Source organism: Cervus canadensis, chromosome 14 (assembly GCF_019320065.1).
Source record: "Cervus canadensis isolate Bull #8, Minnesota chromosome 14, ASM1932006v1, whole genome shotgun sequence".
Classification (NCBI taxonomy): domain Eukaryota; kingdom Metazoa; phylum Chordata; class Mammalia; order Artiodactyla; family Cervidae; genus Cervus; species Cervus canadensis.
In genome coordinates, this window is record NC_057399.1 from 32,853,841 (window position 1) to 32,964,580 (window position 110,740).

A 110,740-nucleotide genomic window follows, 5' to 3' on the forward strand; every position below is an offset into this window, starting at 1 on the left:
GTTAAATAAAAAATATCACAGGGGATAAAGTTGAAAAAACATGATTCTATTCCACCATGTAGCCTCAAAGAGATTTGAGCCAAATCTCCAAGTCTATTACAATTTTATTAAGGCTAAAGAGAATTTCCTACCCCCCACCAGATTTTAAAGGTAGTATCATCTTGTGTATTTTTCCAAGTTAAAAAAAATAATTAAAAAAAAATGTGATATTCTAAGAATGTGAAAGGCCTTACTTGGCAAGCAGGTGCCTAACCATGACAATGAACATCTCAATACTCATTCATTATCCCTATTTTGAATTGCCCGATGAGATGAATAAACAGGAAAGGCAAACAATGATGAGTCCAATTTATCAATTTAAAATTATTATAAAAAGAAAGAAGGGAGGGAGGAACAGGACAGTGAGACTGCCCTAGAGAGCCAGAAGGAAAGAGCAAAAGAGAGGCACCTAGAAGTTCGGTGGTGCTTAAAACAATCCTGCAGCCTCCTCAGTGTGAGTCACGTGGTTTCAGCTTGACCTCAGCCAGTGATACGGAGTTACCAGAGGATTTTCTCAACCCATACCTAGAATGTGCGACCCTAACCTGGATCTCAAAGAAGCAAAATAGCAGGATCCCCAGAGCATTCTTAAAAGGTATCAGTCCTGATGGGAAGTTATTTTAATGACAAATGCAATTATGGTTTCACTATGTCGAGGAACTTTGAGGAAGTGACAAAAATCCACGTTTTAAAAATACATTTCCAATCATACGCATACACCTACTTTCTAAATAAAAAATCAACGCCAATCAACGGGCCTGGAAGAGGAGGTATAATGAGTAATTAGGGAAATATCGTTTTACTTTCATTATGTTGTAGATCAAGTTATGTCAGGATGATCCGACATCTTGTAAAAGAGCTTTTAGCAGAAAGGGGAAACCTCATGGCAGAATTTAGAGTGTGGATTCTTAAGGTAAAACCAATGTCGGACATCTGTGATGATTTCCGATGTTGGTTTGTTTCTAAATACTGTTTAAAACATCAGGTAATGATTTGTTTTCATCTTTGAAACTTTTCTTTTAAAAAGCTGATTTACGGGAAGCCGGATTTAAGTTTCACTTTTGGTTTCTTTTATCTATCTTTTCCAAGAATGGAAAACGCGCTTATTTCCCAACTCACATACTTGGGTCAGGGTAAGAAAAATCCAGTCCCCTCGGCGCTTACGGGGCGGGCCAGAAAGTGGGCGGAGAAACACCCACGCGAGCTCAATAGCTGCGGGTGGCCCCGGCAGACCGGAGCACAGCGCCGAAGTCTCCACGCCAGCAGCGACTCTCCCGCCGGCAGGTAGGGAGCGTTCTCGCTCACTGGCCAGCGTCTTTGGCTGCTTCACTCGCTTGGCACTTTAAAACAGGACTGCCACACAGACCCTTTCTTTGGGATGGAGAGAGGAGAAGGGTAGGGGAAAGCATGTGATGGTTTCGGTGCTGTAGAGCCGATTACTTGTTTAAATTAATAAGAATAAGTAACAAATTTAGCTTTTCGCTAGGCGGGATTTAGTTTTGCTTATCTTTTAAGTACATACATGTTTCTGTGCGTTCATGACTGTGGTCCTGAGGTGGGTAAACGGGTCCAGAGGGAAATTTCTGGGCTGGAGGTCAGGACACCTGAGTCCTAGTACACCTTCAGCCGCTCACTAGCAGTCTGATCTGGGTAAGTCCTCACACCCGCAGCATCTCCTGAGGACCCTTCCTGCTGTAACAGCCAGGATACCCGAACCGGAGCTCTTTGCTCTATCTGCTCTGAGGACTAAAGGAGTCCTGAAGGAGGGAAAGAGGGGCCTGAGGGAAAAAATGTTAAAGCATTTCTTAACACTTTGAGCTTAGCCTATATCACAGTTGAGTTTGGATTTGTCTTATAGGAATGTCATATCATTATTACGCCTTGTTTTTTGGGGGGGCTTAATGTGGATGAGTTTCTACAGGTTAAATTGCTTTCTAAAAATGTGATTTTTTTTTTTAATGGCTACATTCCATGGTGCTGTATAACCAAACAAAATTAATCCCCTCATGCTGGACATCAGGATTATTTAGAGGTTCACTATTTTAGCCATTCACCCACCTTCATTGCTTATAAAAGCTGGAACATTGGTTATTATTTCCTTCAGAGGAGCTCTTACAAGTAAACTACCAATCCAAGTCTGAATGCTTTAAGAGCCTTTGATACAGATTGAAAATTGCCTTCCAGAAAGGTGCCAGTTCATATTGACAGTTGCCCAGCAGTTTATTAGAACTGCGATGCTCTTTAAAAAAATAATAATAATCAACTTTTTTTTTCCAGGGGAATAGAGTAGGCAGAGTTTACAGGACAATAGTTAGAGTGTGTTCTTAAAGGAAGCCACAGAAATACTGTGGAACTGAAGCCACACCTGGGAAATGTAGACTAGCTCAGTGTGACTGAAGGGAGGGAGTCTGGGCACAGGGTTTAGTCAAGTTTAATAGAGTTTGACAACATAGGCTTGCAAAGAGTCGCACACAACTAAAGAGACTGAATGTGAGCACAGAGGTTTAATAGGTCAACTGTCTTGATCTGTCATTTGAGTAGGTTTTCCCCTTGCTTGCAGACATTTTCAAACTCTAGGAATTTTAAAAAATCAAATTGTAGTTCATGTACATCAGATAAAAATCAAAGGAAACCCTGAACTAACAGGTAATACGACACTCCTTGCTTTTAAGAAAACTTGAGTTCTTTTCCCTGACTTTTTGTCCTGTCTATCCTACCTTAGTGAGATAGAGAAGTAGTATCAGTTCCATGTTGGTATACTGGGTTGCCCCAGGGACAAACCTGCTTCCCCATCCTGAATGAACCATCACTTCTTTCCTAGTTCACCTTTTCTTGCTCTTTGAATGTCTCAGTTCTTGTCTGGGAATTTAGTTATACTGAGTTTCTTACCTGAAGAAGATGTTAGTGTTCTTATCTTAGACCAACTGCCCTGATGTGTGATTTAGAGGTCAAGAAAGAAAGAAAGTGAAGTTGCTCAGTCATGTCCATCTCCTTGCGACCCAGTGTACTGTATGTAGCCGCCAGGCTCCTCCATCCGTGGGATTTTCCAGGCAAGAATACTGGAGTGGGTTGCCATTTCATACTCCAGGGGATCTTCCAGAATCAGGGATCAAACTCAGGTCTCCCACATTGCAGGCAAACACTTTACCTTCTGAGCCACCAGGTAACTGTTAGAGGTCAAAGACCATGTCTATTTACATGGTCTCTTATCTTCCCCCACTATTCCCTCACTAACAATAGCTGTACTCCAAGGTAATGGAGCCCTGGAAGAGGAGGTATAATGAGGACTTAGGTAAATATCAGATCTAATCCCTCACCTTCCAGTAAACATTCATTACCTCTGAAATTTTCAAACAGATTCGTCAAGAGATAGGAACTCCATCAAGGAATGTCATAAACACTGGAAAAATTAGTTGAAATCCGTGAGTGGATTTAATGTGCCTCTATTTTATTCAATAGTTCTTTGCTTGTTTTTTAAATTAAATTAGAATACATATACGTATGTGTGTGTGTATATATGTATATAATAAGTGCTAGGTGAAGACACAGTGTAACTGGCACCAGTTATCCACATGTGTTACGAACTAGGAAAATGTTCTTTCTCCTTGATCAGCAGTTCTACTTGGGGAAAATCTATCCTCAGGGCCTAGCCTGGGACCTAGTACACAGTAGGCACTTAACAAATATTTGCTGAATACACAAATACTTACGTTATTTTAAAAACTAAACACAATACTATACGTAACAACAGGAAATTAAACATTATGGGGCCACTAAATAACATACTTATAAATACTGTGTGGCAAAATGGGAAATATTCATCAAAATATTAAATGAAAAAAGTGGGTGTTATGTGTCTAGTTGTTTTTAAAAACTTCATAGGGAAAAATCTGGAAGGAAAATATATACTGAAATACTCACACTGGTTGCAAGGTTTCTCAACCTTGTCATTGTTGACATTTGGGACCAGATGTATCTTTGCTGCAGGGGTAGTCATGGGCACTCTAGGATGTTTAACAGCATCGCTGGCCTTTACCACTAGATAGTAGCAGATAGTACCTCTTTTGATGTCTGTTGTCATATGCTTGTGTTTTTGTTTTTGTAAGATATATTTCTTAGAGAGGAAGTGAAAGCTAAATGGCATATACATTTAAAATTTTAATGGAGATTACCAAATTGCCCTCCAAAAAACAGGTTATATAACTTCACATTCCTACCAGTAGTTGGTAAGGAAACCCATTTGTTCATATCCTCATAAACACTAGATATTAGGAATATCTTAATCAAGCAAGTAAGTGAAAAATGATGTCTCGTGTCTTAAACTATTATCTTTTCTTCATTGGTAAGATTGAGAGTCCTTCCCTTTGTTTAGATATCATTTGTATTTCTTATTCTCTGAACTGTATAATAGAACCTTTGGTTCATTTTCCTTTTGGGTTGTGCGTAGTTTTCTTACTGATTTTTAGAGCTATTTATATATGTATGGCATAAATCTTCTGCCTTACATATGTGTAGCATTGATTAATTGATCAATTGTGAGTTTTTGTATGTACACAAAGGTCACAGGGACTCTTAAGGGGGAAAACTGGCTTTTCTCATCAAAGTGTGTAAATATATGTATAGCATGAGAAAATGTTAATAAGTAAACAGATTTGCTGAACTATAGCGCAGATCTTCTCTATTTACTCCTTTACTGAATATTTGCTCCTAGAGAAGAGTGATTTTTCTTTCCTGTTCACTGCTATATCTCTAATGCCTAAAATAGTGCCTGGCACAGAAAAGGTACTCAATTAATGTTTGCTAAATTAAAGAATTGGTAGAATTTCAAGCAGGATGACACGATGAAGAGTAGAATCAAGGCAGATATCACTGAAAGAAGGCTGTGAGTGAGCCACATCTTAGTATGAAGTGGTTGAAACCAATGGTTTCTCCTTCTCACTCTGCCTGCTGCTAGTGGAATCAGTTTAGTGAGGAAATATAATATAATTTATAATTTGGGATAAGCAAAGGACAAAAGAGGAGATTTGGAAAGATGGCACCTTGACGAGAACTGGCATGGTTTGGATGATAATCTGGAAGAGTAGGATGAAGGTATTCAGCTGCTGGGGGGAAAAGGCACTGAAGGGTGGGAGACATGGAAGTCAGATTCTGCTTGCTTTGAAATTTTGTATAGGGCAGGCTTAGATTTCTAGAGATGTTACACTGCAGAAAAAAACCCGTAAGATAATTGAGAGGATTTTGGTGCAATATTTTCATGTTGGTTTCTTTTGTGTGTACAAGTTTTTTCCAGACCTTGTAGTTAAATTTTTAAAGTCTCATCATAGTATCTTTTTTTTTTTTCATTTAGATTCATATGACTATGGGATATTATGTGAAGGTATTGAGCTTCTAAATTCCCTGCTGCATTTTAACACTTACAAATCAGTCATTGTCTGGTTATCAGTAGACAGTTTCAATTAGAACTGCCAAGTCCCATAATGTCTGGGTATTCAATTATTGAGTAAAGGAGTTTCCTTTTTTCTGTTTTCCATAATTAGGTCATTCCAGAAAGATGAGGATATATAGTGTCTTAACATTCATGGCTTGCTGTTGTTTGCTGAAAGGTAAGGCACAAAATCCTTTCATTAGGTTCTATATTTTAAATATTTTAATCTTAAGATCAAAAGTGAAATACTAAAATGGATATATAATTTTTATATAGAGGACTTTCTATTCTTCCTTCATTATAATTGAGAAACATATTTCATGTATCTATTTCACTGGGCAAAGATACAAAGAGTATGGACACACTGAAGGAAACAGAATTAACCCATGTCCATTGCTCATTGTGTGCATGCTAAGTCGCTTTAGTCATGCTCGATTCTTTGCAACACTATGGACTGAAGCCCGCCAAGTTGCTCTATCCATGGGGATTCTCCAGGCAAGAATACTGGAGTGGATTTTCAGGTCCTCCTCCAGGGGATTTTCCCAACCCAGGGATCGAACTTGCGTCTCTTACATCTCCTGCATTTGCAGGCAGGTTCTTTACTGCTAGTGCCACCTGGGAAGCCCATCCGTTACTCATTATCCATTATCTATTTCCCAAGAATAATTACTGAAAATATCTGGGGAAATGGCCTATGTGTATACTTTCACATATTTGTTTTAAATAAGGACAGGATCATTCTATCCACCTTGCTCTATGACCTGTTTTTTCTAATAAGTATATTCTAAGGAAGAATTGTAGCATACATGGAATGTCAGGGTAATACAGTACCTGCATCAGCCTGAGATGCTCCCAAAATCTCTGTACTCATCTACCTCTGGCCAGACAACTGATTAAGAGTTTGGGGCAATAAATAGAGAGATCCATTGGAATCTATGATTTAGACTATGTAAAAGGCAAATAAATGTCCAGTCAAAGGACGTTCTGGGAATGTCCACATGAAACAAAGTCTTCCTGGTTATAAGTACCCCTTTACCATTTAATAGTTCTACAATAGTGTATGTTTATGAATTTTGGGACAACTTGTTTAGCTGATTTTATTATTCTAACTTGGGATGAAATATAGCATCCCAAAACATGTCTCAAGCTCACTGGATAAAATAAACATTTCAGGGAAGTAAGTCCGTAAGTGTAATTATCATGTAAGTGACCAGATAAAGCTTCTGTAAATCCTGGACTCATTCTATAAATTTTTTGAGGAATTTTCCATCTTCTAAGGATTGGTTATCTTTCTTTTCAGCATTTACTATCACAGTTCCCAAGGACCTGTATGTGGTAGAATATGGCAGCAATGTGACGTTGGAATGCAGATTTCCAGTAGACAAACAATTAAACCTGCTTGCGTTAGTTGTTTACTGGGAAATGGAGGATAAGAAAATTATTCAGTTTGTGAATGGGAAGGAAGACCTGAACGTTCAGCACAGTAGCTACCATGGGAGGGCCCAGCTGTTGAAGGACCAACTCTCCTTGGGAAAGGCTGCACTTCAGATAACAGATGTGAAATTGCAGGATGCAGGGGTTTACTGTTGCTTGATCAGCTATGGCGGTGCCGACTACAAGCGGATTACTTTGAAAGTCAATGGTAAGATTTATTATAGTTAATAAGGCACAACCTTTGTTAAAACCATATCTCAGTGTTGAACTTTTCATTCTTGAAAGTCCAGCTTCACTTTCCACAGCAGCAGTCTGTTATTCATTCATTCGCACACTCATCCAATGAGCATTGCTTGAGCACATCCTATTTGATAGTCCCCAGAGATCTAGAGCCAAACATGACAGTCATATTTCACAGTACATTCAGTTTTCCTAAAAATTCCTAATCTTCACTTTTTTATTATTATAAACGTAATATGTATACACATACTTGCAAATAATTCACATACTATGGAAGAGGATACAATGAACTACAAAAATGTCTCTCCTCCCTTTGCCACTATATCTTCCATGGCATGCAAAGGTAATAATCACTATTTGCATGTTCCTCCAGGAATTTTTTAATTTAGTACCTATTTCTCAGTTTTATGAGGTCTGCCAGGATTTTCCTTCCTTGGAAACTCTCTATGTCAAATGTAAAGATATATATATTAAAAACAAATCCCACTGTAAAGTTCACATTCAAAAAAACTTGAAGTCAATCTATGAAGGCAAAAAATAATCATGTCAAGTATTGAATAAATGAAGAGAGTATGAACTGTGCTCACTGGGCGTACTTTCATCTTAAAAATCTGTGCCAATAATATGTTGGAGCATTGAAGAAGAACTGTGAGTGTCCAATTCCTAGGTACTGACCTATAAATATGATATCTGGTCACTTGGGTTCAAAATTTGGGGTTTCTTCTGCTAAATACGGAGAAGAAAATAGCAACCCATTCCAGTACTCTTGACTGGAAAATCCCGTGGAGGGAGGAGCCTGGTAGGCTGCAGTATATGGGGTCGCTAAGGTCAGACACGACTGAGCGACCTCACTTTCACTTTTCACTTTCATGCATTGGAGAAGGAAATGGCAACCCACTCCAGTGTTCTTGCCTGGAGAATCCCAGGGACAGGGGAGCCTGGTGGGCTGCCATCTATGGGGTCACACAGAGTCGGACACGACTGAAGTGACTTAGCAGCACAGCTAGCTAAATAAAGGAAAACACCTTAGTTGACCACCTCGGCTTTCACTGTTATGATACACAAAATTGAGACCTGAAAGAATCCCAGACTAGAGCAGCTAGTCCAAACACCCACAGAAATCTCCACAAAGGATCTTCTATTCACATACTTACTGTGATGAAACCCTTGTCATTTGGACCTCCCTTCCATAGCCTTTGGTAATTTCTTTCAGATATTGAGTTGGAATCTGCCATCTATAGTCACAGTTTTGAGAGTATCTACTTGCTTCTTTTTTTCACATGGTGACCTTTTAATATGTGACTAGAGTTAAATAGTCATTCCTTGGTGTTTCTATTCCTGACCATCAACCTGAAGGTCTGTAATATAAATAGGAAAAGTTTACATTTATCATAAAAGAGTAACTAATCATTATACACTCAAAATAAAATTTATATTGGAATGTGTCTTATTTCATGGTGCATTGCTGGGCCTCTGAATTTGGCTCAGTTAATGCTCCTGTTGTCAAAATCTCACTTGTCCTATGAAATAGATTTAATTTAACTATATCTTACCATATGTTTCTCCAGAGCAGATATTTATAAAAACAAGCTGATGGAATCCCAAGTTAAGATTTTTAAGTTTTCTTCAGTCTATCAGCAGTTATCAGGCATACTATATTTCAAGGTATTGAAGAAATTATCAAGACTTAGCTCCATGAACAGCCAGCATTTTTAGATCTTGGGTGGGTAGGAAGAGTATCAGCCTGGCATAAGTGGATTAGAAGGAAGTACAGAGTATAAGCTTCTGCTTCCATAAGAAGAGTCTCTCATCAGCCTGTAGGGAGTATGCAGAGAGTGGGAAAGCTGTCCCTGTCCTAAAGTTGTTCTTCCAGTTTTTCTGGGCTCTGTAATGTCCCTTGTGGATGGCATTGGCACCCCACTCCAGTACTCTTGCCTGGAAAATCCCATGGACGGAGGAGCCTGGTAGGCTGCAGTCCATGGGGTCGTGAAGAGTCAGACATGACTGAGCGACTTCACTTTCACTTTTCACTTTTATGCATTGGAGAAGGAAATGGCAACCCACTCCAGTGTTCTTGCCTGGAGAATCCCAGGAATGGGGTTGCACAGAGTCGGACACCACTGAAGTGACTTAGCAGTAGCAGTAGCAGTTGCTGTAGTTTAACACAGTAGAAAACCTTTCAGCACAGGTAATTTTTCCAAGGTGGGGTCCTTGATGGAGCAAAACAGATGACCAGCCAGATTTGAGGATGTGATTTGTTTGACCATTCCATTTCATATTGTAAATTACTAAACTGGCATCCTAGTCCCAGAACATCTCATTGTCATTTGCACACAGTGGTCTTGGAGGTTACGTTGAGCTGCACTAAAAGCAAGCCAGACACCAAGCTTTCATTGCACTGAAGCCATGCTGGCTTACATGAGCTTTACAACTCAGGGAAGTATAACTCCTCAGTCATTTCCATATGCAAATAATTTCACCAGTAAAGCTGTCGAGCTTCTCTTCCCATCACTGCAAATATGTGGTCTCATAGCTTCCCCACAGGGAGTTCAGTCACCATGGGATTTTAAAGGTGAAGCATTTCAAAACTAAAATTTGAGTTTAGTTTTAGATTAACTCAATTATTATTACCACTTAGGTGTTAGTGCACCTTTCATTTTTGTTTAAATACCAGATTCTCAGACATTTGATTTTTCAGTTGAAAATGTTATTTTTTCCTTAAACATTGAACTCTATAGCCAGGAAAATGAAGTGCCCATTTATACTTTCAAGAACTTAGATGGGATTAGACAACTGAAAGAACAAAGTATGTGTAGTTATCCTGATAAAGCTAATTTGTTTGTATGGACCAAGGATTAACTGCTTTACCACCCCTATCTCTCCTCCATATTCACCAACCAGTCTTGTTTAAGTTTTTTCTGTAGCATTGGACCCCATATCGTGTAACATATCACATAAATGGACCTGTGTATTTTGTTACTATCTCTTTCCTTCTTCTAGAACATACAGTCCACAAAGACAGAGACTTTGGTCTGTTATATTCATTGCTGTTTTCCTAGGACTTGGCATATAAGAGTAGTAGTAAGACAGGAGCATGTAAAAAATATTTCTTGAATGAATGAATGATGTATTTCCTCAAATAGGATAAATCTAAAATTTTTGAAACTTGAGCAAGTTTCGATATATGAAAATTTATTTCCAAGGCTGTTCGTCAGGAGCTGTCAGTACTTTCTAAAGAATACCACATGAGTTCACTTTGGTAGCAGTAAGAAAAGGAAGAACAACTCTAGCAGTAATTCTGTAGTACTTAAGGGCCAGGCCCCACCCTAAGCACTTAACCTGTATTACTGCATTTAATCCTCAAATGACTCTATGGAGTCAGAGCTTATCATGTTAAAAATGCATGTTTTTCACATTTTACTAGCTCTGAAATCTGAGTGTATCTTTCAGTAGGTAACATCTTAGAATCAGTGACATGTGGTGTTACTCCTCATTTCACTGATGAGGAAACTGAGATCCAAAGAAATTTAAGTAATTTGCCAAGTTCATTCAACTATTAAGTGATGAAGCCAAGTTCTAAACTCAAGCAATTTGGCTCTGAGGCCTGCCCTTAACAGCCAGGTTTTACCGAGATGCCCTGACTCGAAATAAGGCCGGATATCCCTGCAGTGACTTGAATGCAGGCTCGTCTTGCATCTCCCAAGACGAAAGGATGTCTGAATCCCCTGTGGAGACCACAGAGAAAGACCTAGTTCCCCACCTCATCGCGACCGGAGGCCTCACATCCTTTGAAAACTCTTATTTTCTGTGTTTTTACCTCCAAAGTGTGTATTGAGCTATATTAATGTATTGACTTAAAACTACTGTTAACTTTTCATGGTCTGGATTAGCACATGTGTACTCCAGATCTAGTAAACCAGTCATCTGCAAATGTTTTTGGTTACCTATCCCATCAGGAAAGCTTGTTAAACTAATATGTTTATGTGTGTGTGTGTTTATAAAGAATATATTTGTGCTAGTATATAGGTTATGTCATAAGAAATTAACAGTTTTAAAGGCAAAAGAAATTGAACACCACCAATTTCATATGGTTCATAAGAAAATACATTGGACAATCTATAAATATAAAAAATACAAATTTTAAAAAGATGACATGAGAATTTAATAAACATAATTTTCAATGTCTTATTAATTATGATGCTTCACTATCATCAGCTAATATTTCAAAGCAGAGTGTATCTCAGGTGAAATTCGTCAATACCCAAAGTGGGTGATCTTGACAATCTTGAAGTGTTTTTTTAACCAATGCCTTGTCCTAGAGAGTTAGGTACTTGTTTTACTTCATAAAGTTGTGGTAAGAAGTATCACTCCTGCCCTTTCCTTTTTGTTTTTGCTTGAATTATTGGTAATATCTTCAATGCTCATCTTCTTTGTGGAAAACCTTTTAATTAGTTGTTCATTTTGTAAGCAGGTTAGTTTAGTTAAAATTAGATAAGAGAACCTGAATATCTATAATAATCTCAAACAAGTCACTGTCCTCCCTTTGGTGTTATAAAATTCCTCTATTCCTTTAATACTCTCATGAGGTGCATGAAGTGAGAGGCAGTGTCAGTCAGTAAAATTTGTTAAGCTTAGATTATTTCTTAATTGTTATGATAAAAATACATATGAGTGTAAGTTCTAATATTTTCTTCTTATACCATTAGTGGTAACACTAAACTATTAGGAGTAAAAATTATGCCAACGGAATAATAACATGTTAACATAGTTGTAACGAATAAACATGAAATAAAGCTCTTAAGCAATATAAGAGCACTAATCTACTAAAATATTCAGTACATTGGATATCTTAATCCTAAAAGTATCCCGAATTAATGATCTAAAATTTAATCAAAGTTAAATGATTTATTAAAATAACCAGCTAAAAAGTTTAAAAAATAAGTATCATAATATAGCATTCTAGATGAAATCCTAGAACAGCAAAAGGACAGTAGGGAAAATCTAGTGAAATGGAACAAAGTATAAGATTTAGTTAACAGTATTGTTCTAGTGTTGGCTCCTTAGTTAGGACGAAAGTACCATGGTAATGTAAGGTGGTAACAGTAGGTGAAGTTGGGGGAGAGGTACACGGGTACCCTATTACTATCTTTGCAACTTTTCTGTAAATCTAAAACTATTCTAAAATCCTATAAATGCACTTAAACTTTAAAACGTATCATTCAGGAACATGTATCAACTTTTACAATGACATAATACTATTTTCACTCCTAATTTCTGATCATTCACTTAAAGTTGAAAAAGTGAGTGGAATGTCAAAATGGAATTTCTGTTTATTAAATTAAATGTAAGAAAACAGGGCTGAACAGCTGGAGAGGTTTGTGTTTATGAAAACAGCTTTACAACAACAAAGGGAAAATATACAGGAATAAATTTAAGAATTTGGTCCTTTATAAAAACTATAAAACTTTACTGAGAAACATATAGAGACTTGAATAAATGGACAGACATGATTTATATTTGGATAGAAAGACTACTGTTTTAAAGTTGAAAGTTCACTTTTAAAACAATCTGTATCTTTACTTTAAGCTCAATAAAAATAGCCATATACTTTTTATAGCAAGATAGGTATTCCTTTAAGCCCAAACTTGGCCCAAGTATGAGTGGAAGAGTTGAGGCAAAACTACCGGCATGTCTCCACTGCTGAGACATCTGAGCTTTAAGATTATTTCTCTGAGAACAGCCTGGATTGGCATTCTATCTAAGGTTGACAAGACCAAAAAGCCACATGTCTAGTTCTGTGTTAAATGAAAGCCATGCCTTCTTTTTGTTCATGACCTAGCTCCATACCACAAAATCTACCACACAATTTCTGTGGATCCAGTCACCTCTGAACATGAACTAACGTGTCAGGCTGAGGGTTACCCTGAAGCTGAAGTCATCTGGACAAGCAGCCATCACCAAGTCCTGAGTGGCAAAACCAGCATCACCAGTTCCAAGAGGGAGGAAAAGCTTTTCAATGTGACCAGCACACTGAGAATCAACACAACAGCTGACGAAATTTTCTACTGCACTTTTCGGAGATTAGGTCATGAGGAAAACAACACAGCTGAGTTGGTCATCCCAGGTAATATTCTGAACATCTCAATTAACATGTGCCTAGTATTGTCTCTCTCTCTCTCTCTTTTTTTTTTTTAGTAGTATTGTCTCTTGGTACATAGCCTGATGCCTGCTCATCATAAACTTTCATTGTTTGTTGAATGAATGAATAAACTATATTTATATGAATGAACTACATTTACAAAATGCATTCTGCTTCCTCACCTCCATTCATCCAAGTCATATTTCTACTTAGTAAACATTAAGCAAGTATTTATTCAATATGCTGTACGTTTTAGGCATTGGAGGCTCATAGAAAAGTAAGAAACAGTTAACACTCTTCAGGAAACGGATAGTAAAACAGGCAATCTCATTTCATGTTAGAAATGGTCTTGTGGCTGGGGGAATCTGGGCGAGCACCTGAGAGGAAGACTCAACTCAGGCCATGTTTCAGAAATCCAGATCTGAGTACATCACAGCTGTTTGCTTCTTTCCAGAGTTTCTGTGGCAGGAAACAAATAGGATGTACTTTTCTATCTTATTCCCGATGGGAGAGTGTCTTCCTGCCCGTTCTGTCTCCTCCAAGGTAGTCGTCTTAGTGCATAAATCTGTGTTCCCCTGGGCAAGCGACTTGATTTCTTCTGTGCTTTTCACATTTCTTACATAGTTATAACCTATTGGGCAACAGCATCCTGGAAATACATGGGCTTCAATGTATGAAAATGATTTGAGACTCTTGTTTGCACAGAATCAGCTATGTTTTTATCTCACTTTCCTACAGAAGTGGGTAAGGCAGGATATAATCTGGTGAGAGGCTCAGACCTTTAGAGAAGGTGAGCTTTGAGAGCATGATGTTAATATAAACCCAGAGGTCTTCTCAGAGGCACTTCTCACCACACTCTCCTCACCCCCACTAGATGTTGACAGTAAAGCTCTGGTACTTCAGAGAAAACAAACCAAAAATTGAATAGAAAAGGCAAACAATAGGAAAAGAAAATCCAGGGTAGTCCTAAGAACAAAAAGAACAAAAGCAGTTTAGAAAATTAAAGAATCACTTTGGGAGGAGCTGCATTAGTGAATCACTGCCATTTAAAAGCTGTTTTATAACAACTTACTTGTGGGAAGACCTAGGGTTAACTCACCTAACTTTTTGAAATATGTGTTCTCATCTGTCACCTGGGGGTTTTTTCTTTAATACTTGGCACACCTAACTCATAAAGTTATTAACAAACTTTGTAAACTGCCAGCTACTAGAGAAAGACTGACTATGATTGTGGCTTTAAAACTTGAACTAGGTAATCACGAATCATGGCTAATGGTGGGAGGTAGGAGTTAGTCTCTGAGCATCATGTGCCATAAGACTGCTTTTCTTCCTGCAGAGGGCTGGAGATAGAGAGATTGGTGAAAAGTACCAATGATTAGATATCCCAGGGTGTTCAAATGGTGGAGAGGAAAAAAGCAAACCATGATCCACAATCATGGCCACAGATGTGGGGAAGAAGGAGCTCTTTTGGGAGTGCCAATTAGTCATCACACTGCATCTTTGCCATGTGCAGTAGACTGCTAGCTTTTGTATTAAGGAATGCAAGAAGTGAAACAATCAAGGCTATCATATAATACTGAGCTGCCACACCCTGTGAAAAGCATTTTATTAACATTTAGCTTCACAAAAATTTCAGTATCATTTCCATTTTGTAGACTGGTTAAATGTTTTGCCGGAGAACTCAAAACTAGTGAGTAGCTGCAGAACTTAAGCTGAGGTGCACCTGTCCAACACCTGGGCTGCTTCCAGTTTTCCATGTTGCCCCCATGTTCATATCTGAGGTATTTCACCATTCCAGTCACTCACTAGAAGGGAACTTTTGGTACTTAAGAAAATGCTAACCTAAATTAAACTTCAAATATGATTATTCTCTTGGTCCCTCCCAAAGAAAATTTTATCTTTAGTCAGTTTCATTTTATTTTGTTTTTCAGAACCATATCCAGATCCAGCAAAAAAGAGGAATCACTTGGTGATTCTGGGAGCTGTCTTCTTGTTCCTGCATGTAACGCTGGCAGTCATCTTCTGTCTGAAAAGAAATGGTATTTCCTTTATTGTGACAGACTCTGGTGGGGTTGTGGAAAAATGTATGAGGGTGCTACTGTTGTCATGGTGGCACTTGCTGGGCAGAGTCAAGTATGCTACATCTCCTGTAATGTGCAGGACAGTCCCATGTATCGGAAGACTATTCTACCCCAAATGCTAGGGGTGCCCCTGACAGGAAACAGTGATTTATAAAATGCCTTTCTATTAGCCTTCCCTTCCAGGGCCAACTTTCAATTATGCAAAGTAGATTTTTAGCTACCGGTTCTGTAGCATCATTTGAATTGGAGGGTGGCAGTAAACACTTGTAGTAACATTTCTAAGGGGGTGAGAGTTGGATCATGGCTGCAGGCAAACCTGACTTGCCTCTGCAAGGTAGCACAAAGACACTCCACTGTTTCACAGCAGTTATAGTGAAGCTGGGCAGGATTGCAGGGTGAAGATCCTGAGAAAAAGGGTGTGCATGGAGGCTGAAGAAGACCAAGTGTTAAAGAGTTTCTTTCTATCATGGGAATAACCACAGACTTACAGGAAAGAAAAAGTTAAAATGCTTGTTGAATTTGTCTTGAGTTAGTTACACTGTTATATTGAGCTGGCTTCTGGGAGCTTTAAATAATAAAAATAGTTCCTTATGTAGAACAGTGGTACTTTTGCCATAGAGCAGTTTGCTGAAGGTATTATATAGTTTTCAAAATAATTTTAATGTGTATATTTCTTTGTTTACCCAAGGGGACAATTAAAATTCAGGAAAATGTGTCTATTCAAATAATTTCATTTCGTTTTAAAATGATTCAGAGTAAACATTTCCCCAATACTTTGAGAAGCATACCAAAGGATCCGATGATGATCTGTATATAGAGTTATCTGATGGCAAATAGGGAAGTGGAAAATGGAAGGGAATTCCAATAATTGTTGAGAAATTCCCTACAACCCCTTAAGAGGTGGGTGGATCTGGGAAAGTGGTGTAATTGAGGGCGTGGAGGTCAGCTTCTTTTAATGAACAGAGAACTGAGACAGCCAGACTATATGGATCAAATTTCAGTGATAGGAAGATCCTGAGGTGGTGTTGATTTGTTCAAGGAAGTGGCTGTGACCACAACTTGCATTTCCATGTGAAAAATCATTAACTGGCATTAGAAAGGGCTAGAAAACTAAAGTATAATAAAGTGTCTCAGGATATGGTACATCTGTGGGGGGAAAATAAAAAATAAAAGTATATACCCCTGAAGAAAATTTAGGAACAAAAGTATGTGTCCTAGAAACTGTTGGGACCCCTGGAAAATGGAAGTCTACCAGATTTCCTAAGGGATTAGAAATATTTCATAGGAATCTAGGATTTAAACTTGAGTCACTCTGTGGGATGTATAGTTGTATTACATGAAAATAAAAATAACTTTTTTCTTCAAGTGAGAATGATGGATGTAGAAAAATGCTGCACCCAAGATATGAATTCAAAGCAACAAAATGGTAAGAATTTTAGCAGGGATTGGAAGTTGAAGAACAAGGGGAAAGCTATCATTATAATCTCCCCTTATTTTACTGAATGCTAAATGTTGGAACTACCACCTCCTATTTGTCTCACGAATCTGATATAAGAACGGTTCCCACAGTCTGAGATTTAGGGATAGCAGAGGGGAGTAGAGGGATGGCCCTTTGGGGAGCTGGGAGAAGGAGGCAGCTTCTCTCTGCTAGGTCCTTTGCTTTGCATCCTAACATCTCCCTGCATTAGGGGACCAAGTTGATTTATGTGAATAGGTGATAGATGAATGGATGGGTAGATAGATAAAACTTTATATAGGGCACTGTGTGTACTGCTTCATGTACAATACCTCAATCTTCTCTCTCCATAATATCAAAGAAGATTTATTTTTTTATTATCCCAGGATAATACTAGATTATTCCTGTTTTATAGTGGAGAAAGCAAAGAGTCAAGAAGATAATATGAATTGCTCAAGAACACAAGCCTTGACAAATATCAGGCTTTGGAGCCTGCTAACCTGACCATGGAACCTAACTCTTAACCTGTTCACTTAAATCTATTTCACCACAAATGTCTACATTTGTAGAAGTCCAGAAAGACCACGCCCAGTCAAGATCACTGAACTAAGAAGAAAACTATATTAAGGCTTCTGGTTCTTCTTATGTAATTTGAAACCAAACTTCACAATAAGCCCAAGTTAGTCTAATCACCCTGGACAAGCTCAGGCGTGTTTCACTCTGGAGTCCATAGCACTCAATTGTGTTGTAAAGCTCATTAGTGAGTGTTGTTTGGAGCTTCTTAGGGTGACAGACCATCCCAGTTTGCCAAGAAGTAAGTGTGTTCTCAGAGCATGAGTCTTTCAGTTTCATAACCAGGACAGTTCCTGGCAAACCATGGTAGGTGGTTACAGTCTGTCATATAAAGGGAATTGGGCATAAATATAATGTTTCTTTGTCTTGTTGAAAGCTTATTATATCATCTAGCAAATATTTCTTTTGTTTCTCATTTTCACTTTCCAGCTACACAGTTTGAGGAGACGTAATCCAGTGTTAAAACTTCTGATCTTAAAACAGGGATTCTCAGCCTGTGGTTTGGGTTTATCAGACCAGAGGTATGCAGTGGGCCAGGGGGCTACAGATGATGTAGAACTTAAAAAGCCCAAGCTCTGAAGACAGAAGCTGAGAAAGAAGAGGAGAACAAAGGAAGAAGGAATAAAGGTACCGTGGAAGGAAACATTGGTACTTCTGAATGATGGAAGACTCATCAATGCATGTGAAAAGGAGAAAGGACACTTCTAAATGATGAACCTCCATGTACATTATCCATCACTCATCTTAGGAAAACAGGTTGAGATTCCCTGATTTAATGGTCAGTTCCTCCAGAAGTGCCCTTTGCCTTTACTCAGTGCTTTGATTTGTCTGCTGGTTGCCACAGTGTTTTGAGTATGATTTATTTTTATTTATTTTGAGTCTATGGGGTCTTGTCCTGTGAGTGTGGTTGTGAGTGATTTCTTTTGAAGATATGCTGTAGTAGAAATTAACATTTTTTCACCAGACCAAATTTACTGCTCAATGACTTGTGTGTGTCAAGTAAAATGTAGTATTTGTAAAGTAGTATTTGTAGCATTTGTAAAGTACTTGTTATCCTCTATAACTGTTAGTACTTAGGAATCATAGAGAACAAACCATTAGTTTGTATAAGATATTTTTAATACCTTATTTAACCCACTGATACTTCAATTGTCTTGGATAATCTTATTCTCAGACCTCAAAATAAGATATGTTACCAAAATATCTGTTACACTTAAATATCAGCTTTACAACTATGTGTGCACATAAACTCATTTTATTCCTGTAGCAATAGTGGTAAGCACTAGTGGTAAGCACTATTATTCTACCCATTTCACAACTGAGGGAGCAGAGGTAAAGAAACTTAACCAAGGCAATACATAGCAGACCTCAGATTTCCAAAACTGTCACCCCCTGTCCTTTTATTTATTTATTTATTTAAATTGAGGTATAGTCAATTTACAGTGTCGTGCCAATCTCTGCTGTTAAGCAAAATAACTCAGTTATACATATATATATATACTCTTTTTTAATTATTAAAAAATTAATAAAGACACTTTTTTCCTTTCTGTCCTTTAGAATATAATTTACAGCTATGCTTTAAGACATGTTCATTCAGCGAACATTTAGGAAGTGCCCTAGCATGTCAGTCACTGTGCCAGGCAGAGTCTACAGATGTGAGCAAGATAAGGAAACTTCCCTCTAGGAGCTCATAGTATAATAAGGACATCAATAAGAAAATATATCACTACAATATGGTCCATTACAGCACAAGGTATAAGAGGAGAAAAATGTTGTGAGGAGGAAAATTTAGAAAGCTTCCAAAGGAGGGGATTCTCTGGGTAGCCAGCCAGTGTGTTCCTGGACAATTGAAAAGCATAAATATTTTAAAAATCAAAGCAATTTCAGTTTATGAGATGCCAGTATTCTTTAAAACCATGGAAAATGGCTCTTGAAATCCTTTTCTATCACTGTATTTACCCCTGATTGGTTTGCTTTGCCATAAAATTTGATGCTTATTTATATAGGGCCTGGTATTGTTAATAGCAGTTTTCTTTTTTATTTAAATGCAACTGAATTTTGAATTTATACTTTTTCATAATTTGAAATTCAAAAAGTCCAGTAGGAGACATTAAAAAGTCTCCATTCCATCCTCCTACTCATCTAGTTTCCCTTTCCAGAAGCAACCACTCTTATCTTTTGTTCATTTGTCTTCTAAAGATATTCTGTGGATATATGTGAAAATACTTGTAAAATGTGTATATGTTTTTGATTTTTGCTCTTTTCCACATAAGCGGTAATGCATTATGCATCTGCTGTGCACTTTGCTATTTTTATTTAATGTACTATTTCTTATGTAGTAGATAGAACAAATGTGAAGTTCCCAGAGGCTGGGCACTGTCTTATTTGTTCTAGGTCATCTTTTCCATAGCCTCCTAGAAGTTGTGTGTGCATGCTAAGTCACCAGTTGCGTCCCTGTGTGACCCTATGGACTGTAGCCTGCCAGGCTTCTCTGTCCATGGAATGCTCCAGGCGAGAATACTGGAGTGAGTTGCCCTGCTGTTCTCCAGGGGATCTCCCCATCCCAAGAATCAAACCCATGTTTGATCTTACGGGAGAAAAGAAGTGGGTTCGATCCCTAGGTTGGGAAGAGCACCTGGAAGAGGGCAGGGCAACCCATTCCAGTATTCTTCCCTGGAGAATTCCATGGACAGAGAAGCCTGGCAGGCTACGGCCCCACGGTAGTATATACCAAATAGTTACTACATTTAGACAACCAGCCTTTGTCGAGTCCTTGCTCTATGACTGTGTTTGGATTTGGTTTATTTTTTGTTTCTCAAAGAGAGAATGTGTTTCTCACAATGGATTTTCCAGAATGCACCATGTCAATCTGGCCTTAAAGGATGACTTTATTGTTAAGTCTGTATGACAGATTCATGTCTGGAACTTGGGTTTTCTTTTTTCTGTTTTCTCTTGAGTATAAACTTGACTTTGATTTTGCACTTGCAAAATTGTGTTCTTTTTGGAAATTCCAGTCAAGAACCTTGACCCTAGATCCTCATTTGTGCCAGAAAAGGCTTGTGAGGCCTGTGAGCTGTCTGAACCCTTGAGTCCAACCAGGTCTTACCACTACACAGGTCTCCTAAGATATTGCTTTCCAAATGTTCAGATGCCCTCTAGGAGATCCCAGAATATTTCTTCCTTCCTCACTTACCTGGATCAGTGACAAGGAAAATATTCTTTGCTTTGCCATATATCAAAGCTGAAGAAACAGAATCTCCAATAGAAATTTTTCTGTTATCTTTTTGTACATGTTCATTTGCACAATATCCCTTGTTTGGGTGACAGTATCTTTTGTGTGAAGTACAAGCAAGAATTTTGGTTCAGCAAGATGTGAAGTCTGTTCTCTCCATTCCTAAATCTTAATGCCTTTTTGTGGTGTTGGATTTCTAAGGCACTTTATTCCTTTGTCTTGTGTTTCATTGTAAATGATATAGGCAGAGGTGATATCTAATTCTGCATTTGTCATTGTTTACATGTGCATTAATTTAATAAAATATTCTTATTTATTTTGTTACTCAGTTCATCCGCATATCAATTTTCTTGTTTCCTACATGTTTTATAAAAATATTCTCAGTTTAACATTGCGATGGAGACAGTTACTTGGAATATCTTCAGTTACGTTCTTAGTTCTGTTTTTCATAGCTGTGTAAACATAGCTTCTATGTTTACACAGTATACTCTTGCAACCCATATGATGAAAAATATCAAAAGCGTGTTTTAAAGAATGTATTGAAAATTTTCATCCTCTCTCACTCGATGGCTTCCTTTAGAATAGTATGAAGAAAAGAGTCAAATCACTCTGTTCACTTTGAAAAGTGTTCAAATTACTATTGTGAAGATCTGAAGGAAGGGAGATGAGAGAAAAGTGATCTTCGAGAGAACTATAGGGAAATGAAGGGACTTTCCTTTACAAGAGTACTCTTCTCAGATCAGTAGACATGGATATGCAACCCCATGCATGTGAAGCTGGATTTATTCAGTCATCAGGTTCTGAAAAGGAAGTGAGAAACCTAGAACAAAGTTGAGGATTAAGGCCTGTCACAGGGTGAGACAGTGAGACTTAATGTGTCAACTAACTTACGTAGTCATCAATCTTAAAGAGAATTTTAATCATTTCTCTAAATCAGATATTCTTAAAAGATAATGATGACTATTTCTAAGAATATATGACAGATTATAGATGATTCTACAAGCATCAGTATCTTTGTAGAATGATGATATAATGTTTATGCTACTGCTGGGCAATGAAAACAATAAAAATCTTTAGCTGACATCAGAATATTTCACCTTTCTGACCAGACTTTCTGGCTGGCTTTGGTGGTCATGGTTCTGGATGAAATTTTGTGACATTGGAAGTTAGCCTGAAAATGGATCATGAGCTTTCATTAAGCTTTTACTCCAGTCCCGTTTATAAGCATGTGACTGTCCACCATAAGTGGACCAAATATATTTTTATCTAAGTATTTTAGAAACAGATAGATTACTACTATTTTAAAACTTAGAATTTAGAATTAACTTTTCCACTATACATATACCAAACCAAATTTGTGAAGATAGCTACATTTCATTTTTATAATTTTTCCCTATTCCAGTCCCGCCCCTAAGTTTCAAGGAAATTAATATTACAAACCAAATTTTTCCTATTGTAATTTAAATATTTTCAGAATTATCTGTATTTTGAAAGAGATTAGGGCCTTTCCTGGTGATCTACTGGCTGAGACTCTGTGCTCTCAATGTAGGGGGCCTGGGTTCAATCCCTGATCAGAGAGCTAGATCCCATATGCTACAATTAAGGGTTTGCATGCTGCCACCAAAGATCCTGCGTGCTGCAACAAAGATGGGAGATCCTACATGCCACAACTAAGACTTGGTGCAACCAGATAAATAAATAAATAAATATTTTTAAGAGGTTAAATTTTAACCAGATTGAAGCAGTTATCGTTCAGTTGCTCAGTTGTGTCCGACTCTTTGCGACCCCATGGACTGCAGCACGCTGGGCCTCCCTGTACTTCACTGTCTCCCAGAGTTTTCTCAGACTCATGTCCATTGAGTTGATGATGCCATCCAACCATCTCATCCTTTGTTGCTCCCTTCTCCTCCTACCCTCCATCTCTACCAGCATCAGTGTCTTTTACAATGAGTTGGCTGTTCGCATCAGGTGGCCAAAGTAGTGGAGTTTCAGCTTTAGCATCAGTCCTTCCAATGAATATTCAGGACTGATTTCCTTTAGGAGTCACTGGTTGGATCTCCTTGCAGTCCAAGGAACTCTTAAGAGTCTTCTCCAACACCACAGTTCAAAAGCACCAATTCTTCAGTGCTCAGCCTTCTTTATGGTTCCAACTCTAACATCTGTACATGACTACTGGAAAAACAGTAGCTTTGACTATATGGACCTTTCTCAGCAAAGTGATAGCTCTGCTTTTTGATACACTGTCTACATTTGTCATAGCTTTTCTCGCAAGGAGCAGGTGTCTTTCAATATCATGGTTGCAGTCCCCATCCACAGTGTTTTTGGAGCCCAAGAAAATAAAATAATTATGATAATTACTATTTATTGAGCATGTATTCTGTGTCAGGCACTAGGATTACACACATTATCTCATTTAATGTCATGGCCTGGTGATGAGGTGTGCCACAAAAGTGCACCACATTTACCTGGAAAGCTCCCAAATCAGGAAAGTTAAGAAAAACTGGAGTGTTCATAAGGCAAAATTGGAATTCCCTGGTGGTACAGTGGATAAGAATCTGCCTGCCAATGCAGGGGACATGAGTTTGATCGATGCTCCAGGAAGATTCCATGTGCTGTGGAGCAACTAAGCCCGTGTGCTACACCTGCTGAGATTGCGTGCTGCAACTCCTGAAGCCCATGCATCTAGAGCCCGTGCTCCTCGACAAGAGAGGTCACTGCAGTGAGAAGCCTGAGCACCTCAACAAAGAGTAGCCCCAGCTTGCTGCAACTAGAGAAAACCCACATGCAGCAATGAAGATCCAGCGCAGCCAAAAATAATTTTTCAAGGCAAAAATACATAATAAAAATACATAATTGCAATGATATTATGGGAAGGTTTTTTTTTAAGAGTTTGTATTATAATTCTTGCTGATTATTTACTTAATTATTTTTCCTCGAGATAAAAATACAATGGTCATTCAAATGTTTTATATATATATAAAACTGTAACATTAATTTTTAATGGAGAGTAAGTTGTGGAACATTGGCTAAGATATATACTTCTCAGTTTCTTACTGTTGTGAAACTATCGTATTTTGACTGTTTTCCATCGATTTGTGATCTGAGTGATGATTCTATAGTATAACAATGCAGTTGGATGGACAGAAAGTTCTGAATATCTGTTTGCACTCAAGTAAATATTATCAGTAAACAGATCACCAATCTCCACTTCCCAGTCGATGTGGCCTCTCTAGGATATCTCTTTTTGTAAAAAATGAGAGTGGCTTATACTATCTCACCAAGAAGGGAGACAGGCTGGGGAGATGGGCAGCAGCCTAGCGTGTAGAGTGAAATCTCACCCACAACCCCAGGATTCAGTTCCTCATCAGAGCTTTTCAGTCCAGATGGGAAACCAAGGAATGATCCAGAGAGGGAAAGGAGGTCAAAAATGATAAAAAGAGACACCCACTGCAAGGCTGGGGCCCGAGCAGCATCATCATCCTGGTTGAAGGGGAGGTAAAAGGAGGTGAAGATGCATCCAGTTTCTACACTTGCAGCGTCTCTTGGCTGGAGACTAGTCAAAGAATCACACACTGCTACATTCAACACTTTGAGAACCCTGAGGATGACTACAGTGGCAGAACTGAATTAGGACAGCTTTCCAATGCCTCCATTTTGGGACAGGAAAATTCTCAACATAAGAAATAAATGGTTTACCAGAATAAGTTCTTCTGGCAGGATTGTGTTATATCTCAACATATTAATCTTATTTTTCTCTGTGTATTTCCTGCCTCCCTCTTGGGCATCTGAGGGTCAGTTTTCCTTCCCAAGCCCAAGCCAAAGCTGAGACCTAGAAAGTACCACTTTGATACGTAAATTTCACTCCCATTTCCCACAGCTCTACTACAAGCTTCTCAGTGGGTGACTAACTCTTCAGACTTCTTCTACATGCCAAGTGTTTACATGGTATTATGGGGGAATCAAAGATATTTAACGTGACTCGTGCTCTCATGAAGCTTACAGTCTGAGGAGACAGTATATAAATTTAGGAAGAATTAAACAATGAGAGAGAAGATGAGACTTTAAAAAATGTCTCAAGACAGAAGAGAGGACAGCAAATGCTGTGAAGTAAAGGAGGGAAGAAATAGTAAGGGCTAGAAAACCTTCACCAAGTAAGCCAGATTCAACTTGGACCCTGGAGAATAGAGAAGATGCCTACTTCTTTATTTGTTTCAATTGGAGGATAATTACTTGGCAATATTGTTGGTTTCTGCCATACAACAACATGAATCGGCCATAAGTATACATAATCCCCCGCCTTGAACCCCCCAGATGCCTAGTTCTGATGATGTGTGTCTTAGTCCACTTGAGCTGCTATAACAAAATACCACAGATTTGGTGGCTTATAAACAGAGTTTGTTTCTCATCATTTGGAGACTGGGAAATCCAAGATTAGGGTACCAGCCTGGTTGTGTTCTGCCCAAGACCCTCTCCCTAGTTCATAGATGGCACTTTTTCGCTGTGTCTTCACATAATGGAAGGGGCAAGCAATCTCTGTGAGATCTCTTTTGTAACAACACCAAATCCCATTCATGAGAGCTCTATCCTCATAACCTAAGCACCTCCCAGTGGCCCCATCATCCTAATATCATCATCTTTGGGGGTTAGAATTTTAACATGTATCAATGGTGGGGACCACAAACTTTCAGAGAGTAACCATGTGGAAAGCAGTTTCTTTTCATACAGGAGAAATCTAACAAAGAAAATCTGCAATCCCTTACATGACACAACCCCTGAAAAACATAATTTGGCAATATCTATCAAATTATAAATGACCCAGAAATTCTGCTTGCAGAAATTTACCCTACAGTTATATGCTCATACGTGCAAAATGACATATGCATAAGGCTATTTATTGCAGCTTTCTTTCTAATAGCAAAACACTGGAAACAACCCAAATGTCCATCAATAGGGAACTTGTTAAATAAGTGTGGTGGCACATCCAAACAACAGACTACTATATTAGACAGCTGTATCAACAAATAAGGAAGTTCTTCCTGCACTGGCATGAAACAGATCTCCAAGATACATTTATTAAGTAAAAAAGGTATAAAAGAGTATGATATGCTCCACTTTGTACATTATATAAATTATGTATACACCATGTATACTATGAGCACTTTTCACAATAAGTACTTAGTACCTTATGTATACTATGTATACTTAATTTGTATATTATGTACACTATGCATCCTTTCAGATAAAATTTTTGCATTTTTGAAAGGAAAAAATATAGACACATATTTCCTTGTATATGCAAAAATGCATATCTGAAAGGATGCATCCAAAACTGGTTGCCTTTGAAGGGGCATATTGGGTTTATAGTGGCGAGAATTTTATGGCATAACCTTTTGAATTAAATGATTACTTATTCCAAAAAATTATAATTTTAAAAGTCTGAGCTCGATTATTTGACTTTCAGGGACTTTCATGTACTTTTAAGAAATGATAACTCTCATTAATGTATAAGGCTAAATATAAGCATCAGCGGTAAGGGAGTTTGAACAACTGAATTCAACCACCACTGGATTTCAATCCATACTCGAGCCCAATTGTACTGAATTACTTTCTTTCATGTAATTTTCCCTGTTTTTACCTGGCCTCACTGCCAGCACAGCCTCTAGTATGTGGAAGACTGATCAGTTTATTTATGGGCTCTCATTAAGTAGCTGTGGGTCTGGATCCTCAAGGTAATAAAGGACACTTTATAAAGAATGAGTAGGCCAAATCAACCCATTGTTTATAGAGCCATAGACAAGTAATATGCTTCCATAGGTATGAACTAACTAAAATATTTGTACTTTGGGAAAGCTTGCAAGAACGACCCCAACTTATATTTATCCAGTTGGAAAACTGAGTTTAGCACTAGTCAAGTTTTTGCAAACTGCAAAGTGTAGCTTTGATCAGCATTTTTGGGGCTATTGGTGACTATCAAAATTCCCAGACCTAGGCTTCCCCTTTCAGCATCTTGGCTTCTGCATGAGAAACTTTGGCTGTCTAACCTGACATCAAGCATCCAGCCTTTGACAAGGCACAAAAAGCTGTTTTCGCCTAAAATGCTCTGCAGTGGTGAAAAATCAAAAGAGAGCTCATGGAGAAGTTCCTCAATAGACAACAAAATTTACATAACTGAAACTGATTAGAAGAACTTTTTTGTTGTGAGAACTAAAGAAAATGCTGTGTCAGGACCGAGTAATAGAAAAACTAATACTAGTCTCAGCAAATGACCGAGAGCAGCCTTCATCTGTCAATCATCTCTCTTCCTTTCTGGACACAGATGATTTAGCAACAATAGAATGGTCCCTTCCTAGGACATGAAAGTGTTTGGAGACTTAAAAACTTGATTAAAATGATTTGGGTATCTAGGAGAAAAAAATACAAAAACCTGCAAAAGACAAAAGCAACAAACAAATGTTTATACTTACCACAAGCTCTATTGAAGTTGCTACACTCCAAGTGACTATGAAAGAAAAAAAAAGCTGTATTGAGAGATGAAAGTGTATTTGGGAAGAGTGAGAGAATGCTTTTAAACACCTGGAGTCATCCAGACCCAAGTTCTAGTCTTTTTAACTCTATGACCATGGCAATGTTTTTTAACTTCACTGAACCTATTTTCTTTTGACTAAAATGGGGCTAGGACTAAATGAGGCAGCATACCTAAAGTACTTAGTACTGTGCCTGGTGCTTAGAAAGTCTACAGTTTGTGTGTTGATATTATTGATGTCAAGAAATGGTTTATTATTTTCAGGTTCAAGGGCTAAGAATCTAGTCAAACTGTTATTGTTATGGATGACTTAAACTATTTTTTTAAAAATTAAGAGTTTACTATTAAAATTGTATTTATTTTTAAAAATAAAAAATTGAAAACTGAAGTGTTTAATTTTTCTATCTTAAAAGTCAAAACAACTGAATTTAAATTGTGTCAAGTTAAAGGACTAAGTAGGTAGCCTATCATCTTTGAATCTTTCATAAGATCAAAATTAACTAGAATTCCTTTTCTTTTTTAGTTTGCACATTCAAAATTCTGACATTCTTTTTTGATTCATCTAGGCCCTTCATGTTGATAAATGATGAGCTACTATAAAGCAGAAGTTAGTTACATAGGATAACTTAAAACTTATTTAGGGGAAATTTAGTAAATGTTTATTTTAATGAACCATGTTTTGTTTGTTTTTAAAGAAGGATGCTTCATTCTTTGCTAGTTTCAGAACAAATAGCTTTACAGTGGAAAGCAATTCCTCTTTTTACACCTCAGGTTAAATATTTGTCTATTTTTCAGTCAAACTGAAAACATAGCAAAACAATGACCCAGCTTGTTTCTAACTACACAGAAATGAATACACCATAAACAATGTTTCCTCTTTATTGAACATTGGCTGTGTACCTACTGTATCCTCTAGACATTGTGGAGAATACAGCTATGACCCAAATATCCAAGCTGCCTTAAGAACATGAAGATTGAAACATACCATTATTAGTTATGGGCATAGCTCCTCTTCTTTCAAAAACAAAACAAACCAAAAGACACAAGTAAGAGTTTGTTAGAAATAAGAACACAAACCATTGAATCACCAGAAAATAATTTAAGTGCTTTGAACTCAACCTTTATACCCTCTACCACCTGAGTTATATTTTATCAAACTACTGTTAGTTAATTCATATATTTTGGTACCTCAGTGACTGTAATCCAAATACAGTATTTTTGTGTTGATAGTTCCATGTGTTCTGGTACATTATCACAGTACTAGAAAACACATGGAGGAGAGTTAATACCTGGTATTAAGTTTTTTTGTTTGGGAGATGTTTTGTTTTTTAGTATTTACTACACACTGGGCAATGTTGTGAGTGCTTTATGTGTGTTAATTCATTTAATCTTCCTAAAAACCCTGTGAGGAAAGTACTATTATCTTCTCTTTACAGATGAAGAGATTGAGGAACAGAAAGTTTAGGTAACTTAGCCAAAGGCATGCTGCTAGAATGTAAAGAGTTTGCCTTCAGAGCCTGTGCTCTTAAACTCTGCACTATATTACAGCCAAATAAGTGACTGAGTCATGTTAATTGAGGTTTCAAAGTTTAATACTGTTGGAGCAGTACAGTATAGTGATACCTGCTGGGTTGAACAATTCCAGAAGCAGCCTGAGGTTTGTTAGCCCATATATTTTTGTTTTATCAGGCAATGGGGGATAATCTGACTAGCACTACTATAGATATTCTAGTATGGGTCTTTCAGTGAATCTTTAAATTCATATCTGTTCAGATATGATTGTACAATTGTACAATTGCTGAATCATTGATATATACCTAAGAGTAGAATTTCTGGGGCATAGTGTAGAAATTACTGGGAAGTGTACCAATTTGCATTCCTAAACATCAGTGTATGGGAATTTCTTGGGCTTAGTGTAGAAATTACTGAAAAGTGTACTAATTTGCATTCCTAAACATCAGTGTATGGGAATTCCAGTTGCTCCACATTCTCAGCAACATTTGATATTTTCTGTTTCTTTCATTCTTAAAAGAAATGGATTCGTAGAGGTATTACTTTATGGTTTTAATTCACATTGCTTTGTTGACTGATAGAGTTGACCTCCTTTTCATATGTCTGTTGGCCACCTGGCAGTAAACTTCTATGAAGTGTCTTTTCCAGTGTTTTTGTCTACTTTTCTATTAGGTTGTCTATCTTACTGATATTGTAGGAAATCTTAACATATTATAGATATGTCAGACATATGAATTAAATATACCTTCTTCCATTCTGTGGGTTTTCTATTCCCTCTCTTAGTGGGTCCTTTGGATGAACAAACATTCTTAATTTTACATAGTGCAAATCATCAATTTTTTTGCTTTACGTTTAGTACTATTTTTTATAAAAATTCAATTATAAAAATTCAATTACCAATACTCAATTCAGTCAGACTTTCTGGAGATGAGATAAAAGTATCGATAATATTTTTATGCTTCTAAGGTGATTCCAGTATGAACCCAGGTTTGAGAATTATGGATGCAGAACTATCTGCTAAGTTGTTAGCTATGAATGTCTTTGTGGGATAGGATTATTACATAGTTTCTTGCTTCCCAGGTGGTGCTGGTGGTAAAGAGCCCACTTAACAATGCAGGAAATTTAAGAGATGAGGGTTTGATCCCTGGGTCGGAAAGATTCCCTGGAGGAAGGCACAGCAACCCACTCCAGTATTCTTGCCTGAAGAATCTCAGGGACAGGGGAGCCTGGCAGGCTACAGCCCATAGGGTCACAAAGAGTCAGACACAACTGAAGTGACTCAGTATGCATGCATTCTTTATATGTGTTTTCAGTTTTGATCGATGCATAGTTTAAATGGTGATAATGGTATGGGGTGGGCTGGTATGTGTGATGAGAAGTCTGACTCCATTTTTTTTTTATGTCTGACTGTTGACAGATTTAAGCTACGCTTTCTCCCTTTTCCTCTGGTGCCCCACATTTAGTCAAGCTGATAAGGAGACCTGGGTTGCCCTCCTTTGGCACAGGTGAGAGATTCAAACCATGCAAGCCTCTTCTTGCACATGAACCCCCACTCCAGCTCTATCCTGTAAAGATGATTTAAAAAAGAAAAAAAACCCATCTCCTTTTTCTGCCTTTTCAAGCCCTTTCAGACCTGCATGAGAGACTTGACTGTACTGTACTCCTTAGAGGCCTCAATTATGTAAGTAATAAACTTTTTCATACCATTTTCATGTGTCTCAATGTGAACCAAATTTTGATTATGGGTCCATTTGACTTTTCAAGGAACTATAAGGGCATGGAAAACAGCCACTTTTGAAAAGTGTCTTGTTGTAACTCCTTGTAAGATCACGTGCCTTCCTGTGTCACCAAATACTCTTTTTACTGCCTAGGGCTAGGGCTTTTATTGTCCTCAGATGCTAAAAACTTCTGTTTTGTCCTTTGGGAGTTAACCATGGGTTTATTTCTCTATTACCCTACCAGACAATTCCCAGGAAATTTTGCTATTCATTCCTATCTTCAAACTGAATTTTTGAGGCTTGCCGTGGAATAGGGTATAGACTCTTCCTATTCTGGCATGGCTAACATCTTTGCTCTATTCTTCTGATATAACATATCGGCACTATAAGAAGTGAAGTCGCTCAGTCATGTCCGACTCTTTGCCACCCCATGGACTGTAGCCTACCAGGCTTCTCCCTCCATGGGATTTTCCAGGCAAGAGTACTATACTTTGATTCAAATTCCAAGTTTTGATGCCATGACAAGAAATGGACTGTTATTTCAACATCTCGGTTTTAGAGCCTCAGGGTTGATTGTATTTTTTATATCATTCTCTAGAACAGCCAAATTTCTTTTTGTTTTAAGCAGTCAGTCTTCAGCTGTGTCTCTCTTCTCATCTTGTCATGCTCCTGGAATGTTATAGAATTAGAGAATCTTTTTATATTTATTATCCATTTGTTAGCATTCTTTATAATCTTTTGTATCTTTGTGTTTTAATAGTGAATGATAGGCTAAATTCTGTATTCTTTATTCTGTTCTCTATTTTTCTACTTCTCTGTCACATTTGTTAAATTTTATTTATTTATGTCTGTGCTAAGTCATGGCTGCTTTGCATGGGCTTTCCCTGGTTGCAGCAAGCAACTAGGTGGGGCTGGGGTGGGGGAGAACTTCTCTTCGGAGCTGTGTCTGGGCTTCTTCTTGCAGTGGTTTCTCTTGTGCGCGGGCTTTAGTAATTATAGCACGCATGTGAGCTCTAGCATGTGAGCTCTAGGGTGCGTGGCTTCAGTAGTTGTGGCACACAGGCTTAGTTGCTCAACTGCATGTGAAATCTTTCTGGAACAGGGAAGGAACCTGTCTCCTGCATTGGCAGGCAGATTCTTAGTTCACTGCTCCACCAAGGAAGTCCCTTCTGTGTCCCATTTAAGCAAACTTTGCTTACTCCCAGGTCATGAAGACTCCCTCCATGTTTTCTTCCAAAATGTCTTTGTTTTGTCTTTCATGTTAGATCTGCAATCCTTCTGGAATTAATTTTTTTGCATATCATGCGAGAGAGGGGTCAAAGTACATATTTTATATGAATATCTAATTGTCCCTACATTATTTATTGAAAAGACCATACTTTCCCTCCCTATACCGCTGTCTCACCTTTAGCAGAATCCAGGTAACTGTATCTGTATCTCTATCTCACTAGTATCTCTATCTCTCTCTCCCTGTCTCTGAATTCTTTTCTATTATATTGATCCCCTCATTTGTTTTTGTATCTAGAAGATTTTGAGTTTTAATTTTTCCTCTTGTGGCTAGGACAGTACTTGAACTTATGATTTTTCACCTGCAGTGAAAAGTCTCACCTGAGACTTCCATCCTGGGGATGATGCTGTGCAAAAGACATCCCAATCTTTTTTTCCCACTGTTTATCTGTCCCACATTCACCCTAGGTCTGTATTCAGTCTCTTATCTTTCTCTCTGAATGTGTTTGTCTCTCCAAAAGGATAAAATCATACTCTCATCATTTATTTTACTTATTGAATGTCTTCTCTTCCTTGTGCATTATTTCAGAAGTAGACAAATAAGGGATTTAAATATATATTTAAAATGAAACAGATATCACATTACACTTATCTATATAGGCTTCAATAAAGTGTTTTCTACTATAAATAAATGTTTTCTACTATGGATTCAATTTTTTTTTATTTTAGAAAAATATTTTCCACTCACCCTAAAACAACATGGTTATCTGAATTCTACAAAGAAATGATTTTGTTCTAATCTAACAACCATTACAAAATATGTCCTTTCTATTATAAGTTTAAAATCTTTAATAAAAAATGAATATTGTGATAACTGTGGCTTCCTAGAATGTTTGCTCACAGCTGCAATATTGTAGGATCAAATAAACTTTATCTCATATTCCTTGATTTAGAGTAGATTCATGTTAGTAACATGCGAAGCAGATCCTCTGTTGATGTCCGTTGGCCTCACTGGCTCACTTGCAGGGTGAAGACTTGACTAAAACAGAGACTGTGGGCCCTGTCCAGCAGTTCCCCATTTCTGCCTACGGTTTATCAAGTTTCCAGAACTAAACCTCACTACCATCAGTTTACTCCTCCCTCTTCCTCATGTCTCAGCTTCAATATTGACCTAATTCCCTCGCACAGAATCTCTTGTTCCAGTTACTTCTTTTGTGAATTCACTGTTACTGTCTTCTCTTAGCCTTTATATCAGGATGTTCATATTGGCTTAAATGAAAAGGAAGTTTATTATCCCATGTAACAAGAAATACACAGAGAGAATGACACTGTCTCTGTTTCTCTGCAATTTTCTTGGCCCCACCAAACTGGTGACCTGACTCTGTACCCAAGCTTGAGGCAGTTCTAGGTTCGATACCCAGCCGATCATACCTCATGTTTCATCGGCATTCCAGGCCGCATATCTGCCCTCAAACCAGTTGTTGACAAGGATTTACCCAGTAGCCAGGGATGAGATCATCTTCTTCTGGGTCACATAAGGTAAGATACCTGAACAAAATCAGGGTCTTGTACCATGGAAGATAGCATTTGAATGCTGATGGATAACCAACAGTGTCTGCCTCACTTTAAATAATTGCAGCTGCCTCCTAACTGTGCTCCCTGCCTTTTGTTTTTAGCCCCCATTCTCTCAACATTTATAATGTTGAGAAGCCAGTGCAGTCCTCTTTAAACATAATTCTGTCACCATAGGCAGACACTCTTGGTCGGGGGCCTAGGTGTCTCCCTTCTAACTGAAGGATAAAGTCCAAACACTTTGGCCTCTCCATTCAAGATCCCCATAATCAGCCTCTACCCTATGCCTGTTTTTGTCTTCTTTTTTTCCCCCCAAATTTTACTGAAGTATAGTTGACTTATAATGCTGTGTTACTTTCTGCTATACAGCATAGTGATTCTGTTATATAGACATATACATATGTATTTTTTTCCCATTATGGTGTTTATCACAGGATGTTGAGTATATTTCCCAGTGTTATACAATAGGACCTTATAATTTATCCATCCTATATACAGTGCTTTGTTTGCATCAGTTAATCCCAAACTCCCAATATGTCTCTCCCCCACCCTCTTCCCTTTGGCCACCACCAGCCTATTTTTTGTGTCTGTGAGTCTGTTTCTGTTTTGTAAATATGTTCATTTGGGTTGTATTTTAGATTCCATGTATGAGTGATATGGTATTTGCCTTTGTCTGACTTACTTCACTTAGTATGATAATGTCTAGGTCTATCCATGTTGCTGCAAATGGCAATATTTCATTCTTTTTGTGGCTGAGTAATAGTCCATTGTATGTATGTATGTGTGTATACACACACACACACACACACACACACACACCACATTTTCCTTATCCATTCATCTGTCAATGAATGTTTAGGTTGTCTCCATGTCTTGGCCATAAATAGTGCTGCTATGAATATTGGGGTGCATGTATCTTTTTGAATTATAGTTTTGTCCAGATATACACCCAGGAGTGTGGTTGCTGGATCATATGGCAACAATATCTTTAGTTTTTTCAGAAACCTCCATACTATTCTCCATAGCGGCTGCCCCAATTTACATCCCTACCAACAGTATAAGAGGGTTCCCCTTTCTCTACACACTCTCCAACATTATTATTTGTAGACTTTTTAACAATAGCCATTCTGACTGGTTTGGGGTGGTGCCTCATTGTCATTTTGATTTGCATTTCTCTAATTAGAAATTTAGAGCATCTTTTCATGTGCCTTTTGGCCATCTGCATGTCTTTGGAAAAACGTCTGTTTAGATCTTCTGCCCATTTTCTGATTGTGTTGTTTATTTTTTCATTATTGAATTATATGAGCAGTTTGAATATTTTAGAAATTGAGCCCTTGTAGGTCATATCATTTGCAAATGTTTTCTCCCAGTCTGTAAGTTGTGTTTTGTTTATGGTTTCCTTTGTTTTGAAAAAGCTTATAAGCTTGATTAGGTCCTATTTGTTTATTTTTCCTTTTATTTCTATTGCCTTGGAAGACCAATCCAAGAAAATACTGGTGTGATTATCAGAGAATGTTTTGCCTATGTTCTCTTCTCAGCATTTTATGGTGTAGTGTCTCATACTTAAGTCTTCAAGCCATTTTATTTTTGTGTATGGTGTGAGAGCGTGTTCTAAAATCCGCTGGCTTTATTCTTCCTTCTCTCTAGTTCCTTATAATAGGGGTGGACAAATTTTTTTCTATAAAGGGCCATAAAATAATTATTTCAGGTTTTGTGGGCCATGTGGTTGCAACTACTCAACTCTCCCATTATAGTCAAAAGCAGCCATACTTAATAGGTAAATAAGTGCATGTGACTATGTTCCAATAAAATTTTATTGACAAAAGAGTCATAGAAGACAAACAGGTGGTTGCCAGAGAGGCATCAGAGGAGAGGAATAGGTGAGGGAGATTAAGGGGTGAAATAATGTTGTGAAATAAATAACTGGAGAGTAGAGAAATCAGGGGAGACATGGTAAAAGATGAGCTGGAACCCTGAGGGCCATAGTGAAGCATTTAGATTCCATTCTAAATGTAGTGGGAAGTTGTTGAAAGTTTTAAGCAGGGGAATGATTGATCCAGCTTGTGTTATGAGATCACTTTTGTTGCAGTATGGAGGAAGTATTAAAGGGGCCTGGAGACAAAGAGAACAGTTAGGTGACAGATGTCATAAGCTGATGGTAGCTCAGCCATGGCAAGCCTGCTCAGTGTGACAGGGAGCATGTGTTTCTGTCATGTGCTTAGGGAGAAGAGGAGACTGTGTGGCTTAGGGTCTATTCTTATTTCCCTCCCCTTCCTTACCCCACTTTTTATTTTTGCTGTTTGGTTGTATGTTATAGACCCTTGTAAACAGCCTTAAATCCTTCCTGGATATCCCAAATACTCTTCAAATCCTATGATATAGATCTCTCTCTGATCCAAAATTATTTCATTATATTTCTCAAGAAGAAGAAATACTGCTTCTTATTGTTTCTCAAGAGGGTTGGCATTTCTGGGTAGATTGATTTAGTCCAAGCTGTGAAGATAGTTGGGACTTTTAGAGAAAGGGGATCCAAAAAACCTGAATTGCTACTAAGAACAATTTATGAAGGTCGGTCATAAACCTTGGAATAAAGCTTTTCTGATATTTTTCTAGGCTTTTGTGAAAGGACAACACTTGGAAATTCTGCGGACAGCCAGGGAAACCTCAAGTTTGATAGCTATGAAGAGAAGAGTTACAACTGGGGAAATAGTGGTGAAGGTAGAAAGGGTGAAGTAAGACAGGAGACTAGTTCCTCAAAGTCAGGAGGGTTATGAGAAGGCTCTGGTCTGAACTTTAAGAGGTTACTGGAAATGGATAGTTGCATACACATGCACGTGTACTCACACATGCACATCTGTCGAAAAGAAGACATAACAGGTAAGCCTGTGGCAAGTTAAACTAGCATGATTATACTTAAAATCACCTACTAGGGGGGAGAGGCACTGATTGCCCAGTGTGGCTGTCAACAGGGAGTAACAATCTGGGCTGCTATACCCATAATGGAAGTACAGTACTCCGCCTCTTTAGACCATACCTCTCAGACAACTCAGTGTCCTTCCTTCCCATCCACTGCTCAATGACTTGCTGACCGTGTCTGCTCTTTGGTCACTTCTCCCAGCATCTCTGTCTCTTCATTCTCAGTATCATATCATGGCTCTGGCTTCTGACTGGGTGTCTAAGCATCTTAGGTACCTCATTTGACCCAACTCTTGTCCTGTTTTCTTGAGCAGTGAAGTCATAATTTCATGACCTTGTAAATACAGTACATGCAGTAAAACATTTCCTAAACCTGATGACTTAAAATATTTTTAGAAAATGAACAATTCGTGGAGACAAATGTGTTTGTATGAAATATATATATGTATAGATGGAAATGGATACAAAGATGCATAAATATATACATCTGTAAATTTGTGTGCCTGAATGAGAAATGAATAGTGTGTATGTCTGTTAGGTACAAAGCAGCTGCAGCCTATGAGGAAGGGACAAAAGGAACAAGGAAGGAAAAGTAAAGAAACTAAAGTTGACAAAGAGAAAAAGCAAAGATGCCCACTTATCTCTGGCTTTTAATGCAAAACATGTAGCTGTCAGATAATATCACATATCCTCCAGTTAGAATCCCCAGGGTTCTGCCCTTAAAGATGGTGTTTTCTTTCCTAATTCCACACCTGGAGGGGCTCCATTCAGTCTTCTTCTATTTATTTACTTTTGATCAATCTTAAGAGGTTTCACTTTGACCAACAGGCTCAAGAACTCCCATTAGCTTCTCTAAGGTTACCCCTGGTATGTATGTACATATATATATGTGTATATATATATATATATGTGTGTGTGTGTGTGTGTATATATATTTGTGTATATATGTGTATATATATATATATGTATATATATATATTTCTGATTATTTCCAGAGTGTCTGGTTGAAGATAGAATCAGAGACACCCATTCTTACCACAGTAAAGAAAAGTGAGAGTAAATAAAGGAACCCCAGAATTAGACATGAGGGTTAAACCTCAGTTCTTCCATTTACCTGCTATGTGACCTTCAGCAAATTGTCTGCCTTCTCTGGGCCTCAGTTTCCCTATTTATAAAATGGGATCCATGAGAGTACCTACCTCCTAGGTTTGCTGTGAGAGTTAAATGGGTTAATATACATAAAGTTATTGGAACTGACCGGGCAATGTTTAGACTACGAATGTTAGCCTGTTACTGCATTCCACTTCGGTAAGAATTACTAAAAGTAGTAGCAGACTACACATTCCCCTAACTCCTACTGATCAGTCCTCACCCACACCAAGCCTGTGTGTCAGAATATCCATCCCAAGACAGTGTCCGAGTGGTCAGGGAGGCTGGAATGAAATGTGTGCAATGGCAGACCTCTGGTTACAGTGGTGGGCCAAGCATTTTCCTCACCTTCCTCTACCTGTGAAAGTCTGATCCAGCCAACCCTTGATGCATTTCAGTCTGTATTCATTTCCTTTCCATCTTCTCTTCTTCTTTTCATTACTCCCTTGTCAGTAGAAGGGGCTGAGTCTCAAGGCTACCACTCCCATTCCACATTCTGGCTTCATTTGCTAAAGAAAATGCTCAGGATCACTGGGCAAGTGATGAGGAGAATTTGGGGCTAAGAAGAATCTTTCCCACGTCTGATTGGTACAAAATACCCTTGGACATTATACCGTTAGAAGGTTCCTTAAAAGTTAAGTGACATTTTTCAGCCAGTTGAACTTCCCTAATGGGTTTCCTAGAAAAGCCAGATATTCAGAGAAATTATAGGGTACTGGTGCTCTAACAAAGAGGTCAGTAAATTCTCCATAGAGTTGCTTCACAGGTTTGAAAAATTACCTGCTCACCTAGGAACATGTTGGGAACCTGACAGCAGGGACTGCCTCCCCATTTTTACCCTCCCACAAACTGACCACTGGCCTAGTTGTCCTCCCACAACTAGTCGCTGCAGAAGCCACATTCACGTAAACGTCTGTCAAGTCAGCTGACCGGCCAGTCTGTTTCCTTGCAATATGAGTTACTTTACTGGGACATGTGTCTTTAGGTTAATACCCTTTTGATCCAGAGATTCCACTTACAGCAAGTTGTCCCAAGAAATAATCAGACAAATGCCCATGGCTGACTGTGTGGGTTCAATCAGTGGTGCCAACTGTCTTGTAACATCAACACTGGAAATAACCTAACTAACCAGAACTAGCGAATGGCATAAATTAATTATGTTGCAGTCATACAATGAAATACTTATCAGTCTTTACAAATAAGTATGGGATTTATAATTATTGACATGGAAAGATACCCACAATATCTTTGATGAGTAACAATAGCCATTCACTGGATAGTATCCTCAGATAATGCTACTTATTAAAGTTGTATTCATATAGATGTGTCCAGAGAGCTATAGAGAATTATGTCCACCAAAATATAAAAACAGTTATCTCTGGGGTTAGGTAATGGATAATCTTTACTTTTTTTCATTAAAAATATTTTACAATGATACAGTATATCATTTTACAATCTAAAAAAAAGCTACATTTTAGTTCTGAGGGGGAAAATGAGCTAGGTTTTAGGTTTCCAGAGTGAGATCTTGGGTTGGCCACACCAACCAGGTAACAACAACATCATAATAATTAACATTTATTGAGCACTTACTGTGCACCAGAGACCCTGTTCTAAGCACTTTCCATGTCTCAAATCATTTAATCTATATGACAGTGTAATGAGGCAAGCCTTTTATTATCTGTATTTAATAAATAATAAAACAGAATCCAAGAGAGGAAGTCATTTGTTCAAGGTCTCAGGGCCAGGACGTGATGAAACAAAGACTTAGGCAGAGATCTCTGGTTATGAGCCCTGAGCTCCTCTGAGTATGGTTCATCTGCTCCTTCTTGGCAGGGAGGAGTGGGGTGCTGAGGTCTGAGGAGTGGGCTGGTGACAGGATTGTGACTCTGTCCTCTTTTCCCTGCTGTTCCCTAAGGCTCCTCTGCCTCCCACTGTCCATTTGTTCGCTTAACCCCTCTAAGCTTCAGCTTCCTCTTTTGTAAAACAAGAAAGCCTTCTTAAGCCATCCAACCTAGAATTAATTAGTCCCTTCTCGATACTGTGTACCGACCTGGTAGCTCCTTCTGTTGTGGCACTTATATTGCTCCCCTACTGTTACCACCAACATCCCATCTCAGGCTGAGAGGCAGGCCCCAGTGTTCCCCAGTGGACAAGTTGTCACAGAGGCTGGAAGACAGCTGCACACTCTCTGTGCCTAAATTTACCACCCTCTATGAGAATCCTGTTCATTTGTCTTTCTCTCCATTGAACATGAACCCTTTGAGGCAGAAACAATGTCTTAGATACTTCTGCGTCCTTCATGCCTGGAACATAACATTGTTCAATTATTAAACATTCTTTGTGGACTGAATATCTGAAAATCACAGCCATGTGGCCTTAAGATTCCAGAGTAATAGGGAAAGCAGTACTTGCATATTAATTTATTTTTTGTTTTCTGCTTTCTACCTCATCTGACACCAAGTTCAGAGTAAGAATGGTCATTAAATAAAGTCACTATTTTTTAAATATTTATTTATTTTTATTTTTTTTTCCATTTATTTTTATTAGTTGGAGGCTAATTACTTTACAATATTGTAGTGGTTTTTGCCATACATTGACATGAATCAGCCATGGATTTACATGTATTCCCCATCCCAATCCCCCCTCCTACCTCCCACTCCACCCAATCCCTCTGTGTCTTCCCAGTGCACCAGTCCTGAGCACTTGTCTCATGCATCCAACCTGGGCTGGTGATCTGTTTCACCCTTGATAATATACATGTTTCGATGCTGTTCTCTCTAAACGTCCCACCCTCGCCTTCTCCCAGAGTCCAAAAGTCTGTTCTGTACATCTGTGTCTCTTTTTCTGTTTTGCATATAGGGTTATCGTTACCATCTTTCTAAATTCCAAATATATATGTTATTTGGTTGATGATTGCTTTATAATATTGGTTTGATTTCTGCCATACATCAACATGAATTAGCCATAGGTGTACATATATCCTGTCCCTCGTGAACCTCCCTCCCACCTCCCACCCTTTCCCACCCCTCTAGGTTGTTACAGAGCCCAGTCTGAGTTCCCTGAGTCATAGAGCAAATTTCCATTGGCTGTCTGTTTTACATATGGTAGTGTATATGCTTCCAAGCTACTCATCTCACCTGGTCCTTCCTCTCCCCGGCCCTTGTCCGTAAGTCTGTTCTCTATGTCTGCGTCTCCATTGCTGCCCTGCAAATAGGTTCATCAGTACCATCTTTCTAGATTTCATATATATGTGTTAATATACATTATTTGTTTTTCTTTTTCTGACTTACCTCATTCTGTATAATACGCTCTAGGTTCATCCACATCATTAGAACTGATTCAAATGCATTCCTTTTTATGGTTGAGTAGTATTCAGTTATATATCCCACAGCTTCTTTATCCATTCATCTGTCAATGGACATCTATGTTGCTTCCATAAAGAAGTCACTAATTTTTAACATGCCACTTAAGCAAAAGAGACCAGAAGGCTCTGTTTTACATTGATGATCTAAAGTAAGATTCTAGTCATTCTATGTAAATTATAAAATATCATGAACAGAGCTCCTTCTCTTGTTTCAGGCATTTTACCTTCAGTGCTCAGTTAACTCACATAGCTGGTGAGGAGTGGAACCTCATCCAGCTTCAGCCCCTGTGTCAGCTGCTGTCCACTTTCTACACAGCACCACCCCTCTAACCTATTACTGTGGTTTCTAAAAGCCAATCTGCCACTAACTGTGGCATCTTAGGAGAGATCAACTCATATCTGAGTGCTTACACTTTTCTCCCCATTGGTAAACTAAGGCTCATGATATCACCTCTTTTTAGCCAAAAAAAAAAAAAAAAAAAAAAAAATCGAAGAGGCACAGACAGATATATTTAAACAGTCACTGTTAATCTCTGGATACTCACCTTCTTTTTCGCCCTTTCACTTACTTTTCTTCCCAAGGATTACTGTGACCATTATCACCTAGGAATTTCCTAATGCTGAGTCACCAATTAGGGCAGACTGGTTAATTTAGAACCAGCTGGAAGAAGTTTTGAAAAATACATATTTTTGGATCGCACCTCTGGAGATTTTGAACCAGAAGGTCTGGAGTAATGCCCAGGCATCTGTATGCTTTTTGAAGTTCCCCAGGGGATTCTGCTGTGCAGCCAGATCTGGGAATCACTGATCTGACCCCAAAACATGAGTCAGCTGTCTCGTCCTGCCCTTGTCTGCATTTGATGCAATGAATCATCATTTCACTTTTTTTTCTTCCCCAAACTGAATTGAAACTAAAGAGCCAAACCTCAGATTTCCTTTACCTGACTGTAAGTTCAAATGTCCCCTTCACTTGGTCCAAGCACTGCATCTGCTTCCCCAGGTGAGGCTTCAGGTGATAGACTCCCTCCGCTGTTCAGTCCTGGGAAGATGTTGTAGTCTTGATCAGCCCTGGTTAGAAAATCCCTGGGTGAAATGGCTGTTTGATATTTGATTTATAATAAGACTTATCTATTTGGTCTTTTGTCTTCATTTCTGGCACAGAGTTACTAAAAAAGTTTGGAACTCTGGGGATCCTTCAGTCCTGAGTTGGCTGGGACCACACCGGGTTGATCTTAGAGCAAGCCTAGATGTATGGGTTCAACAGTCTTGCCTCCCTCTGTCTTCCCAGAGATGAGCCAGGACAAGGGAAAGGGAGACTTTAGAACACATGAAGATTATTTGGTTCTGTAGGTTTATCTTGTTCTTCTCCTCCCAACCACCCTAAAAATGAGGTCAGGCATAGTCAGCTTGCAGCAGTAGGTAAATCTCAGGCATTTTTGTTCCTTTGTATTATTAGAACTGTTTGATGTAATAGAGACCCACTTGAGCAAAAATCATAATTCCATACAGGTATCTGGTCAAACCAGAAGCTGGGACCACAACCCAGACTGTAGAAAGGTCTGGAACAAGTACCAAAATTCTGGTCAGGGCCCCTCTGTTTCTCATCTACTTCTTTCTTTAGTTTCTCTCTGAAGAGTTTATCTGGGCTACATGTTCAAAGATGCTAGTAACGGGGTTTTTTATATATATATATATTTATTGTGCACTTTATTTCTATTTTTTTTTTCTTTTTTTCCTTTTATTTTTATTAGTTGGAGGCTAATTACTTTACAATATTGTAGTGGTTTTTGCCATACACTGACATGAATCAGCCATGGATTTACATGTGTTCCCCATCCTGAACCCCCTCCCACCTCCCTCCCCATCCCATCCCTCTGGGTCATCCCAGTGCACCAGCCCCGAGCACTTGTCTCATGCATCCAACCTGGTAACGGTTTTTTAGAAAGTGTTGCCAATAGTATCCCATCAAACCTCCTAGCCTGTTGGGTAGAGCATGACTTTAGTCTCATTTATTTTCATTTCTCTTGGGTATATATACCTAGGAATAGAATGCTGAGTCATACTATAAATCTATGTTTAACTTTGAGGGGAACTGCTAGAATCCAGTCCCACTTGAAATTCTAATCATATATCCTTTTCACATATCCCCTGTTCTCCCAGAACAGGCCAAAGTGTGGCTCTATTTTCTTGGAGTCAGGGAGGGGAATATTTCCAGGCTTCAGTCTGGCCTGATAAGGGCCCAGAACTCCTGCGCCCCTGATTTCCCTCCCTCTGTGTCACCTGAAGCCACAGTAACTTTGGGGGTGTTCAGAAGCCACTGAAGGCTCTGGGACCTGGAAGTAGGGGTGACCCCATTTTCTTCATCCTTGAAAACACTCTACAGTTTTTCACACCCTAGTGGTAAAGAACCCACCTGCCAGTGCAGGAGACATAAGAGACATGAGTTTGATCCCTGAGTCCAGAAGATCCCCTGGCAAAAGAAATGGCAACCCACTCCAGTATTCGTGCCTGGAGAATCCCGTGAGAGGAGCCGGGCGGGCTACAGTCCGTGGGGTCACAGAGAGTCAGACACAACTGAGCGACTTAGCACACACACAAGGTATGGGATACTTCAGTGAAACCCCACCCCCGCTTCAGGAATTTCAGGCAAGAAGCAGGTATTAATGTCTAAATAAAGGCACTCTCAAGCATCAAGGATGTATGTTTAGCACCCCCTTTTCTCCCAAGAACCAGAGAAGAAGACAGTAAACATTCCATCCAGGCCCTCCACAACCTCCTTCTTGTCTCTTGAATCCCTCTCATTTAGTTTTCCTTGTTAAAAGCCAGTGAAGCAGTTCAATTTCTCCCATAGTCCTCTCTTCTGCATCCTCACTTCCTGCCCCCACCCTTGCACTTGGGAGATTTCTCTGGGGAATTTGACCTTAATGAAACCTGACTTTTGTGACTTTGGTAACTTTTTTCTCTATGAGGAGCCATATTTCTTATTTCTTCCCCATTCAGTGACATGGGGATTGCTAGAGCAGGAAAAGTACTTAATCAGTATTTTACATCAAACTATTAAACTTACAATAAACCTCCCATTTAGATGAGTTTCTTTCAGAAAGTGAAGGAAACCTGGGCCTTGTTCCTTCTAAAACAACCATCTCAGTTGCTGTGGCCAGAATATTCATCCACACTTGCCCTTCCCTCACTTTGAGCAAGGGCTTTCCTTCACAGGTAGAGATCAGGTGGGATTCCAAGCTAGGTGTTTGACTTCTAATATGATGGCAAATGACCAACCTCCAGCCCCTGGGTTGACTGCAACTGAAGAAGTCTAGTTTTCAGGGTGGCCCACATGTGGATTCTATCTGAGTCCCTCTGCCTATGACTTTTTCCTCACCTCTGAATCCCCTATCCCCATCTTTTGAGAGAGGAGGTTAGCCATCATTCCTTTGTGTCACATTCCAGGTAAATTCGTATCAAGACGTTGACCCCTGACTTTACAAAGGTTGCTAAGGCTAGTTCTAGCTAAATTGCTGGCTTCTTGCAATTCCTAAGAAGCTCTTTCTGGGCTCTTTGTCCAAGTCCCCAAAACCCAGGGAACATTTCTTTCTCACACTTAGGCTTGTGTTCTTTTTTAATTTTTTCTTCCGAATAAGGCCTAGTAAAGTGGGAAACACTGGACTTATTTTTTGGACCTGAAGTAGCTAACATTGATTTAGCACCTGCTAGTGACAAGCAGAGGAGAAGGCAATGGCACCCCACTCCAGTACTCTTGCCTGGAAAATCCCATGGACAGAGGAGCCTGGTAGGCTGCAGTCCATGGGGTCGCTAAGAGTTGGACAAGACTGAGTGACTTCACTTTCACTTTTCACTTTCATGCACTAGAGAAGGAAATGGCAACCCACTCCAGTGTTCTTGCCTGGAGAATCCCAGGGATGGGGGAGCCTGGTGGGCTGCCGTCTCTGGGGTCGCACAGAGTTGGACACGACTGAAGCGACTTAGCAGCAGCAGCTGCAGCAGTAACAAGCAGAAGATATGAAGAAGAGGTGGCAAGAATACACAGAAGAACTGTACAAAAAAGATCTTCACAACCCAGTTAATCATGATGGTGTGATCACTCACTTAGAGCCAGATATCCTGGAATGTGAAGTCAAATGGGCCTTAGAGAGCATCACTATGAACAAAGCTAGTGGAGGTGATGGAATTCCAGTTGAGCTATTTCAAATCCTGAAAGATGATGTTGTGAAAGTGCTGCACTCAATATGTTAGCAAATTTGGAAAACTCAGCAGTGGCCGCAGGACTGCACAATTGCACTCATCTCACACGCTAATAAAGTAATGCTCAAAATTCTCCAAGCCAGACTTCAGCAATACGTGAATCGTGAACTTCCAGATGTTCAAGCTGGTTTTAGAAAAGGCAGAGGAACCAGAGATCAAATTGCCAACATCCACCATCACTGCAGATGGTGATTGCAGCCATGAAATTAAAAGACACTTACTCCTTGGAAGGAAAGTTTTGATCAACCTAGACAGAATGTTAAAAAGCAGAGACATTACTTTGCCAGCAAAGGTCTGTTTAGTCAAGGCTAAGGTTTTTCCAGTGGTCATGTATGGATGTGAGCGTTGGACTGTGAAGAAGGCTGAGTGCTGAAAAATTGATGCTTTTGAACTGTGGTGTTGGAGAAGACTCTTGAGAGTCCCTTGGACTGCTAGGAGATCCAACCAGTCCATCCTAAAGATCAGTCCTGGGTGTTCATTGGAAAGACTGATGCTGAAGCTGAAACTCCAATACTTTGGCCACCTCATATGAAGAGTTGACTCATTGGAAAAGACCCTGATGCTGGGAGGGATTGGGGGCAGGAGGAGAAGGGGAAGACAGAGGATGAGATGGCTGGATGGCATCACCAATTCAATGGGCATCAGTTTGAGTAAACTCTGGGCGTTGGTGATGGACAGGGAGGCCTGGCGTGCTGCGATTCATGGGGTCGCAAAGAGTCGGACATGACTGAGAGACTGAACTGAACTGAACTGAGTGACAAGCACTGTTCTAAGTGTATTATGTGAGCTTTTTTTCCCTTTTACTTCCTGTTTTATTGAGACATAATTAACAAACCACACTGTGTAAGTTTAATGTGTACAGCATCATGACTTGACATACATGCATTTTGAAATGATGCCCACAACAAGTTAGTGAATATTTATCATCTCATATAAATACAAAATTTAAAAAAATTAGAAATTTTCTCTTTCTTTGGATTTACTCTCTTAACAACTTTCTTATATAACACATAGCAGTGCTCGTTATGTATATCCTTTGTACATTACATCCCTAGTGCTTATTTACCTTATAATACTGAAACTTGTACAGTTTGACCACCTTCATCAAATTCCCCCTCCATCTGCCCTTGCCTCTGGTAAACACAAATCTCAACTTTTCCTATAAGTTTGTTTGCTTGCTTTTGAAGGATAATTTAGCTATAACACTATGTTAGTTCCTGGAACACAACATAATGATTCAATTTTTTTTAACATTTTATTTCATGTGAATTTCCAACATACAAAAGTATGTGTTTGAACCTGTCACTCAAATAGGAGGTTCTTTCAGTTCTCTAGGACAACCTTCTTTCAGAGGCAAATACATTTTTCTAAAAATAATATTATGTAAAATATAGAAAATTTTCTCTTATAAATACAAAAGTATTTGGACATTTTAAATTTAGTACAGCTTAGCATCCTAGTTTCTGTTGATAAATTTAATTAATTGTTAGGAGGTTTATATATAGGAAAAACTCTGTAAATGGTAGATATATTTTAACCCTTGATTAAGAGTGACATGTCTGACTTAAATTTGTTCTTGTTTTTTTTTAATTAATTTTTAAATTTTATTCTGTTTTTTTGGTTGCACTGGGTCTTTGTTGCTACACACGGGCTTTCTCTAGTCGTGGCGAGTGGGGTCTATTCTTCGTTGCAGTGCATGGGCTTTTCATTGCAGTGGTTTCTCTACAGCACAGGCTGTAGGCACATGGGCTTCAGTAGTTGTGGCTTAGGGGCTCTAGAGCATAGGCTCAGAAGTTGTGGCACATGGGCTTAGTAGTTACACAGAATGTAGAATCTTCTCAGACTAGTGATTGAACTGTGTCCCCTGCATTGGCAGGCAGATTCTTATCTGCTGCACCACCAAGGAAGTCCTATGTTCTTGTATTTTTTTAAGAAGAAACTCCATTTGTAAATTCAAATTTGGTTTTCCCTTTATAATTTTTTGCTCAGTATTTTGAACACTTTGATTTTCTTTTTGTAAAGACTGAGTTTCTCTCTCTTTTCTCCTCTCAAATTCTTGCTTCTTAGTGCCAAGCTTAGCTCTTACCTGTTTATATTCTTCATGTGTTTTTTGATTTGATACTTTTCTTTTTGTTTTTATTTGGCATATTAATAGAGTTGTTTCTAGCTGAGATTGCTCTGTTAAAACATTCTTCAGATAATACCTGGTCAATGCTACATTGCTCTTCTGACAAAAGCAGGTCAACTTGTTCTAACAAAGACTAGTCAGCTTTTGTTTCTTTTTTGAATTAATTAATTAATTTGTTTGGCTTCATTGAGTCTTAGTTGTGGCACTCAAGATCTTTCATCGGGCTCTGAGGCACAGGCTGAGTAGTTGCAGAGTGAGGGCTTATTTGCCCTACAGCATGAAGGATCTTAGATCTCTAACCAGGGGTCAAACCTGCATTTCTTGCATTGCAAGGCAAATTCTTAACCATTGGACCACCAGTGAAGTCCCCAGTCAGCTCTTCTAAGTTGCTTCCTGAGTCTTTCCTCTTCAGCTGAATAGAGATGTTTCTGATGATCAGGGTATCACTCTGTGAATTGAGATTCCTATGAGTTTGAAACTTCTTTTCCCTTCATAGAAATATCTTATAATCTTGCTGAATCTTTAGCTTTAAATGCAAAGCCTTGTCCCTTAAGAACACTCCCTTAAGAAGACTTGGAGATGGTTAGATCACCATGTTCTTAGTTTCACATTTTTGAATCCTACCTGTGAAGCACCTTCATCATGTGTCCCAAAGTTCCCTGTCTGCCACTTTGCTGGCAGCCTCACCAATGCCATGGAGCCCAGATAAGGTAGAGGAAGGGAAACAGTAGAGAGTATATCTCCCTCCTAAAGAAGGGCAGGAACTCTGGTGGGTGGCATGTGGACCCCACAGATGCTAAACTTTTTAGAGTCTTGCAGGGGACATCCGTCCATTCTCCGAAGGGAGGTCAAGTAACAGCAGGTAACTCTCATTGAAAGCATATGCCTGGAGCTTATGGGTGGAGAAGCGGTTCCCCACACAGCCCCATTCTTGGGGTCTAGGCAGCCACTCCTATTTGCAGCTACTACATGTTTCATCCCTTCTTCTTTAAGAGATGAAATAAAAAGAATGAGAAAGAGGAAAGGAGAATGCTGCTTTTTTCAGAAGAAAAACAGTTAGGCAAGGGAGATTTAGAGGCAAGACATGTTAAGAGGATTAGAACACATCAGAGAAATGTGACTAAGAAAACCTACCCTGTCTCTTCTGACCTCAGTCCTGTGAACCAAGGGAAACGCAGTCATAGGAATGAAGTTGGTCTTCCAGGACTGTATGCAAGTTGTCCTTTTCTTGCCACCAGGTTTGAGTCTCCCTATTGAAAAGCCTCATGGTGTAATGGGGCCTTGGAGGCCTGAGTTCAAATACAGCCATGCAACTGAGGAAAGGTTCCTTGATGTCAACTGTTTCCTCATATGTATCATGGGTCTAACAGTATCTAGACCACAAGTTGCTCCAAGAATGAAATGAAGCTCTGTAGCGGGTTGAATAGTGTTCCCCCAAAATTCCATGCCCACTGGAGCATCTGAATGTGACCTTATTTGAAACTAGGGTGCTAGCAGATGTAATTAGTTAAGATGAGGTCATACTGGAATAGGGTGGGCACTAACCCAATGGCTGGTGTTCTTTTAAGAAGAGAAGACACAAAGAATATGCGCAAGGAATAAGGTCATAAATAAGGTGAAAATGAAGGCAGAGATTGGAATGATCAGCTGCAGCCAAGGAATGCCAAGGTTTGACAGGAGCCCCCAGAAGGTAGGAAGAGGCGAGGGAGCATTTTTCCCTGGAACCTGCAGCAGGAGTATGGCCATGACACCTTGACCTCAGACTTCTAGTTCCGAAATTGTGAGAGAAATGTAGGTACACTGTCTGTGGTTTTAAGCCACCCAGGTTGTGGTGATTTGTTACAGCAGCCTAAGAAAACAAATAATATCTATGCAAACTTCTTGGTGTGTAGCTAGAACATGCAACGCTGAAAGTGAAACCAAAACTTCCCAGTAGGCTGGGCTATAATCAGTTCCTTAGAATCAGTTTTGGTTTGAATTGTCCTCATGTTAAGAGAAAGCCTGAGCTGGATAGGGATGATATCTTTTCTCCTCTTGCTTAATGTACCTTATCTCCATATTTTTCTGTCAGCCATCATCGTATGTCCTTCTGCCAGCTAGAAAGAACCCAGTGGTCTCGGCAGCAACCTGGGTTTTATTTTCATTTTGGCTGTTTGTTTTGCTGGCTTCTGTGAGGAAATCTGACAAAGAGCAACTGTCTGTTGTTTTATTTTCTTTTGAGTCTTTGCCTGAGGAACCTCACCAAGGCCTGATGGGAGTATCGAGTGGGCTGTGATTGTCTTGTTTTGTGAGTTGGTGTTGTGGACCATGATGAGGCTGCCACAGTCGGGTAAGTGCAGGCACATTTTCTCTCCACACCATTGGACATGTGAGAAACTGCCTCAGAAATTGTGTTCAGGGGCATAAACAAGCCAATTTCCTCCTGTCCTCAAAACAGTAGGATTTCTTTTGTTGGTCCTATGCTTATTATTCTTGTTGAGAAGTTTTAAAAAGTGAGGTTTTTTTTTTTCTTCACAAAATTAGTGTGAATGGAAAAAATTGAAATATTCCTGAAATTGTCACTCCACTTAGAATTTTGGAAGGTTAATGGAACTTAAAAATTTGGTTTTTTATATCCAACATCTGTTTGTGATTAACCCTTTGGCAGGCAGTCAACATTCCACAGTAGCCTGTGTTTACAAGATATGTTCTAAAAATCAACTGTTTAAAAAACAAAACAAAACTGGAACTTCCCTGGTGGTCCAGTGGTTAAGACTCCTAGCTTCCTGTGCAGGGGTTGCAGGTTTGATTCCTAGTCAGGGAAGGAAGAGCCCACATACTGAGGGACAAGGCAAAAAACCCAGCCATGCTCATTAACTTATAGGCAACCATTATTTAACAACAGTGTGACTTGGGCCTACTAAAGGGCTTCTATTCTACATAAAATGATAAAAGAAAGTTTAGCAAAATGAAGGAAAACCACTATTGCTATTTATTGGTCACTACCCATGTGTACGTAATAGAATAGAGATGATAAGGAACTCATGTGAGAAATGGTTGAAGTGAGGAGGTGAAACTTGAATGAAATTACCTACAGATAAGGTCTTCTAACCCTGAAATTCTGTGGTTCTGTGGAAGGAAATGAATGACATACATTGATAAAATGTACAGTAAGAATATTCACTGTGAGCAGTAATCAGATAGTTGTGTGTGTGTGGTAGGTCATTTCAGTCATGTCCAACTCTTTGTGACCCTGTGGACTGTAGCCTGCCAGGCTTCCTTATGCGTGGGATTCTCCAGGCAAGAACACTGGAGTAGGTTGCTTTGCCCTCCTCCAGGGGAACTTCCCTACCCAGGGATCAAACCTGCGGCTCTTACATCTCCCGGATTGGCAGGCAGGTTCTTTACCACTAACACCACCTGGGAAGCCCTCAGACAGTTGTAGCAGGAGTTAAATGCCAGTTGACCTGGATGTTCTTTAAGCTCCCTTTGAAGTCTATGAGTTTATGAATAGATGAACTGTATATGTTGCCACTCAGAATTGGTCTATTTGCCTTCATTACCTGAACTCTCACTATCAACATATCTTCCTTGCTTCCTGTTCAAGGTGTCTTTTCAGATTTCTTCTGTCTGTGAACCTTTCCATTAAACTTCAGCTCCTTGTAGGCAAAGACACACCTTTTAGGTTCTCTGAATCCCGAGTACCTATCACAGTGTATATGCATATGTATATGCATTGGTTCTCACTGGGTGCTTGTTCAGTTGTTGAATTAGTTGATTTGATGAAATGGCAGGTAAATCATCAGATGTGGGATGTTTGCATAATATATAGCAGGCAATGGGGCTGATGGAAGTGAAGCAGATTCCTCAGGGACAGTACTAGGAGTCATACTTCAGATTGACTTGCTTTAAGATGCATTGGACAGTGATCCTTAGGTTGTTGTGTGTCAGTTTTATTCCACATGGCAACATCCAAATATGCCACCGGCATTAACTGTGTCATACTTGGGTTACCCTGTAATGAGGCAACTGCATCCTGGCCTCCTCATATCCCATCCTGGGTCCTCTGCAGTGGGGCTTCCTCAGGTTGTGTTCCCCTAATTTTCAAATTGACTCACAGAATTCTAGAATAGATGGAGGAATCTGAAAGTTTATCCAGCTCCAATCACCTCAGTTCTCACCAGCCCTTTCGAATACCCCTGGGACTGATTCCCAGTTCTTACTCTCCTGATCTCTCTATTATCAGCCCCTTCTGCTTCTTGGGATTTTGAGATATTGTGATAATGAAGCTTCTCACTCTTAAATAATTTCTTCTCTGCCTTCTTCTCTGGTCTCTTACTCCTATTCTCCAAATTTTGGAGCATTCCTCAGAGTTCAGACTTTTTCTTTCTAATCTCTTTTTTTATACTCTCCCTCTCAGAAAGTTAATTTATTCCCTAGTATCATCTCACATCTTTATTAGAATTAACTTTTTTATCTCTAGTCCCAAATAGTGTCCCAAACTATTACAGTTTTCTTGACTGCCTTGCCTTACTTCTTGACTCAAACTCAACCCATCATCTTCCCTTTAAAAATGAGTTCTTGGTCTTATATTTGTCCCCCACCCCCAATAACATGAATATTGTCTTCACAGTCTGGCCTCAAAAACCACAATCAACTTGTTGCTTCTCTTTCTTTCCCATGTGGCTGATCACTTGTCAATTGTTTTGTCAATTTTCCTGTCAGTTGTCTTATAATAAATTTCTCCTTCCTTTCCCTTTCTTCCTTTTTTTTTTTGACCCTAAATCTGGGGCTTTACCAGACTTCTGGATGGATACTGTGAACCCCCTAATTAAGTAGCTGGCCTCTAATTCCACTTTCCCACCATTATATACTAAAGGGAAAAAAAAAAAAACTCCGATTTAATCTTTTCAAACTTCTTTGTTATTGTCACTCAGCGTTTGAGTGACTGTCACTGTCTTTCTTGGCAGCTCTACCTGGTATTAAACTCTTAACATTCTCAAATTGTATTTCCAGCCAGGTTTTACTCTTCATTGTCTTCCTCAACATGCCCTACGTGTTTGCTCCTGGGCTGTCTGCAGTGCCCTTAAAAGTTGTTCCAGCTCTCCAATTCCTATCAGTGCTTCAAAGACTCACTTAAAATCCCATCACTACCAGTCAGCTTCTAGGGTTTTTGCATCTTCATGCAAAATATTTTATGCCACTTATTCTTATTTTTAATGTGTACAAGTTTTAACCTTCTGGCTGTGTTATAATGTCTTTAAAGGTAGCGATGCTTTCTTAGGTGAATCCTTCTATTGATTCTCACAGTCTAATACAAAAACTTGCAAAAAATGGGAGCTTAGTATTTATTGATTAAAAAGTTGGGATTCAATTTGAATTTAAGTTAAATTTGAACCGCTAAGTTAAATTCATTAGAATTGTGTCTTAAGTCTACAGATAGTCTACCTGGGTCTCGGATCAAAAGTTCAGCTTTATGTCTATGTACACATTCATATGGGCTTCCCATGTGACTCAGTGGTAAAGAATCTACCTGCCAGTGCAGGAGCCGCAGGAGACGTGAGTTAGATTCCTTAGTTGGGAAGAGCCCCTGGAGGAGGAAATGGCAACTCACTCCAACATTCTTGCTGGGATAATCTCACAGACAAAGGGATCTGGTGGACTACAGTCCACGGGGTTGCAAAGACTCGGACACGACTGAACCGCACACACATTCATATAAATACACATTTATAAGTTAAAATGTATTAATTATCTCTATGATATCATCTTAACTCTCTTTCTTAAATGCCTTTTAGAGAAGAGGAGTGAAAGACTTTAGCTGGAGTAAGGCCAGTCTTACTTATCATTAACTTTATCTTGGACACTAGTGATCAGTTGTTACTGATATGCCAATAGTACTTTTGGTAGTTACAAATGGAATCACACATTAATACCTAAAAATATTAAAGTTTTCATGGTTCATCAAAAATCTTGGGATGTTACACACTTGAGGATTACCTAACATGGTGAAACAAAATAGTTGAGATTGGTTGTTAGCTGCATAGATGGCACATAGAAGGGACTGTGGAAATCACCTAGTTCACCCTTCTTTTGTAGAAAGTGGAGAATAAGTTCCTAAGGCAGCAGAGACAGAGCAAAGACTGAATCTCCTGTCTCCTAAAACCTTCCACTATGCCACCAAGAGCAGTAGCTTCTCTAGTGGTCTGGGTGACAACAGAAAGAGGACAACAGTTTGGGCAGGACCTTTCACAAATCTAAAAATGGTAGCTTTCACTTCTTCTTACTCTCAAGCTTGATCATCTCCTGACCAAGAGGGCCCTTCTTGACTCCTCCTGGAGCCACAAGAAAATGTTCTCAAAGCTTATCCTATGCCATTCTGTTCCATTTTAGGTCATTCTTTCAGGCCCTGCCTGACTGAGTATGAAAGAGTTCATACTTCCCTCAACTACTTGCCTTGCCCTCAACTAGTACGACATGCTCAGAGGTAGAATTATCAAGAACTTCTCAGAACTTCATTAAGAATTATCCAGAAATTAAGAAATTCAGCTAAACTGATTATCTAATTAAAAACTATTTTTCCACTCACATTCCAAAGTATTTATTAGAAGCTACCCTGCCTGATATAAGGATAACTATAATCTTCCTCTGCTTGATGCAAAGACTAGCAAAACCAAATGCGTACATAAAGAATATATAATTAAGATGAAAATGAACAACTGACCAGGCATAGGCCAGGCATAGGAAAATATTTATATTCAAAACAAAGGTGAGTTTTAAAAGAGAAAGCTAGAGAAGGTTGTGATTGTTTGAACATGTCCATTGCATTGTGGAGAAGAGTCATCACAATGCTCATTTGGCCGAAGAAGTACCTCACACATCAGCGCTCTGTAAATGATGCATCAAGTTAATTGATTTAGGCAATGCACTCCATAAGTTCTCCAAATAAATTCTTCCAGGCCCTGCCTGACTGAGTGTGAAAGAATTCATACTTCCCTAACATTAAATGCTTTAGGAACCCACTTTGTTTTCAGAAAATGTGTCTCTCCTAAGGAGCCCAGAAGGCAGAAGTCTTATCCAGATTGCCATGTTTTGAGGGAGGTTGGTGAGGGGCTTGAGATACCTGTGGAAACATTCTTCTTGGAGATAATCTTGTCAATAATCTTACTCTTAAAAAGGGATCACCTTCCACCTCTTGTGGAAACTTTTGTTTCAGCATGTACCCTGTACTTAAATAATTCCAGGAAGGAGGCCTCCCCATGCATGAATGGCCCATTCTATTGTGAGTGGCTCTATTTGATAGAAAGTTCTTGTGTGCAGCCAAAAGAAACAGCCACTATACAGTTTCGTTTCTCTGATAGAATTGTGTTAACTGGGAGTCTGTAGACTTAAGATTCCTGAGTATGATGCTAAATTGTCATGCATACAAACACTCATTCACTTGTCTGTTCAGCACACAGTTATAAGGACCTAATCAAGTGCAGTCAACCTTTTGCATCCAAAGGGCTCTACAACCCTATGTATATGGCCAGCTAGGCCTATGCCACTTTATGTAAGGGACTTGAGTATCCCAGGATTTTGGTATCTGCAGACAACCCTGGAACCAATACCCTGCAAGATACCAGGGGATGACTGTACAAAGATCTCCTGTTCTAGCCTGGAAGACATCGCCTTGTGAACAGTGGAAGCTGTTGAAGTCTTTTAAGCAGGAGTGACATGGTTTAGGTTTGATTATTCAGTTTTCAAGAGATTGTTCTGCCTGCTAGGTAAAGGGATGGTTCATCCAATAAATATTAACTAAGTGCTTCCTTATTGCCAGACTGTGTTCTATGGCTGAAGGCATAGTAGTAAGCAAACAGACAAGATCCCTACCCTTTGTGTGATTATATTATAATGGAAGATATTACCTGTCTTCTAGCAGGTAATATTAATAATATAATAAAACAGGTACATTATATGGTAAATTAGATGGTAAAAAAAGTTTTGGGAATGAGAGACAGACAGGGAAAATTAGAAATGCTGGGGAGGGGGGAGGTGGTGCTGTTGCAATTTTATATAAGGCAGTCTCACTAGAAAGAGCAAAGAAAGCATTCAAGAGTAGGGATAGGCACACTGGCAGCAAGATCCACTCTTGAAGGGGTGGATCTGAGGAAGGCATTGCACAGGCTGGAAGTGGGCTCAGGGCCATTTGGCAGGGAATTCTAGCATCCCAAGGACACAGATTGTAATTGGTCGTGGGGTAAGGTCGAGGGCTCCAGATGATACCTCTTAGCCCAGCAAACACCCCACACTGCAGAAGGGGCATGGCCACAGTAGGGTTTTCTAAAGCATGGCAGGAGGGGCTTAACACAGAGGCCTCTCTTATCTGGGTTATTGGAGGGACTTGTGATTTTATTCTCAGTGAAATATTGAGCCATCAAAATGTTTTGAGCAGACATGATTCAACTTATATTTTCAAAGACTCGCTCTGGTTCCTGTGTTGAGAATCACCTGTAGGAAGCCAAAGTTAGAATCACCATGAGAGACAATGATGGCTGAGATTGATATATTAATAGAAGCAGTGAGATGTGGTCAGATTCTGGATATATTTGAAAGAATGGCTTATAGGATTTGTTCGTGAATCAGATGTAGGTGAGAGAAGATAGGAATCAAGGATGACTCCAAGATTTGTGACCAATAGAGAAGGATGGAACAGAAGGAAGCAAGACTAGAAGGTAAAAATGGCATGAGGAGACTATGCTATGGTGTAAGGAGAAATGATGTGAAGCTGAATTAAGGTAATAGCAGTAGGGCTGTGAGAAGAAGAGGCATCATCCAGGAAGTATCCAGGAAGTAGAATTAATAGGACTGAGGGATGAACTGGATGTGTAAGATGAGAGATGAGTAGGTTTAAGATGACCCCCCCAGGATTCTGGCTTGAAGTAAGAGTTATTATTATTGACTCTTTATGGAAATGGGGTACAGAAGTTTTTATAAACTATCTAAGGTCTTGAAAGTGAAAGTGTTAGTCACTCAGTCATGTCCAACTCTTTGTGATCCCATGGACTGTAGCCTGCCAGTTTCCTCTGTTCATGGAATTCTCCAGGCAAGAATAATGAAGTGGGTAGTCATTCCCTTCTCCAGGGGATCTTCCCAACCCAGGGATTGATCCTGCATCTTCTGCACTGCAGGCAGATTCCTTACCATCTGAGCCACAAGGGAAGAGGCTAATAATTTGTAGACTCAGAATTTGAACTCAAGATGTTCCTGACATTAGAACCTGAACTCTTAATCATTGCATGGGGCACATTATCCTTAGAAGAAAGAAGACTTCTGGTTGGAAAGTACCTTTATGACAGTGACTCTCTCTTAGTTGGCTCAAGGAAGCAGTGTGCGAGGAAAGTCCCCTTGGATGGGGAGGGAAGAAGGGGAAGTTAGAATCAGTATTGGGTGAATCCGGAGTCCTTTCTGTTGCCAGAACTATATGCTACATGCTATCCTTTTGTACTCTAGAAACAAAAATGCTCAGAAAGTGCTAGGCTACAGATGCAGCTTAAAATGATATCTTTTCTGGATGTATTTGCATTTTCAATAAGGAAGAGAGTTTTCAAGTTCAGCTAAGGTGTGTCTTGAGCATTTCCTGCTGGAAAGCACTAGATTTTGTTCCCAGTTCAGTTCAGTCACTCAGTCATGTCCAACTCTTTGCGACCCCATGGACTGCAGCACGCCAGGCTTCCCTGTCCATCACCAACTCCCGGAGTTTACTCAAACTCATGTCCATCGAGTCAGTGATGCCATCCAACCATCTCATCCTCTGTCGTCCCCTTCTCCTCCAGTCTTCAATCTTTCCCAGCATCAGGGGCTTTTCCAATGAGTCAGTTCTTCACATCAGGTGGCCAACTTTGGGCTTCAGCATCAGTCCTTCCAATGAATATTCAGGATTGATTTTCTTTAGGATGGACTTGTTGGATCTTCTTGCAGTCCAAGGGACTCTCAAGAGTCTTCTCCAACACCACATTTCAAAAACATCAATTCTTCGGTGCTCGGCTTTCTTTACAGCCCAGCTCTCACATCCATCCATGACTACTGTTCCATACATGACTACCATACCCAGTTGTTACCTGTTTTAATATCTCCCTCCCTACATTAAAAACAAGAATACAGCCCCCTGTGGACCTTGCATTCCCTTCTAGCTACTGCTTCATATCTCTTCCCCTTTTTATAGCACTGTTCTCTAAAAAGTTGCCCATATTCTGTTGTCTCCACTTCCTTACTTCCTATTTTTATCTGTATGAAATCTACTGATACTGTGCTTATCAGGGTCATCCGTGACCTTCATACTGATAAATCCAGTGCTCAGGAGCATTTGGCTCAACTGATAATTCCCTCCTTCTATGTTTTAAACTCTAGGTTTTATTATTATTATTTTTAAATTTTTGTTCATTATTTTATCTGTTATTTTATTATTATTTAGTAGTGGTGAAGCCAACAGATCAGGAGGTGACTGTAATTGAAAAAATAGTTTGTTATAGTCACAGATCACAAAAGAAAGGGGCATGCCACACCACAGAGGGCCGTACAGGCAAATACCAGTGTTGCACAGGAGGTAGAAGGAAAGGGGGGCAAAGTGGGCAGGAGCCCTCACTGTGGTTTCCATAGGAAGGAATTGGGCTAGTTTGAATAATCTGTTATTTGGCCCTAAGGTGATTAGAGCAGATATATATATGTGTGTGTATATATATATATATATATATATATATATATATATATGTATATATAGTGGCCCAGAGTGTGAAAGCCCCAAAAGGAGGTGATTGGAGGTAGGGCTCTGGATAGGTTGATTTGCATATGAAATAGGTAAGTTGTTTACTGTCTCTAGGAATTGTCTAATCCTGAGAAGGCAGTCCCTCTAGAGTCAACAAGACTCCAGATGTCAAAATATCAGAATATAGAAAATAAGAGAGGCTTAATTTGCCTTTATACTCATTCACCCAGTTCTCTTTGTTAGTATTCCCCCCTCAAAGACCCATAAATGTTGGAATGCCCCATATCTCAGTCCTTTGACACTGTCCCTTCTCTGTCTCTCTTTAGGAGACACCACGCAGCACTATGGCTTTAAGTAACACTTAGGCATTAATGACTCCCAAATGTGTATCTCTGCCCTAAACTTTGGACCACCAGTTTTCCACCTACCTACTAAACATCTTTACTTGGAGTCTAACAGTCATTTCAAACCAAAGATATTCCAAACACAGTGCTTGATTTCTGCTCTTGAATCTGCTTCTTTCTTAGTTTTCTTCTTTTTAATAAGTATGTCCATTCCTAGTGATTCAAGCCCCAAACCTGGAAATTTTCCTAGACTTATTTACTTTTGTTAAACTATATTTTCAACCTGTCAGCAATTCCCATCAAATCTTCTTTAAAAATATTGAATACTTAAATAAATGGAAAAACATGCTGCATTCATGGATTAGAAGACTTAATATTATAAAGATGGCTGTATTCCCTAATAGACCTACAGATTTAGTGTAATCCCTATCAAAATTCCAGCTGCTTTCTTGTGTGGAAATGGAGAAGTTTTTCCTGAAATTCACATGGAAATGCAAGAGAGCAAGAATAGCCACACATCAAATAATAATAATAAAAGTGATGTCTTAAAAAAAGAAAAGCAAGTTTGAAGATTCACATTTCCCGATTTCAAAACTTACTATAAAGCTACCACATAATCAGCAATCTGTGGTACAAACATAAGACAGACATATATGTCAATGGAATAGAATTGAGATTTCAGAGCCAAGCCCATGCATTTAAGGTCAGTTGATTTTTGGTGAGGGTGCTATGACAATTCAATGGAAAAAGAATACTGTTTTCAACAAATTGTGCAGAGACAATTGGATGTCCACATGCAAATGAATGAATGAAACCTTACCTCACACCATTTACAAAAATTAACTCGACCTGGGTTAAAGATGTAAAAAGAAAAACTAAAGCTGTGAAATTCTCAGAAGGAAACATAGATGTAAATCTTTGTGACCTTGGGTTAGACAATGATTTCTTAGAGATGATACCTAAAGAACAAGCAATTAAAAGAGAAAGTTTTAAACTAAACTAGCCTTCATCAACATTAATTTGTACTTTACAATTAAAATATCTGTGCTTCAAAGAACTCTATCAAGAAACTGAAAAGACAATCACAGGATGGGAGAGAGCAATTGCAAATCATATATCTGATAAACAGTTGGACAGTTTCTGGAAAAGTTAAATACAGAGTTACCATTTAACCAAGCAGTTCCACTCCTACATATATACTCAATTGATTCAGAAACATATCTACACAAAAACTTGTACATGAATGTTCATAGCAGCCTTATACCCAACAAATGGAAACAACTCAAATATCTATCAACTGTTGAATGGATAAGAAAGATGTGGTGTGAACATGCACTGATAGAATAATCAGTTCAGTTCAGTTCAGCCTCTCAGTAGTGTCTGACTCCTTGTGACCCCATGAACCACAGCACGCCAGGCCTCCCTGTCCCTCACCAACTCCTGGAGCCTACCCAAGCTCGTGTCCATTGAGTCGGTGATGCCATGCAACCATCTCATCTTCTGTCATCCCCTTCTCTTTCTGCCCTCAATCTTTCCCAGCATAAGAGTCTTTTCAGATGAATCAGCTCTTCGCATCAGGTGCCCAAAATATTGGAGTTTCAGTTTCAACATCAGTCCTTCCAATGAACACCCAGGACTGATCTCCTTTAGGATGGGCTGATTGGATCTCCTTGCAGTCCAAAGGACTCTCAAGAGTCTTCTCCAATACCACAGTTCAAAAGCATCAATTCTTCAGTGCTCAGCTTGTCATAAAAAGGAGTGAAGTACTGGTAATGCATTACAACACAGAGGAGTCTTGAAAATAATATGCTCAGTGAAAGAAGCTAGACACAAAAGGCCACATATTGTGTGATTCTATAAATATTCTATTTATATCTCCTCTAGGCAATAACCAAAATAAGCAAATTTGTAGAGACAGAAAGAAGGTTAGTGATTGCCAGGGACTGGAGGAAGAGGGAAGAGGAATTGGGGAGTTTCAGCTAATGGGCATGGGGTTCCTTTTTGGAGTGATGAGACTGATCCAGAATTGGATAGTGGTATGGGTTGCACAGTTCTGTAGAATATACTAAAAACCACTGAGCTGTACCACTGTATCATCTGTGTCTTAAATATATATGTATCAGTTCAGTTCAGTCGCTCAGTCGTGTCCGACTCTTTGCAACCCCATACACACACATAATCCTCTATTGTATGTCAAATACACTCCAGTAAAGCTGTTAAAATTTTAATAATTTAAAGGACAAATTTTAAAAGTTGAATAAATGTTTTAAATGTATAAATGGAAAAAACCTTCAACAGACCACCTCTTATCTCCACTGGCCCCACTGCTCTGGTCTAAACTATTATCATCTCTGCAAAAATATTCTTTATTGATCATTCTCCTTCCAATCTTGCCCATCCCACTGTCCTTTACAACAGTAGTCTATTGTCTACACCAAAACCAAGTCCTCTTTTAAAAATGTAAATGAGATCATATCATTCTCCTGATCCAAATCCTTCACTGGTTTTCCATTGTACTCGGAGGCAGCTCTGCTTTTACCTGATTCAAATGTATGGCTCTGTCTGATTAATTCCCCTTGAAGAAATACTTCCAAGGCCAATAAAATTTAAAATTTAAAGCCTCTTTGAGGACAAAGAAGTTGACAGTGTCATACCCTGTCCCTTTTGCTTTAGCTGTGAGAAGTCCTTAAGTGGGAAAGTTTGTGAGCAAAAATGGAAGCACAGGAGGTGAAGCAGGACTAAGCTATGGCACTCTCTCAGTACTTAGTAACAGGTCCTTCAAGTGATGGGTGTTCTAGATCACAGCATTCTAAAGAGCTTGACAACTTTACCTGCTCAGTCAACTAGCAAGTTTTTATAGAGTATCTAGCTCTGTTCCCAGAGTTGCAGTCCAGCTGGAAATGATGGTGTACAGTATCCATTTGATGAACAAGACTGATTTTCAAAGGCCTACACTGAAGCTATGGAAGAAACAAAGAGGTGCAGATGACCAGCTTTTGTGGTTACCAGTCATGAGGACTGGTTCATACTCAGAAAATGTTGCAAGAAAAGGAAGAAGGGCTTCTAATTTGGATCGATAGAGTGCCTCACTTCTTCTTACCCTATCTCTCATCTCCTCTAGGCAATCAGCCTTTAACTTTTCTTCCTAACTCTACTCTACTACGGTCCGCTACCTCCCCAAAGATTTGTTTACAGTCATTTCATTGTTTTCAGGAGTGAGCAAATGACCAGATCATGAGATCCAGTAAAACTGCAGAAGGCTCTGAGACTTTCAATTGTCTGTTTCAGATCCAGTACAGAACATGTTCCTCCTACTAATTTTGAGCCTGGGAATGCAGCTTCAACAGACAGTAGGTAAGAAAAGTCAAAGGCTGGGGAGGGTCCTGAGAAGGAGGAGCAGATGATGACCCCTAGCTGAAGCTGAGAATGAGAATGTGGTCCTTGGGCTACAGACTTTCTGTAAGAGAAAGGGTGATTACCAGCTATAAACAAGCACAGTCAAAAGAATGGTGCCCAGGGTGGCTTGTGCACACCTGTTTCCCTATCTTACAGAAACAGGGACTGATAATATTGGTCCATCTATCCCCACTCTCCAGTAAACGTAGTAACAAGATGACAGGACCATTCAGACCATGCATTGTTGAAATGACCCAAGAGAACATGGGTTGAGTGTCCTGAAAGATGAGATGCCAAGCAGCTGTCCATTTCTCTTCTGTCAGGGACACTTCCTCTATTAAAAAGCAACAGTAGCAGCCATTGGTCATTCACACATTAATGTGGGTTACTTGAATTGGGAAATCAGAGTCTTCCTTGCATCTAAATGAAAAATGAACCTTAGGCTATGCCTTTGGATTTTGAAGAAAGATACTCTACTCGAGGGCATAGATGGCAAGGAGGAAAGCAGTTTCAGAGTTTCACTTTCCTGAGAAAGGCAGTTCAGACCATTCACATGTTCAGTCAGGATCATGAGCGCTTTATAGTAGTGAACACCAGTATGTAAGAGAGGAAGACAGAGATGGACACAGGGAGTTAGGTCCTCTGTAACAGCAGCCCCAATCCCATGGGAAGTCATCCAACATGCTGCCTTTGACTGAGAAAGAATGCCTTTGTTGGCACTGATAACTTTTTGAGGAGCTTTTCCCTCTCTTCCAGGTGATCCCAGTAGCATTCCTCCCCCTCCCTTGGGCTGCTCAGCAGGGTCTGGCACTAGAGTCATTGACTTGGGGCCATCTTTGGAGAACACCCCAATATTCTGCTTACTCCAGCCCTGCCCTTGCAGTGGCAGCTAAATGAACACTTGATATTTTCTTCCTAAGGGACCCTGCCCAGCTAGGATTTTTAGAGACAGGTGTGAAATTAACCCTTTCCTTATATGAATGCTTTGTGGATAGTCTACTGTGTTATCTGTAAAATAATTTAAAGTGTGAAGTGAAAAGCTATCAGAAAATATTTTCATTTTAAAATTACTTTTAAATTGACATGAAGTAAAAATGTATACTTTTTAAAAATAAAAGCATCTATGAGTTTTGACATATGCATAATCATATAGCCACTTCCCAGGCAGCTCAGTGGTAAAGACTTCACTTGACAATGCAGGATACATGGGTTTGATCCCTGGGTCAGAAAGATGCCCTAGAATAGGAGATGGCAGCCTGTTCCATTATTCTTGCCAGGATATTCCCTTGACAGAGGAGCCTGGTGGGCTACAGTCTAGGGGGCCGCAGAATTGGACATGACTGAGCACAGACGCACACACATAGTCATATAGCCACTACCACAATCAAGACCCAGAACAGTTCCGTCACCAAACAACTGAAAACCGTCCCTCAGCCGTCCCCCAACTCTATCCGATAGTTTTAAATTTTCCAGCATGTTATATAAATGGGATCATTTTAAGACATTCTTTTTGTCTGGCTTCCTTCACTTATCACAGTGCATTTGAGATTTATCCATATTGTTATATGAATCAGTAGTTCATTCCTTTTTGTTGCTGATTAGTATCACACTATATGTATGCACCACATTTTGTTTATTCATTTTCCAGCTGAGGGACTTTTGGGTTGTTTCCTGTTTTTAGCAGTTATAAATATAGTTGCTCTAAACATTTGTATATAGGTTTTTGTGGACACATAGAGTTTCATTTCACTTGGGTGAATACCTAGGAATGGAATTGCTGAGACATACATTAAATATATATTTAATTTTATAGGAAACCATCAAGTCGTTCTTAGTATCTGTACTGTTTTTGCATTCCTGCCAGCAAAGTATGAGAGTTCCAATTGTTCCACATCCTTGACATCACTTGGTATTGACATTGTCATTTTTGTTTTTAAAGTCACTCTAATAGGTGTACAAAAGTATATCACTGTGGTTTAACCTGCCTTTCCCTAGTATCTGGTAATGATAAGCATATTTTCATGTACCTATTTACCATCCATATATCTTCTTAAGTGCATATCAAATCATTGACCATTTTTAATTGGGTTATTTTCTTATTTTTCAGTTTTGAGAGTTTTTTATGTATTCCAGATACAAATTCTTTATCAGATATGTGATATGCAAATATTTTCTCCCAGTCTGTGGCTCATCTTTTCATTCTCTTAACACTGTCTTTTGCAGAGGAGAGATTTTAATTTTGAAGCTATCCAATTTATCAATTTTTTTCCCTGATGGCTAGTCATATCTAATAACTCTTTGCCTAACCCACGACCTGAAAGATTTTCTTCTATGTTTTATGTTCTAAACATTGTATAGTTGTACACTTTACATTTAGGTTTGCCATCCACCTTCAGTTGATTTTTGTATACTGTGAAGTATAGACTGGGATTTTTCTTTTTGGTATATGGACATCCAGTTGCTCCAATCCCATTTGTTCACTTATTGAAAAGACTGTCTTTTCTCCATTGATTGCCTTTGCACCTTTGTAAAAAAAAATCAACTGGCTCTTTTTATGTGAGTCTTTTTCTGGACCCTCTGTCTGTTCTATTGATCTATGTATATATACTTTCACTCATATCACTCTCTTATTACTGTAGTTCAGTTTTTTTTCCTTATATTTTCATTTCAAAACCTTCTTATAACTTAGACACATTCAAGGAAAAATATTTATTTTTGTACTTTGTCATGTCTTGGAAGAAAAAGTAACCCCAACCTTATGTCTCTCATTGATGTTTCCTTCTTTCTTCATCCGTCTGAGAAGAATAAAACCCAGGAGGCACATGGCCAGAATGGTGCTTGACATCTCTCTAGGAGAGGGACCACACCCTGGGTCATTCTGTCTAGGTTATAGCCGGCTTTCAAAACTACATCTGCTGATCCTTAAGATATACAAAGCAAAAGAATCAGGTTGGGGAAAGGATTTCAAGTAGACAAGATGTCTCATGCAGCATTCCTGCAAAGAGGAGTGCATGAGTCAGGTGTCCAGAGCAGCATCTATCCAGAACCAGTAACTAGAGTTTTCTGAAGACTGGCTGTGTGAAACAGTCTCCTCTCACCTCCCTGCCTAGACCCATCCTCACTTTTCAAATCCCTTAGGTAGGAAGTCTGTAAACATTTAAGTTTCTGTTGTTAATGCAGAAGAAAAGTATAAAATTAGCTTTAAGAGGAAGCTATCTTGGGAGTTAATGCAAATAAATTGTTTTGTGTTTCCTGGAGATATGACAGGTGCTGACTCCTGATTGCAAATAAAATGCAAACTTCTCCCAAGAACTTTCAAAAAGGCTCTAGCATTACTCAAGTCAGCTATTTTCATCTGTCTAAAGAACCTTCATGTATTAATTTTTCATGCTCTAGCCACATCCTTCACCCTTTAATTTACTCAGGATGACCAAACGAATATTTTGTCTGCTTAGTTTTGCAGTTGTGGAAACTTTTCCAGTGTTCTCCTTTGTCTGATGACATCAGGAGTTCAGTGCTATGTTGAAGTTTAGTTTAATAACCATGTGACATATGAAATAGAACACAAATGTCTTTTACTTAGTATAAAGCTGAAAAGTATATCTGTTTCATTTATGAAACAGGCCAGTAGATATATAGCCATATCTGTTAGAAGTATAGGCTTTCAGGGCACAGAGATATGAATGTGAATTCCAACTCCATGAGCTCCCACTCTTTCACCCTGGGTGAGTTGTATCTTTTCTTTAAGCCTCAGTTTCCCCATCTGTAAAATGAGTGCAGTGACTCCAGTCTTGCAGCTTTGGGGACATCAAATGAGATGTACAGTTTAGCCTAGTGTCTGGTTCCTTGTGTTTAATAAATGTTAACTATCACTCTATCTTATACAACAGACCAAATACAAACCAGTGTTATAACTGTTTCTTAAATGCTAATATGCATTTGAATCCCCCAGCCTCGTTAAAATGCAGGTTCTGCTTCTTTAGATCCTGGGAAGGGACTGAGATTCTGCATTCCTAACTAGCTGCCTAAGAAAACTGAGAACAACACTTTGAATGGCAGGATGGCAGAAGATGTTTGCAAGTGCAGGTGTTTTATTTGTCTAACCAATGGTTTCTCAATGCTCCTTGCACATTAGAAACTCCCAGGAAATTATTTTTAGTTGATGCTGGCCTCACAAGATGATTAGAATTTAATTTTATAGGATACAAAGTGGAGTCTGAGCATTAGTATGTTTTAAAAGCTTCCCAGTTGATACCAACTATGGCTAAGGTTGAGGCCTTCTCATTAGTGACTCTAATATGCGGCCAAGCTTGAGAAAAACCTCTTCACAGAATTGTTTGCAAGAGGGTTTTGATTTCCTCTGTAATTTATGATACGTAAGAATATTTTAGGATTGCAAAAGTGTATTGCATTCCTAAACTTGTCATTTTATATCAAGTAGTCAGGCTGAAAGCTTTGCATGTCTTAGAAACTTCAATTGTGGCAAAATTAGACCAACTAACAATCTTCTAGTTATTATGGATGACTCAGATACATGACTCATGTTTGCCAATTGCCCTTTCCTCTTGTGAATGTTAGCTTGAAAATGTCACCTGTCTGAGAGATAGCACACTTTATGCTTTCCATAAAGAGTTCCATGTGTGTATATACACATACACTCTGTAAAAGGCAGAGGGGAAAAGCAAGCAGAAAATGGATTTTTGTCAAAGGCCCAGACAGTGAAGAGGGGAGTTCTGCTGTATGCTGTGGGGAGTTCCAGAGGAAGTTACAGGTGTTCCTTCTCTCACGAGAAGAAAGTGTAAGTGTGGTAAATAAATTTGCTAAATAAATCCAATAGAGACTACGCCAAAGTCCTCTGATTCTTGTTAAATCTCAGACTCAGCAAGTAACTTTCCATGCAAGCCCCATTTCTCTTCCCTGTTTCTTGTTTTATCTTGTTTCTTGTTCTTTTTTCGTTGTATAATAAAAGAGAAGGAAGTACTATGAAGATAGTAAAAGTAGTATAAATTTCTAAACCAGGCACATAGAAGATAGTTAATACGTATTTGATGAGTGAATAAATAAATATTTTACTCTTCAGGGCAGAGTCGATTTTATAACAGGTAGCTCTGTTTTAGTTATAAGAGGACTTAGTAACAAATATTTGGAGATGAGTCTAGGAATCTACTTTTAGGAGTATCCTATTATGGAGACTTGGGAGAGGGTTATTACAAGTGTTTCAGGGCGTTCCACAAAATGGAATCATGTGGGAAATTTAGAAGCACAGTGTCTTTTTTCACATGTATCATCCCAGAGTCTTCTCAATGTGGCCAAGAAAATGCAAGCTTAATTAGCATTGTTTATACAGAAGCACTGCCCCGACCCCTATTCTACACAAAAAAATACCAGGCAGATGTGAACTCCTTTCTGTTAGAAAGGCACATTCATGTTGTAGTTGTAGTTAAAACAGGGTTTGGAAGAAAGATATAAACTCATCACTTATTTTTAATAAAACTCATATTTGTGCACTACACTAACAGGTGCATTGGGTGGTGATTAAGAAAGCCAGTTTGTGCAATTTAGGGCAAAATGCAGTTTGATGAGAGGAAAACAGAAGTGAATATGGGTGCATGCATACTCAGTCTCTCAGTCATGTCCTACTCTTTGCAAGTATGGGTAGGCTCATCCTTTTTTTTTTTTTTTCTTCCTCTCCTCCTTTTCGTCACTTATATGTTAGACCTTTAACTAGAATTTAGTATGTGCACTGGAGACACCAAAACAAATTCAACCTGCACTGCCTTCAAAGATTTGCAGGATGGTAGGAGGAAAAACTCCAGTCAGAAGAGAATTTCAATGTGAATCATTCGAGCAGCTGAAAACCCCCAAACTATTTTTACTGTGAAGTCTGTTGTCCAGGATGGTCAGAATACCACTTTCTCAAGAACTAAAGCATGGTAGAAAAGAAAGGAACCAATGTTTGCTGACTACCTACTACCTGCCAAAATAAGTCACTTTGTGCTGTTTATGTAGTTTTCACCACACTGCTGACAGGTAGATTTAACCTTGGACCTTTGCAGATAAAGAGGCCAAGACTCATAGAAATTTAATGACGTGATCAAGATCAAAGGGTTCATAATCTGGATACACTCAGAATTTGAACCCAGGTTCATCTGTCACTAAATCCCAAGCTCTTTTCATACTATGTTTTATGTGGAAGCAACCCCTTGAATAGCATATTCTTAGAAGCCATCCCCAAATATTTGTTAAATGAAAGTTTTAAATTAATTAAATGAATGGATTAGTGAAGCAAGTCCTACTGAACATAATTTGCTCTAATCTTCTGTAATAATTCAGAAGCTACTTCGAGATTGTACACTCAGTCTTAATGACTGTCCATTCATTATTGATGGAAACAGCATAATTATGTACAGTTTCTCACAATTTATTCATGCATACACTACTTTCATTACTTTTGCCATGTTTGACTACTCTTTGCGCTATTGTTTTTATAGAATTATCTAAATTAACTGATCTTTTATTTTTTGAACAAAACAATCTACCCCTGTGGTAAATGGAAAACCAGTATCAATGGTACTAGTAAATAGAAGATATGAGCAAAAATAAACTCTATAAAAGTAAAGTGGTGCTTTATTTTTTTTTTATTTTTATTTTTATTAGTTGAAGGCTAATCACTTCACAACATTTCAGTGGGTTTTGTCATACATTGACATGAATCAGCCATAGAGTTACACGTATTCCCCATCCTGATCCCCCCTCCCACCTCCCTCTCCACCCGATTCCTCTGGGTCCTCCCAGTGCACCAGGCCCGAGCACCTGTCCTATGCATCCCACCTGGGCTGGTGATCTGTTTCACCATAGATAATATACATGCTGTTCTTTTGAAACATCCCACCCTCACCTTCTCCCACAGAGTTCAAAAGTCTGTTCTGTATTTCTGTGTCTCTTTTTCTGTTTTGCATATAGGGTTATCATTGCCATCTTTCTAAATTCCATATATATGTGTTAGTATGCTATATATATCTTAGTAATGTTCTTTATCTTTCTGGCTTACTTCACTCTGCATAATGGGCTCCAGTTTCATCCATCTCATCAGAACTGATTCAAATAAAGTGGTGCTTTAAAGTCTACCCTGATAATATCTGCCTGAGAGCTTCTTGTTTTATTAAAAGGAAAAATAATCATTGTTAGAGATGTGAAAGTCTAGTTGCAAATTGTGTGTAATTTGAAAGATTGAAATAGAATTGAAGAGAGAATAAATTCTTCTCTGAATAACCCAACTCCCTTTGGGCCTTGATTCTTTCATATCTAAAATCATTGTGCATACTTCTTGAGGTATATGCCGCACAGTTTGGGAACTACTGTTTCAAAAACTATGGATTTTGAAGTCAACCATCTGACTGGCTCTGAATTTTAACCTTACTAATTGTTCATCCTGAAACAAACCTCTTTGACCCAGTTTCTTCAACTATAAAACTAATGATTATGCATATTTTATGGTTGCATTTTCAATATTGAATGATATGGTTTAGAGCCTAGAACAGTGGCCAACACGTAGTAGATATACATTAAGTATTAGTATTAGTAGAAAAGACATTTCTACAGTTGGCTTGTATGATGTGATGGTCAACAGCACTTGAACTTAGAAATACCTAGGTCTGATCGTGGCTGTGCAATCTTAGGCAAGTTGTTTATCCATTCTGTGTCAGTTTCATTTTCTAAAAAGATGATAGCTCTATGTCATTGGCTTGCTGGGGAGACTAAAAGAGATCATGTGTTAGCAGAGCCCCACCACCTAGTAAGAATTCAACAGTTGATAGTTGTCATTATTACTGTTTCTGCTGAGAGGAGGTAGAATTTGGCAGGGAATGATGTAATTTGATCCATATAAAGAAACTGAGCTTGGATAATGGGAGCAGGAGGGCAGTCAGCTGTACAGGTGAGGAGTGTTGAGAGGCAAGAACTACTTCAGAGCAGGGATCAACAATTACACTCTTCCCCAAAGTGGATGGGGCAAGGGATAGAAAGGAACCTCTGCAAATGCCCAGATAATGATAGGTGTCTCCTGGGAAATGGAGGTTGTACGGGTCTCCTCAGCTCCCCAACTCTGAACAGAACTGAAGTGTGAAGGCAGACAATGGGAGAATGTCTTATTTTCTGTTCAGCTTTGTTCACAGTGACCGTCCCAAAGGAAATGTACGTGGTAGACTATGGCAGCAATGTGACTTTGGAGTGTGATTTTGACACTGGAGGTCATGTGGAACTTGAAATTTTAAAAGCCAGTTTGCAAAAAGTGGAAAATGATACAGTCTTGCTCAGTGAAAGAGCCACTTTGCTGAAGGAGCAGCTGCCCCTGGGGAAGGCCTTGTTCCTCATCCCCCAAATCCAGCTGAAGGATGCAGGGCAGTACCGCTGCCTGATCATCTATGGGATTGCCTGGGACTACAAGTACCTGACGCTGAAAGTCAAAGGTGAGTAATTTCAGGGACTGGGATCCATGGAGGCACCTCTCTAATGTAGGACCTGTATTAGTTGCAAGTAACAAGTCCACTGAAGCTAGCCCAAGCAAAAACTGGGATGATGATTATAAACAGAAAAAGCTACCTCAGAGAAGACAAAAGCACCTGCTCAGAAGTAGTTTTTCATATATAGGTATAAAGCAATGGAGGTGAGGGTAAATAGGGGTAGAGGAAATAAAACAGGTCTAGAGAAAGCCAGGAAAATGACTCCCTGTAAGTTGGGAGGGTACCAAAGGTAAGTTTTGCCTACTTCACAGGAATGATATTGGCTTGATATTATACTACTCTTTCAGAGTCCAGAGTTTTTTAAACCATAATTTGCCACCCATTAAAAGTCTAAAATATCAATTTAAAGAGTGACAAAAGTGGGTTTACCAATAAAATTAATAAATGAATAGAATTGAATATATCAGGGCATCACAAACTATTTCAGAGGGGGTGTGTGTGTGCGCGCGCACACATGTGGGTGTGCATCTTGGCTTGTGGTATAATAAATTCTTACTCACTCTGGGTCATAGTCTAAAATGTTTGGGAAATGCTACTCAGGCCTCAGTCTTATCTATTGCACAGAAAACAGCTGAAGTTCAGAGAATTGAAACGGGTAGCCTGAGAGAACCAGTTCAGTAGCTGTCTTCATTCCTCTGTGTTGAGGGCTCTCTCCACCACAACATGAGCCAAAACCCTAAATCAGAAGAGAATCTTCAAGTTGCTGTTTGTTCTGGGAAAGGTCACTTGAGGAAAGACATAGCAACTATAGAAAAGTATATTTGGCTCTGTTAATCGGCTTGTGTGTCTCAGCCTTTACCAACTGTTCTGAGGTAAACTATATCAGTTTTCCTATGCCACTAGACCTCAGAGGATCTATTCTGTCTTCTGGAGAGTCTCCTAATTTTCTTCCCTAAAGACCATTGACCTTGACAGCTGTGGTGTGATTTTACAATCTGGTATAAAGAAGGACAAATTGGTATAATTAGACATGAGGGTGAATGTTGTTTTCACTTGTGACCTTGAGTGGATTATTTTGATTTTCATCAGTCAGTCTGAGTTCAGTCGCTCAGATGTGTCCAACTCTGTGACACCATGGACTGCAGCACTCCAGGCGTCCCTGTCCATCACCAACTCCCAGAGCTTACTCAAACTCATGTCCATGAAGTCGGTGATGCCATCCAACCATCTCATCCTCTGTCATCCCCTTCTCCTCCTGCCTTCAATCTTTCCCAGCATCAGGGTCTTTTCCAATGAGTCAGTTCTTCACATCAGGTGGCCAAAGTATTGGTGTTTCAGCTTCAGCATCAGTTCTTTCAATGAATATTCAGGACTGATTTCCTTTAGGATTGACTGGTTGGATCTCCTTGCTGTCCAAGGGACTCTCAAGAGACTTCTCCAACACCACAGTTCAAAAGCATCAATTCTTCGGTGCTCAGCTTTCTTTATAGTCCAATTCTAACATCCATACATGACTACTGAAAAAACCATAGCCTTGACCAGGTGGACCTTTGTTGGCAAAGTAATGTCTCTGCTTTTTAATATGCTGTCTAGGTTGGTCATAGCTTTCCTTCCAAGGAGCAAGCGTCTTTTAATTTCATGACTGCAGTCGCCATCTGCAGTGATTTTGGAGCCCCCCAAAATGAAGTCTGTCACTGTTTCCATTGTTTCCCCATCTATTTGCCATGATGTGATTGGACCAGATGCCATGATCTTCGTTTTCTGAATGTTGAGTTTTAAGCCAACTTTTTCACTCTCTTTCACTTTCATCAAGAGGCTCTTAAGTTCTTCTTCACTTTCTGCCATAACCTCATCTGCATATCTGAGGTTATCATAATCTGGAATTTTTCTTATTTGTAAAAGATTAGAAATAGTAGCATCCACCATATAAGATTATTATAAAAATTAAAAGAGGTAATGTAAAAAATTGAGCATGATGCCTGGCATATGGTGGGTGTCCAGAGGTTTGGTTCAAAGACCCTCAGTTACCGCAAGGATGGTGCCCTCTTATACCTCAGCTAACAGTGAATCATCGAGAAAGCCCTCAGCCTGGATGTAACCTCCTTCTACCTTTACTGCATTTTCTACAGTTGGCTGGGAGGAGCTCCAGACATTGACCTTAGTCTGAGTTTAATCAGTGGGAGGAGAGAGAGCTCAACATCCTCACAATCTCCTAGTGTTCTTGGATATCTGCACCCCAAAATCACTGCTCCGTGTTTGTTGATCTTTGTGGGTGTGCTTTAATGCATCTAGGGTCTTTGGGCAATTTGACACCAGTCCCAATCTTTCTTGCTCTGGCTGAGATTTGTCCCTCTTCCATGGGAAGGCACTCTGCCTGCTTCCTCACCTAGACCAGGGATGACTCGACAGGATGACTCAAACCTTAATTAATTAATTCTTAATCCCTTATACCTTTAATGATTGTCCAGTTAGACTATATGGGATCGCAAAGACTTTCTATGGGATGCATACACATAGACAGTTTAGGAAATTAGTTTCTAGATGTTCATCTTCCTCAAATACTCTTTCCCTAAATTGACTGTGCCTGAGAATGTGCCTTCCAGGCAAGGCTCTTGGGGTTCCCCTAAAACACTTCCTCTTTTATTTTTGCTTTACCCACTTCATATAAAGCCTGCTTCTCACCCATCATGAATATAGTGCTTTGCTCCGAGGTATGAAAACTTCCATAGTGCCAAACAAAAGAATGACTGGAAATACTGATATCTTACCAAATTGTAATGACTAACGAATCCTTCAGCAAACCAGGAAGTATCAAATTCTCTGTTTTCAGTAAAATTGAAGGAGTCCCTAATAGAATTAATAGCTAATAAAAAAATGAAGTACTTTTGTTATATAAATCATAAGGCTTTCAAAGAATGAAGTATCACTATAACTGAACTCCTTCCATGCCCACCTACTTATTCATATGAGCAAGATTCCTTAGCCCTTATAGCTACAAAAAATGAAAAACAGAAATAGAATTGATTCTGAAGATTGTCTCATTCCAACCATTAAGTCATTTGCATCCTCATGCACAGATAGAAAATGAGAATCTCATCCATCCTATTAAGAGATACGTTTCCAGTAAACTTTTCTTATGTTTAATAATTGTCAATATTCATAATATTTGTTTTGATTTTACATGTGCTGATAATAATGGAAATTAGACCTCGGTGCTGAAGAAAAATTTGAACACTTAAAGCCTCATGGTCACAAGAAAAAAATTTAATTTCAATAGCTATACATTTTTGTTGTTGCAAAGAAACAAAAGGATAACCACCAAAGGAGTGATCAAACATGTTGCATTAGGATAAAATTCTGTAGAAGTGTGATGAGAACTGATATTTAAGGAATATTAATAAAAAGAAAAGTTCTGACCATTAGAGTAGAATATATGTATTTTTCTTTTTTTTTTACTTATTTATTATTTATTGGCTGCACTGGATCTTTGTTGCTGTATGTGGACTTTCTCTAGTTGTGGTGTGTGGGCTTCTCATTGCAGTGGCTTCTCTTATTGCGGAGCACAGGTTCAAGGCACATGGGCTTCAGTAGTCATGGCTCGCAGGCTTAGTAGTTGTGGTACACAGGCTTAGTTGCTCTGCGGTATGGGGGATCTTCACAGACCAGGGATTGAACAGGTGTTCCCTGCATTGCAAGGAGGATTCTTAACCACTGGACCACCAGGGAAGCCCTGTATTTTTCAGTGGATGGTGGTGTGTTTTAAAGACACATTCTTTGTTATCTAGGTGACATTGGATACATTTGTGAAAAAGTGAAATGCCTTACTGAAAATATGTGTTCATAAAATGCTAAACATTATATATTTTTACAATATAGAAACCTATGAAATATTCTAAGAATAAACTCAATGAATATGTGAGAAGGAGCACACTGCATCACGATTGTTTTAGGAGGAATGCAAGCAAAAAGGAAAAAAAAAAAAGGAGGTTGAAGGCAAGCACCTAAGGGTATTCTGCCCTAATCGAGGGTCTCTGAAAGGAGCAGGGGAGATCTGGGACCCCAGTTAGGATGTGCTTAAATAGAACAAGACTAGAGGAAGGATGTGTTTGTCTTTAAAATGCCTGATTTTTGGCATACACTTGAAAATAGATTTATAATATTTTCTTTGATGTCTGGACAACAGTTCCTAATAAATATGGTGAAAAGAGGATTGATTTCATAAGGACAGGGGAAAAAAATACCAGATAGCATGGCTAAAGAGCTTATAAAAGACAGTAACAGAACGCTGCAGTTTTTGAAACGCCAGGTTGCAACCCAAGATTAGATATCTGTCAGAGGAAGGCCAGGCAGCATGACGGAAGAGGAGAGCAGAGTAGCCCTGAGAAGCCAGGGATTGAGCCCAGCGGTTGAGAACCAGCCTGTGCATGGATCCCAGACAGACACAGAGCAGAAGCTAAGAACAGAAGGGCCAAACCATCCTGAAGGCCTGAGCAGGCTGAGTCTTGGCAGAATTTCTTTAAATCAACAGAAAGGCCCAGGATAGGGTATAACTTCATCAAAAAGTGGAGGAAGAAGGCAGCATAGAGAGATACAGTCTTCACCCTAAGAAGGGGAAGACAAACAGAATAAGGAGGAGACAGCCCAAGAGAAACATCTTAGTAGTGAAATGATGTCTGTACATTTAGCTTCTAGACCCAGAGAAAAGCATTTGCTAAAAGAACTCCATAATGAGGCTAAATCTCTGCTCTGTCTTTTCTTCCTGGGGAAACAGAAGGGAATAAGGAAAACCTAAGTTAAGAAAACAATATCCTGAATTTTGAGGGATGGGAAAGCTCCTGTGAATTGCAAACTGTTTAACCTGATGTTCCTCTCCAGGTCATTTAACAGAGCAATTGAGAGCAGTCCTAAAATATTTCTTTTAATGACTGCTAGAAACCTGCCAGGACTCTTTAAGTTTAAGGCATTTAAAATTACATTTTTTTCACCTTAGTTATGGTCATTGTGATGATAAAGCAGATAATACTATGTACCGTAGACAGTATAGTGCTATAATATATAGTAAAGATAATAAAGCTTATCTTTATTTCAGAAATGCTAAAGTTGCCAGTAACATTTGAATCATATAGTCAGAGATAGCAGGATAACAGAAAGCATTTAAACCAGTGGCAACTGAAATCAGAAAGTAGTAATTCTTTTGATGAAACAGACTGAGAAGCCAAATGGAGAATAGTGAGGCAAGTCAGCAATTAGTGAAAGCAGGAAGAGATAATAATTACCAGTACAAATTGACTATTTAATATGTTCTAGCTACCTAACTCATTTATCATTCTAACACTACAGTTAAGGATAAGTATTACTGTGCCTATTTTACAAATGAGGCTTAAGGCTTGACAACTTACGTAAGCATAACTTAAATCTAGTTAAAACTTTTGGACTCTAAGGCCCGTGTTCTTAGCTACTATGCTTACCATGTGTTTTGCTAAACCAGACAAGTAAGTACCAATGGGTTGAAGCTACCATGAGGCAAAATTTGACTTGGCGTTAAAGATAATCTTCCCAATAACAGTTTAACTTTCTTATTGTCTAATCACTGCAAGGACCACTTCTGGAAGTAGGAGCTTCCATTGGTAAGTATATTTAACCAAAAGTTAGTTATCTAGCAGGTTACCAATATCAAGAAAAAAAAAATTATTAAAGAGAAAATGGGACATTTCATAATGATAGAAAAAAATCAATTCAGCAGGACGATGTAACAATCCTAAATGTGTGTACATCTAACCATATAGCTTCAGAGTCTAGAAAACAAAATTTGACAGACCTAAAAGGAGAAATAAACAAATCCAATCATATTTGGAGATTTCAACTCATCTCTATTACAACTGGTAGAATACCCAAAAAGAGAACAAAAGAGTAGAACAGCATTAGCCATCTTGATTGACTTATATAAAACTCATGCCCAACAACTACAGAATACACATTGTTTCCAAGGGCATGTGAAACATTCATCAAGATAGTCATCTAGCAAAGCTGCTGGAGAAGATACTTCTTGTTGAGCAGGAAGTTGGACTAATTGAATTTTAAGATCACTGCCACCTCTGAAATTCTAAAATTTACTCATGTTTTCCTAAGAATATCACCCTCAGTCCAGCTTCCCCATTGTGTGTTGCTGATAATGATGTGTTTTCAACCACTTCCCAAATAAGATGGGGAGACGTCTTTAATGTTATGTAAATAGAAGATGTGGGCTCATGCCCCTCCCCCAGATCTTGCTCGTTCTTTTTTTAAAAATTTATTTTATTTTTTCATTGACGAATAGTTGAATTACAATGTTATGTTAGTTTCGTGTGTGATTTAGTTTTATATATATGTGTGTATATATATATATATATATATGTGGTTGTACATATAGATATATTCTTTTTCAGATTCTTTTCCATTATAGGTTATTACATATATTGAATATAATTTCCTGTGCTATACAGTAACTATTTGTAGTTCATATATTTTATATATAGTAGTGTATATCTAGGGCTCCCCAAGTGGCTCAGTGGTAAAGAATCCCCTTACCAGTACAGGAGACATGAGTTTGATCTCTGGGTTGGAAAGAGCCCCCAGAGAAGGATATGTCAACCCACTCTAGTATTCTTGCCTGGGAAATCCCATGGACAGAGGAGCCTGGAAGGCTGTAGTCCATGGGGTAGTAAAGAGTCAGACATGAATTAGTAACTAAACAGCAGCGGCAGCAGTGTGTATCTATTAATCCGAAACTCCTAAATTATCCCTCTGCCCCATTCCCCTATGAATCTACTTCTGTTTTGTAAATAAGTTCATTTGTATCATATTTTTAGATCCCATATATAAGTATGTCATGATATTTGTCTTTGTCTGACTTACTTCAATTAGTATGCTAATCTCTAGTTTCATCCAAGTTGCTGCAAATGACATTATTTCATTGTTTTTTATGGCTGAGTTATATTTTATAAACACACACACACACACTTTGGCCTTGGAGTACAAAATGAGGTAGGGCAAATCTAACAGATTTTGCCAAGAGAACGCATTGGTCGTAGCAAACACCCTCTCCTCTTCCAACAACACAAGAGAAAACTCTACACATGGACATTACTAGATGGTCAATATCGAAATCAGATTGACTATATTCTTTGCAGCCAAAGATGGAGAAGCTCTATAGAGTCAGCAAAAACAAGACGAGGAGCTGACTGTGGCTCAGATCATGAACTCCTTATTACCAAATTCAGACTTAAATTGAAGAAAGTAAGGGAAACCAATTGACCATTCAGGTATGACCTAAATCAAAGACCTTACAATTAATTATACAGTGGAAGTGATAAATAGATTCAAGGGATTAGATCTGATAGAAAGAGTGCCTGAAGAACTATAGATGGAGGTTTGTGACATTGTACAAGAGGCATTGATCAAGACCATCCCCAAGAAAAAGGAATGCAAAAAGGCAAATGGTTGTTTGAGGAGGTCTTACAAATAGCAGGGATAAGAAGAGAAATGAAAGGCAAAGGAGAAAAGGAAAGGTATACCCATTTGAATGCAGAGTTCCAAAGAATAGCAAGGAGATAAGAAAGCCTTCCTCAGTGACCAATGCAAAGAAATAGAGGAAAACAACATAATGGGCAAGACTAGAGATCTCTTCAAGAAAATTAGAGATACCAAGGGAACATTTCATGCAAAGATGGGCACAATAAAGGACAGAAGTGGTATGGACCTAACAGAAGCAGAAGATATTAAGAAGAGGTGGCAACAATACACAGAAGAACTATACGAAAAAGATCTTCATGACCCAGATAACCACAATGGTGTGATCACTCACCTAGAGCCAGACATCCTGGAATGTGAAGTCAAGTGGGCCTTAGGAAGCATGTCTACGAACAAAGCTAGTGAAGGTGATGAAACTGCAGTTGAGCTCTTTCAAGTTCTAAAAAAATGATGCTGTGAAAGTGCTGCACTCAATATGCCAGCAAATTTGGGAAACTCAGCCATGGCCACAGGACTGAAAAAGATCAATTTTCATTCTAATCCCAAAGAAGGACGATGCTAAAGAATGTTCAAACTGCTGCACAATTGCACTCATCTCACATGCTAGCAAAGTAATGCTCAAAATCCTCCAAGCCATGCTTCAACAGTACATGAACTGTGAAATTCCAGATGTTCAAGTTGGATTTATAAAAGGCAGAGAAACCAAAGATCAAATTGCCAACATCCATTGGATCATAGAAAAAGCAAGAGTTTTTCAGAAAAACATCTACTTCTGCTTTATTGGTTACACCAAAGCCTTTAACTGTGTAGAATCACAACAAACTGTGGAAGATTTTTAAAGAGATGGAAATACGAGACCACCTTACCTGCCTCCTGAGAAATCTGTATGCAGGTCAAGAAGCAACAGTTAGAACCAGACATGGAACAACAGACTGGTTCCAAATTGGGAAAGGAGTATGTCAAGGCTGTGTATTGTCAACCTGCTTATTTAACTTATATGCAGAGTACATCATGCTGGGCTGGATGAAGCACAATCTGGAATCAAGATTGCTGGGAGAAATATCAATAACCTCACATACACAGATGGCCACCGTTATGGCAGCAAGTGAAGAGGAACTGAAGAGACTCTTGATGAAAGTGAAAGAGGAGAGTAAAAAGGTTGGCTTAAAACTCAACATTCAAAAAACTAAGATCATGGCATCCAGTCCCATCACTTCATGGCAAATAGATGAGGAAACAGTGGAAACAGTGACAGACTTTTATTTTCTTGGTCTCCAAAATCACTGCAGATGGTGACTGCAGCCATGAAATTAAAAGACTCTTGTTCCTCGGAAGGAAAGCTATGACCAACCTAGACAGCATATTAAAAAGCAGAGACATTACTTTGCCAACAAAGATCTGTCTAGTAAAAGCTATGGTTCTTCCAGTAGTCATGTATGGATGTGAGAGTTGGACCATAAAGAAAGCTGAGCATCGAAGACTTGATGCTTTTGAACTTGGTGTTGGAGAAGACTTTGAGAATCCCTTGGGCTGCAAGGAGGTCCAACAGTCCTTCCTAAAGGAAATCAGTCCTGAATATTCTTTGGAAGGACTGATGCTGAAGCTGAAACTCCAATACTTTGGCCACCTGATACAAAGAACTGACTCATTGGAAAAGACCCTGATGCTGGGAAAGATTGAAGGCTGGAGGAGAAGGGGATAACAGAAGATGAGATGGTTGGATGGCATCACCGACTTGATGAACATGAGTTTGAGCAAGCTCTGGGAGTTGGCAATGGATAGGGAAGTCTGGCATGCTGTGCAGTCCATGGGTCACAAAGAATCGGACACAACTGAGCGACTGAACTGAACTGAACACATACATACACCACATTTTCTTTATCAATTCATCTGTCGATGAACATTTATATTCCTTCCATATCTTGGCTATTGTAAATAGTGCTGTTGTGAACATTGCAGTGCATGTATTTTTTCGAATTAGAGTTTTCATCTTTTCTGGATATATGCCCATGAGTGGGATTGCCGGATCATAGTAATTCTGCTTTTAGTTTAAGGATCCTCTATGCTGTTCTCCATCATGGCTATAGCAATTTACATTCCCACCAATAATGTAGGACAGTTCCATTTTCTCCACACCCTCTCCAGTATTTATTCTCTGTAGACTTTTGATGATAGCCATTCTGATTGTGTGAGATGATACTTCATTGCAGTTTTGATTTGCATTTCTCTAATAATTAGCTGGGAGGGATTGGGGGCAGGAGGAGAAGGGGACGACAGAGGATGGGATGGCTGGATGGCATCACTGACTCGATGGACATGAGTTTGAGTAATCTCCGGGAGTTGGTGATGGACAGGGAGGCCTGGCGTGCTGTGATTCATGGGGTCACAAATAGTCGGATACAACTGAGCGACTGAACTGAACTGAATAATTATCAGTGTTGAGCATCTTTTCATATGCCTGATGTCCATCTGTAAGTTTTCTTTGAAAAAATGTCTATTCAGGTGTTCTGCCTATTTTTTAATTGGGTTGTTTGTGTTTTTGATGTTGAGTTCTATGAACTGTTTTTATATTTTGGAAATTAATCCCTTGTCAGTTGCATCATTTCTTGATTATTCTTTTAGGAGAACATCTCTCCCATCTGCTCCCTTATTTATATAGCCAAAGCCTCAGCCCAGCTCCTGACTCCTGGCCCTCCTACCTCTGAAATCACCTGTCAACTTGGCATCCAAGACCTGTATCTTGTCCTAAGCTGCCTTGCTGGAGTAGGCCAAGTCCTCATCCATAAGACACTATTCCTATGAATCCATTTATTCTACTTTATGCCCCTCCCAAATGCTAGAGCTTACAGACATAATCTACAACATACTAGGATGAAATGATAATAAGGGGACATCAAACCAAGGAAAAATAAGTGTAGATAAAGTAACAAAATGAGATAAAGCAAGTACTTAAAATGCATGCTTCAGGTACTATTGGATTGCTAGAGACAGACCAAAATTGGCTCCAAGGAGACCGATGAGTCTAACCAGTTCAAGTTCTTCAGAACCTAATTCTTCTCATCTTCTTCTATTTCTGGGTACTCCCAAGTCCCTCTGAAAACATCCCTCTTCCCATATTTAATGCTTCATCCCTAGACTTTTGTACTTACTTAGAGAACCATCCTCTTCTAATGATTCCAGTGCAGAATTCAGAATGCTGTACCCATGAAGGGCTTGAGTTCAAGTCCCCTCAGTCACCCCAGATTCCAGCCATTTCCTTATTTATTCCTGGAGTATGAATTTAGTCTACCACATAGGGTCTTTGCATGGTTTAAGTGAGAGGAGGTATATTAAGGGGATGGAGTCAGGTTTAGAACTACTCACCCTGGTTGTCTCCAAGTTCTTGACTAAGTGAGCTATACCCAGAGTAATTAGTAGCCAAAGGGGAAATGAGCCCCAGTTTTTAAACTAATAACTGAATTAACACGTAATTTTCTCCTTTTGCCTCTCCCCACATTGAGCCTTCTCTTATAATCTGCACTGGAGAACATGACTCAGAATAGGGACTTCTAGTTTCTTATTCCCTTGTCTTAAACTGAGTCCAGATTTGCAAATCAGACCCTGAAGTCACTCATTCATCCAGCCTCATAGATAAGAAAATCTGCCCCACCACTCAGTCACAAACAGAAGCTGGAGTAGTGTGAGTGAGGAAAATGTGAGAGCTTTTTCAGGCAGGCAACCCAGCAGGCCTGGCCAAGTATGCTTAGTGGCATGGAAAAGAGAACTTCAAGAAAAGGCCACGGTTATAAACAGCTCTTCGAGGTGCAGTCATCCTCCTCTCTGGTGACCCGTGACCCAGGGAGTGAAGGCAGAAGACCCAGGTTCAATCCCTGGGGAGGGAAGATCCTCTGGAGAAGAAAATGGTTATGCACTCCAGTATTCTTGCCTGGAGAATTCCATGGACAGGGGAACCTGGCAGGCTACCATTAATGGGGTCGCAAAGAGTCAGAGACGACTGAGTGACTAGCACAATCAAATTAGCAACTCATAACATAGACACACAAGGGAGGCTCTCAAAAGGCAAAAGTTGTGGAGAGGGGCTTGAATATTCCTTCCACCTCCACAGAATGTAAAAGTGCAGAACATGAATTCAGTACCTAGAAAATGCTTAGTAAGTCATATATATTTGATGTTTTCCATGTGGCTGTTACCATTATTTTAGCAGAAAAATCACTTTTCACCATTTGTACTCGTTTATACTCCTCCCAAAAATTTAAGAAAAAAATGTTTATTCATATCTGTGCCATATTATATCTTTAATTCAAAGATTGTATTGAAATTCTATTTCTCAAACAAACTATTTCCTACCTAATGAAAGCTAGTGCCCACTCCCTCTTCCTTTCACCAAAAATCAACAGGTTACTTTTTGCACTCCCTTGTACTTGCATATGTGGCTAACATTTATTTTTAGCTATAGTCTAAAACAGTTGGACAATTTGTCCTTGTGTCTTCTTGGTGCTCTCAGTGTCACTTGTATCTGTTTTAGATCTCAGTTTTCTAAGGGCAAGGAGGAATATCTGGTTAATTCATTCAGCATCCACTGCACAGAATGGTGTGTGTGTTGGGGGGGGGGGTGTTAGAGAGGAGAAATAACTAATAAATATACTCTATTCTTGAATATTTATAGACAGAATCTAGGTCTTTAAAAAATAATAGCACTTATCATGTACCTACTGTACGTGCCCTTTTCTGAACACTTTGCATGTATTAACTCATTTCATCTTCAAAGTGTTGCCAGAGCTGCTCCAGGTCTTTGCTCAAAACCCATCAACCCCCACCTTCAGCAGGAGTGAAAATAAATCTTTACATTAAAGGGTCCAGAGATAAGAAAGGAAGCTGCAAACAAAAGCAAACAAACAACACAAAAAAACCCAAATCCAGATGGAACCAGCTGGGGCCAAGATGGCAATGAATTTGACCTCCAACAGATGTATAGGTCTTTATTTTTCTCCCCTCCTAATCTTGAAGAAGACAGAGGAAAGGGGGAAGTGGAAAGAAAATTTCCTCCCGAAGATGTTAGAAAATACTAAATAAAGTGGGATGTAGAGGTTATCTAATGATTTTGTTTATCCATCCTCTTTTTTTCTCCAATCTCTGACTGTGAGATAATTTACAGCCACAGATTGTGATAGGATAAAGCACCATTGAGATTTGGAATCAAGCCTCGATTGTGCATAATTGGCTCCACCAGTTAATAACCCTGTGACTTAGGCTGAAATAAACCTCTCTTGCCTCAATTACCTTCAACAAAGATTGGGAATATTGACAATGCTGTTTTGTTGTAAAAATTAAATAAATCAGTGATGTAAAAGAGCATGATATCTGGGACACAGGAAATGTTTTAAAAGTTAAAACCATTATTATTTAATATTGATAATGATAATTTATTTCATATGACACTAAGTACAGGGATCTATAGGAATCAGGAAAAGAAAGACTTATTTCTTCATTTTTTTTTTTTTTTTGTCCCAGCTTCCTACAAGAAAATACACACTCGCCACCTCAAGGTCCCAGGGACAGATGAGGTGGAGCTCACCTGCCAGGCTGAAGGCTATCCCCTGGCAGAAGTGTCTTGGCCAAACATCAGTATTCCTGCCATCACCAGCCATACCAAGACCTCTGAAGGCCTCTACCAGGTCACCAGTGTTCTGCGCCTAAAGCCACACCCAGGCAGGAACTTCACCTGTGTGTTCTGGAATGCCGATATGAAGGAACTCACTTCGGCCACCATTGTCCAAGGTAAGAGCTGCCCACCCTTCCTAGCTCTACGAGTTAGGGTTCAGGCAAAAAATGGATGGCACAGTCAGAATGAATAAGCTGAGAAGAGTGTAGTAAAGGTAGTGATTAAGGTTTAGAGAAACTACTAAAAGGAATATAGAACACCCGGGACTTCCAAAATCGTGGAGCTGTACCGCGCCTGAACCCAGGAGAGACTGCTGGAAATTGGAAAAGGGACTGGGGGCCTCCAGTACAGGGGTGCTGCCACCTGCGGCCACTCCCAAGAGCAGAAGGTGATGAATGGATGCCCCAACCTTGTTCTCCCACCCTCCAGTCTCCTGCTGGAGCCTTCCACTGGCAGAACCCAGGTGAGGTCAGAGAACAAGGAAGTCCTCTGATATGTTCATAAGGTCAGCCTCTCAGGGCTTAGAGTGTTAGAGTGCAGTGAATGGACCCAAAGAGGAAACTGAAAATACCCAGCATAAGGGCTGATCACTTTGATTCAGGCATAATGCCATGAGTCAGCAGTATGAATATTACTTTGCTGGCTTTTCTGCCAGCCAAGTGGTTTTAGAGTTTTCCAGGAAAACTGACCTCTTTAAAAATATTATTTACAGACTTCTGTGGCTACGCTGAATCCTATATTTTAGAACTTCATGCATCAGTAAAATTTATAACAGTTCTCATGGTCTGCTTATTGTTTATCTGCTAAGAACATTCATTTGACGAATAAGAGCAGCTGACATTTAGTATCAGATCATTTAGTATGAGCTAACATTTAGTATCATAATCATTTTGTGAGACAAGTCATTTTTTTGCAGAGGCATAAGTCTCCTATTGTTCCACAACCATCACGGGCTTTATTTTTTTTTAAAGAACTTTATTTATTTATTTAGCCATGTCAGGCCTTAGTTGTGGCATGTGGGTCTTTCTTTGCAATGCATGGACTCCCTAGTTGTGACACACAGGCTTAATTGCCCCACTATATGTAGGATCTTAGTTCCCCGACCAGGAATCAAACCCATATTCCTGCATTGCAAGGTGAATTTTTTAGCACTGGAACACCAGGGGAGTCCCCACTCTGGGCTTAGACAACACAAATTTATCAGCTCATACTTTTGGAGGTCAAAAGTCTGAAAAGAGCTTTACTGGGCTCAAATCAAGGTGTCACAGGGTTGTAGAGGCTCTAAGAGAGAATTCATTTTCTGGATTTCTCCATCTTTGGGAGGCCACCTGCATTCCTTGGCTCATGGCCTTTTCTTCCACCTCCAAAGCCAGCATTAGATTTCTACTTCTGTCATCACATCTCTTTCTTTAACTCTCTTGCCTCTCTCTTCTACCTCTTAAGGACCATTGTGATTACATTAGATGCCTCCCCCCAATACATGCCTCAACCTGATAATTCAGGATAGTTTTCCCATTTCAAGGTCCTTAATATAATCACATCTGCACAATCCTTTGTTATGTAGGGTAATGCATTCACAGGTTTCAGAACATGGACATCTTTAAGAGGAGCCATTATTCTGCTATCTTACCAATAAAGGATATAGTTTCAGAACAAAGACAGTCCTTAGTAATGATTAAATTTGACTTTACAGAAGATTTGCTATATTGTCATTATATTCCACTATTTGCTGTCTATCTTAGTTAGATAAAAGAGCCTATGATGAGGACTTGTGTGGCATGCAGGCATTTAGGTGGTGACCCCAAGGGGCAGAAGTGAGAGGTTCAAAAATTAAGACAGGAAAGAAGGAAGAGAAAATAGAAGCGTGCATTATCCCAATTGTTGGCATGAACAGTAGAAGCTGAAATACTCAAGAACCTCATGAGAAGTGTATAGATCATCTCCTAAGATGTTTACTCAAAAGAGCTTCAGACTTAAGGATTAATCTATCTGCTTTCACCCCCAGTGGTGGGCAGTTGTCCCCAGGAGTGTAACTTCCTTCTGCTGTGAGTTATGCATGCATGTGGGCTGAGAGAGCTCCCCCAGCATCTATGGCATCAAAGTCATTTCAGGGCAGGAAGCAATGTGTCCAACTGAGGGAGTCACTGACCATGAAGTGATTTGAGGCCCACCCAGACTTCTACCCAATGTGTGGCTAAACTCAGAAGAGAGGCTGAGAGAAAATGAGGCAGGACAACAGTAGTCAATCCCTTGCACTGCTCAAGTCTGTCCCTTCATGCCCTATATTCAAACTACTGTCTCCAAGCCTTTGGGCAGGTAAGTAGCTACTATCTCTGCACAAGATACATATACCAGAGTTCATGAAACAAGTTACAGTTTCTGCTGCTGCAACTGATCCCAAGCCATAGTTGATATTTGTCATCTCTCTCAGCCAGCACACATTCTAGCTTTTCCTCACTCAGCATTTCAGATGGAATAATTTGTTTGTTTGCCTGGAGGGTGGAGGGAAGGAGGGGTGTGGGGGTTACTCAGACTTTCAACACTGGGAGACCTGAGCCGTTAGTCGCCTCACCCTCAGCAGACTGCAGTTGCTGCAATTGCCTTTTTATTGTTATCACTGAGTATGGAAGTAACGAGACTCAGAGAATCAGTGGATCCCTGAGTTCCAGACAGTCTTCCCTGCCTCCATTGTGTAGCAGCGTTGGAGTTCTTCATGGGAACCATTACTTTGCCAACAAAGGTTCGTATAGTCAAAGCTACAGTTTTTTCAGTAATTATGTATGGATGTGAGAGTTGGACCATAAGGAAGGGTGAGCACCAAAGAATTGATGCTTTTGAACTGTGGTGTTGGAAAAGACTCTTGAGAGTCCCTTGGACTGCATGGAGATCCAACCAGTCAATCCTAAAGGAAATCAATCCTGAATATTCATTGGAAGGCCTGATGCTGAAGCTCCAATACTTTGGCCACCTGATGCGAAGACCTGACTCATTAGAAAAGGCCCTGATGCTGGGAAAGATTGAAGGCAGGAGGAGAAGGGGATGACAGAGGATGAGATGGTTGGATGGCATCACTGACTCAATAGACATGAGTTTGAGCAAGCTCTGGGAGATGGTAAAGGACAGGGAAGCCTGACATGCTGCAGTCCACGGGGTCACAAAGAGTCAAACACGACTGAGAGACTGAACAGCAACAACATGGGAATCAAGATCAGTTTATCTACCAGTATTATGATTCTTTGCTTTGCCCGCTGGCCTGACAGTGAATAGAGCTCAAGCTGACTAGGCAGTAGCTATAACTTTACATGTGGTAGAACATGTCCCTTGGTACACAGCATCCTTGGTACCCTTTCCTTACCCTGTACTCTCTGAACCTACTTGCACCTCTCTGGTCACCATGACTTCTTTGCTCAGGCAGTTTCTTCCACACAAAATATCATTCTTCATTGTCTTCACCAGCTCTCAGGGTAGTTGAAGTAACTCCAGAGTACAAGGCATCTTTCCTTCATCTCACCTCCTAAGACCTATTTCTTTGCTTGCCTGCAACTATGGTTGTCTTTTCTCTTTCATTGCTCTTTTATTTTCCATGGATTTTAATTGTTCACATGAGTCTTCTTTATATCCAAACCAAAGTAAAACCTGAGTGCTCTGCCCATGGTAAGTGCTCAGTAAATGTTAGATTAATGGCTTGGAGACTTACTCTTGGACTAACCCAGTCCCATCATCCCAGCTGCCAGTCTGTGTGGATACAAATGATTGCCTAGTTTGTGGTACAAATACCAGCAACAAGATGACCAAAGTCACACATCCTCCCACGGTTCCTTGCTCCTATTTCTCAAAGACATTTTTAAGTTGTCTTATGACTGTGCTCTTTCTCATAAATTGGCTCCTCACTGCTGACTTCTGTGACCCACACATACTTCTTCAGAAGTCAATGAATAAAACACATACAGCAGTGAGAGTCTGGGGTGCAAGGTGCTCCAGTAACTCCAGAATAGATGACTAAACTTCCTAATTTTCAATCAGAAATTAAGGAGCAGTGACACCATTTTCCTTTTGAAACAGGATTCCTTCCACTCAGCCAGTGATGCATTTTCATTAGGAAATATAATGAGATGGGAGCACAGGAAATAACTATAACAAGACCCTTGTAGGGCTAGCAGAGAAGCTCTCCCAGGAGACTTGGAGGTGACTCTCTGGCAGTGCTCAGGAGCGCGGGCTCTGAGGTCAGATGGACTATAATTTCAAATCCTCTCTCTGCTACCTACTAGCTTTGAGAACATGAACATATGACTGAGCCACTCTAGAACTCAGCCTCTCATCTGTAGAATAAGGATAAATAATGGTAGATACCTAATAGAGTTGTCATGAGGATTAAATGAAATACGTAAAGTCTTTAGCAGTCAGAAAGGATAGAAACAGACAAACAAACAAACAAACATGGTTTGTCCAGCAAGAAGTCTGGTTTCCTTATAAGTGCGTGAGACTGTGGATAAGGACAGATCCAATATTTTTCCCATCCAATGAGGACATCTCATTGTTAAGTAGCATGCAATTATTATAAAATAGTCTAGAATAATATGCATTAGGATTTAGGCTAAGAGACCTCGACATACAGTGGTGTAAAGCAGGAGTATTCTTCTCTTTGATGTCACATTCAGAGATAGAAGGTGGGTCAGAGCAGGTAAGTTGCTGTATTCTATAAAGTCACTCAGTAATCTAGGTTCTTTCCATCTTATTGCTCTGGCACTCTCCAGGATGTTACCCTGTTGAACTGTCAAAGCTGGGTCACTGCCACATTCATGTTTCAGCCCACAGAAAGAAAAAGATACACCCAGTGTTTTGAAGGCCAAGACACAAAAAGCCCATTCTCTAGGCCTGAACTTAGTTCACACCTAGGCTGGCCACACCTAACTGCAGGGAAGGCTTAGACATGTAGTCTCAAGAGAAACCATGTGTCCAGCTAACACCTAGCTAATACTAGAGAAGAAACAGAGAATGGATTTAGCAGTCTGTCACAAGATTTAATGATAAGAAAGATTGGGCAAGGTAGACCAGATGGACAGATAGTCAATTCAGTCCAACAAATCCTTATTGACACCTTTCATGTAGCTGGTGCTTGGCTCTATAGGGGATTCAGAGATGACTTTGCAAAAGTCTTTGTAACTTCATGTACTTACATTCTAAGCAGACTGATGTCTTATTGCATGTTCAGTGTTAGAAAATCTTTAAGAATAAGTAGAATTTGTGTATGGAAGGAACTGTGAGGGAACCTTACAGGACAAGGGTTTGCATAAAGGCACTGAGGTAAGGATGTCTCCTGCTGTGGGAACAGTAAGAACTCCTTGACTTATGGTGCTGCACGCAGCAAGTGCTTAATAAGTGCTTCCTGTGTGTGTGTGCTCAGTCACTCAGTTGTGTCCAACTCTTTGCAACGCCATGGACTATAACCCACCAGGCTCCTCCATCCATGGAGTTTTCCAGGCAAGAATACTGAAGTGGGTTGCCATTTCCTATTCCAGGGGATATTCCCAATCCAGGGATTGAACCTGAATCTCTTGCGTTTCCTGCATTGGCAGGCAGATTCTTTACTACTGCGCCACCTGGGAAGCCCCAGTAAGCACTTCCAAGAAGATATCAGTTACTATGGGTTATGTGTGATAAGGGCTGTTAACTAGATGTATTGTGGTGATTGTTCACAGTGTATACAAATATCAAATCGTTATGTTGTATGCCTGAAACTAATATGTTATATGACAATTATACCTCAATTAAAATTTAAAAATATGGATTTTCCAACGTGTAGATGAACCAAACTTCTTAATGCTTTTTATCTTTAGGTTCACTACAATCTTAAACTTAGAGACAAATACCTGTGGGGCCTGAGCCTTGAATCAGACAGATCTGGGTTTGCGGTCCTGGTTTGGCCACTTACTTAGCAGTGATGTGTGCATGTGTGCTCAGTCACTAAGTTGTGTCTGACCCTTTGTGACCCTGTGGACTTCAACCCCCCAGGCTCCTCTGTCCAAGGGATTTCCCAAGCAAGAATACTGGAGTGGGTTGCCATTTCCTTCTCCAAGGGATCTTCCCAACCCAGGAATCGTACCCGCGTCTCCTACTTGGCAAATGGATTCTTTACAACTGAGCCACCAGCCCATTAGCAGTGATGACCTTAGATCTTGGAGCCTTACTTCCTCAACTCTAAGATGAGAGCCTCAAATTAAATGACATCTAGTCCCTTCTTAGCTAAAACTGTCTGTGGTACTCAGATAACACTATGATGGGGAAGGGGGGAGACAGATGGCAGGACTGAGCCCTTCTTCAAGAGCAGTTCTGCCAGACTTTTCCAAGACCAGGCTGTGACCTTTATTCTTTTTTTGGCTGTGCCCAGGCCCTCAGCAGTGAGAGTGCAGACTCCCAGCCACTGAGCAGCCAGGGAATTCCCTGTTATGTTTATTCTTTATGAGTTACTCCATAAGGCAAAATTCAGCCTGTTGGAAAGGGCACAGTTTACTTGAGTATGCTTCCATCTCCCTGTAGTGAACCCCCATCCAGGCCTGTCCTTGGTCAGTCTGGAGCCCTCATTCTAACCAGAGCACTCCTTTACAAGGCTTTCCCCAACCTCCAAACTTACTCTTCTCATCCACCTCTCTACTAAACTCATCTCTTCCTCAGTGCCAGACCTCGATTCTCTGAGAAAAGGAAAATGACTAGTTGTAATGATTCACGTTAAGGTATGATATTCTGTTTTTTCAAAAGGATCCTCTTAATCCTGGAGATTGAATAACTGATCAGATATATTCTAAGCATCATGAATGCTTGACAGTGGAGAAGGAGACATATTTGGGCTGAGGGACTATCCTACTATAAAAAGAGAGATGATGAAGGAAAAAGAGCAAGGAAGGAAGGAAGAAAAAGAAAGAAAGGAAGAGAAAGGAAGGGGAAGGGAGGGAGGAAGAAAGAAGAGAAAGAGCACATAATACAATAGGTATATAAGAATGGTGAAAAACATGGAATGTTTTTTGGGCAGCCTGGACTATATCTCAGCTATGTCACTTAATGTGTAATTTTAGGAAAGTGTGCTAGGTCTCCATGCCTCACTTTCTTCATCAGTAAAATGATGGTTATAGTACAGCCTGCCTCATAGGGTGGTCATGAAGAGTAAAGGAGCTAATACAAGACATGATTCATATACATTCAGCATTCACAGAAAAATACCTGGCATGGAGTAAATGTTCAATGCAAGTTGGTCATGTTGGTTATAACTCAGTTACTTGGCTACATTGTTGGGTTGCCTCAGAGTTACCATGCAATGGGATTCTGGTGCTTTTTCTTTCTGCCAGGTCCTATGGAAGACCCCAAGATCCCTCCATCTTCACTACTTCATGTTTTCATTCTCTCCTTCATCATTGCTTTCATGTTCATAGCCACAATGGTAGCCCTAAGAAAACGACTCTTGCAGAAGTTGTATCCTAGAGAAGGTAAGTGAGTTTTATTCATGGTAACCAAGTAGTCTGGGTGTCTGCAGTGTGAGGCCCTGCTTGGCCCCACCGACCTGTAGCTTCACACTGTGTCCACTCAGGGCTCATGAGTTTCTTGGGGCTTGTCCTGATGATTGTTTCCCAGAAGAAAATGCCTCTGGTCTTCAGTAAGATGCAATGTTTTTTTTTTTTTGAATAAAAATATTGATAAAAGTAAAAATTAAGAAACTGAATATTTTTAAATGAGTGTTTCATTCCTGTAGCTGAAATGGTTTGCTTTGTTCTCTGAGCCAAGAAGTGTCATCAGCCTCATGAGATCAGTGTTATTTGGGCAATGCAGACAGTTGTGCAGTCAGAGTTCACTGGTGGGAAGATGGCAGGATCCTTCATGAGGACTCCTTTAGTTTTCATTCCTCCTTTGCCCATTCTGGGTCTGAGCTGGGCTGAGCCGTCCTCTTACCCACAGGAATCTGAATCTTCTGGTTGGATAAGGAAAGGAAAGAAGTGTGAGGCCATCTGGTGTAGGGAAAGCACCTGACTGGTGGTATCCTGAGATGTTTCAGCAGCTCCCTCCTCAGCCCGTCACAGGCTCACCAACCCACTCCATTCTACTGTGACAGTGAGACAGAGCATGCCTGTGGTGTCTAAATCCAGGCCAGAATACCTGCAAGCCCATCTGGTGCTTTCCTACACAGCACCCAGTGAGCCTCTTCCCAAGATCTATACACAGCCTATAGTAAAGGAAATAACAGCTAGGAATAATTCACTAAGAATTTGAAGTGGTCACTATTTGAGGACGGGGGTGCTTTTCAGTGATTGTTATCCTACATTTACAATCTAGCTTCTGTATTCTCATCTGCCATGAAATACTGTCATCATCTATTTGTCCATTGACCTATGTGTGCATTAGCTTGGGTAGTGACCACAAACCCTCTTCTGTAGAATCCAAGATCCATGAACTGTTGTCAAAAGAAAGAGGGGGGTTGGGGAGAAAGGAAGAAGGGAAGAAGGGAGGGAGGAAAGGAGAAAAAATGGGATGGGGAGAAAGAATGGAATTAGAGGAATTATAGGGTCTTGCCCAAAAAATCTTGGACTAAACAGAATCTCTTCTGCAAATCTGTGACTTCAGAGAGGCATGACAGATGCAGCTCATCAGAACCTTATCTTCTGTATTCTTTTTCTTTTTCTTTGGCTGCACTGGGTTTTCATTGCTGCATGGGCTTTCTCTAGTTGTGGCAAGCAGGGGCTACTCTAGTTGCACTGCGTGGGCTTCTCATTGTGGTGGCATTTGCTGTGGAGCACAGGCTCTAGAGCATGTGGGTTTCAATAGTTGTGGCATGCAGGCTTAGTTGCTCTGTAGCATGTGGAATCTTCCTGGGCCAGGGATCAGAAACATGTCCCATGCACTGGCAGGCAGATTCTTAACCACTGGACCACCAGGAAACTCCTGCATTCCTCTAGTACTTTCCTCATGTGTACCCCTCAGACGCAATTTTACAACCAAGGTTCCAGGCTTGGGGCCTGAGAACCCATTAGGCACCTCATAAATGAGTAGCAGGTTTTTCATCCTTACTCTCTGAGGAAATGAAATAGAGCCACATTTCTTAAAGATAGAATGGAGAAAAGAAATCTTCCCCTCATCCCTTATCCCAATTTCAAGTGTAAGTAGCACCAAGCTGAGTGTGAGTCTCAGGCACCAAATAGAGTGGGAGAGATTTGTTACTAGCAAGAGTTAAGTAAATACATTTTCAAGTGATTTATTTTTTAATAAACTAGAGCGAAATCACCATTGCTATGTAATAGCCCTCCTCTGTAACTCTTGTGCTTTGGGATCTGCTCTCTTAGAAGGGAGTACACAAATACACATCAATTCAAGGACTATGGTTTCTCTTTTTCATCGGTATATGTCCAGTGTCTAAAACATTACCTGGCATATACAACAAAATTGTTCAATAAAATTTTAGACTTTGAACCTCTGATATGCAGATATGTGTGCTAACCTGCTCCGTACAACATGGCCATATGTGGTTATTTAAATTAAACAAAAATTCAAGTCCTGGGTCATATTTTAAGTGCTCACATATTATAAGTGTTCAATAGTCACATGGGGCTAGTAGCTACTGTATGGGATAGAGAAGTATTTCTAATTTCTATTGGATTTAATAAACATAATATGGTATTTCAATAAATATGATCATAAAAAACCTAACATATTAGAAGAATTACTATAAAAATTTCTAATGTTTGCACTTTATTTCTATACCTATCTCCTTGTGGACTGTTAATAATCAACTCGCCCACCAGTACTAGCCTCTGCACCACATTTTGCCCTAAAAGACTGAGCCAGAGCTTTGCAGAGATTTAAACCAAAGGCCAAATATATTGACTAATGCTTGCATGAGAACCACAGAGAATGACAGCACTGACCTCAGGCATCAGAGTCCTTCACTGAATCTCCAACATTCAAGGGCAATTCCTATAGTTTAGCCATTGACCCCTTTCAAATACAAATGCTTTTGGAGGAGGTTGCAATGCTGGATAGAAGCTCTCTAAATCTGGGCCAAGGTCAGGATGAATACAAAGGAGTTGTTAAGAAGCTGACAAACAGAACAAAAGCAGATTAGGGATGGACTGAGTTCAGGAACCCAAGCAACTGCAGGACATGGGTATTGAACCCTGTAAGAAAAACAGAATAAGAGGGAGTATGTGAAATCAGGGCTTGATAAAGAGATAAAGCCACGGAAACAATGATGAGCAGCAACCCATCTTGTGAACTTGTGTTTCTGCTACCAAAGTTACTTTGAACCAGTATCAGTCAATGACACCTTAGTGCAGATTTATTGATTAGACCTTCTGCTCTGTGTAGGGGAGAAAGGAAGGAAGTGGCATTCAAGACTAAAGTAAAACAGGGAGAGAGAATTTCAAAGGTATTTCCTGGGCCAAATACCCAAATTAGCAGTCCCTCAGCCTCTGAGGACCTGGGGGCTTAGGCAGACAAGGGAATGGGAAGTAAGCGGAGGCCTTCTTTCTTCACAATTTTCTCCTAAGGGTATGGTTTTAGTTTGTATCCAGCCTGAAGTCTCAAACCATGGTGGAAATTTATTCTTCTCTATGTGGATTTATTTGGATTTACTTTTCGTTCTGCCATCATTTCACCTATAAACAGAACAGTTTCCTCGTTAATCTTAACCCATCCCTGGAATTTTTCTTTTTCAGATGCAACAAAAAGATCTGCCACCATGGTAAGGAAAGAAGTAGACAGAGCTGTGAGTAATCATGATTTTTCTTTTCTGTTTCACCTTCTTTTCTCTTCCAGATTAAATTAAGAAATAAAACCTCTGCTTTGTTGCACCAAGGGCAAATAGCCTGGGCAGAATCTTCCTGCTAAGTGGCATTTAGTTTCTCTTGCAATCCTGCATTGTTCCATACCTTTTTTGGAAAATAAAGATGATGTCAGTTGAATAGCCACAGAACAACTATATAGCCTTTAGTCTGTCTATATTCCTAAGCACTCCTAGAAAATAATGCACGGACATCTGGGCTCAAATTAGAAACATGGTTAAATTTAACAGCAAAAGGAAGATAGTCTACTGTTACACAATCAGCAGCTGGGGCTTTTAGTCATTAAGTACACTGTGGGTTGTGGGTTAAGGATATTTCTGGAGATGTAGAAGCCTCTTCATGAGATTGAAAGGCTTGGAGCTGGAATTTGTGGGAGAGTATGTGATCTAGAGGTCAGGAGAAGCAGGGTTGCTGAAACCATTCAGCTTCATCGGATGAAAAGCATAGACACTGGGGAAGTGGTCTGTTGGAGATTCACAGATCTAGGTCACATTGTAAAATGGGTATTTCTGGCTCTCTTGGGAAAGCTGCCTTTGCCTGTAATCTAAGGATCACATGGTGTCACACATGACTTTATGAGTTCACCAAAATAGTGATAGGCAATTCGTAGACATTTCTAAATAACTTAGTATTTTCAGCTGCTCAAAATATTAAGAACTGTTTACTTTTAAATTCTTTTGAATATATTGCCCAGATTCCAGTGACACCGATTGTGAAAATAACCCTAGAAAACGTTCAAATACCAGGGTCTGCATTTGGCTTATCTATCACACATGGCAGTTCATAAGCACAAAATACGACTTAAAAGAATGAAATGAAAAGAGGCTCCTGCACCCTCCCTGTCTCCACCACTCCCCTGAAAGAGATTCTTGAAAATACATCCTGTCGCTATAGACTCATTCCTGGACCCAGTGCCAAGGAAGAAATGCAGCCTAAGCCTGCTGTGCTTGACATCCCATTACCTGAGCTTTTCTGAATCATGAGACAACTTTCAGATCAACACTGGAAGTTCTGATACAAATATTTGTTTCTTGGGAAACAAAAATCCCGTATTCCTATAAATTGATCTCCTTGGCCTCCAGGTGAGTTCCCATGAGAGAGGCCCAACATTTACTAAACTTCATGAGGTCAAAATGTTTGAATAAGTGACTCCTTCAGCTGCTCAGAATAAGGAAGAAATAGTGAAAAATGTGAGCACAGAAGTAATAAACTCAGATGCCGTTCAGGCCAGTGATGAAATGAGTAACAACTGTCTAGTATAACCAGATAGGGAGTGGGGGAGGGGAGGGATTGTGACAAATTGGAGAGCATTTTCCATGTCAGTTTAGCACTAGCCTTACATTGCCAAGAGAAGATAGAAATCCAGATTTTTATATAAAACATCTTAATTATTAAATGCTAGCTGAAAGTATTTCAAATAGCAAACAAACTAAACAAAACATGCCTGTAGGTTAATTGAGCCTGTCGATCAGTTTTCAAGTCCTTTCCTAGAAACATAATATTGTAAGGGAAGAGTTTAGAATCTGAGTAATGAAGGCAGAAACACCTATTTGAGGAACTGATCTTTATCATGTACATGCGTACATGACATTATTTTATGGTCTATTAGTACTTGTTTTGATTGCATTCAAAGTTATTTTCAGATTGATTGAAGTCTTTCTAATCTTGTTTAGAGCTGCATAAAATATAGAACTTGGTTGATAATCACTAGCAAAGTATTAAAAGAAAAATTATTTTTATTTAGTATAATATATTATGGTTTTGTCAAAGCAGATACAAATGTGTTAGATTTTCAGTAGATGCTTTTTTTAAAGTTCTTCCCTAAAAAGTTGCTCATCAGTTATTAACTCTTTATTGAGAACTGATTTAACATTTGGAATAATATCCCCTGGGAAGAAGAGGGAACAGGACATGGAAATACTGATTTGAGGGATAGAAAGAGAAGAGATCTGGGACCAAGTGTTTGGACAGCTAAGAAAACTTGGAATGTGTTGCTGGGGATGAGGGGCACTTCATGCTCCTCCAGAAAAACAACCACAGAACCACTTGCTGTTTAGCCACTAAGTCACATCCAACTCTTCTGTGATCCCGGACTGTAGCCCGCCAGGCTCCTCTGTCCATGGGATTTCCCAGGCAAGAATACTGGAGTGAGTTGCCATTTCTGTCTCCAGGGAATCTGCCCAACCCAGAGATCAAACCCATGACTCCTGCATTACAGGCAGATTCTTAGCCTGAAAAGTATGAAATCTGTAGAGCTGGCAGGTTGGGAACTAAGGTAGGATTTTTTATATTACAATCTTGAGGCAAAATTCCTCCTTCTCTGATTGCTGTTAAGGTCTTCAACTGATTGGATGAAGCCCACCCACATTGTGGAAGGTAATCTATTTAAAGTTAGCTGATGGTAAATGTTCATTACATCTATTATACGAAATACCTTCAGAGCAACACCTAGACTAACATTTCACCAAATAGCTGGGCACAGCAGTCTAGCCAAATTAACATAAAATAAACCATCACAGGCATCAAGAAACGAGGGAGACAGTCTTGCCCGGAGTAAGTCAGTTTGTCAGACTTCCTTGAATCTTTGAAAATACAAGTATGTGTCCATCTATTTTCTGGTCACTGGAGTTGTCCAAATGACCAGGACTTTGTCTAATACCTGCTCATCCATGCGGCTGCCACTCCAGATTTGCATGTAGACTATTTAAGGTTTTTTGTTTATTTCAGCAAGATGTTTTTCCCTCAACTCCCTGCCTGTCAACCATTCAGTAACAAAAGGCATCTGTGACATCAGAATCTACTACTTTGTATATTTTGCAGTAATGAATATCTGAGTAGATCTAGAGGGGTAAAAAAAACCTCCAAACTTGTAGTCAAGAAATTACTTGATAAAGTCAAACAAATTTTTTGAAAAAAAATTTTTTACTTCTCAGTAAAATGAACAAATTATAAGAGCTGGATTTGACTTATCTAATATCTTGTTTCATTGCCAATACCCAATGAGAACTATAGATAGATATGTATAGCTGTGTATGGATAGCTTTGGGAAGTCCCCTTGAACGGAGCAGCACACACTGCAAGATCTGATTCCCCCTACACTGTTTTCATCATCAGGCCAATCTCCTGTCTCTAGATTTGAGCTCTTTTGCATGGCTTTTCAGGCCATCCTTCTCCCTTTCCTGTTCCCAAGCCGTGCTCATTCCTACCTTTGCCCCTTTGTTTGTGTTGTGTCTCCTGCCTGGAATGCCCTCCTCATTCCTTCTTGCTGACTCAAACTCAAACTTCTTGTAAGATCTGCCTTTGTATAGAATAATAAGTTAGCATTATTATTGTTTTAATGCCAGACCACTGTTCTAAACACTCTAGAGGTACCTTTAATTTTCACAGTAGCCCTACGAGGTATATACTTCCTCCCCACCACCTCCAGTCTCAGAGGTGAGGAGATACTTGTGCAAGGTCGTATGACTAGTGAATGCATGGGCCAGAAAATGGACCCAAGTATGCCAGTACAGAGCCCATGCCTATACACTAAACTCTACTCCCTTTCTTAGTCTGTAAGACTGTCTCTGCAGCTCAGCCCTCTTTGTTTTTCCCTCTGCATTGTACACACAGTCTGTACCACTCTCAAGTGCGTGGTCACAGCATTATTTCCTGGCTTCTTCTAAGTGTACATATTTTATATCTACTTAGTCAATGAAATGAAGTGAGATATTACTGTTAATAAAACTATTGGGTATTTGGTTTTGTCTGCTTTCTTCTCTGTTTTTCTATACTTCTTTTAGCTTATTCTATGATCAGTTTAAAAGAAAGTGACTGATTTTGACCAAATCAGGCTTGCTACTAAAAAATCTTGTTTAATTTTAGTTGAGCTTGCCAGCTTAAAAGAGAACAACTTATAATGATTTCTAGAACATTTGTCACACTGTAGTAGGCACCTATTAATGAGAATCAACCACAGTTAACACTCTCCCACCCACTGGTGTGTATCAATTAAAAAAAAAAAAGAGTAGGCAAACCATGGCCAGGGGGTCAAATCCCCACCTGTTTCTGTAAACAAAATTTTTATTAAAACTTAATCATGCTTTCTGTTTTCATATTGTCCCTCCCCCTAATTTGCCATCCATTCATCTGCTTCTTATGGTAGAGTTGAGTAATTGCAACAGAGACCATATAGCCTATAAAAATCTAAATTTTTTATAATCTGGCCCTTTACAGAAAAAGTTTGCTGTCTTCTGACCTAGAGGTTCTCCCAGGCTTTGCACCTCCTTCCACAGTAAATGTAATGGGTTGGTCAAAAAGTTCGTTCAGGGTTTTTTGTAAGATATGGGAAAACCGGAATGAACTTTTTGGCCAACCAAATACTGTGCTAAGTGATGCAATGTCACCCCCACTCCTATGTCAGCGTCGTGAAGTCTGAGGACAGAGCCCGCTGGAAGTTCTTAGGCCGAGCCAGCCTCTCACTCTCCGACACACAGTCGCTGCTACCCTAGCTCTGCCTCACGCCCAAAAACCACCACTGGGAGACAGTGTTAGGTTCTAGGCTTTCCAGGAGCAATCCTGGGCCTTCATATTCTTACTCACTATCATCTCAGAAGATAAAGTCTTGGGACTTGCTCTGAGCATGTCCTTTGGACATATTTCATTTCATTTATTGATTTTAATTTTTATTGAAGTATAGTTGATTTATAGTATTGTGCTAGTTTCAGTTGTACAACAAAATGATTCAGTAATACATATATAGTTTTTCAGATTCTTTTCCATTGTAGGTTATTATAAGACACTGAATGTAGTTCCCTGTGCTGTACAGTAAATCCTTGTTGTTTATTTTATATATGGTAGTATCTCTTAATCCCATGCTCTTAACTTATCCCTCGCTCCTGCCCCTTTGGTAATCATGTTTGCTTTCTATGTCTGTAAGTCTGTCTTGTAAATAAGTTCATTTTTATTTTTATTTTTTTGGATTCCACTTGTAAGTGATATCATAAGATATTTGTCTTTCTTCGGCTTACTTCATTAAGTATAATATTTTCTGGGTCCATCCATGTTGCTGCAAATGGCAACATTTCATTCTTTTTATGGCTAATATTCCATTGTGTGTGTGTATACACACACTCACACACACTGTATCTTCTTAATCCATTCATCAGTTAATGGACACTTAGGTTGCTTCCATGTTTGTCTATTGTAAATAGTGCTTCTGTGAACATTGAGATATATGTCACACATACTTCTTATTCAAATGATTATTCTTGCTTCCCACCTAAGAAAGGAAGAGCTTGCTGGTTTTGCCTCACTGACCGGTGACTGAAGTGATGCCTGATTATTGTGAGAGTGTCCAGAAGGGCTCAGTAATTCAAGTAACAGCTGCTCTGGGCTGGGTTTTCCACTCCATGTTTCTACCCCTAACTTTCTAGGGAATGCTGGGAAAGGTAATGCCTGTTCCTATTGTTGTGAAAATCCAGACTTCTCAATCACCCAGGATGGGCCTTCAAGGCCTTAACCTTAATATTATTAAATTAAAAACTCAGAAAAAACTAAATGTAGCCAAGGAGATGGCCCTCTCCCATCCTTCTCCATGGTGAATGTGGTAGTCATCAGTGTTATTTCACACATTTCTAGGTCTCTTGCTCTTGTGTACACAATAGGATTGCACTTCTCTGTGATTAATTAGGTCATAAGTGTGGTCATATGACTTGCTTTGATCAACTAAATGTAAGCATAAATGATGTGTGTTACTTTGGGGTAGAATATATAATAGTTAGCCTGTGCTTTGCTGTATTTTCTGTTTTCATCTGAAACATTCAAGGTAGTGATTTCTACATCAGCCTGGGTTTCTGAGTAACAACAAATAACAGGGTGCCCAGCTGACCCTTGGTGGGCATGGAGCATGAGCAAGAATAAACCTTTATTTATTATATTGAGATTTAAGAGTTGTTTGTTACTGCAGCATAATCTAGTCTATCCTGACTGATACAACAGGGAAACAATAGACCGTATGTTACCATTTAACATTCTGTTTCTGAGGAAAAATGCTTTCTATATAAAAAAAGAAAAAAGGATAAAGTATAAGGATATACTTTATAATTAGTTCACCATATAATTAGTTCTCTATTTAAAATAAGTTTTTAATATACCCACCACACCTGCTTTCTCCCCCAAAAATGAAGACAAAAACATAAAACATTAAAAATAAAAACATTAAACTGCTCATAATCATAAAAAATGTCCATAATAATTATCATTGTGTGATGGAACCTCATATTATTTTCTTCATTTTTCCTGAATTCTGTTTGTACCTTAATACATTTTTAAATTCCCCAATGTGTCACTGTTTTAAGTACCCAGGGGTGCCTGTTAGATGAAGAAAGGAGTTTTTTGAGCCCTGTTAACCATCCCCCACTCATCTCTCTATATCTCAGTAGTCAAATGCATTATGTAGGGCTCTTCATAGGGTCCTTCTCAACTTTTGGGAGGGAAACGCTTTTACTCCCTTTCAAGGACATGTATCAGCTACCTCTCACAGATTCCGAGCTCAGGCAACCAAGAAGGAATGGACACATACTGCAAAGATGTAACAGACAAGGTAACTTGCACAAGGTTATGTTATAACTTAATGATGCAAGTCCTAGTCCAGACCTCCTGAATCCTTCTGTGGTATACTACTCTTTCCATTTGTGGAATTTCTCCTTGCAGCTAACTTGACTCACTTGTGGGGCTATTCAGGCCTCTGGCTTTTTGTTATGCAGGCAAACAAGCTGTCAACCAGTATAACTTTAGTATAACCACCAAGAATCGGATATGACTGGACGATTAGAACTGAATTCTGATAACATATATATGTATCAGTTCAGCTCAGTTCAGTTCAGTCACTCAGTCATGTCTGACTCTTTGCAACCCCATGGACTGTAGCACATCAGGCCGCCCTGTCCATCGCCAACTCCTGGAGCTTCCTCAAACTCACGTCCATCGAGTCAGTAATGCCATCCAACCATCTCATCCTCTGTCTTCCCCTTTTCCTCCTGCCATCCATCTTTCCCAGCCTCAGGGTCTTTTCCAATGAGTCAGTTCTTCACATCAGGTGGCCAAAGTATTGGAGCTTCAGCTTCAGCATCAGTCTGTCTGATGAATATTCAGGACTGATTTCCTTTAGGATGGACTGGTTGGACCTCCTTGCTGTCCAAGGGACTCTCAAGAGTCTTCTCCAACACCACAGTTCAAAAACATCAATTCTTTGGCTATCAGCTTTCTGTATGGTCCAACTCTCACATCCATACATGATTACTGGAAAAACCAAAGCTTTGACTAGACGGACCTTTGCTGGCAAAGTAATGTCTCTGCTTTTTAACATGCTCTCTAGTTTGGTTATAACTTTTCTTCCAAGAAGCAAGCGTCTTTTAATTTCATGGCTGCAGTCACCATCTGCAGTGATTTTGGAGCCCCCCAAAATAAAGTCTGTCACTGTTTCCATTGATTACTCATCTATTTCCCATGAAGTGATGGGATCAGATGCCATGGTCTTGGGTTTCTGAATGTTGAGTTTTAAGCCAACTTTTTCACTCTTTCACTTTCATCAAGAGGCACTTTAGTTCTTCTTTGCTTTCTGCCATAAGTATAGTGTCATCTGCATGTCTGAGGTTATTGATATTTCTCCTGACAGTCTTGATTCCAGCTTGTGCTTCATCCAGTCCAGCATTTCTCATAATGTACTCTGCATATAAGTTAAATAAACAGGGTGACTATATACACCGTTGATGTACTCCTTTCCGATTTGGAACCACTCTCTTGTTCCATGTCCGGTTCTCAGTGTTACTTCTTGACCTGCATACAGATTTCTCAGGAGGCAGGTCAGGTGGTCTGGTATTCCCATGCCTTGAAGAATTTTCCACATTTTGTTGTGACTCACACAGTCAAAGTCTTTGGCATAGTTGGTAAAGCAGAAATAGATGTTTTTCTGCAACTCTCTTGCTTTTTGATGATCCAGCAGATGTTGGCAATTTGATCTCTGGTTCCTCTGCCTTTTCTAAATCCAGCTTGAACATCTGGAAGTTCACGGTTCACGTACTGTTGAAGCCTGGCTTGGAGAATTTTGAGCATTACTTTGGTAGTATGTGAGATGAGTGCAATTGTGCATTAGTTTGAGCATTCTTTGGCATTGCCTTTCTTTGGGACTGGAATGAAAACTGACCTTTTCCAGTCCCATGGCCACTGCTGAGTTTTCCAAATTTGCTGACATATTGAGTGCAGCACTTTCACAACATCATCTTTTAGGATTTGAAGTTGCTCAACTGGAATTCCATCACCTCCGCTAGCTTTGTATGTAGTGATGCTTCCTAAGGCCCACTTGACTTCACATTCCAGGGTGTCTGGCTCTAGGTGAGTGATCACACCATTGTGATCATCTGGGTCATGAAGATCTTTTTTGTATAGTTCTTCTGTGTATTCTTGCCACCTCCTCTTAATAGTGTGTGCTTCTGTTACGTCCATACCATTTCTGTCCTTTATTGTGCCCATCTTTGCATGAAATGTTCCCTTGATATCTCTAATTTTCTTGAAAAGCTCTCTAGTCTTTTCCATTCTATTGTTTCCCTCTATTTCTTTGCATTGATCACTAAGGAAGGCTTTCTTATCTCTCCTTGCTATTCTTTGGAACTCTGCATTCAAACGGGTGTATCTTTCCTTTTCTCCTTTGCCTTTCATTTATCTTCTTTTCACAGCTATTTGTAAGGCCTCGTCAGACAATCATTTTGCCTTTTTGCATTTCTTTTTCTTGTGGATAGTCTTGATCCCTGCCTCCTGTACCATGTCACGAACCTCCATCCAAAGTTCTTCAGGCTCTCTGTCTATCAGATCTAATCCCTTGAATCTATTTGTCACTTCCACTGTATAATCATAAAGGGTTTGATATACGTCATACCTGAACAGTCTAGTGGTTTTCCCTACTTTCTTCAATTTAAGTCTGAATTTGACAATAAGGAGTTCATGATCTGAGCCACAGTCAGCTCCTGGTCTTGTTGTTGCTGACTGTATAGAGCTTCCCCATCTTTGGCTGCAAAGAATATAATCAATCTGATTTCAGTTTTGACCATCTGGTGAGGTCCATGTGTAGAGTTTTCTCTTGTGTTGTTGGGAGAGGGTGTTTGCTATGGCCAGATAGGTGTCATGCTTCCTTAAAAAAAAAAGTTATTCTAATAATCCATGTCATGCTTTATTAGATCATCCAGACCATGCAGCTTGACTTCTCTACTTTAGAGATCATGAGATTGAGTTTAAGGCATGTTAAGTGACTTTATTGATGAAATAATGACAAAAAAAATTTAAAAGATCTTGTGATCCCCAGTGTGATACTACTTATTTATGCATTCACTCTCAAACATGTATTGTGTTTGCTATTTGCAAGACTCTGTGTCAGGTAAGCCATGGGAGAATTTTAAAAATGACTTAAGCACATTAGTCATCTAAGAGTCTTACAATGAAGTATTAGAGATGACGCACTCAAAAAACTGCTCTCATTGCCATAGTTTGGATTAAGATTAAAATATGAGGCCAGCTTTCTATATACCTCTGTATACCTCTTTCTGTATACCTCTATATACTTCTATATACCTTATATTAAAATATGAGGCCAGCTTCCTATATATACCTATATAGTAATTGGTCCAGCCTCTGCATTTTGTTTTGTTTTGCTTTTTTACTTGAGTCTCTTGTATTTCCTCTAAGAATTTCCACCAGAGAACCAACCACAGCTTTGGCATTCTATTATAGCAACATGGACATGTCTCCTTTTCTTTTTCCTATGCCAATGGTTCTAATTTTTTTTCTTCTTTTTTCTTATAACCCTTAATATACATACACATATATATTTTGAGTAGAAAAAAATTTGAGTCTTCCTGCTATATTCCTCTTTTACTCTCATACTACTGTCAAACTCAAGCATATCTGACACCAGATGTGTGGACGTTTTCCCCACATCAAACCATTCTCTGCATCACACGGTGAGTGTCCTACAATAACCGGTGAGAGCATGAGACTCCACAGGTTAGGGGCTCAGTTCCCAGGAGTGCTCCCACTCCACTTCAGATGCCAGGTACACGTTCAGGTTGTCACCTGTACTTCTGACCAATCAGCTATAAATCTGAGGTCCTCACGAGCTTCTTCTTGGGTTCAGCTAATTTGCTAGAGCTGTTCACAGGGCTCAGGGAAATAGTGTACATGTTTTATCCATTCATTATAAAAGGATATGATAAAGGATACAGATGGAACACTGGTCCCTGCTCTTGCTAGTCTCAGGAGGCCCAGTATCCTCAAACCGAAGGGGAAAGGGAAGGGAGCAGTTCCAGAAGCCTAGTGAGAACCGCAGGAGGAAAGGGCAGACCACAGAGCTGTAGGCTTTAACCGGAGGGATAAAACAAACCTGCAGCCTGTCCAGGAGGTGACTGAAGAAGAGATCTCCCAACCTTACTCTCCTATCCCATGCAATCTCCTCTCCGAGACTTGAGGGAAAAAAATGGAATGGAAACCAGAGGAAAGAGAGGCCAGTGATGCAGTCCTAGGATGTGCACAGGCTGAGCAGGGTGGAGAAAAATGCATCTCCAGGAATAAGCAGAAATATCTGACACAATGGGGAACTCAAAGGTCTGAATAGGGAAGCCCCTTGAACTTTGCTCCAGTATTGCTCAGCTGCCTGCAGCTCAGAGAACAGAGGAGAGAAGCTTCTTGCCATCAGTCTGGGGAGAGAAACTAAAGATTTGGACCAGGGCAAATGGTCGAGGGGGTGGAAAGAAAGCTTTAAGCCCTGCTGCCTTTTGAGCTTTTTTTTTTTTTTAACTCCAATTTTCTCACTCCAATCAGACTTTGAGAGTTTGTATATTTTCTAGTCAGAAAAATGATTTTTCTGTTTGTGAACTTTTCTCTCCAGATTTGAACCTGTGGTCTCAGGAGCTGGGGTGACCTGATAGGACATCCTCAAGAAACTTCTAGACTCTGAGCAAGAATCCCCTGGCCTGCAGAACTTCTTGTTTGTACTTTTCAATTGTCTTTGTATAAACCAGCACTTTATTCTGGAGACTGCAGCACGACTAGGCAGCACCTACCACCGTGTAACGGAAAGTCAGGCGACTGCCCCTCCACTGATCTGGGCTCCTTCCCCCACAGCCCGTGGCTCCATGCACACACTACTGCACTTTAGAAAACAACCACACTGGATCCTGGACCCCACTGAGGGTCCTCTGGCTCTTTCTTTTTTCCAGACTGGAAACAGAGGGAATTATTTCCCCTTAAGTTTCCAAAGTGGTTTCCAGAAGCAGAGACAAGTAGAAGTTTCCAGTTACAGAAATGGACAGAAGATTGCCAGTAGAGTTATTTTTATGTGTAGTTTCCTCTGGATACTGAACAAACCTGTTGAGACTTTGAGTTCACAGACAGGACTTTATACAAAGTCAAGCCATAATTGACATGTTTTATGGTTTACAGGAAGCCAGAAAACATCTGAGTTGTTTTAATGAAGTGTTTAAGCATTGAAGTACACAGAGTGGTCAACTACAGATTGTGGAGAAAAACCATTGAGTATTTTTCTGAGATCTAAATCACAAAGCATTGATTTTAACTTGTAATGGCACTGTGTTGAATGGTATTTTAAAAGCAAATGCAAACTACATCTTTCCTTCAAAAAATCCTGTCTTCTTAACCTTGGAAGCCAATCATACACATTTTGAGTTTTGTCATACTAATATACTATTTCTGCAAAAATTTCAGATGAGTAGCTATAATGGTCAAAGCACCAAACTAAGGCTCCTTTCCTAGCCTTCTCTTTGACTCTAAACTTAACCTTTCAGTAGCTCAGTTTTCAGGTCTGTGATAGAGTGATGGCCACTAGCTATGGCCTCTGATGGTCAGTACTAGAAATCCTATGGGACTGCATTATCACGTGTCAAGGAGGAGGGTAGCTGAATGTGGTCCATCGGGCTGATCATGTTCAATTTGGTCTTTGTGCTAGAACATTCAAGGCATTAGCTAACCTATGAACTATCCAAATGTAAACATTATCAAGCATAACATGATGAACGGGCTTCAAGCAAACTCTTTTAACTGATACACAGACTTAAGAATAATTTTAGGTTAATGAGAATGAAGGGGGGTGAAAGTAACAGACAATTATGTAACATCTTAGTTTCTTCTGTTCAAAATCAAAGAATACCATTGAAGAATAAAACTCAGTTCTTCAAAATGTTCCAGATGTTCTTTCTGCTTTTGGCTAAGTGATTTCCTCAGGGCCCATCCAGTGAGTTTAACATTCCATCAGGCCAGTTGGCTCCCATAGGTGTAAAAGCCTTTGCAGCACACCCGAATGCCTTATTTAGAAGGGCAGGTCCCATGGCTGTCTCCCAGGTCCCATGTGTTGGTCTGGGGCCCCTGCTGGGGAAGCAGCACCTCCTAATTGTGCAGATGTCAGAGCAGGCAAACAGGACCTTCTCCCTGAGGAAGCAGGTCTGTCCATGTGGGCTACACATATCCACTGATATGTGATTGGCTTGCTGCATCTTTGGGTGGTAATATTTAACTCTATAGGAACCTGGTGGAATAATGGCTTCTGTCAAAATACCACCATCTTTAGTCCTAGATCAGGGTTATTTTCTTAAACACCAAATTGGGACAGGGCTCCCTAGCTCCAATATCCCAAAATTCAGGGTTCTTTGGGGAAGAAGACCACTAGGCATTGTGTCCTAGTGTGAGAAATGCTCTGCACTACAGCCTTAACAACCATAATGATTAACATTTACCAAGTACTTCCTACTGAGGTTGTCTAGCATTTTATACATATTATTAAAATGAATTCTCTCAAAACCCTCTAAGAAAGGCACTATTTATGTCTCCATTTTAAAGATAAGGAAACTGAGGCACAGAGAGGTTAAGAAATTTGGCTAAGGCTGCCTGGTTAGCTTGGAAAGGATAGAACTAGAACAATGGAACCATATTCATTACACCCCACCATGTGTCCTTATTTCCTACTGGATGGGATTTAAGGTGGAATTTTACTGGTTACATACACCCTGTAGTCCTTCTTCCTGGTCTAGAATTAATTTCACTCTTACTGTTTCCAAACAGGCACTACAGGAGGTAGAAGACAGACTCTGATGTCAGAGATTCCAAACCCACCTCAACTGTATATGAATTACACAACTTTGCACATATCATCTGATCTCTAAGCCTCAGTTTCCTTATCTAAAAGATGAATACAGTCCTCCCTCAGTATCTGCAGGGAATTGGCTCCAGGACTCCCTTGGATACCAAATCTGTGGATGCTCAAGTCCCTTGTATAAAATGGTGCCATATTTTTGTGTAATCTATTCATGTTCTTCCATATACTTTAAATCATCTGCAGATTACTTATAAGACCCAATCAGTAAGTGCTTAAGTAAAATAGTTGTAACTACAATACAAATGCTATGTAATAGTTGAACAGCATATTTAAGTTTTGCTTTTTGGAATTTTCTGCAATTCTTTTCTGATATTTTCAATCCTCAGTTGGATGTGGAAACTCAATATGAAGGCCCAACTGTAATATAAAAAAGGCAGTTAGCATCTTCCTTTATCAGGCACTTAGCATGTACAGCACATGGTAAGTACCTGTTAAATGACAAGTACCACTGGTAATCCCCCTATGTACCAGCCACTATTTCTTGCTAAATGGGCAATGTCTGGACACTGTTAAGCTCGTCTGTCTGCAGGATATTTCTCCTAAATCCTAACCCTAAGGGAGAAGTGAGCTGTGCTCCAAGGATTTCCAGCCAAGAGGTTTTGTCCCCAGGCTCTCCTGTACATGCCACATACCCCAGCTAAGTCAAGGGGCTCTCCAGTCCTCCAGTATGCCTCGTGCTGTCCCCTGCACCCAGAACACCTCTTTTCTGGGGCCTCAATTTGCCTTCACAAAACCCTATGCTTTCTTTAGATGGCAGTTCTGCCAGTGAATATTTTCTGTTTGTTTGTTTTTTTTTTCCCTGCTGAATATGAGCTCTCTTTACTTTGAGCGCGGCAGTGTTTTCTTTGTCCCTCTCTGAAACAGTTCTCTTTTTTCAGTTTTGAATCATATGGATTTGAGCACATTTTATATCGTCCCCTGAGACTATATGCTCTTAGAGGGCAGAGAAAGAGTGAGATTTTGTTATTCCTGCAGTATCTTGTATGTGATCAATGCCTCATGCATGACTGGCTCTGAAACTCATTACAACACTGGACAGAGTGGCTACACTTAACGTTCTTACTTACCATGACGTTAATATGATTGGCCAGAAAGTTGTACAATGGTAATCCTCAAAGAAGAGCTAAATGAGTTCTAAGTCTTAAAAAAAAAAAAAAAAAAAAAAGTCCCTTTTACAAAGAAAGCAAAAACAGCATTTGGGAGAGTTTGAGGACTTAAGAAAGGCCAAACAAGCAAAAATCACCTATGACGCCATCATCCAGCAAGTATTTTCATTTTTGCTGTTAGCATTTGCTTTGTCCAGACTTGTACATCATCTCTGTATAGTTGTTAACATGTCATTTTCTGTCCTTTTTTCAAATCCATCATTGTACATAAGTTCACAGATGAGCTTCCCAGGTGGTGCTAGTGGTAAAGAACCTGCCTGCAAATGCAGGAGACATAAGAGATGTTCAGTCCTTGGGTTGGGAAGATCCCCCTGAGGGGGGCATGGCTACCCACTCGAGTATTTTCTCCTGGAGAATCCCATGAACAGAGGAGCCTGGCAGGCTACAGCCCATAGGGTCTCAGAGAGTCAGACATGACTGAAGCGACTGAGCACGCATGAGTAAAACCACAAATACGTTGCTGACTAGGCTTCCTAATTATCATTTTTAACGGATGCATGGGTCACAGATCCATGATGAGCTGGATTTGGGCCCAAACTTTGTTTATCACCTGATCACTCTAGGCCCCTATTTTGACCATTAGATCACAGTGGTATTTGGGGTTCCTAAGGATTAGTGTGATTTCAGAGTAGTGTTTTGGAATCCCTGAAAAGTTTGGGTATTTCCATTTCTCCCAATGCACAGACACCTTAGTAAATGACTATGTCCCTTTAGGGATATTTTAGAGGAAGACCTCCGCTAAGTATTTGCAGCATTGTTGCACAGTCCTTTCTTAAGGGTCCAATTTTCCTCTTCAACCAGGAAATTCAGATCTGTGAACTGGTTGGGTCTAGGAACTGGGTAAGAAGCTGATTCTCAATTGTGCTAAGTCAAATTTCTATCATCCGGGTCAAGTAGTGTTTTGGTAGGCCAGCCACCCACCGCCCCACCCCCCACTCTGGGATCCAGATTTCATCTCCATTGAAATCAGGAAGCCCATCTCAGTGGCAGCATTACCCAGCATCAACTTTGGCCTACAGAAAACAGCTCCTTGGAGGTATTCAAGGTTGCTGGGGCTCCCTCACTAACACATTTCTCAATGCTTTAATGAGGGAAACATTCCTTGGACCCTTTCAAGGTGAGGAAAGACACATAGGTTACATGATATATTACTCCATTATTCCTATCTCCCTAAGCCATTCAAAATATGTGAACCGTGAATTTCCAGATGTTAAAGCTGGTTTTAGAATGGGCAGAGGAGCCAGAGATCAAATTGCCAACATCCGCTGGATCATCGAAAAAGCTAGAGAGTTCCAGAAAAACATCTATTTCTGCTTTATTGACTATGCCAAAGCCTTTGACTGTGTGTATCACAACACACTGTGGAAAATTCTGAAAGAGATGGGAATACAAGACCACCTGACCTGCCTTTTGAGAAACCTATATGCAGGTCAGGAAGCAACAGTTAGAACTGGACATGGAACAACAGACTGGTTCCAAATAGGAAAAGGAATACGTCAAGACTGTATATTGTCACCCTTCTTATTTAACTTATATGCAGAGTACATCATGAGAAATGCTGGGCTGGAAAAAGCACAAGCTGGAATCAAGATTGCCGGGAGAAATATCAATAACCTCAGATATGCAGATGACACCACCCTTATGGCTGAAAGTGAAGAGGAACTAAAAAGCCTCTTGATGAAAGTGAAAGAGGAGAGTGAAAAAGTTGGCTTAAAGCTCAACATTCAGAAAACGAAGATCATGGCATCTGGTCCCATCACCTCATGGGAAATAGATGGGGAAACAGTGGAAACAGTGTCAGACTTTATTTTTGGGGGCTCCAAAATCACTGCAGATGGTGACTGCAGCCATGAAATTAAAAGACACTTACTCCTTGGAAGGAAAGGTATGACCAACCTAGATAGTATATTAAAAAGCAGAGACATTACTTTGCCAACAAAGGTCCGTCTGGTCAAGGGTATCGTTTTTCCAGTGGTCATGTATGGATGTGAGAATTGGACTGTGACGAAAGCTGAGTGCCAAAGAATTGATGCTTTTGAACTGTGGTGTTGGAGAAGACTCTTGAGAGTCCCTTGGACTGCAAGGAGATCGAACAAGTCCATCGTAAAGAAGACCAGTCCTGGGTGTTCATTGGAAGGACTGATGCTGAAGCTGAAACTCCAATACTTTGGCCACCTCATGCAAAGAGTTGACTCATTGGAAAAGACCCTGATGCTGGGAGGAATTGGGGACAGGAGGAGAAGGGGACAACAGAGGATGAGATGGCTGGATGGCATCACCAACTCGATAGGCATGAGTTTGAGTAAACTCCTGGCATTGGTGATGGACAGGGAGGCCTGGCGTGCTGTGATTCATGGGGTCGCAAAGAGTCGGACACGACTGAGCAACTGAACTGAACTGAAATGAAGCCATTAGAATCCTTTCTATACATTATTCCAGAGAAATTCTATCAAGTTGATATCATTGAATGTATTG

The 110,740-nt window shown here is 39.6% G+C and overlaps 2 protein-coding genes across 10 annotated transcripts; both read left to right on the forward strand.

Annotated features, from left to right (window-relative positions):
- The first annotated feature begins 553 nt into the window (after positions 1-553).
- CD274 (CD274 molecule) lies at positions 554-30,322 on the forward strand. 5 transcript variants are annotated; one of them, XR_006272992.1, is made up of 9 exons: positions 1,162-1,323; positions 5,577-5,642; positions 6,765-7,106; positions 12,978-13,262; positions 15,209-15,316; positions 16,725-16,784; positions 17,817-18,014; positions 30,072-30,159; positions 30,277-30,322. XR_006272992.1 is itself a non-coding variant. In XM_043487221.1 (7 exons), exons 2-7 carry the CDS (start codon positions 5,591-5,593, stop codon positions 17,316-17,318), a joined length of 936 nt encoding a protein of 311 aa, XP_043343156.1. In that variant the 5' UTR covers positions 554-634; positions 5,577-5,590; the 3' UTR covers positions 17,319-17,807. The 5 variants fall into 5 exon arrangements, 4 of the variants coding, with proteins under 4 accessions (XP_043343156.1, XP_043343158.1, XP_043343154.1 ...); XM_043487221.1 differs by lacking the exons at positions 1,162-1,323; positions 17,817-18,014; positions 30,072-30,159; positions 30,277-30,322 and adding exons at positions 554-634; positions 17,230-17,807; XM_043487223.1 differs by lacking the exons at positions 30,072-30,159; positions 30,277-30,322 and having other exon boundaries at positions 17,817-20,947.
- An 18,665-nt stretch (positions 30,323-48,987) lies between these two features.
- On the forward strand, positions 48,988-105,553 carry PDCD1LG2 (programmed cell death 1 ligand 2). Of its 5 annotated transcripts, none has more exons than XM_043487348.1 (7): positions 48,988-49,317; positions 61,344-61,409; positions 69,614-69,919; positions 82,934-83,200; positions 90,425-90,562; positions 93,779-93,828; positions 104,820-105,553. In XM_043487348.1, the coding sequence occupies exons 1-7, from the start codon at positions 49,296-49,298 to the stop codon at positions 104,823-104,825; spliced, it is 855 nt and encodes a 284-aa protein (XP_043343283.1). In that variant the 5' UTR covers positions 48,988-49,295; the 3' UTR covers positions 104,826-105,553. The 5 variants fall into 5 exon arrangements, with proteins under 5 accessions (XP_043343283.1, XP_043343284.1, XP_043343287.1 ...); XM_043487349.1 differs by having other exon boundaries at positions 93,779-93,804; XM_043487352.1 differs by having other exon boundaries at positions 90,509-90,562.
- The last annotated feature ends 5,187 nt before the right edge of the window (positions 105,554-110,740 follow it).

What these genes read in the sequence shown, in the direction of transcription:
- CD274 (XM_043487221.1), top strand. Translation starts at nt 5,591, where the DNA reads ATGAGGATATATAGTGTCTTAACATTCATGGCTTGCTGTTGTTTGCTG. An exon ending in AGCTGAGTTGGTCATCCCAG is followed by an intron (nt 13,263 to 15,208) that starts GTAATATTCTGA and finishes TTTGTTTTTCAG; the next exon opens with AACCATATCCAGATCCAGCA. An exon ending in GAATTCAAAGCAACAAAATG is followed by an intron (nt 16,785 to 17,229) that starts GTAAGAATTTTA and finishes CCTGTTTTATAG; the next exon opens with TGGAGAAAGCAAAGAGTCAA.
- PDCD1LG2 (XM_043487348.1), top strand. Translation starts at nt 49,296, where the DNA reads ATGATGAGGCTGCCACAGTCGG. An exon ending in GATGAGGCTGCCACAGTCGG is followed by an intron (nt 49,318 to 61,343) that starts GTAAGTGCAGGC and finishes TGTCTGTTTCAG; the next exon opens with ATCCAGTACAGAACATGTTC. An exon ending in GCAGCTTCAACAGACAGTAG is followed by an intron (nt 61,410 to 69,613) that starts GTAAGAAAAGTC and finishes TTTTCTGTTCAG; the next exon opens with CTTTGTTCACAGTGACCGTC.